The 103,659-nt window shown below is 37.2% G+C and overlaps 1 protein-coding gene and 1 long non-coding RNA gene across 8 annotated transcripts; one reads left to right on the forward strand and one right to left on the reverse strand.

Moving 5' to 3' along the window:
- Window positions 1-4,500: 4,500 nt before the first annotated feature.
- Window positions 4,501-20,619, reverse strand: LOC103096170 (uncharacterized). The gene is made up of 3 exons (XR_457379.3): window positions 20,565-20,619; window positions 6,414-6,496; window positions 4,501-4,917 (listed from the first exon to the last, which is right to left on the reverse strand). It is a non-coding gene; the product is annotated as an uncharacterized LOC103096170 (long non-coding RNA).
- FBXO34 (F-box protein 34) lies at window positions 19,767-82,268 on the forward strand. 7 transcript variants are annotated; one of them, XM_056810778.1, is made up of 6 exons: window positions 19,807-19,951; window positions 54,955-55,026; window positions 56,461-56,629; window positions 58,521-58,638; window positions 69,350-69,426; window positions 79,090-82,268. In XM_056810778.1, exon 6 carries the CDS (start codon window positions 79,301-79,303, stop codon window positions 81,203-81,205), a length of 1,905 nt encoding a protein of 634 aa, XP_056666756.1. In that variant the 5' UTR covers window positions 19,807-19,951; window positions 54,955-55,026; window positions 56,461-56,629; window positions 58,521-58,638; window positions 69,350-69,426; window positions 79,090-79,300; the 3' UTR covers window positions 81,206-82,268. The 7 variants fall into 7 exon arrangements, with proteins under 7 accessions (XP_056666760.1, XP_016283504.2, XP_056666756.1 ...); XM_056810777.1 differs by lacking the exon at window positions 56,461-56,629; XM_056810782.1 differs by lacking the exons at window positions 54,955-55,026; window positions 56,461-56,629 and having other exon boundaries at window positions 19,767-19,951.
- The last annotated feature ends 21,391 nt before the right edge of the window (window positions 82,269-103,659 follow it).

A 103,659-nucleotide genomic window follows, 5' to 3' on the forward strand; every position in this document is an offset into this window, starting at 1 on the left:
GAACCAATACAATTGAATCTAAGACAGAAGGTAAGAGTTAAAAAACAAACAAACCCAATTCTATGGTCCTGGTTAAGAAATAGAATGGTGGAATGAAGTAAGTATATGTCATAGTAAGTAGTAAATGATTATAGTAACCTTGTATTTGAAAGATCTAATTGGGAAAATAATTCAGTATTCGGTAAAAATTGCTGGAAAACTGGAAAACAATCTGGCAGAAATTAAGTATAAGTCAATTCCTTACCACCATTTACCAAGATGTGGTCAAAATGGATACATCACCTAGACATAAGAGGAGGTATCATAAATAAACTAGAATATGGAACATATTACTCATCAGCTTTATGGATAGGAGAATAATTTGTGAGTAAGAGATAGGGAGCAACATAAGATGTAAAATGGATAATTTTGATTACATTATATTTTAAAAGGTAAATAATAAAATAAAAATAAACTAATAAAACCAATGAAGCTAAGATTAGAAGGAAAGCAGAAAATTTGGGGAAAAATTATAGAGAGTTTCTGGGATAAAGGCTTCACGTATCAAATATGTAGAGAAGAGAATCAAATTTATAAGAATATGAGCAATTCTCCAATCAATAAGTGGTCAAACAGGCAGTTTTTAGAAAAAGAAATCACAACTACACATAGTCATATAAAAAAATAGCAATTAATGATTAGGGAAATTAATATTAAAACAACATTGAGATACTCTCTCACCCCCTAACAGATTAGCTAAAACAATAGAAGAGGAAAATCACATATGTTGGAGGGGATGTGGAAAAATTGGGCCACACATATGATGGAACTGTGAAGTGATCCATCCACTTTTGAGAACAATCTAGAATCATGACCAAAGAGTTATAAAACTGTGTATATTCCAGAAATATCACTGTTAGATCAAGGAAAAAGAAAAAGACTCATATGTTCTAAAATATTTGTAGCAAATCTTTTTATGGTGGCAAGGAATGGGGAATTGAGGGGATGTCCATCAATTGAGGAATGGATGAATAAGTTGTGGTATAGTAGTAGTAGTAGTAATAGTCTCTCGGTAACCGAGGATAACTATTGTCTTTGTGTGTTTTTGTGCACAAAGACACTTGTGCATGAAGATTTAAGTGGAAAAGTCGATGCACAGAGACAGTCCCACTCTCTCGGTGTTGGAAGCCTGGGTCCAGTGGCACGAAAAGTCGTTACATCTGGAGACTTCCTCAGCTGCATTGGATGGCCGTGTTGTCTTTTGTGCTCCAACACGCCCTAAGCACTCCACAGTGCCTTGCTGTATCGCCATATCAGCCGTTGAACCTTCTTATTGGTTTCTTCTGTCTGTTCAGCCAAAGCAGTCTTCATATGCTAGGTGAGCAAAGCCTTAGCTCACCAGGGGTCCACGACGACCTGATGGCTACCCTCACAAGGTTTAGCCGGCCTGTCGAAGCCATTGCCCGGGTTGTGGCTGCTGCCGCATGCTAGCAGCTACTAGGAGCTACAATTGAGAGCTGGGTGTCAGTTGAGGGTCAGAGGCTGAAGAGCTGCCCTAGGAGGGCACGACAAGCCCTCCATACCAAGGATATTACTCCTCCCTAAGCACCCCATACATATGATGCTCATGAAATACCTATGGTGTTATAAGAAATAATAGGCAGATTGATTTTAGAAAAACGTGGAAATGTAAAGGTGAAAATTAACGGTTGAACAATAATTTTATGAAATTATGTGGTTGCCAATATTTATTATATCTCGAGTCAGAAATTTATTTACAAGTATTTATAAGTAGAAAGGAAACAATAAAGAAGAGAAATGTGAGGGGGATAGAGAAGTTATATATCCTATCAACCTAATGTTTTGACCCTGATCTGCTTAATCCAGTCAGAGATTAATTAGCTCTCAACCAGGAAGGCTGGTGGTGAGTAACCATATGGCCTCTTCCAAGATGGAAGCTAGTCTCTTGGGAAACTAAGAAAGTAGCCAGCCTTTCACTCACCCAACAAGGTAGTCCAGGAGTCAGAGTCTAAGTTGAAGCTGAGCTCCAATTTCATGATCCAAGCCACAGTCTCCAGCAAAACTCTCTGGAAGACTCTCCTCAGTTCAAGACTATCTCTAGAAGACAATCTCTTCAGACTATCTTCTCAAAGACAATCTGCTCTGAGGGAGTTCAGGCTTGCTTTTATGGTAACTTCTTGTCTCCTCTCCTCTTCATGGGGGCCAATCACAGTTTCCAAATTGTCTAGCACTACCCAGAGGGCATCCTTCCTTCCTTCCTTCCTTCCTTCCTTCCTTCCTTCCTTCCTTCCTTCCTTCCTTCCTTCCTTCCTTCCTTCCTTCCTTCCTTCCTTCCTTCCTTCTTTCCTTCCTTCCTTCCTTCCTTCCTTCCTTCCTTCCTTCCTTCCTTCCTTCCTTCCTTCCTTCCTTCCTTCCTTCCTTCCTTCCTTCCCTTACTTTCTGTCTTAGTAATAACAGAAGGGCAAGAGCCAGACAAAGGGGAGTATGTGATTGACTGAACACAAGCAGCTAGGAAGTGTCTGAGGCCATATTTGAACCTACGTCCTTCTAACTCCAGGCCTGGTGCTGCAGAACAAGCTCCTGAACTTATATTAAACCTCTCTGTGCAATTAGTGAAACAGATTTAGAAAAAGCACACACAGAGAAACAGGTACAAAAGTGGAAACAAAATTTTAAAGCCCACCAACACCACGGTGTGTGGATTGCCTCAGTAGGAAAGCCTATTATCCTCAGAACATTTTATAATCAAATCTGCCAAGCCATACATGCAGAAGGTCACTTTGGTACACAGGCAATAATAAATATGGTGAAGAAAATGTGGATTGCACCTGGTATTACCAGCATTGTTTCAAAGATCTGTTCATCTTGCAGTATAACAGCAGTATAATCAGCACATATTTAAACAAAAAGCTTTTGAGGGATGGCCTCTAATTATACACCCTTTCAAAATTGACAGATAGATTACATTAATATGCCTAAAGCAGGGAATTACAAATACTGCTTGGTAATTGTGGATCAGCTAACAAGATGGCCAGAAGTTTTTCCATCCAACAAAAACACATCAATAGCTGTGTGACCCTGGGCAAGTCACTTGACCCCCATTGCCTAACCCTTACCACTCTTTGACTCCAAGACAGAAGGTAAGGGTTTAAAAAAAAACAACACATCAAGCTTTGTAGCAAAGGTATTGTTAAAGGAGATCAATCCTAGGTTTGGTATACCGAGGAAGACAGATTTAGATACAGGTACACATTTTATGGACTCAATATTAAAACAAATTTATGAAAATTTAGGAATAACACTAAAGTTCCATGTCCCTTAACATCCTGAGAGTTCTGGCCAAGTTAAAAGAATGAAAAGGGAAATTCAATCAATGATAAGAAAGCTGCACATAGAAACTTATCTAAAATGGCCTGATATACTACCATTAGCTTTATTCTATTTAAGAACTAGGTTTAGAGGTGACATACATTTCACCATATGAAATGCTGTATGGACATGCCCCTATGCAGGCTAAAACATTTATTTCCGTTTTTATATATGCTGGGAGGAGATGTAAAAATAGTTGAATATATAAAAGAATTGCAACACAGAGTCAAAGAATTACAAGAAATGGGAGCATTAGGGCAAACAGTACCAATTGATTTCACACTACACAAAATATACCCAGGTGATTCTACATATATATATATATAAAAAAATATATATATATATATAAAATTTTAGCAGAATAAATGAAACACGTCCAGTTTGGGATGGTCCTTATCAAATTTTATTAACAGCACCCACTGCCATAAAAGTTGAGGAGAAGACACCTTGGATTGCATGTCAAGAAGATAACAGCAGGTAAAGAATTGAACATCAGTTGGAGATGTCTGCAGGTGAAGAGGTTAATCAAGTATGAAGAGACAACAATCAAGGTGACAAGAACTACTATACAACAACAATGGAAGAAGAATAATGGAATAGCTACAGATACTATTATACAAATAATGCACTGATTTACATAACACAATAAGAACACATTGCTATAATCAATAAAAAAGAAATTTCATAAGTATATAGTATAGGAAAAATTGTCTAGTTTTAAAATGAGTAGTAATTGTCAACATGGAAATATAGAAATCCCCAGTTTACTTAATTTAAGAGTATAAACCCCCAGTTTTGACCTTGTCACAGGAGAGGTTTCCCCCTGAGGGAAGATTCCACTTCACCAGACAATAGACATCCACTTCAGCTTTGGCACAGTAGGTAGCACTTCAGTCTCACAAGCTGAAGGTTAGATCCTTAGAAGGAGGGTGTGATATACTGGGAAAAGCTTCTGGAGACAAAAGAGCTACTTGACTTCAGATGGGATTTATCTCCCCACTTGAAGTGGATTTCTATTGTCTGGTGAAGTGGGACCTTCCCTCAGGGGGAAACCTCTCCTATGACAAGGTCAAAACCTGGGGTTTATACCCTTAAACTAAGTAAACTGGGGATTTCTATATTTCCATGTTGACACAATATATAGGAATAACTCATAACAGAATTTGTAACACTCAGTATTTAGAATTCATAATAATATAAATATAAATAGAAGTTATTTAAATATACTTGAAATATTGCAGTAGGTATAAAAATTAGATTTTAGGGTAAAATTCTTATCTCAAAAGAGGATTTCATATATTCCTTTAAGGTAACATCAAAGGAAAAGTTATATATACTTAGTATAGATAAAATTTTAACACACTTTCCCTTTTACATTCCTTTGTATTTACTGGGTATATATCTATATGTGTAACTCATGTTTCAAAGTCCATTTGTATAGGACTCTCGTCATTGGTGAAGATTAATTACTCAATGCTTTGTGCCTTCAGGACAGATGAAGTTGGTAAGAGCTTGGGAGAAGAGAGATCTGAGTCTTCTGGCTTCCAGCTAAAGAGAGACAGAAAAACAGTGACAGAGTAGGTACACAGTGTTTTAGAATCTCCTAATTCCCTGCAGAGAGAAAGAAACTGGGAAGAAGTAAAGGATTTGTTGCCTTGATCATGTTTGAATCCCCAATAATTTTCCTTTGGGTGAGATCTGAAATATCTTTTCTTGTTTAAGCTGAGATTTCTTGCCTACTATAGGAGAGCTCAATCACTCTATATTGGGTGGTATATTTTTATCTGTTTACTTTATCTGATTTCTGTTTGCTATCAACTTGGATAAATAGGATTATTTGATATTTTCTATGTCTGCTCTTTATAGAACCAGCATTAGTGGAAAGAAAGTCAATCTTGAATATGTAGTTGAGACACTCTTTTCCAATTAAAAGATAAAAATCAAGAATTTACTTTGAACCCAAAAATTACTTTCCCTAAATTGTAGATGAGAGAAAGCTTGAGGCAGGTCCTCCACCCAGAAGCTGTTAGCTATTTATCTTCTTTCTCTAATGCCAGCACTGGAAGTCCTGAAAGAGCTCAGGCTATGACAGCTGGCACTGGCAGGGTAGTAACTTTTTAAAAAACATACCCCAATTATTGTTACATAGTCAATCATTTATATCCTCAACAGATGGTTAGCAGTTAAGAATCAGTTACAGAATATTTGCACATGGTCCAACTTGGGGAACAAGGCACTTCTATTACATGTCATCATGCCTCTCCAGAAGCAGGCTCCATCCCAGCCTCTTCTTGAGGGGGCTTTCATCATCTCAGCATACCTGATCAGAAAATATCTTGTTTCCCCACCAGTCACAATTCTGGAACTCTTGAAAAATTAGTTACATTTTTAACACTTATCAGAAACAGGGCTTTTTCCATTCAAAAGAAGAAATTCAGAAGCCATCTTGGGAGCTGTCATTCCATTATTCTACTATCAGTATGCAGACATGGAGATCCTGATAGCATCCCTGTAAAAACTATTTTTGAACACATCTCATTTGGGCATCTAAGTTTTGTATGAGTTCTTCCTTTTTCTCCTCCCTAAGTGAATGCTGGTTTACAAAATAATTACTCATTGGTAGAGACCTTCACTATAGGAGTTGAAATGAGTAGGAGAAACTGATCAAATCTCTCATTTTAAAACTCCCAGAAATTCATACAATAACCCCCATTCACATGGTTGATAAAAGTGGCTCTAATTCAACTGATTACTGTAAAAGCTTCCCAATTGGACTTCCTGTCTTTGTTGTCTCCTCCTCTCTAACCCTAACCCTCCACATGACTACCAAAGTAATCTTCTAAGTCCCTTCCTTTTAGGCACTCCCCATTCTGCAATAAAATACAAACTCTCTAGTCTGATATTGAAATCCTGCTCTATATGGCTTCTATGGACTTCTTTAGCCTTATTTCATATTTTTCTTTATGAGCTTTACATTTCAGTTGAAAAAGGAGTTGTTCCTCCAATTTAGCAGTCCATTTTTACATGGGATATTCTCTACTTACCTCTCATAACCCTTATCATTCTTTAAGGCATATCTCAGATGCTACCTCTTCTATGAGATCTTCTTTGATCTTCCCTTTACCAGCTATAAAAATAATAGTGAGCCTTTATATAATACTTTTAAGTTACAAATATCTCATCTGATCCTCACAATTACCTTTGTCAATATAGAACATAGTAAGAGAACCCCAAGTTTAGTTAGCCTGAAAGTTGAAGACCCCAAGTTTGACCTTGTCACATGAGAATTTATCCTGGAGGAAAGTCCCTAATTCTCAAGTTTCAGAACTAACATTAAACCTTAAAGTATTTTAGATGGAACTAGAAGGTGTCTTTTTTTTTTTGTCCTGGTAGAGTCTCCCTTTGTGTCAAAGTTGGATCTTTCCCTTTTTGTGTTCATTGTAAAGCATCAGCCTCTCCCTGACATCCTGTCTAGAACTCTATATTTTCTTTGTAGCCATTCTAAAGCCAACCAATCATAACCTCCCATACTCAGGTCCCCAAGAAGTATATAAGTTCCCCAAATTATTTTGCCTTTCGGAGCTGTCTGTATAGCAGCATGGCTGGAACTCCCAGGGGTTGGTAGCCAGCCTTGGGGTTTTGTGTGGGTTTTGAGTGTGCAACTCTGTGTGGAGACCTGAGGGAATTATCCCAAACTCTCCTGCTTAAAGACATGTTGTTTTTTTTACTATTTAATAGTTCTGTGGTTTTTTTTCCAGTTTAACACCTGGATAATAGGTATTATTATTATTATCCTCATTTTATAGATGAAGAAACTGAGGCAGACAGCATAAGTAACTTACTCAGGATCACACAGCTGGTATCTGAGTCAGAATTTTAATTGAGGTCTTCCCGATTCCTCCACTGCACCACTTAGCTTGTTACCATTCTCTCCTTTCTCAAATTATCTTGTCTTACAGTTATTTGTCTAATGTTGTCCACTGACCACTCTCTATGCAAAAGAATTTTAAAAATATGATTTTTTTTTTCAGGGCAAGAACTGTTTCTTTCTTTCCTTTTTTTTTAAATCTTTACATCTTCAGGGTCTCACACAGATAAGGGGTTATAAAATAGATCATTGCTTGACAGGTCAGATGGCTTAAAGATTTTATTAGACAACTGGCCAGTTGGAAGACAGTCTGTGTATATACTCTGTTATTGGTTTTGGTATGCTGGATATTTTTATGTATTAGTCAAAAGGGGAAGGGGAGCATTAGGATGTCAGATTTCAGACAGAGATTGAGACATTTTTGCATTGCTGAAACAAGAGGAAATGGGGAGTTGCTGAGGCAAGGTCAAACACTTAAAGTTTACCTCACACAAGAATCAATGGAAGTTTGATAAAAGTTTAGCTTGCTTCTACATAGCTGATTGATGAATGTTTGTGATTGAGTGGAATTGATGGTCCATTTATCCACTAAAATCTTATTCTGCTCTTCTTTTGAGGCATGGAGGTAACTTTGATTTTCTTCAAGCCTGTACCCAAGGACTATCAATAAAGAGGCATTTATCAAGCACCTACCATATGCTAGGCACTATGCTATGATGTATCCTACCAAAATGGAAAGAATTCAACTAAGGGATAGACAGTATGCAATTCATATGAGACCCAATTTGTCTAGGGTTAGAGAGGCTAATCACTAGGATGGCCTTAGGTGACTGATCCAAATAGGGTTGTAATCTCAGGAGAGAGTTTCAATACTAAAAATAAATCATTTGCTTGAAGTATTGAGTGATCCAGTCATGAAAACACAGCTTCTTTCTGTGAGCAGATCTCTGTGGTTTGAGGGCACAGGTTGGGCACTCAGTCTCTAAAAGGTTTGCCATCACTGTTCTATAGTCTTCCTCCAAATACTCTATTACTATTCTTAAAATGGTGAAGTCTATTCCTCTTGAATGGGACATAAAAAAATAAAACAAACGAGATAGATATATAGATTACGTATGCAAGTCCAAGGAAACTATGGACAGAAAAGCCCCTATTTTGGGGGGAACCTGAAAATCACTTGAGATATTTTACCTATGTCCTTGATTTAGTAATGTTGGTAAAAGTGTACCATGCCACTACACTGGACTATCATGCATTATTCATTCCAATGTTATGAGGGATAGATAAATATCTAAAAAGTGACTTCAGAGACTTCTTAAGAAAGAAATTTCCAGGATACATTTTGAAATGAATACTCATTTACCCCTTCCTCACAACATCTAACTCTCCATTTTCCATCACTAGCTCTGCCTGATCTTCACTCCAAAGAACCCTATGCCTCACCCAGAATAAAATGATCATTTATTTAAAGTGATCATAAATTTAATCACCATGCTTTCCATTTTTCATCACCTGCTCTAATTGTTTTTAATTCCACAAAATACTCATACTGACATGCGTCAGGTAACACCTGAGACCCTTTTTAACTTCCTTTTGTGTGTTGTCTTCCCTATTAAACTCTTTTTGGGCAGAGACTTTCATATTTGTAAAGCTTAGTATGTTTGCTTATTGAATTGATTCTGCAGCTACACCTAAAGTAAGATCAAATAACTGATGTTCGAAATGATGACTGATGTCCAGTGATATACCTTCTTGTGGCATAATCATCAATATTAAATGTTGGTGCATAACTCTTATGTTTGCATAGCCTGATACTGTTTATGAATCTTCCCTATTACTCAGGGTGTGATGCTTTTGCTTAAAAAGATTCCTCTGACTTCAAAATATTAGGCTGGTCTCTTCACTCCATCCCATACTGCTTTGTGCCTACAGCGTTGATGTATCACTTTGTTATACTTTATGATGTACTTAAAAGTACTTTTTTTCTGTCTTGTTTGCCAAATATATATCATGGCATTGTATTTTGTTGCTATCATGTCCTGGACATGCCAAATTCATTTGCAGTAAACATACTTTAGAATTAATGATGGAAAGAACTGGGTTTAGTGGTAATATCTTTCATTTATGTTATTTATATTGTGACTTGCCTTGGGGGGGGGTGGGTGTTGTGGGAAGATGAGTAGAGCCAAGGCTCTCAGCCTCATGGGTTCCACATAGTTCCTTCTAGTTTTGTTTCTAGATTGTTGTTGTTGTTGTTTTAATGGAATTAAGTTGGCCTTGAGTCCTTTCCTCCTCCCCCACAATGATAGGAGTTAAAATGAATCTTAATACTATTGCGCCTCCCAGATCATTTACAATTTTGCTAAATGAAATTCTCAGAATGATGTAGAAGGATACAATCTAGCAAACTGGGGAATGAAGGGAGTTAAAAGGAATTTTCCAAGTATAATTCAATTAAAAGTTTAGAATGAAAGAGATCAGGCAAGTCACCAAAGCTCAGTTCAAATGACAGACTTAAATACTTAAGAATTTTCTCTAGCTTGGGTCTGAAGGGGCTAAATAACTGAGGTCCTAGCAGCTAGAGAAACAGTTCAGGGGAGGATTACAAGATGAAAAGGAAGCAGCAGAGATCAGTCCAATAGACACCCTAGGCAGCAAGCAGGGTGTCAGAGACAATAAATAGAGAAGTAAAACCTTATTCAATGAAAAAGGCAACTCATAGCCAGATGATTTTTTTCACCAGGGGACGCAATGATTGTAGAGGAACAAGCAGTAACATCAAAATCAGAGGAAGGCTGGAGGAAGAGAGGGGGTGGATTGGGGCTGGACAGGACCTTTATCATTGTTAAGTGACACAGCTCATTTGTCTTCTTGATTCCAGCCCACATCTCTTCAATCACATTGGGGTCCAAATAATCTTCCTAACCTTTAGTTTCCTTCAGGGTTGAACTCAGGTGCCACATTTATGGGAAGTCTTTCTGAATCTCTGCTCAGATCCTTTGGTGATTCCCAGCACCTATAGGAGACAGTCTTGTCTTTCTCCTCAGGCTAGCCTTTCAGTTGAATTTCACAAACATTTTATTAGATACATATTGTGAAGGTTAGATTTGGCTCTCCCCCTGATTGTAACAATGAAGGTACTAAACTCTTCCTTAATTGTGAAGATTAAATTATAATCCCCTGTCTATTTTTAGATTTTAATCCCCCCAAATGTAAGCATAGTACTTAAAAATGAGTATGGAGATGTATCCATTTTGAATTTTAACCACAAAAAGGTATGAACACCCATTTCACGCATTGAGTGGAAGGTCTGTGACCCACATGTGAAAGAATAGGCAGTCCTGGTAGAGCATCAGCTGTAATTGGTAGATGTAAAAATTTAGGGGAAGTGGGGGCAGCTGGGTAGCTCAGAGGATTGAGAGCCAGGCCTAGAGATGGGAGGTCCTAGGTTCAAATGTGGCCTCAGACAGGTCCCAGCTGTGTGACCCTGGGCAAGTCACTTGACCCTCATTGCCTAGCCCTTACCACTCTTCTGCCTTGGAGCCAATACACAGTATTGACTCCAAGACTGAAAGTAAGGGTTTAAAAAAAAAATTTAGGGGAAGTGACACAAGAGAAAAAGGTCTTTAAAAGTGGACACACAGAGAAACTTGGAGTGAAGAAGACTTGGAGTGAAACAAACTCACACTTGGAGTGGAACCTCCTGTAAGAAGCAGAAGGAGTTGAGGCTGATAAAGAATCTGCTGATTGAACTGACATGTGGTGAGTGTAAAGGCTGACTTTAGTAATTCATTTTTTGGGATTTAGTAATTAAATCCCTGGTGACCAATTAAATATATTCATTCCAACCACAAATTTAACAATACTATATATATAATATTTTGCTAAACAACAGTGACTCAAATTTTTAAGACATCCCTCATTCTAATGGGGAAAGTACATTTGCATAAATAATTGCAAAATATTTAGTGAGAGAGAATATTAATAACTCAGAATCAGGAAAGACTTCCTATAGAATGCTGAGCCTTGAGGACTCTAAGGATTTTAAGAGGTAGGGGTAATGAGGTAGCAAACTATGGACATGCTGGATAACCTAAGTAAATGTAGGAGACAGAATATTGCATGCAGGGAATTGCAAGGAGGTGTTAACTTGGAAGTAACACCAAACCTATTAAATAGTCAGAAAAACCAAGTCTTTAATCAGGATAGGGATAAGTCCAATTTGGCCCTTTACTCAGAGTCGGCACCACAACCTTTTCAGGGTGCAAACCCTGGAGTCTGGGGATGTTATCCCTAGGGAACACCACAACGCTGCTAGATGACAACTCCGAGGAACCAAAGAATTTGGGGAACCTATATACCATTTGGGAAAAACCAAGGGGCAGGGAAAGATGATTGACATCACTATAGCTACAAAGAAAATGGGAGTGTTCAAACTACACTAACAAGATACAATCAAGCTTGGGAAAAGAATCATAGCTAGAGGCTAGGGTGTAAGAGAAGGGGCTGCTCACAATGGATACTAAAGAATGGTTCCTGCTCAGGTGTGGATCTTCCTGGGAAAGGTTCTAATACATAGGGAAGATTACCTAAAACAAAGAGGGTCCTTAGCATATGCTTATCTCACCCAACCAATTGTCATTTCCCTGAGGGACCCCCACTCAGTCTCAAACTTCTAACTTGGGATTCCCTTTAGGGTAGATTCCCATGGGAACAGGGAACAAGAACAAGCTTTGGGGTCTCCAATCTACAAACTAAATCTGAAAATTGGGGTTCATCAGATCTCACTAGGTAACAAGTTTGGGATTCCTAAATTCCATGTTGACAGAGGTCAGAAGTGTAATAAGGGCTAGGAAATGGAGGTTAAGTGTTTTGCTCAGGGTCACAAAGCTAGGAAGTGTCTGAGGCCAGATTTGAACCTAGGACCTCCCATCTCTAGGCCTAGCTCTCTATCCACTGAGTTACCCAGCTGCCCCCAAGGAGATCAGTTTAGAAAGAATATAGTATGTGCATGAGGGTAGAGAGAAATAAGTCTGGAAAGGTAAACTGGACCCAGATCAAGAAGGGCTTTAAATGCTAAAATGAAGAATCTGTCTTAGTTAAAAGGAACAAGGCAAACAAGGCAAAGATTCTTGAGCAATGAAATGATATAGTCAGATTTAGCAATTTAGGAAAAACTATTTTGGCAGTTTCATGGAGAATAGATAGAAGAAGGGGCTAGAATAGTACAAGGTGAGATGAAGGTACACACTGGATGGTGAATGTAAAGAAAGGAATGAATATAAAAGGTATTTTCTAGATAGTGCTGACAAAACTTGGCAACTGATTAGTACCTACATAACAGATGCATGTTTAAAGAGCAAGAGAAGTTCAGTTTTGGTTGATTCTATTCCCCTTACTAGAACCATATATTCCAGCCAAACCAGACTTGTTCCTTTCATTTATCTTGGCATCTCCTGAATTCTTACAGGTTTGGCCAATATTTTATAAGGCTACATATGTGTATATTATGCATTTAAGCACACACACCCCTCTGTCAAAATCTTTTTTATTCAAGGTTTAGCTCAGGTGGCTTCTTCCATGAAGCCATTGATGATTTTTCTAGCTAAAAACTACGTCCTCCGATATAGCACTCTGTCCAGATGTCCTGACTCTGTCCTGTGTCCTGATCGCATTCCACTTTATGTCAACCTAATGGGTGTATGTATTGTCAACTTGAAATCTGGAGACCCCAAGTTTGGTCAGCTTGAAAGTGGGAGACCCCAAGTTTTGTCCAGGTTCCCTTGAAAATATACCCTAGGAAAGTTTCAGATTTAGCTATTTCAGATTGAATAATAGACCTTAAGATACTGAATGGCCCTAGTTAGGTAGAGCTAGTAGATCCAAATCAAATGTTAAGTACCCTTTTGTCCTGGTAGTTTCTCCCATAGAATCAAAGTCCTTTCCCAGGTAGCCCAGCCTCTGGCTATGGTTCCTTTCCCAAGCCTGATTGTATCCTGTCAGTGTAGTTTGGACACTCTCATTTCCTTGTAGCCACTACAAGGAATGTGGAATCTAGAAGCCCCTAAACTTGTAGCCTATAAGATTCCATGACCCCCAGTTTAGTTAGCTTAAAGGTGAAAAGCCCCTAGTTTGACCTTGTCACTAGAGAGTTTCTCCCTTTGGGGAAAGTCCAACCTAGGAGTCAGGACTAACCATAGACCTTAAAGTAGTTTAGGTGGGGAGGGCTAATCCCATTGAGTATTTCTTTCATCCCAAAGGGTTTCTCCCCCTAGGCTAAAGTCCTTTGTTTAGGTAGCTCAGCCCTAGACTGGATCTTTCCTGTTTGTGTCCATTGTAAAGCACCTACCCTTCACTATTATTGTAAAGCCTATCAACTATCCCATTATCCCTCTCATCTTCAGACCCCAAATCTGCCTAGAAAGGGATTCCCAACTTTATTAGCTCTTTAGAGTTGTCATCTAGCATGGTGGTGCTCTCTGGGTTTGGTGATTGGAGCTGCCAGAGTCTGTGGACTCTGCGTGGGTTGATAGCTGATAACTCTTTGAAGAGGCCTAAATTTTAGTGCTAAACTCCTTTCCTTAATTAAAGACTGGCTTTTTCTGACTCTTTAATAGTTCTATGTTTTTTCCCATTTAACACATAGTAATGTCAATCAATCATATTTCTCTGTCCCTCAGTTCCCCAAAAGGTATACAAGTTCCCCAAATTTTATTGTTCCTTGGAGCCATCATCTAGCATAATGATACTCCCAGGGATGTATCCCTAGAGTTCCAGGGAGTAGACCCTGTAAAGTTCTTGGTTCTGGGCTCTGTAGCAGTCGAATATTCAGGCCTATATAAAAAACAAAGACTTGTTTTTTCTGACTACTTAAGTAGTGTTATTTCTTTTTTCAAGTTAACAGTATCTTGTATACTTCTCTGCCCAAACAGATTGTGAGTTTCTTGAGGATAAGAACTAGGTCATTATTCATTTTTTTTTTAGTGTAGATCCTTAATTGCTTGAATTAATTAATTTGTGAGATACCTATCAGATTGGCTAAAATGGTAAAAGGTCAAGATGACAAATACTGGAAGTGATGTGGAAAAATGATCAATATGTTGATGATGGTATTCCAAAACAATCCAAGCATTTTGGAGAACAATTTGGAATTATGTCCAGAGAGTCAAAAAAACTGTGTATATCCTTAAACCCACCAATTCCACTGGTTAGGTCTGTTTTCCAAGGAAATCAGGGGAAAAGGAAAAGAACCTTTATGTTCCAAAATATTTATAGCAGCTTTCTTTGTGGGGTCAAAGAATTGGAAACTGAGGGGATGCCCATCAATTGGAGAATGCTTTGGTGTATGAACTGATGAGCAGGTTAATTTTTTTTTTAATTAGGAAAGACCTACATGAACCTACACGAAGCCTGAAATAAGTAGAACCAAGAGAACATCATATATAGCTACTTTGAATATTTTAAGAACTTGTTAATATCTACCTCCAGAAAAAGAATGGATAAATAGAAACACAAAGGAACTAATTTATACACTTTTTTTTGTTGTTGGCTATTTCTATGGTGTGAGAAAGGGAGGGTAGGGGTAAGATGACTAGGAATTAATTTTTTAACAGTAACCCAAAATATTTCCATATTAGTAATATTGTGAAAGAAAAGGAGACCAAAAGAAAATAAAAACCATGAAAAAAATTTAAGCTAAAAAAAGTATCCTTTGATTTGCATTCATTTAGACTCCATAAATTCTTTCTCTTGAGGTGGATAGCATTTTTCATCATTAGTCCTTCAGAATTGTTAGATTATTGCATTGCTGAGAAAAGCTGTCATTCACAGTTGATTATTAAACAATATTATTACTATGTATGCTGTTCTCCTAATTCTGCTCATTTTACTTTGTATCAATTCATGTAAGTCTTCCAAGTTTTTCTTTTATTATTATTATTATTTTTAAAACCCTTACCTTAGAAGAGTGGTAAGGGCTAGGCAAAGGGGGGTCAAGTGACTTCCCCAGAGTCACACAGCTGGGAAGTGTCTGAGGTCATATTTGAACCTAGGACCTCCTGTCTCTAGGCCTGACTTTCAATCCACTGAGCTACCCAGCTGCTCCCCTTCCAAGTTTTTCTGAAATCATCTTGCTCATCATTTCTTACAGTACAATAGAATTCCATTACAATCATATCCCACAACTTTTCCAGTCATTCCCCAATTGATGGGCATTCTGTAAGTTTTCAATTCTTTGGCACCATAAAAAAAAGCAGCTATAAATATTTTGGAACATATAGGTTTTTTAAAAAACAAACAACTCTTTGAGGTACAGACCTAGTAATGAGTCAAAGGGTATATGCATAATTTTATAACCTTTTGGTCATAATTCCAAATTGCTCTCCAGAATTTTAATCATCATTTCTTAAGCAGTATACTATATGTGATATGTTAAGGTTTGAACTAGGGGAAACAGATTAGTAAGATTGAGGTTCCTGCCCTCTAAGGGTTTTCCATTCAGAAAGGATAGATAAAATAAAAATATACACAGAAAAATATAATACAAATTAGAATGCTTGGTTGTTTTCTCAGCAATCAAATGAGGGAGGGGATGGGTTAAGTGATTTCTAAAGGTTATAGCTCTAAATCCCATAAAATTGTGAAAGTGAATAAAAATACTATGAGATCTGATGAGAAATACATTGTGGATTGGAGATGATGGTGGGGAAGATCAGCTGAGAAGGTTTTTTCAAGGAAGTGTCACTCAAGTTGGATCTTGAATGAACAAGGCAGAGATAGGGGTTAGTGGAGAGGATTCTGGATAAAACCTTTTTTTGAGTCCTGACTTGTAATTTTATTGGTATAGGACAGTGATGGGAACCTTTTTGAGATGGCCTGCTGGTGTGCCCTTCCCCCCCTCCTCCCAGTGAGGGAAGAAGCACTCCCATTGGGCTGCTTGGCAGAGGGGGGAGGGAGTGAGGAATGTCCTCAGTGAGAGTAGAGAGGGTGAGAGGAGTGACTAGGGAGCCCTCTGCTCTCCTCTAGCCTGTGAGCCACCCACCTTACCCTCTGTGAGCTCCCATTGGCTGCTGCGCAGAGGGGTGGGGATGTGGAAAAATGTCATCAGGTGAGGTGGAGGCTGAGCAGCCTCTGCCTCTCTGGTAATGAACTCTGGGAGTTAGGGTGGGTGACCAGGTGCCCACAGAGTGCTCTGGGTGCCATCTTTGGCACCCAAGCCATCAATTCATCATCACTGTCTTGGAGAACTCTAGAGAAAGTTCTCTAGACCAATTGCTTTGCATTTTAAGAGTCTTGGGATTGCTTTGAGCACTGTGTTATGAAGTGCTTTGCTCCGAGGCAGTAGGTGCCAATAGGACCAGCGCCAATTAAGATCTGAAGGAAATCTTCCTGACTATTAAGAACAACTCTTGAATTTACTCATTACCTCATGGTACTTTTAGCTGCTAGATGAGACAATGTATAGAGTGCAGGACTTGAAGTATCAGGAAGATCTGAAGTAAAAATTCTGCCCCAGACACTGATTAGTAGTCTCTGGGAAGCGGAGAATGATGATTGTCTTTGTGCATGTGCACAAAGACACTTGTGCGTGAAAGATTTAAGTGGAAGAGTCGATGCACAGAGACAGTTCCACTCTCTCAGCATTGGAAGCCTGGGTCCAGTGGTATGAAAAGTCGTTACGCCTGGAGACTTCCTCAGCTGCATTGGATGGCTGTGTTGTCCTTTGTGCTCCAACATGCCCTGAGCACTCCATGGTGCCTTGCTGCATCGCCATCTCAGCCGTTGAACCTTCTTGTTGGTTTCTTCCGCCTGTTCCGCCAAAACAGTCTTCACATACTGGGTGAGCAAAGCCCTAGTTCACCAGGGGTCGACATCGACCCGAAGGCTACCCTCACAAGGTTTAAGGGGCCTGTAGAAACCGTTGCCTGGGGTGTGGCTGCTGCCACATGCTCCCAGCTACTAAGAGTCACAAGTGAGAGCTGGGTGTCAGTTGAGGGTCAGAGGCTGGAGAGCTGCCCTAGGAGGGCAGGACAAGCCCTCTATACCAAGGTGCTACCCCTCCCTGAGCAACCAGGCAAATTAAGCAATTGCTGTTTGCCTCAATTTCCCTCAGCTATAAAATGGAGATTATTAAGATGGGATTTGACTCTCCCTTTGTCTATTTTTTATTTAATTAACCAAAGCTTGAACACCCCTACTTGGCACCAGGTGGGGGAGTTTGCAAGCCACTTAGAGAACTCCACTCTTTCAATTCAATCAATCAGAAACTTGTCAATCTTTTGATGAGTTTACACTCCCCCATAGGAGGAGAGGTAGAACCTACAAACACTCTCCCTGGGCAGTGCTGAGCAAATTAAAAGACTACAATCGGTCTTCATAAAGTGGAGGAAGGGACAGGAAGTGTTGTAAAAATGCACTGAAAAAGATGATGAACTTCATGTGCAAGAGATCTTCATCCTGAATTTTTGGATTGAAGGAGCTTGGACTGCTTCTGGTAAGACTGCTCTTGGATTTTCTCCTCATGAGTGAAAAACTGACCTTCTTTTCCTGGCTAGTTAGTTCTGGAAAGGCCTCCCCTTGCTTAATTCAACACCAAGTCTTCCTGCTGAGGGGTTAATGAGCCCCAATCATGGTATTATCTCTAAATATTCTAAATTTTCTAAATATTCTAAATCTAAAATTCCCATATGTTTAGTCAAACCCCTTAATTAAAATCCTTACAAGATAATAAGAGCAACTAACTCCCAGGGTTGTTGTGAAGATCAAATGTGCAAAAATGCTTTGTAAACCTTTCAGTACTATAGAAATGTTGGTTATTAATAACATAGAACCATAACACAGCAAATATGAATACCATTGCAATAGTTGGATTTAACATATAATTTAAGTATTCAATGGTTTGGGGGTGCAGGAAGTCACTCCAATGATTTCTACACATCTAAATGTATAGTCTGAAGACAATTTCCTGAGATTTGGTTACTTGACTCTGATAATAAAATTAACAAGCTTTCATTGATTTTTTAGTTGATTAATTTATTTTTAAATATTTTTCCAGTCATTTTTGAGAGCAATTTGGAAATCACTAAACTGCATATTCCTTTGACTCATCAATATAACTACTAAGCTTAATACTCTATAGAGATCACCTACACCTACAAAAAAAGAGTCATTCTCTCCCTTTCCTCTTCCCTCCTCCCTCCCAGAGCTGACAAGCAATTCCAGGGAGTCATACATATATTAACACTTGATATTATCGCTATTTCCATATTATTCATTTTTGTAATACAGCAATCTTTCAAAACCCAAACCCCAAATCCTATACCCATATAAACAAGTGATAAATCATGTTTTTCTCCTGTATTTTTACTCCCACATTAACAAGCTCTTGAAACAGAATTTGAGCCCAGGTCTTCCTGACTCTTAAGTACACACAAAAAAAGTTTTTTATGATATCTGCCCTCACAAAGCTGGACCTATTATTTACCTCTCAATACAATAGGCCATGATATCATGGCCCATATCAGTTTCCCCCCTTCCCTCAGCACTCAAGGAAAACCCTACTTGATAGCTGGAGCCATGCAAGGCAGCCTCTTTTCTCTAGCCCACTCCATTGTGGGTCTCTTCAGCTTGAGCTTTGTGACTTGGACTTCCTCATTTCCCCACCAATTCTCAGTGTCAAGACCAAATCCCACCCTTCTCTCACTACACAGAAATACATTCTCTGGGTAGGAAGGCATTCCCCTGCAGCTAAAAATAAATATATGTAGCCACAACCTATTGATAGAATAAACAACAGCTAGCATTCATATATAGTGCTTTACTCTTCACAACAACCTTCTAAAATACTAATATTATACCCATTTTACAGATGCAAAAACTGAGGCCCTCTTCATTTAGTCATGCACTTAGGGTCTGTGGCAGGATTGAGTTCTTCCCTGACATCGAGTCAAAGCAAGCCTAGGCATCTTCAGAGCAAGGACTGTCTTTTTGGTATCTCCAGCACAGTGCCTGGCACATAGTAGGAAATGACTGACTGCAGTGATATCTAGTATTAAATAAGGGATCTGCAGACTTTTGTGATTTTTTTTTTTGGAGGGGAGTGGGGGGGATGTGGGTGGGAGACAGGAGGCTTCAAACAGTTTCTCTGCAGATTATCCCCAGCGGGCTGGCTGCCTGAGAGTCTGTAGTCACGTTTGGATGGGATTGGAAATGGCAACTAAAATATTTCTTCCCCCCACTTCCTTCCTCCTCCTCCATCTGTTCAGTCACAGATTCAAGCTGTATAAAAATAAATCCATAAGCTTTTGCAAAGGTCCCCTTCTGCACAGGTTTGCATCTGCTTTGGGGAGAGAGGCCTTTTTACTGAGTTTAAAACAAGAAACCAAGCTTTTCCCCGTTCTCCCTCTAGCACCACCCATTCCCCCTCCACCCAGTCCTAGAAGCTATCAGGCTTCTGAAAAGGAATCCCAGCAGGGGGCGCTGCTGCGGCCCTGTCCAAAGCCACGCCCCCTCCCTTCTAGCCGATTGGTTCGGCGCATGACGCCACGGGATTTTAGCCAAACAACTGGGTTTCGGGGGCGAGCACTGGGCTTTCCCGAGCTGTGTTGGGCGCTTGCTCCTAGTGGCGTCCGGATGGGGGGGGTGGGGGTAAAGGCCTTCGGACGCTGCCGCCGCTGACTCTGCTTCCTACTACTTCCCAGTTTCTGTTGCCTCTAGGTAAGGGAGGGAGGTCTTGGGAGAAGGGGGTACGCTTGTCTGTGGGTTCGATTCGCCCGAGCAACCTTCCCGCCTCCACCTTCCTTGGGGCTGGGCGGGGAGAAGGAAGCGGCCAGCTGCCCGCCCTTTCTCCTTTCCCTGGGGCGCGGGGACCCCCCGCCCGTGTCCTCCTTACTTATTCCTCTCTGGGCCACTCGCGCTCCCGCTACTGGGGAAGTATCAGTAACCCCTGCGGACGTGAACGTGAACGCGTGGGGGGAGGGGGCGGAATTTAGCCCCGCCGCTGGGGGTGGGGGGAAATGAGGCAGTCGGGACCCGGGCTAGGCCGGAGAGCAGGGGCTTCCCTGCTTGGCTCTGACGTGCTCTTAAGGAGGGAGTAAGTAGGGCCCTCCTTTTGCGGGTCTAGAGGAATCTTTTGATGGCTAGCCTGGAGTGCAGCGGAGTTAGGGTCCCGTCCCCCCCTAATTTTGCATGCCGCTGGACTAGCCCTCCTGATCTGGGAAGAGGAAGGTGAGCTAGTGATTGTCCTTGCCAGCTTTCTCTTCCTCTTCCCCTGCCAAGATCTCCCCCTCCCCCCGGTTTACCTGAGCACAGGTTTGTTAGGATTTTTTACCTCAGGCTGCAATAAAGTTTGTGTGTGTGTGACATCAGGGATTCGGGGGTTCCAGGAAATGGATTATGATGTCATTGCAGGCCCCAGGTGGGATATGGATTTATTTAATAAAGGGAAATGTGATCCCTTGCGAACCCTGATTTTGCTGTGTGTTCGAATCAGAACTGTTGGCTGGAGATTTCTCCCCAAGGTGATTCATGGTGATTCGCTGCTTTGCGATTTTAACTTTGAATGAGGACAATTGAAATTTCTTTGACTTTATTTAAAGCTACGGTTATATCGAACAGTTTAAATACGTGGCTGTTACTTTCTTGCCTAGGCTTGTCATTCCTATAAAATCGACAACAAATGTAAATCTGGGTAGAATTGCTGGGGAGGAAATGCGAAATACCAGTCTCTCTCTGGGCACCGAACTTAAAGTCCTTGCATATGCAGAATCGTTAAGAGAAATACAGCCCTGCCACTTGGGGTACTGATTATTCATTTTGCTCCCAAATGCTCTTTGTTTTTGTGTAGAGGTCATATGCTATTTAAGAAACATTCATTAAGTGCGTATAAGATATAAGAAAACAGCCCCTGTCCAAGGAGCTTACATTCCACTTTGGAGATATTACAAGGATTCTTTAACAGTTGCTGATAATTAAATTGTAGGCAATTGAGGAATGAGGTAGAGCCCCTAACCACTGGGAGGGGAGGAGCTTGAAGCTGATCTGGGAAGGCTTTGCTGTGCTAGGAACTGGCATCTGATGAGGTAATTTAGCTGCATTCATGTAGAAAGTGAATAGAGATAGAAGGTGACTTTCAAATGTTTTTTCTAACTGCATTTGATGGTAGAAATTGTTGAGGTTACTATATAGTTAAAATGACATATTTGGATCATTTTAGAACTTAGCTATGTTATCCTTGCCTGTCTTAATTTGGGTAATTTAATTTGTTTTATGCAAGTATTTCTGCAACAAGCCTTTTCTTGCTTTCTATAAGACTATATATGCATACTCTTGGGGCCTCCAGTCTGAACCAGTAACAATCTTGGTTTATAATGCTTTAAAATATAGAAACTTAGGATTCAGAAAATGTGTATTTTTACCCATGCACATTTTTTCATCAAGCTTTCTAAATAGATTTGGAAACTGGAATAGGAAATTGCTTTGTGAACTCCATGTCATATAGCATAGCTATTTTTACACTATCATCTTTTCTCTATACAATTTATAAAGTAAATGACAACTCAGGGTAAGTAGTTTTATTACTTAAAAGAGAATTATGTTAAAAGAAGTCTTGGGGGCTGTTTTCAGTTTCTTAATTCTGGCTTTTTATAAACTTTTCTTTCTCCTTATCTTCTGTTTAATTTTCTTTTAGTAGTTGACTATAACATCTAAGATAATGAATCTGCTCTCAAGGAAGAAGTTTTTGAAGCACATTTTTGATATGCTTCATAAGAAACTGTTTCCTTTTTTTGTCAATAAAAGTGGGAGAAATGCTATATGATTCTAAACAAAGACAGACTTTGTTTATTTTCCAGTTAAATGGAGTATTTTATTTGATTGGAAAGTCATAAACAATTTATATCAGATGGTACTTGTGTTTGACACCCTTAAAAAGAGTCAGCCATGGTGGGGAGGGAGTTTACAATTTAAAAATTCTACAATAAATAAATAAAGATGATTGAAAGTAGAGGCTAAAATGTATCTTTGAATCCCAATAAACTGCTTAATCATTTTTTAAAGGTTGCAAATATGAAAATGAAAAGTGTTGCAGGTTTTTTTAGAGTGTAAGGAGAGGTACATGCTAACTATTTGCCTCATTTTGCTAATGTTTATGCAGTATGCTTAAATGGTAATGATATCCAAATATGAAATGAAAAGGGCAACTAAATGTCAATTACAGATCATCTTAAGCTATACAATCAAATGTTTATTACCATTTTAAGTATCTTTTTCTTAGTGGTCACACAAAAATTGTTAGTCAATTGGTAGAAAGATAGTTGATGGGAAAAGGCCTTAAAATGGTCTAGTATGATGTGATGAAGGGACAATTATTCAGATATACTAAAGGGAATGTGATTTATATATACCAAAAGTAAGTTTGTATTTTTTGTAACAAGATAAATGTAGTGCCACTTTAGCAAGTCATCTCTTCTAGAACATTTTATTTTCCACAGCCTATTTCTACTTCTCACAGTATTTTCCACCTACGCAATGCAGTTTTGGGTCTATTACACAGATTTTAGTTTCTTGTAAATGTGAAAATTCAGCAATCCTCTGAGTAAAAACAATTTTTTCCTTATAGATGGTATCTTTTTGGAGAATAAAAGCTTAATAAGCAGCCTGAAGACTGTAAGGTTTTAGTATTGCTTGGGTTTTACAATCGTTTTTATTAACATGGAAAAGGATGAGCTTGGATATTAGTGTGTAAGTGGTTTTTAAATGAAAAATTGTGGTTCATGCACTTTATTTTGGAGAGCTGTCATATTCTTGAGCTTGTATTTTTAAAGGAAGAAGACCCTGGTTATCTTTCGGTATATCATTATGTATTGCCTTCTTTAAAAAATGACAAATGTTTAGAATAAGATACTGGGGAAAAGCAACTAGGTGACTGAATAAAACACTGGCCTGAAGTTAGGAAGACTTTAGTAAAAATCCAACCTTCAGTATTTTGCTAGCTGTGTGATTGTGGGCAGATCACTTAACCTGTTTGCCTCTAGTAGAGGAGGAAATTGCATAACATTCCAGGATCCTTGTTAAAATCCTATGAAAAAGAAAATTCTAAGGACAAATATGGTCCACAGGGTCACAAGAAGGTGGACATCATTGAGAGAGCAACAACTCTTGTGGGAAAATTATTTTTATGAATACCTTCCCTGGTAGATCACGTATGACAGATAAAATTGAGCAAGTGTAAAAATCTGAAGTCCGTTGTAAAAACAAAACACAAAAGGAAATATATGTAGATCATCTTGAAATTGTATTCATGATAATTTTGATCTTTAATAACATTATCTTCAACATTTGGATGTTATTATAAAATTATATTACAACCCAAAAATATTTAGACTAAAAATTCAATAGTTTTATTGATTAATTTGCTAACTCATTAATTTGCCATTACCAGATTTTCTAGTTTTTTCTCCAAAATTTGTTTAATATTTTTTCCCTTAAACTAGCAGTTCTCAACCTCTCATTTTGTAGCAATGAGAATACATAATGCATATCAGGTATTTACATTCTGAATCATAACTGTAGCAAAATTACAGTTTTTGAAGTAGCCACCAAAATAATTTTTTGGTTTGGGGTCACTGCAACATGAGGAACTGTATTGCGGGGGTCACAGCATTAGAAAGGTTGAGAACCACTGCCTTAAACCTTTCTGTTCTTCCTCTGCAGATTAGAAAAGGTAGAGGTTGTCAGATGGGAGTGTTAATCCTAAATTGTTATCAGTATACCATTATCTTGGCTTTTGACTAGAAACAGTACAAGGTTAACCAAGACCTTGTTTTTCTTGACTCTGAAAAGGGCTCGGTAAGGGCTGAGTTAAAGTGGTAGAGTTTGAGATTTAGACAAATTGGTTAAAGAGGAGGGGATCCTAAGTCTAGGCTAGGAGATCTTAAGAACTGAACTAACCATCTTCTGAAGCAAATGTTCCTTTTGTTTTTCATGCTCAAATCCAGAACTGGTCTAAGGTCCTGTCTGGCTAGAGGAAATAAGGAAGGGAAAATGAAGGCTGCTGCTAAGGAACCATACAGTTGCTGATCTCATTCCTCCATTGCTATAATTTCCACTAGTCTTAAAGAAAGATTCTTTTTTAGAGTACAGTAGAATAACTCTTGGATTTAGATCCGAAGGATATGGCTTTTAACCTTCTTTGCAACTAAATTTTGATATGTCTGTTGGAAATTATTTAACCTCTGTTCCCCAATTTCCTCTGGAATATAAAGGGGTAGAAATAAATTACCTTTAAAGTTCCCTTTAGCTTTTTACATCTGTAATCCTATTGGCCTAATCATAGAAAGCAAGATCTAATGGATCTCCTTTCTCAGTGCTCATGGGACTGACTCTTAAGTATAAACTATTTAGTATCTTAAAATCTTTTCTTGTCTTCAAATGTATTCAATTCAATATATTAACTAACATCTCTTATGTGTAAGGTACTTGCTAGGTACTGTCAATACAAAGATGAAAAATAACTTCAGTCTTCCCTTCCAGGAACTTTCAAGTCTAGAAAAACTTTTGTTTTGGCATATTTCTCCCACTAGTTTTGGTCTAGATAACTATGAGACTTAATTTATAAAAGAAAAGCTGTCTAACATAGGTATTCAGAATTTCCCTTTTGCATGTTCTTTACATTGTACTTATTTAGCCTTGCCCTCTGGGACCAAGTGGAACAAGCCTTACTTCTTTCCACAGTGTCTTGAAGATACCTAAACATTCTCTTTTACAGTCTAAACATTGTATGGCATGATTTCAGGGCCTTCACTACCTTTGTTGTCTTCAAGAAAGTCTTCAGATGGGTTCTTTCAAAAATGTGGTATCCAGAACTGTTTCAGATGTAATTTGACTGAGTACAAAGCAAGAATATTACCTCCCTAGTGTCTGTCTCTCTTTCTCTCTTTCTCCTTCTTCCTCCTCTCCCCCCCTTCTCTCTCAGTTCCTTTCTTGATTAAAAAACAAAACAAAACTCCATATGAAATAGTTACTATACCACAATCAAATTTTTGGTTACTTACATAATTCTCCTGATTATCTGTTGTTTCCTTCTAAACTCATTTATTTCATAGTCATTTTTTAAACTACTCTGGTTTTGTTAATTTCATTCTGTATCAGCTCTTACCTTCATATAAAATAAATTGCTCAGCTGCTATCTGAATATAAGCACCCACTTCATTTCTAGTTCTTTGCTACAATAAAAAATACTGTTAAATAATTGTACTATGACTCCTGTAATTGATCTCTATGGAGTATTAAGCTCAGTAGTTATATTGATGAGTCAAAGGAATATGCAGTTTGGTTATTTCCAAATTGCTCTCAAGAATGACTGGACTAATTCACATCAACAATGCATTAGTATATCTAGCCCATAGTTCCTGCAACAACAGACTTTTGTTATCTTTGCCATTCTGATGAGTGTAAGGTGAAACCTCAGAAATGTTTGAATTTACATTTTTATAATTTGTCTTTTTTCTTTTGAACCATATATGTATTTGGAGATGGCTCTTGTTTTTTTATTTGGACCAATTCCCTGTATATCTTTGATAATAGACCTTTATCAAAGAAGTTTGTTGTAAAGACTTTCCCCTAATTAAGTTTCTTTTCTAATTCTTAAGGAATTGTGGCCACTTTTTGTGCAGGAGCTTTTCAACTTCATGTAATCAAAACTGCCCATTGTTTTTTGTGATCCTATTTTTTGTTTTTTTCCCAGTTGAATTAGTTTATTTAGTCAATTTAGAAAATTATTCCTTGGTTACAATAATCACATTATTTCCCTCCCTCCCCTCCACCCAGCCTTCTGGCAGCCAACAGGCAATTTCATTGGGTTTTACTTGTGTCCTTGATCAGAACCTATTTCCATGTTCTTGATGTTTGCACTAGGATGTTCATTTAGAGTCTACATCCCCAACCATATCCTTTTGACCCATGTATTCAAGCAGTTGTTTTTCTTCAGTGTTTCTACTACCACAGTGTTTCCTCTGAATATGGATAGTGGTTTTTCTCATAGATTCATTCCTCCAAGTTGTTTGGGGTCACTGCATTGCCACTAGTGGAGAAGTCCATTACATTCGATTGTACCACAGTGCATCTCTGTGTACTCTGTTCTCCTGTTCTGTGTACATTGTTCTCCTGGTTCTGCTCCTTTCACTCTGCATCACTTCCTGGAGGTTGTTCCAGTTCCCGTGGAATATTTTTTATACATATCTTTTTCCTTATTATCTCTTTGGGGTACAAACCCAGCAATGCTATGGCTGGATCAAAGGGCAGACAGTCTTTTAGCGCCCTTTGGGCATAGTTCCAAACTGCCCTCCAGAATGGTTGGATCAATTCACAACTCTACCAGCAATGCGTTAATGTTCTGACTTTGCTACCTCTGCTACTTTCCTTTGCTGTCCTGTTAGCCATTCTGCTAGGTGTGAGGTGATACCTCAAGAGTTGTTTTGATTTGCATTTCTCTGATTCTAAGAGATTTAGAACTTTTTCATGTGCTTATTAATAGTTTTGATTTCTTTAACTGAAAATTGCCTATTCATGTCCCTTGCCCATTTGTCAATTGGAGAATGGCTTGATTTTTATTTTGTACAATTGGTTTAGCTCTTTATAAATTTGACTAATTAGACCTTTGTCAGAGGTTTTTGTAATGGAGATTGTTTCCCTGTTTGTTGCTTCCCTTCTAATTTTGGATGCATTAGTTTTGTTTGTACAAAAACTTTTAAATTTGTAATCAAAATTATTGATTTTACATTTTGTGATTTTTTTTTTCCTAGCTCTTGCTTGGTTTTAAAATCTTTTCCTTTCCCAAAGATCTGGCATGCATACTATTCTGTGTTCATCTAATTTATTTATAGTTTCCTTCTTTATATTCAGGTCATTCACCCATTCTGAGTTTATCTTGGTGTAGGGTGTGAGATGTTGATATAAACCTAATATCTCCCATACTGTCTTCCAATTTTCCCAGCAGTTTTTATCAAATAGTGGGTTTGGTCCCAAAAGTTGGGATCTTTGGGCTTATCATAGACTATCTTGCTGAGGTCATTTACCTCAAGTCTATTCCACTGGTCCTCCTTTCTGTCTTTTAGCCAGTACCAAATTGTTTTGATTACCATTGCTTTATAGTATAGTTTGAGATCTGGGACTGCAAGTTCTCCTTCTTTTGCATTTTTTTTTTCTTGATTTCCCTGGATATCCTTGATCTTTTGTTCTTCCAAATGAACTTTGTTATTTTTTTTTTCTAATTCAGTAAAGAAGTATTTTGGAAGTTCAATGGGTATAGCACTAAGTAAATAGATAAGTTTGGGTAGGATGGTCATTTTTATTATGTTAGCTCATCCTACCCATGAGCAGTTAATGTTTTTCCAATAGCTCAGATCTAGTTTTAGTTGTGTGGAAAGTGTTTTGTAGTTGTGATCATATAGTTCCTGTGTTTGTCTCGGCAGATAGATTCCTAAGGATTTTATATTGTCTAGGGTGATTTTAAATGGAATTTCTCTAATTCTTGCTGCTGAAATGGGTTGGAGATATATAGAAATGCTGATGACTTTTGTGGGTTTATTTTGTATCCTGCAACTTTAATAAAGTTGTTGATTATTTCCACTAGCTTTTTGGTTGATTATCTAGGATTCTTTAAGTAGACTATCATATCATCCGCAAAGAGTGATAGCTTGGTCTCATTGCCAGTTTTAATACCTTCAATTTCTTTTTCTTCTCTAATTGCTACTGCTAGTGTTTCTAGTACAATGTTAAGTAATAGAGGTGATAATGGGCATCCTTGTTTCACTCCTGATCTTATTGGGAAGACTTCTAGTTCATGCCCATTGCAGATGATGTTGGCTGATGGTTTTAGATATATATATATAAAGACCCTTCTATTCCTATACTTTCTAGTATTTTCAATAGGAATGAGTGTTGTATTTTGTCAAAGGTTTTTTCTGCATCTATTGAGATAATCATGTGATTTTTGTTGGTTTGCTTGTTGATATGGTCGATTATGTGGATGGTTTCCCTGATATTGAACCATCTTTGCATTCCTGGTATAAATCCCACTTGATCATAGTGAATAACCCTTGTGACACTTGCTGGAGTCTTTTTGCTAGTATCCTATTTAAGATTTTTGCATCTATGTTCATTAAGGAGATTGGTCTGTAGTTTTCTTTCTGTTTTTGACCTGCCTGGCTTTGGAATCAGTACCATATTTGTGTCATAGAAGGAATTTGGTATAACTCCCTCTTTGCTTATGTAAAATAGTTTGTATAGTATTGGTTTTAGCTGTTCTTTGAATGTTTGATAGAATTCACTTGTGAATCCATCAGGCCCTGGGGATTTTTTCTTAGGGAGTTGTAATAGTTAAAATGGTTGAAGCCATAAACTGTAGTGATTAAAGTAGTGGAAGACTTAAATTGTAGTAGATAAAAGAGCAGGTGAGTAAATTGTGACCGCAGAAAATATGTTTTCACTACAGTGTCTTGTTTCAAATCAAATATATAAGGTGGTCGCCAGGGAAATATTCCCAATTATGAAATATACCCAAGTTAACTGGTTTTTATAGAGATTTTAATTCATACAAATGAGGAATTAAAGAAAGAGAAAGAGAGAGAAAAGGAAGTAATGAGAAAGGGATAAGCCAGTCCTGGCCAACCCAGGCCTAAGCCCTAAGAGAAAAGATCAGTCAGTCCTTAATCACTCACCACAAGATCTGTCCAAGCAAGGATTCTAGTGATACCAGGCCAGCATCATCCCAGCTGCCTTCACTAGCTCAATCCTCAATCTGAATCCCATCTGAATGAATCTGAGCTCCTATTTAAAGGACATTTTTTCCTATGTCACCTCCCCTAAGTCCTCATATCTACCAATCACAGTAGACCTTTTTTCAAAGGACAGACAATTCTTAGTTCACACCTAAGAAGCTGTAAATTTTTGAGTAATTCACACCAGGAAAGCTCTAAGTTTCTCAGCTCTTTGTTCCTTGTAAATTCACAAGTTGCTTGACCTTTATAGGTACTTCTCTTAAGAACTTTTTGCCTTATTATAAGTATGGGTTTAAGTATTTTTCATTGTTCAGAGTTTACAACTTTATCTTCTCCTAGGGCAGACTTAAGTAGGTGAAGTAGAGTTCACTGCCCAAATGGAGAATGGTCTTAATCCAATCTTACGAAGTAAGGTCTGGGAATTTTTAAGGTTCACAAAGTTCAATTTCTTTTTCTGATATGGGATTATTTAAGAATTCTATTTCTTCTGTTAATCTAGGCAGTTTATATTTTTGTAAATATTCATCCGTATCACCTAGATTGGCATGTTTATTGCTATATAATTGGGCAAAATATTTTTTGATGATTGCCTTAATTTCCTCTTCATTGGAGGTGAGTTCTCTTCATCTATGCTACTGTTAATTTGATTTTCTTCTTTGTTTTTTTTTATTAGATTGACCAGTACTTTGTCTATTTTGTTTGTTTTTTCAAAATACCAGCTCCTAGTCTTATTTATTAGTTCAATAGTTCTGTCATTTTCAATTTTATTAATTTCTCCCTTAATTTTTAGGATTCCTAATTATTTATGTAATTCTTAACCATTACAATCTACATTTATTTAACCTGTGCAAAATTGTGCTCATGTTTTTATGTCACTTTAAGTTTTTGAGTGTTCCCCTAACCCCATTTCCCCTCATAAGCATTGTGGTTTTTGTTTTGTGATCTTGCATAGCTTGATAATTTTTAGGAATAAATATATTGTGTTACAGCAGCACTGACTATATTTGGTTTTTGTTTATTGGTTTTTTAATCCAAATAGAAAACTGTGGTTAAGTTAGCTAGGTATTGCTGTGCTAGACCTGGAGTCAGAAAGACCTGAGTCTAAAGCCATCTTCAGATGCTAGCAGTATGACCCTGGAGAGGTCACCTAAACTCTGTTTCCCATCTGTAATATAGGGTAAATAATAGCACCTACCTCAAAAGGGTTATTGTCAGGATCAAATTAAGGGATTATAAAGTGCTTGGCAAACCTAAAACGTTATATAGATAACTGTGTAAAACTATATAAACACAATTTTTCTCCTTCAAATTTTTAAAAATTAGATTCTGCCCAGGAATTTTGATGGTAATTATATTTTGCTGTCTTAACTCTTGACTTTTTTTTTTTAATAGCCCTTAACTTCCATCTTGGAGCCAATACTGTGTATTGGCTCCAAGGCAGAAGAGTGGTAAGGGCTAGGCAATGGGGGTCAAGTGACTTGCCCAGGGTCACACAGCTGGGAAGTGTCTGAGGCCAGATTTGAACCTAGGACCTCCTGTCTCTAGGCCTGGCTCTTTAACTCTGACTTTTGATGATTTAGCTGTCAGCTTTGTGTGACTTATGAATCTGAAAAATAGATTTAAGTATTTTTTTTTTATCCTGGCCATTCAGAAAATTGTTCAACAGTGCAAAGTCAAACAAGTCTTTGAGACTCTCCATTGGAAACCTCATTGTAAGTTTATATCAAATCATTAATGATTATTTTTTGCATTTGACCATTTAGCTATTTCTGAATCTATTGAATTTTACTATTGTCTAGTCCACCTTTCTTAGTCTTCCATGAGCTTAGCAGTAGAGAATTTGTCCTATATTTTGTAAAAATGTAGGAAACCTGTTAACAGTATCAATGTCTGATCTACTCTAAGGTAACACAAAGAGGAAATGAGTTTTTCTGGAAACTCTCTAACAAAAGTAACTATTAATGAAACAGAAAGAGATGGTCATATATCAATTGGAAGTTACAACTCAAGCTGGAAAATCTACACAAGCTAATGTGGAGTGAAATAAGCAGAATCAAGTGATTGTTGTACCCAGTAAGAACAATATTGTCCAATAATCAACTGCGAAAGACTTGGCTATTCTCAGTAATGCTGTGATTCAGAACAATTCTCAAGGATTTATGACAGGGAATGCTATCTAAGTCCAGAGAAAGAACTGTTGGATTCTGATACAGGTCAAAGTATACTGTCTTTCACATCGTTTTATTTATGGTTTTATTTGGAGGTTTTGGTTTTGCATGAGTGTTCTTGGAACAGTGACCAATGGAAGAATTTTGCATGATAATACATGTAAGGCCCAGATCAAATTCTTACCATCTCTGAATTTGAGGAGGGAAGGGAGGTAGGGAGATGGTTTAGATCTTATAATTTTGGAAAGTGTATGTTGAAAATTATTACATGTAAATGGGAAAATTAAAAAAAAATCTTTGAAAGTTACAACTCATTTTTGGAGAGTTGTCTATAAATATTTAACTCTTTATATAGAACTTTATGTAAAAATTATAAAGGACATTTACATCCTTTGTTATCTTTTTATTTTCATGCTTTCTTCACTACATAGTAAATACAAGTGTATCCATTTCGTAGATGAGAAAGCAATCTCAGAGGGGTTAAATGCTTTGTCTACAGCTATGCAACCATGAAGTGACCAAGCTAGGATTTGGACCCAGAATGAGATACCTTATTTGCATGAACCTTATTGAAGGCTTGCTAAAAGTTTATTTTCTAGGAGAGTAACTATCTTTTTGAAAAAGGCTCATTTAATAATTTAGTTTAAATTCAAAATGATTAATGGCAGATGACTATATTACTCATCTTGAACAATTTCCAGAGCTGGAGAAGACTTATTATTGCCTTGGATGTGTCCTTTTGGAAGCTTCAGGAGCAGAAACTTCTTCAGATGTGTATATTTCATGGGTCAATGGTTATTAGAATCTCATTCTCTTTATGAAAAAGGAGAAAACATGAGTCACAGAAGAGAAAGTAAAGTAAATGAAATATGAAATATCTTTGTTGGGAATTTTGATAAATGAAATGGCTCCTTTATCTTAATCTTAGGAAAATCCTTGCCCTGAGTTTAAGGAAATTTACTTCATGTTCCATCTTTGTTAGGAGGGAGTAATCATCAGAGTGTAAGTTCCTTTTCTGAAAACTTGAAAGTAGAAACATGTCTAGGGTTGAATAGGATACTTTTAATTCCTACTTAGTGACTACTTATATATGCTAACTGACTCTTCCTTGCTGTTTCCCACATCTACTTCCCCATAGTGAATGCCAGCTGAGAAACTAGGAGCCGCTCATGGTACTTTCTTCAGGTTGGTTAGGAGTCAGAGGTATATGTTGCTATTAGTCTCTATAAATGTCTTTTTAGATTCTAAAGTTTAGAGCATTGGACTTGATCAGTATGGGTAGACACTTTTCAGGCTCTAGGGTCATATCCACTCTAAAGTTCTGTTACATACAAAAGAGTGGTTGCCTTAAACTGTGACCACAAAAATATGGTTTCAAGACTTTGAATTGGCAAAACTGTAAAGATAATTTTTAGTGTCTTGACTTTATATTAAAAATAAAGTGGTTGCTATGGGAAAAATTTCCAAATATGAAAAACCCAAGTCAGCTGGGTTTTATGGAGATTTTAATTAATACCAATTTAAGGAATTAAGGAAAAGGAGAGAATAAGAGAAATATAGTATGAATGGCCTTTTTGGCCTAGGCCTGAGCCTTAAGAGAGACTAGTCAGTCTTTTATCAACTCAACACAAGATCCTTCGAAGCAAAACTCTATTGTTCAGAGAGACCCTCCAGTTTTGCTCAGGAAGCTGCACTCAGTTCAGTTCCGCCACCAAGAGAGAGAGCTCCAGCAGCCTCCTGACTCCTGACCTCCAATTCAGCTTTCAAAACTGAATTTCACTCAGAGGCCTAAACCCCCCTTCCTTTTAAAGAAAATTTTCTCCTGTGTCACCTCCCCTAAATTTCTTTGTCTACCAATCACAGTAGTAGTTCCAAAGGACTTGACCATTTTGAATTCACACCTGAGTAGACTAAAACTTTTGAGTAATTCACACCTGAGTAGACTAATCTTGTCCTTTGCAAGTTGCTTGATTAATTTGATCTTCATAGGTACTTAGCACCCCCTTTGTATTAGATCTAAAAATAGACCTAGCTTAAGGGTTCTTGCTTCACTTTTTAAGTATGGGTTGAGGACTTTTCATTGTTCAATCAGGAGTTTACAACTTCCCCTAAAGTATGCCTAAGTATGGGTGGAGTAATGTTGAGAGTTCCATTGTTTTAAAATGTTTTAAAATGGGGAATAGTTCTAACCAAATGTTCTAAGGTAGCGTCTGGGAATTTTTAAGATTCACAAGTCTGAGAAATTTTAAGATTCACAGTTCTTCATTATTTCCCGTAATACTCTCGTTTGGGGGACACATTTACTTGAGTAATTGCAGCCTCTGGATGATGATACAACAATGACCTAGTTCCTTTTTTCTTTGTCATACCCATTATCCCTGATTAGCTCCTTGGACTGAGCTCCTTGAGAAAGGGTCTTCCTACTTACTATTTATCATTCACCAAGATAAAGTTATTTAGGAGTCCCTAAGTTTCAGAAAGTCTATTCAGTTTCCTGCTTAATTTCCTCACAAGGATATTCTCCCCCCCCCCCCAACCTCACTTAAAGAGGATTGTTCTAAATAAACTCCATATGACTGTGTCTATGACCCACTTTCATTTTGTAGGGCTCTTGGCAACTTGTTTTTTATTTTTTTTTTAATGTTGTCTAGGTTTATACTTAGAGCTAGAAGGGACTTAGTGGACATAGATTCCAATTTCTTCATCTCATAAATAAGAAAACGGAGTTACAGAGAGCTTGTGATTTTTTTTTTTAACAGTAAGGTTATGCTCTTAGTGACAGAATCTTAATCCTGCTCTAATGCAAAGTTTAGTAACTTTATATAGTAGTTGCAAATTGTTTTCTAGAATGGTCAGACCAGTTCATAACTTCACCAACCAGTGCATTCATGTGCCTGACTTTTTGATAGTTATGATTGAAACTTTGGAGTTGTTTGAATTTTCATTTTCTCATTAGTTATTTGGAGCATTTTATATGGTAATTGATAAGTTAAACCTTTCTTTTGAGACTGTGTAAAGTGTAAATTTTGGGTTGAGACTGAAAATTATTTTAGTTGCTCGCCAGGGATTTAATTTCTTAAATCCCAAATGAAGCACTCAAGTCAGAATGGAATTTTATGGTGATTTAATTACAATAAGAGGAAGAAATTGAGAGAGTGAGTTAGAGTTCAAAGCCTTGGCCAAGGGGGCCTCCCCAGAGAGCCAAGGGAAAGGGGAGTCATTCTTATCACTCACCATGTGACTGTGTCTCAAGGAAGCTGTCTGAGGGAGCTCCTCCAGGCTCTAGAGTTCCAGGGTCAACTCATTACCCAGGCCTCCCCACAGAAAGTGATGAGAACTCCAAAGGCAGTTCTCTACATCACTTCCTGTGTCTCACATGTGCCAATGGTGGCTGAAGCTTCCTTAGGACAGCCCAGGAGACAGCAGTTGTTTCTGATTTGTCACGTGCTAGCACATGCCAGTGTAGTGTGGTATATACATTCCTGGGTGCTAGACTAAGCAAAATAGGACAAAATCTAAAAATCACAACTGCCTATCTATATCTTTTGTTGAGAAATGCCTTTTGTTATATATTTGTAGCAGTTCCATGTAGATATGATACTTGTGAAATTGGGAGTTCACTGCAAAGATATTTTCCCCAGTTAATTAATAATTCCCCCATTATTTAATTAAAATGAAAATATTAATTTTCTATTTCTTGCTTCATTGGTGTTGTATAGAAATAGAAACATTTCCATTTTATATGATTAGAACTGTGCTTTTTTTACTTGCTATATTTTTTTTGTTGAGAAACTCCCTAAGTGTCTTGTGACAATTGTGATTTTTGAAATGCTATTTGATGTTGTAGTATAAGTGATAGGACTCCTATATGAAGTCACTAAGGCTAAGTGGTCTTTATACTATAAGGCAGTAATAGCCTGCACTTTACATTGTCTTGACTCATCCTGACCATTTGTGAAAAACAAGTAATAGTAGATTCTGATTCAAAGATTTCCACTTCTGGAATTTCAGATAATAGACCCTCACTTCAATTTTTTTGCCCTGATTAGAAACTTCCCTACCGAAGTGGAAAATTTCCTCGCCATATATGAGTCTGATTAGGAGTGCTCACTCCCATATAGGACATAATTTACCTGTTTTCCACCAAGCCTGTTTTCTTACTGAGAACTTTCCCCTTTTTGAGTGTGTGCTCCCACCTAAATCTTGTCTCTACATCATTCTCTCTCATGTGAGTGACCCTTTTATCTGTGTTGCCACATAGTGTGTGCTTTTCCTGTTTGCTGTACCACCTAGTAATAAAGTTTATACTTACACTAGGTTTTGGAGTATCAGTTTTCTATAAATCCTCTTAACTGTCATGAGGACAAAATAGAGTGCATTGTTTAATGATATCTTCTAGAATTGTGTCAAGAATTAAAGAAAAGCTCACTGGTCTATTGCAACATTTTATACCCTTCCATGGGTATATTAGTTAATACATTATAAACGTATTACATTTTAATCTCTGTTCCAGTGAACTAGGTCTACCTGTCACATTTATGTCTTTCCATAGAATGTCTCCCATTTATAGAAGACTTATAGAAGATCTCTACGTTCTTAGAATCTCTAGCTAGCTTCCTTTAAATCAAAAAGGTGAAAACTTTGTCTTTATCGTGATTACTCTAGTTATTAAAGCTCTTTCTCTTGAACTTAGTGTAACGTTATGTATACTTTGCTTTTATTTCTGTTCATATATAGTAGAGTGGTGAGGGGATAATTGGTTGTAAAGGTTTTAACCATCTTAAGGTTATGTGGTGGGTGAAAAATGAAATGACTGAAGAAACAAAGGTTCTATCTTCTGAGAATACTGATTTATTAAGCAAATTGTGCAACAGTTGCCCAACAACTTAGAACTAGGCCCCTTCCTTAGTTAAAAACAATCAAATGAGATCAATTAATTAAAAGGAAACAATATAAAATTTGATAATCTGATTTCTAATTGGATGAAAGATTAGGGACTTTCCAAGTAGGGAATGGGAAAGTGAAGAGGTACAGTTGCCTGAATTCAGAAAAGGTAGTTTCCCAACTCCTTCTAGGTGTCTAAACAATCAAAGGAAGGTGGAAACAATAACTGATCAATATGGGAATGGTGTTCAGTTTAATATGTACAATTATGAGAAAACTGTTTGCATTAATCTTAGGATATGACTTTCTGGTCAACATGACCTAGGTCCTCAGTTACAGCAAGGTGCAGATGGTCCAGTGAAAGAGAACTGAGCTAGCTTCACAAGATGGAGTCAGTATAGCTCACTTAAATTGCCTCAATTCTCACTATCATTTGCTGTCTTAATTACTCAGTTCCCTCAATTTTCCTTAGGTTATCAGTGACCTCTTACTTGTATTACTAAATCTGATGGCCTCTTATTTCTCATCTCCTTTGACCTAACTGCAACTTTGGCTATTGATTGCTCCCAAGTTTTCATGACAATCTCTCTTCAGTTTCTTTTATTGGGTCTTCATAAGGATAATTCTCATACTGTGGGTGTACCTCCCAAAGCTTTCTCCTGGACACCTTTGTCTTCTCCTTCCATACTATTAAACATGATCTCACTAGCGCTTATAGATTCAGTTATCTCTATGAAAATGATTTTCAGAACTGTTTATATCTTCACTGACTTTGTCTTGTATCTCCAACTACCTTCTGGTCATCTTGAACTGGATGTCCAAATAGGTGGATTTATCATATCCTTCCAACAAATCCTTTCCTTTGTATTATTATTGAAAGTATCATCATCCTTTTGATCCCCCAGGCTTTTAAGGGCCTGTAATTTAAAAATGTTTTTTTTTAAATTAAGTTTAATTAATTTAGAATACTTTTCCATGATTACATGATTCATGTTCTTTCCCTCTTCCCACCCCAAAATGGTTTTAATGACCTCTTTTGGATCTCATTATCTAAGTAATATCTTCTTTAGAAATGGAGAAAAGTAAAAAAACAACAAAACTTGGGGCAAATAAGCAAATGAATGCCATGTGGCCATGTCAAAAGCCTTTCTCCACCTTGTATCAGTCTCCATCCTTAGGTCAGGAGGTGAGTAACATGTTTCATCAAGTTTTCTTTTTTTTTTACCCTTACTTTGTATTGGTTCCAAGGCAGAAGAGTGCTAAGGTCTAGGCAATGTGGGTTAAGTGACTTGACAAGGGTCACACAGCCAGGAAGGAAGGAAGGCCAAATTTGAACCTAGCACCTCCCTTCTCTAGGCCCAGCTTTTAAGTTTTCTAAAGACATGATTGGTCATTGCAATGATCAGTTTCTAAGTATTAGTTGTTTTTCTTTACATTGTTGTTGTCCTTATAAAATCATCCTGTATTACTTTATACTTAGGATTCTCTGAAATACTTTCTTTAGACATTTCTTAAATTGTGATAATAATCTATTAAGTTCATGTACCACAATTTGTTTAGCCATTCCCCAATCGTCTAAGAAGTAATTTAGGCATCCTTTTACAGTCCAGTTCTTTAGTTCTTGTCTTTTCCCCTTTAAAAACCTTAGAACAGAACCAGCCCACCCCATGACTTCTCATTTTCTTTTATTTTTCTTAATATCATTAGAGGACATTAAGATTCTAAAAGGACAATTATTTCATTTTTCCTTTCAGAATGTTAACACTACATCATTCAATTGCTTCTTGATTGTATTTTGAAAAGTTTGGTTTTTTTTCTCCCAGGATTATACTTGGCTTTGCTGGGTAAGTTATTGTTTCTTGTGAGCCTTATATCTTTTGTCTTTGGGGAAATACTATCTTCAAGGAGCTCCTTATTTACAGTAGAAGTTGTTAGATCTTGTGTGATCCTGGCTGTGGTTCGTGAATTTCATTTTTTTTTTTCCTGAACACTTTGCAGTATTTTCTCTTTAATCTAGGAGTTCTGGATTTTTGTTGCACTATTCTTATGTTCTTTTAGAAGCAAATCAGTGGCTTCCTTTGATCTGATCTTAATTTTTTCCTCTTGTTCTAGTAGATGTGCACAGTTTTCATTTCTCATTACTTGAAGTATAGAGTCCAGGCTTTTTAAAAAAATCATAAATTTTCAATGATTCCAATGAGTCCAATGATTCTAACATCTTTCTATGACTTTCTATTCCAGTTTAATTGTTTTTGATATCTTATTTTACATTTTCTCCAATTTTTACAGTCTTTTTTGTTCTAATGCTTATTAATCTTATGTAATCACTGATTTCCGTTTGATCTAGTTTTTAGGGGAGTTTTTTTTTTTACTTGATAAGGGTTGTCATTTTGTATTCTGAGTTGTTCTCTTCCAGATCTTGCTGGAGAGCTTTTATATCTTTTTAATGCCATTAAAAGATGAGAGACTTTTAAAATCCTTTTGGGACATTTTTCAGAGCAGAACTACCTTAACCATGCAACTTAAGTTCACAGGATCTACCATTTGAAAGAAATATCAGATTTGTCAGACATTTAAGAGGTATTTGTGTATATATCTGTTCATATCTGTGTTGGTGGTCCCCTTATATGTTGTATATGGTAAGCCTTAATGTGTGCAGGTATAAAACAATTCCTTGAATAGCTTAAGTCCCCAGACTAAACCAATTTTAGCCACACCAGAACTTTGGGGATTCTTGGAAACCATTCTGATAACAAAGGGAAGTTGAGTCTAATCCTGCAAATGATAGGAAAGCTTTCCTTACCCTCTTAGCATTAGGAAGCAACAATGGACAGCATATTGAGTGGTCCAGTCTGTGAGTTGGGAGTTTAATTGCTTCTAGCCACTCTGGGAATTGTAATCTATCTCAGCTAGCTAAAAGTGTTAAGTTTGGTACTTTCTTTAATATTTGGTTTGGTTTGTGTTTAGAGATATAAGGGATATTTGCCCATGAGATCACAAAGATCTTATATCTCTCACTCCCTTTGGAATCTTGATTAGGGATCCTTATGATCTACCTGAATGGCTAATAGGAAGATAAGTGGATCCTTAGCTTAGAAACAAAGCTAGAGGTGCTTTTTTTAAAAACCAGGTTCCCTGTTATAGAAGTAGAGCTAATCTCAGGCTCCTATTGGTCAAGGAGATTTGAGAACAGATCTTCTACTATGCAGGTAACCTAAGTGGGGAACCTTAGAATGAGCAATGAAGCATATCAAAAAATTACTCTTTCCCAGATGTCAGCATTAGGATCTCACATCACAGAGACGTAATTGTTCAAATTCTTGGACAGAATGAATTTTCTACATTAAAAAAGGATCATTTAATATTTAAATTGAGTGCATTTTTTGTGGTATAAATATTGCTAGCCACAGAATGTTATCTTTTCTGTGAGTCTTTGTTATCTATTTAATAAGGAGGAGATCAATCTTTTGCAGAACTGAAGCCAGTTTAAAAGTTCTTAAATGGAGAAAGAGAAAAACAAGTTTCACAGTTGGAAGTTTCTTTAGCTAAACTTAATACTGCTTTGCAGGCATTGTCTCCGGTTGGAAAGCAAGACACTTGCCTAAATTGTATTGAGCAAAGAAGTTTACTTAGGAAAAGGGTTAGTAAAATACTTTGGGGGAAGAGAAAGGGATTCTCAGCTGGGGTTGAGAAAGGCAAAATTTCAAGAGTGGTTTATTACACTAATCATTGTAAACTTCACATTGATTTGGCAGAATTTAATTGCTTAGTAAAGTAGAAGTGAAGACCACCTTAAAGCAACTGGAACATGCAATGTATTTACACGTTCCTAAGTAAGAAACCAAATTAAAAAAGTTATATGGGGCAAAATGAGAAACTGCAAATAAATTTAGCTCTGGTTACCTAAAAAGCAGTTTTGTAATCAATTTGAGATGCTTAAGAAAACTATTAAAAGAGAGTGGGATAAAAGGTACATTAAATCTAAAAGTAATTTGAAAGAAGAGAAGTATGAGGTTAAGGAATTAATAGTATTAGGAAGAAAAAGAAGTAATTACTCAGCAGGAAATAGAATGAGTTACTTCATTCAAACAGGGACAATACAAAGTCCTCATTTTTTCAGCTATCAAATCTCCAGTAAAGGCCAACTTTTAAAAAAGCCAGGAGAGAGAAAAAACTCTGGATTGTAGAAAGGGAATGCAAGTTTAAGGAAGCTTTTTGACTTCATTAAGATGAAAGGAGATTGCCAGACCAGTTAAGGTTTGAACTCTACTTGGGAAAATGCTTATTTCTTTTTTGGAGTTGGAGTTAGATTGAGATGTTTGAGATTCTTCCATAGGGAGGAAATATTGCCAATACAAATGACTTTATCTTTGGAATTATTAAACCTTATTAAGTTGTTAAATCACAACTATTTATACTTTTGGGGCTTAGCATAACCCAGGAAATTTCCTTCCCAATTGTTTTTCCAGGACTTCAGGAAGTTTGAGTATGTACAGTGTTATGAAGATCTATCTCAGAGTGAATGTCAACTTATTTGCTTGAAAGTAGACTCAGTTCTGGGCAGATGTAACAGTTAAAATTTAGGGGAGACTGGGGAGACTGAGGCAGGTAGAAATTAGTTTCTCTCTGCAAGGAGTATTATATTTTTTTAGAGGTTTATTGAAGATTAAGGATTAAAGAAAATACAGGGTAAGAAACAGGTGTCCAGGCCATAGAGTGGCCTAGACACAACCTCACCTACATTATGAAAAAAAAAGCCAGGCCTGCTCCAAAATGGAAGTCCAAAAAAGCCAGACACTCAAAAGCCTTTGAATCAGCTTAAATACCTTCTCGATCTCGGCCCAGGTGAGATTACAAGGCATTTTGGGGAAGTGGAGCAAAGGCTCATGGGGATTGTAGTCCTGTATTCGACCACACCCAAAGTTCAATTTTGTGCAACTTGTGGTCTGCAGGCTTCTTCATGGTGGCTTCTCCAACAGTTCAGTTCTGGATTCAGAGAGGTAGCATCTTCTTTACCTAAAATTCTTCTCAAAAGGAATTTAAACTTTGCAATTTACAATAATATTTTTTACATTCCCCCTCCAGCGTTTTGTTTTGAAGACTGAAGCCTGTGCAGAGGGATTTTTCCAGGTGTATGATTCAAGGGCACCATGAAAATGGCCAGACTTTTTGAAAAAGATTATGTATCTTTTCTGTTCATCCCTTAGAACCGTTATGGTGAACCTATGGCACAGGTGCCAAAGATATTATGCAGAACACTATATGTTGATTAGGGTTCTCTTTTCCCCCATCAGTTCAGAGGAACTCTGGTGGAGCTGCTCCCCTCTCCATTGTGCCTAATGACATTTTTTTCACATCCCGGGCCCCTCTGCCTAGCAGCCAATGGACAAGGGGTGTGCTTGGCTCACAGACTCAGAGCTGGAAGAGAGCAGAGTGCTTGAGCTACTCCCCTTCCCCTCTCTACACTCACTTGAGAACATTTCCTCACTTCACCTGCCCTTCTGCCCAGCAGCTCAAAAGGAGTGCTTTTTCCTTCTCCTGTGTGGGGTAAGGGTGGGGCAGGGTATGCCTCTTGGGCCTGGCACTTAGTGGGGGCGGGGTCCAGCACTCTGTCTCTAAAAGGTTCATCATCACTGACTTTAGAACAATGACGGCCATTTTACTTCTTCAGCAATTAGCCAGTCTAAAAGATTTGTTTGCTTTTATTCCAGTCCTGGACATGATATGCTTGAGCAAATGGAGGAATTGATGTGTTAATTAGGATTGTTGCTATAGTTCTAGTTGAAAATATTTCTTTAAAAGCCTATTAGTGTTGCTCTGTTGCTCTCATCATATAGGCACATAAGGTTGGAAAAACAAACTTAACTGAGAGGTAGCTGGATGTTTCAGTGTATAGGACACTAGAGTTGGAGTCCTGAAGACCCGAGTTCAAATTCTGTCATGAAACTTAATTGGTTGTGTGACCTTGATCAAGTTACTTAATAATGGCTAGCACTTATTTGTAAATCTCTTTACAAATACTCATTTACTTCTCAGCCTCAGTTTCTTCATCTGTAAAAAAAGGATTAATCTAATTCAGTTGTAAGGATTTGTAAATTTATACAATTTGTAAATTGTAAAATAAAATTTGTAAATTTGTAAATTCATAAAAGAGTTGTAAGGATCATTTGAGATAACATTACATATTAAATTAGATATTAAAGCACTGTATAAATGTATAAATGCACTGTATAAAAAGCTATTAAGGCAAAGTGCTGTATTAGTGATAGATCTTTTGTTATACAAATTAATTTATTCACATGACTAAATGATATAATGATGAATATGTTCTTCTTGATATGTTTTTAGGATGAATTGAAGTTTACCTTTTGCTAAAGTAGACTCCCAAGCAGTCATCAAGGAAACCGCTAAAAGACTGCTAAATCAGAACTGCTAAATCAATTTACTCTTAATCTAAATGCTAAAACTGCTAAATCAATTTACTCTTAATCTAAATGCTAAAACTGCTAAATCAGATTACTTTTTTAAAATTTTATAATATTTTATTTGATCATTTCCAAGCATTATTCATTAAAGACAGATCATTTTCTTCCCCCCTCCCCCCCACCCCCCTATCTCCCATAGCCGACACATGATTCCACTGGGTATCACATGTGTTCTTGATTTGAACCCGATGTCATGTTGTTAGTATTTGCATTAGAGTGTTCCTTTAGAGTCTCTCCTCTGTCATGTCCCCTCATAGCACCCTTATCATAGCACCCCTGCAAGGTAGGTATTCTTACTGTTGTCATTTTACAGATAATGAAATTGAGCCTGACTTGCATAGGTTCACACATCTTGAAAGTATCAGAGCTGGAATTTGAATTCACGTCTTCTTGACTCCAAGTCTTCCACTCTGTCTGTAGCAGAAACCAAAGACAAGTTAGCAAACAAACAAAACTTTTGAAAATCCCTTTCTAATTCAATCTGAAGCCCAATCTCTGACTTTTTCCCTCTTTTCTTTTTCTGTTTGTAATTGTAGTTCTGGTTCTGCTGATCTTACTTTTGATCACTTATTAAGATTTTTAAACCCTTATTTTCTGTCTTAGAATTGATTCTAAATTTCATTTCTAAGACACAAGAGTGGCAAGGGCTAGGCGATTGGGATTAAGTGACTTACCCAAAGTCACATTGCTAGGAAGTGTCTAAAACTAGATTTGAATCTATGCCTTCCCACTCCTGGCCTTGCTCTCTATCCATTGACCACCTAGCTGTTCCCCACTAATTGATCTTTTAATATTTCCTTACTCTTCATGTTTATCATTTTGAGACATGCATGAGCTGTTATGGTTATTTTTACAATCATAATCATTTCGATATTAATCCCCAGATGAGGATTTCACATAGTCAGGATTGCCAAGCCCCTCATGAATTTTCTAGTGTGTGTATTTATGCATCATCTCCATCCAAATAAACAGCTATTGACAGTAGTGAGCAGGATTGTTTTTCATCCATTATACTTTCACCACCAAATCTTAGCAATCTGACTTTCCATGATGCAGACTTCCCATTTCTATAGGAGAACATGGAAAAGATTCTTGTGAAATAAGCCATGACCCAAAACAAAGATAGCAAATTACTTTTAAAGCAGACAATTTCTTTTTTTTAATTTTGTAATATTTTATTTGATCATTTCCAAGCATTATTCATTAAAGACAAAGATCATTTTCTTTTCCTCCCCTCCACCCCCCATAGCCGACCTGTGATTCCACTGGGTATCACATGTGGTCTTGATTCGAACCCATTGCCATGTTGTTAGTATTTGCATTTGAGTGTTCCTTTAGAGTCTCTCCTCTGTCATGTCCCCTCAACCGCTGTATTCAGGCAGTTGCTTTTCCTCCGTGTTTCCACTCCCACAGTTTATCCTCTGCTTATGAATAGTGTTTTTTTCTCCTAGATCCCTGCAAATTTTTCAGGGACATTACACTGCCACTAATGGAGAAGTCCATTACGTTCGATTATACCACAGTGTATTAATCTCTGTGTACAATGTTCTCCTGGTTCTGCTCCTCTTGCTCTGCATCACTTCCTGGAGGTTGTTCCAGTCTACGTGAGATTACTCTTAATCAGTGAAATTGTGCAGAAAACCAAGATTTCCAATACTAAATTCATGTATACTGTATTGCAAATGAACTTTTTTCTTAACTGCACTTTTGGAGATAGAGACAAAAGGACAGATTGGACTTGATTAGTAATTTCTCCCCTGTCCTAAGAGAACTTGTCACTCTAGAGCAAAGAGACTTTATTGTGCCATGTATATTAGATGGCATGGGGGTAGCTGGGAATGCAGTGGACAGATCACTGGTCCAGGAGAGAGATGCAAATTCAAATATGGTTTCACTCACCTGCTGTGTGACTTAAATTTTTAAAATTTATCTTTAAGTATTTTTCCATGGTTACATGATTCATGCTCTCACCCTCCACTCTCCCTCAGTCCTCCCAGCAGTTGTGTGACTTTGGGTAAGTCATTTAACCACCACTTGCTTTAGTTTCTCCACCTGCAAAATGAGGTTAATCATACCACCTACCTTATAGGGTTATTGTGAAGATGAAATAAGGTAATTTATAAAGTGCTTAGTACAGTGCATGGCACACAGGCACTATAAAAATATGATGATGATGATGATGATGATGATGATTATTGTTGTCATCTCCAGAAGAAAAAGATTATACATTAATTCCTGAAGAATGCCTTTTGGGACAAAACTGAAAGGTTTAGATGGGAATGAGAGTTGTAGTCTGTGGAATAACCAGTTGCACTTAACTATTAAGTTATGTGATGTTCCACTTCCTGTCTTATTGGTTGGAAATATATTAGGTATTTGATAAGTGTGAATGCCAGTGCACAGAGTAAGTTTATACAGATTATTACAAAGTGATAACTATACTGTTCTTTATAATGATATCACTTCATTTTGTTAATTAATATAGCCAAGTCCCTGGTAACTGGTGTTGTGAGATGGTGCCATATTGTTATTTTATTACAGGATCTAAAAATCAGAGAAAGTAGATGGTTATAATGTTAATTTAGTGGTTTGAAAATTTCTAGTTAGTCTCTGAAGGACTATAATTTGCTTATTATTTTTCTGCCTCCAGGCCCTCAGAGTAGAGGGCCTCTTTACTTAGCCACTTAGGTGTCCTGGGTGTTACTCAAAAGGAATAGGAGAGATAAAAGGTGGTGGGAGAACATGAACACACTCTCTCTCACACATATTGACAGGTTTGGATAAAGGTCATTGGAGGGGAAAAAAGACAACAGGCCACTTTCATAGAAATAGGAAATAGCTGGAGCAATATGGAAAAGATAAAAAATCTAGCATAAGAACTTGACAATGGCTATCTCTTATTTAGACATTTGCTGTCTCTCAAACAAAAGCTCAGTAGCTAATCCATTTTTCCTTTTCCTTAATTTTATCTTTTAAAAGTGGAGGAACCAAAAAGTAGGATTTCTATTCTATAGCTGATTTTCACTAACAGAAGAGGAACTATTGTTGGAGGGAACAGAACCTTAGAGGAAGCAACTACATTTTCATAGATAGAAATGGAAAAGGCTATGTTAAATCTGACATGTAACCTTGATTTTGGGAAAGCAGATGTCTAAGGGTTCAGAGGAAGGATTAGAAGACTCCTATTAATTAAAATTTTTTGGATGAGGTCAGTCCAGAAGGAAGACTAACACAATCAAGGATCAAATTGTAAAAACCCGAAGAGAGACAATTCAATAGGAGGAAAAATATGTTTTCTGGAGAGTCTGATATATGAATGTACAGGAACTCATGAACTAATTCAATTTTTAAAAGTACCATTAGAACAGGAGTTCTTCACTCAGGGACCTGGGAATAGATTTCAGGTGGTGTGTGAACTAGAAGGGGAAATAAATCACATCTTTCTTCTTAGTAACTTGACTGCAATTTAGCCTTTCCTTCAACAAACACCATTCAGTGAAGGTATCCACAGGCCTATTGCCATTGGGAACTGTGAACCAAATATGGTTTACAAGTCCTGGTGGAGAAGAAGGCCAGGCAGAAGATGAATACTAGAGTTTTTGTTATAAGAGCCAAAGCTCAGAATGAACTGAAGTCAGTAAGGAAAGGTAAGGAAAACCAGAGCAGAGTTGCCTTTGTCTGTATTGAGAGTTTTTTTTATCTGTGTTGTGCAATTAGATACCTTTGTGAAGGGCAGGACCTTTGCTTGCAATACCTAATGACAGAACAGGCAGAGCTGCTCAACTCTTGATTTGCTTGAGTTTCCCTTCCTGCCCCTTGAAGAGGGAGTAGGATGACCTTTGTCCTGGAAATAACAAAACAAAAATGGCTGATGGGTTGGTGAACCAAGATAAATCAGGTAGTAGGAGAGTATCTCAAAGCCTTCGACAATGAGATCATCCAAACTAGGTAAAGTACTTCCTCTGGTGCTAGAACTGGCAGCTGTGGCAGAGACACCATTTTCAAGACTCTGAAAAGGGAAGGGGAGAGTTAGCACAAGTTTGGAGGATACATGTTTTTCTGAAATTTTTTTTTTTCAAAAAAGAGAACAGATCGCAATATTATAAGCCAGAGAGTTTTGAGTTTGATTTCTTTAGCATCCTAGAATAAAAAGAGTGAACATCTAGAAAGGAAAGCAGTGATCAAAGCACCAACACGTCTATGTCAAGAAAACAGGCCACATTTACTCAATTGCTCTATTTTTTTGCCAGATCACTTACCTTGATTTCAGCAAAATTTTTAAAATAAAGTCTTATGCTGTTTTTTTATAGAGGCTGAACAAACAGATGGGGTTAAACAGTATAATTAGATATGTTTAGAACTTGTTGAATGGCCTGAATTAAGGTGAAGTATTCTAACAAATAATAGCTAGTGTTTGTATTACCACTTTAAGGTTTGTAAAGTGATTTATATTTGTTAACTCTGGCAACAGCTCTGTGAGGTATCAATAATATCCTCATTTTTACATGAGGAAGTCACAGGGAAGTCAAGTGACTTACATAGGGTTATATGTCTAGTAGGTTTCTGAGTTTGGATTCAAATTGAAGACTTCTGATAAATCCCTGTGCTCTATTTACTGTGCCACTCCAGGGGAGTATCCTAAAGATCTAAATTTTACTCCTTAAAAAAAAGTATCATTTTGTATTACCTCATTTCCTAATATAGCCTTCTCTTATAACAAAAAGATAAAAAGAGAAATATTACACTTCAGCAATACTAGCTAATTACGTCAGTCACATCTGATGAATGCACGTTTAGCCCATGGATCTCAAAGAACTCTATTTTCATCTCTTTGGGCCCAGACTTGATCATTATAATTACACTATATTCAGTTTCAGGTGTTGTTCTGCTAGTTCAGGATGCACCAGCAGTATGCTATGACAGCCAAAAAAGCCTGGCCTGTATTGAGAGAAACAGCTTTCAGGAACATTGTCCTTTGTATTCTTGCCCTACCTAGTCCATCTCTGGAATATTGGGTTAAGTTTTGGGTGTCATAGTTTATGAAGGACATTGGTAAATTTGGAAGGTAAAAAGGATGGTAAAGGACCTTGGATCCATGTTATATGAAGATCCATTCATTGAAGCAACTGGAATTGATAGCTATCTTTGATAAAAATTAGACTTTTTCTCATTATCCCTAAACAGTGTTCCTCTTCCTACTAGAATCTTTCTCTGTTCTACAAGATAACTCCCCTTTTCCTCCCTGTTCATCTAAGCCTTTCTCCTCACCAACTCAAATCATTCTGTACTGTAGCTTTGATATTCTTTATTATGTAGATATATGGAAATGTCCCAGAGACCTAATTCCAGGCAGGATAGATTAAAACGCTTATCAAAACTTGACTCAAAGGTGGTATCTCTTTCTCTCCCTCTCTTCCCTACATCTGACCCTGGTATTGGAACTTGTACTTATGGAATATATATGGGTTAAATTTAGATACAGCCTATTCACAGTTTATGAACAGATTTCAGTTTGTTGTTTGGATAGTACAAAAAAGTGGTTTATCTTCAGGAGTTATACTTTGATCAGTCATGATCTTAACACTATGGATGGTCCAAAAATGTAACTTTTAAAAATAATTTTTTTATTATGAACTGGACAGCTATCAACTAATACCAACATTTCTGCATACACAGATTTGATTGCAAATGAAGCTGTAAACCTACAATGTCTTCAAATTTGTGTCACATTTAATATAGTACTACCAGTACTCTCTGACATCAGCTTCTTTCAGCTGTAGTTTAAAGAATGTTTCATCTTCTCTGTCCACCCCACAACAAGCACAATTAAATCAAATAAATTTGTGTTATATTCTGTCAGAAAATGTATGTCTCCTTAGACTTCATCTTTAAACCAAGAGATACAAAACATGTTTTAAAACATCACTCTTCTGGCACCATGATTATTCACTGCATTGATCAGTTGGTTTTTTTTTTTAAGTCTTTAAACTTAAAGGCTTTAATTGTCTTTTATAGGCTTTTGCTCTACTTTTAAGCCTTCTAGTGATATTAATGAGTCAAAGATGAACGAATTTTATAGATTATCTAGTCTAGCTCTCTTCTTTTTATGGATGAGGACACATTAGACTTAGGTTATAATTTAGCAACTTTAAGGTATTCAAAATTTTTAGAACAATTGGACCACTTATTAGTGCTCTACTTACAGTGTATGTTAGGATGCCCTTCCTGCCAACATCCCTCTATTTTTTATTATTGCTTCTAATCTGATAGAGTGGAATTTATTAGCTCAGAATTGTTTTAATTTCTCTTGTTAAGGATTTGGAACATTTTTTCATATGATTGTTAATTTTTTTCCCTTAAGGACTGCTTATTCACCCCCCCCCCCAATTAGCATCTAGTTAGTTCTTTTGTCTAGTTTGAACTTATTTTGATATGTGGTATGTGATATTGGTCTATGCTTATTTTCTCCTAGACTGCTTTGTAGTTTTCGTAGGAGTTTTTGTTGAATAGTGGATCTTTAATCCTGTAGTTGGTGTCCTTGGATTTTTTTGAGTGCTATCTTATGTTTAGTTATTTATGGATCTATATATATCCAATCTGTTTCACTGATCAACTTTTCTACTTTTTAACCAGTATAAAATTGTTTAGTGATTCCTGCTTGTAGTATTAATTTTAAAAATGACACTGCTAGTCCCTTTTACCTTCATGCTTTCTTTAATTATTTTCTTTGACTTCTTGACTTTTTGTTCTTTCAAATGAAATTGGTTACTTGTCTAGTTATTTTTGTCTCCTGATGCTTTAATTAAAGCTGTTAATGGTTTCTGTTAATTTTTTAGTTGAATTTTTGAGTTTCTCTAAGGAAATTGTCATGTCATCTGTAGAAGGGGATAATTTTATTTCCTCTTTGCTTATGCTTATTTTTAACTTTAATTTTTATTCTCAATTTAACAACTGCTAAATAAAATTAGTATTTCCACATATTTTTGAATAGGAGAATGCACACGAAACAAGAAATCTCTAATATTTTTTTTTAAGTATAAATAGCTTTCAAAGCTATCCTGATAGTTGATTCTTTCTTACGTCTTCATTTTAAAAGGGGGAGTAATCCTATTTGTAATCTTTCTTGTTTTGTTTTCTGTATTTCCAAATTAGGAGAGAAAAAAGAAATAAATAACATTCTTCCATTCTCCAGGTCAAAAAATCAGTTTCTCATTCTGTATCTTGAGTCAGTTACCTTCTATTAGGGCATTGGGTGGGTCAAAGATGTCTTCATTCCTCTTCCAGCTACATTACTGACTCTTCTCCACAGGACTTTTCCTACCATTCCCTGTCCTGGATCAGTTCCCTTTTATGTGTTGTCTCTGCCATTAGAATGTAAGCTCCTTGAAGGCAGGAACTGTCTTTGTGCTTCTCTTTGTATTTCCAGCACAGTGCCTAGTATATAATAAACCTCTTAATAACTTTTTGTTGGCTGACTGACTGGATATCAAGCTCAATTTCATTAAGTTTATAGATGAGGAAACTGAGGCTCAAAGAAGTTGGGTGGTGACTCTTATGATTATAATCCCTGCTACTGAGGAACCCCAAACTGATGGATTATGTGAGCTCTGGAATTCTGAGCTGTATTAAACTTAAGCGATCAGATTATTGTACATTAAGTTTAGTACCAATAAAATGAACCCCGAGAAGTTAGAGACCCGTCTACCTAAGGAAAGGCAAACTAGCCCAGCTCAGAAAGAGCAGGTCAAACTTCCTGCTCTGGATCAGGATTGAGATCATGTCTCTAAGGCTGCTGCACAAAGTTAGGGGAGACTGTCTCAAAACCAAAAAAAGGTAGTTGGCTTATTTTGAGGAGAGTATGAGTACCAAGAAGCAACATAAGTGCTCAGAGGATCACAAAGCATGCAGTTTGTTACTGGCATGCAAGTGTGTGGCTTCCTTGCCCTTCAGATCTGTTGGAACACATTGACAGTGGTTGGGTCATATAATAGGCAGTGTATTCCAATCAGGAGCTCATATTTCCTGAGTCTCCAGTTCTTATCTGATATTTCTGCACAGTTCCATAAGAATTGAGTGAGAGGGGGATCCTAGGAGCAGAATGAGCAGGTGGTCTGAACTTTTCTCTCACTCTTTCATAAACCATGGGGATGTTGTAATTAGTAATGAATGTTTGCTAACCTTATACTTGAATTACATGAAGTTTGTTAAACTGGTAGTTTGTTAACTTTGCATTTACACTAAATATAGTTGACCATGCTAGTTGTTCAGCACATGTTCAGCACATTCTGGTATATTGGCAAGTCAATCAGTGATCAGTGCTTGTCTACTAGAGCCTAACAATAGTCCAGTCCTCCCATTTATTTAAAGTCACAAAAGGAAGTAAACATTTCACTTGGGTGTTTTTTTAAAGTGTGGGTTGGATTAAATTGTCAACCTGAAGTTCCTTTTAATTTTCATATTCTATAAAAGATAATAATGTAGGAGCAGTTAAGTAGCACAGTAGATGAAGCACCAGAACTGGAGGTGGAAGGACCTGGGTTCAAATGTTACCTCAGACACTGAGTTGACATACATAGTCCTTCAGAGTGCCATTTTTGGTGGAGAGAAGGACATGGTCACCATTATGACTATTAGTTATTGTGCTGCACAGGAATGACTTCAGGACTTTATTTTGTCCATGAGGGTTGTCTGTATAAATGTCACAAGTGGAAGTAACAATCGCAAGGATTAACAGTAGACAAGAACCAATATGGTCAAGTTTATCATATGGCTTATTTAGGTCATATCCATTTGGAATCTATTTGTTATGTCGTTTGGTTCAGATCTAATTTATGCTAAATTACTTTCCAGTTCTCCCAGAAGGTTTATTGATTCTGTTGTGTCCTTTCCTTCGCAGTTGGTGTTTGTGGGGTTGTTGAATACAACTATGTGACTATGTTGCTTTAGTTTTTTGTGTTGCATATTTGTTCTACTCATTAAACTTTTTAAACTATTATCAATCATTTAGACACTTATGGCCTCCTAGTACAGTTTAAGATCTGATCTAGCTAGGCACCCTTCTTATTTTTGTTCTGTTATTTTCTTCTTAATTGATCTTTGGATCCTCTTGTGAGAGGAATAGGGGTGGAAACCAACCCTCACGGAAATTCACTTCTCACAATGAGTTCAATCAGAAGTTATGAGCAGAAAGGCAAGAGTTTATTTCATGAAAGAGGGCACTCCCCCTAGTCATTGGGCAAATACACCCTCTTCTGGTTGAACCTAGCTTTTTATTGACTTAACCACAAAACCTACCCTTCTCCACTTCCTTTCCCTTTCTGCCCCTAGAAACTGGGGAGCCAAAACTTACAGGCTAAATAGGACAACCACAATGTGAAAGGTTAAATTTTGTGGGGCAAGAGTTTGATCAAAAGCCAGTGTGCCTGGGGGCAGCTGGGTATCGGGTAGCTCAGTGGATTGAGAGCTGGGCCTAGAGATGGTAGGTCCTAGATTCAGATCTGGCTTCAGACACTTCCCAGCTATGTGACCCTGGGCAAGTCACTTGACCCTCATTGCCTAACCCTTACCACTCTTCTGCCTTGGAACCAATACACAGTATTGATTCCAAGATGGAAGGTAAGGTATAAAAAAAGCCAGTGTGCAGTTTATTAAACTCAAATCACTTAGTTTATTATTATTATATTTATTATAGTTTGTTAATTATGCCCTAGATCTCAATCCTAACTAAATTTCTCCAGAAAACCCTATATCTATCTGCCTCAGAGGGCAGTATCTTCTGCTAGTTCGAAAGCCCTTACCTATTCTTCTATTCTCTCTATCTGATAATAGAGCCAGTATCTAACTACCTATATCCCCAAGTTACCAACGATCAATAAGGCTTTAAATTCCATTTCTCTCTTTCCAACTAGAGAGAGACAGAGACAGACTCAGAATCACACATTCCTCTCCCCAGGAGATCCAGAGACCAAAAAAACAAAACAAACAAACAAAAAAAAAAACCAAAAAACTGACCTTTCTAATTGTCTGTAATTTACCAGCCACATTCAGCCATACTCTTCTAATTCACCAACTGCCAACCTGCACAGCAGGGGGTCTCCTACTGAAAAAATTTCTTATTCCTTTTCCTCTTAAATATAAAAAGTAGAAATTAATTTAAAAATCTATTACTATATCCCCTCTGAGATCTGTTGGGAGACCTGTCTCCCCAATGGATCTTTCAAAAAAGACTGTACTATACTCTATATTATATACCAGTAAAAGTAAAGTGAGAAAGTAAAAAACAAAACAAGTCTTGCAACATGCAAGTCTCAAATAATATACAATTCAAAATGTTTACCATTACAGAAATTATAATCACATTCATACTATACTGTGTATTAGTAAAACCTATTCTTATTATACTTTACAGAGTTAAGAACCTAAAGATATTAATTCAAATATACCTTACAATTACTATACATACAAAAAATTAAATAAGAAAATGAACAAGAACTTTATATACATATTACATACCTCTAAAATGCAATTAATATACATCTAATATTTACCTTATTTGCAATTCATACATCTACTATATCCCCCTGAGGTGGATTATATACTTACCTATTACATTCCATTTCAAACCTTTATGTATGAGAAACATTTACCTTCAAAGTTCAGTATCCTTAAAATGTCCATTTGTAGTAGTCCTTGTAATAATCCAATGTTCTTGTAAATATTGTTCAGTAGTCCATTAGTATTCTAATTGAATTTCAATGTCCTTAAAAAGTGTCCATTTGTATCTGTAGTCTTGTCCTCGATGTATGCAGCTAATAATTTTCGATGGTGTAGCATACCAGGTATATTAGCATCTTGAAAATATGATTGGTGTATTGATATTGTAATATGTTATTTATTGATTACCAAATCTTCAGTCCAAAGGACAAAAGAATTCCTGAGCAGGACATTATTTGCCACAGTGTCCTAACTCACACCTTGTTAGACCACATTCCTTCCAAGTCACATGTTTGATTAAACAATGTCCTTGATTATCAATTGAGTCAATGTTAAAGCCTATGCCATGTCACATGTTCATTAGTTATCTCCCACTCCATTCCTAAATTCTCCAATAAAAGTTTGAGGGCACATGTGGAGCTCCCTCTCAATTCCATCAAAGGAGCAAGGCAACATGTAGCCCATATTTTTTAAATCCTTGTCTCGTGAGTCCTTATTCCTGTGTTTTTCTCTCCTCTATCCATATTCCTTCAGTTTCCAATCTCCTCAGGTGTCCACCCATGAGAATTTCAAGATGTAACTACAGGAGGTTACAGATAGCAGGTGTCTAGAGACCTTCCTAGGCAGGCTGAATTGTTTCTGTTTGCTGAAAGTTTTTTTTTTTTTGCATAAATTGTATCACCTGTAAGTCTTTACATTTCATCTATAGTTCCTAGACCATAAAATGGAACTCTTGGAAATTAGTGTTAAACACAAACATTTACATTAACATTTGTTTGCATCATTTGGAGCAAAGAACCATGTTCCAACGTGGTTCACAGCTATCTAGGGAAGAATGAACTGAGATAACTAGTGAAATTACATCTGGGTTTGGAGAATCAAATGTTTCACTATTTGATTCCAGAGTCCTTTCTCCCCTGGCAAACTTTCTCATAAAGAACCATGTGCACCTCTCTGAGATTCCTCTCATTGAGGATTTTCAATCTGGCTATTATGTGGACATGCTTCCTTAGGAATATATTGTAACAAGTCAATGGCCTCAGTTTGGTTACTGTTTCTATTATTTTCATGATTTCCAAGATTGTTATTTCAGAAATTATTTCTGTTGTTATTTCTAGAATAGTTATTGTTTTTAGAATAGTTATTCCTATAGTTCGCACCATTATTTCTAAAATTGCTGAATATTTGATTCCAGCATCTGCAGTTTGTCAAGTGTCCACTTTTTCCACACAAGTAGTATATTGGCTTCTGATTTGTATATTCTCTTTGGGTTATATATTTTCACACAGAAGCAATAGCTAACCCAAAATTAGTACCACTTTTTTCAAGCTTTTCAATTTTCCCTTTGTTTTTATCTCCTTTTTTAATGCATCCACTAAATCATTGACATCTTTCATTTCATGCCCATTATAAAAATAAACTACCACCTTCCTTAATTCATCAAGGTTAGGGTAACTGGTTTTAAAATAGTCCATGACTACTTTGCAACAATTTGTTACAAACTGCCTTCTCATTTGCTTAATGTCTCTTTCTGTTGTTAAGTCAATATCTATATATCTCCCTCCCAGTTCTATAAGTTTGTACATGAACTGTGAAGGATTTTCTCCTATTTCCTGCTTAAGCCTTTCAAATTTTGTCTAGGTCTATCTGAACAAGCTCTAATTGCATTAAGAACTGTTTCATCATTAAAGTTTCAGGCTCTCTACTTGCATCTGTTTCAATGAGGGTCATATTCAAGCTAGTGAACTGCACCCTCCTGATTGGTAAGCTTGATCATTTTATCCTTTTCCCTTTTAGTTACTAACTCATTAAGAAGATATTAAAAATCAATCCAGGTTGGAGCAGATTGCCTGCATTTCAAGCTTTTTTTAATAACCACTATGGGCTCCTCCTCACAAGAAGGAATGCTGAGCTCAAATCCCTCCATATCCTGAGGGGTAAATGGTTTGTGGTGCCTGGGGGCACCTGGGTGGCTCAGTGGATTGAGAGCCAGGCCTAGAGAAGGGGAGGGGGTGGATCCTAGGTTTAAATCTGGCCTCAGACACTTCCCACGATCCTGGGCAACCTGAACAAGTCATTTGGCCCCCATTGCCTAGCTTTATCACTCATTTGCCTTAGGTCCAATACACAGTATTGACTCCAAGAGGGAAGGTAAGGGTTTAAGAAAAAGTCTCTTAGGATATATAATAGTTACTGTCTCCTAGGATTAAAAGTTGGTACATTTCTTAAAGGGATAGGCTAGGGATTTGTATTTTCTCTCTCTTTTGGCTTTTAATTTTAGGTGCTTTGGTAGTAGTTTTTAGTAGACTGAGCAATGAATGATTTCATTTTGTTGTGTAATAGTTTTAGCCATTTGAGAAATATGATCTTCAAGTTGAGCAACTTTAGAGATTCATTTTGTTGCTTTATAAGTTTAGTCAATTGAGAGATACTATCTTTCACTTTGGAGATAGTTTCATTTTGGTAGGCAATAGGGTTAATCATTTTAGAGATGCAATCCTTAAGATATGCAACTTTAGTCTCCATTAATCTCTCTTTCAGTTGTTTTCTTTTCTTAATAAAGATTAAACTAAATATTTTATACAGTTGGTAGTTTAGAAAAAATCCTGACAGAACAAATACTCCTACTAAAAGCAGTATTAACTGGAGACCATCCAAAACTGTGAGATGTAAAATCTCAATGAAAGTCTTAGGTATTGGGAGTTCTCTGAAATAATGAGGTACTACCTCCTTAACTATCCATGCCATGATATTGAACACCATAGTTACACTCCTATCCTTTTCCAAATATTAGAAAGAGAAGATCAATAGATTAATCAAACTCCTGACTGACTCACCAGGCTGTGACGGGTTAAATTTTTAGGGGGCAGGAGTTTGCTAAAAAGTCAGTGAGCAGTTCATTAAACTCAAATCACTTAGTTTATTAATAGGAAATATAGGAAATAGGAAGGAGGAAAGTGAAAGTAATCTTATAATAGTTTGTAACTATACCCCAGATCCCAAACCTAATTAAATTTCTCTAGAAAACCCTACATCTGTCTGCCTTAGAGGGCAGTATCTTCTGCTAGTTTGAAAGCCTTCGCCTAGTCTTCTATTCTATCTGATAATATATCCAGTATCTAACTACCTATATACAAGTTATCAATGATCACTATGGCTAATAAGACTTTAAATTCCATTTCTTTGTCTCCAATTAGAGAATCACACTCTTCTCTCTCCAGGAGATCCAGAGACCAAAAAACCAAACAAGACAACACCTTTCCAATGGTCTGCAGCTTACAAACAATACTCAGCCACACCCTTCTAACTCACCAATTGCCAACTTGCACCACAGGTGGTCTCCTACTACACAATTTGACATCTAAAGTATGTTGGAACATACTCGGTGACATAACCTAACCTAACACTTGTCAGCCTGTTTGAAACTAGCACATTGCTTGGCCAGGGGGCTTTTGGAGAAAATATTTTGAGGGCAACACACAGCCCACTTCTCACATTTTAGATCAGGAATCTGTTTTGTATGCAGTTGGCCAAGAATGGCTTTTAGTTTTAAAATGCTTTATTGTATTGAAGAAACCTAAAATTATTTTTAGGTTGTAGGAAAAATAGGTACATTTGCATTTGACCTCCAGCAGTAGTTTGTTGGTACCTACTCTAGATGATATACACACATACAGCTAACACGTGTCTAAGGACAAATTCGAATTCAGGAATATGAGTCTTCCTAACTCTAGGCCCAGCTCTCTATCCACTGAGTCACCTACTGATTGATGTGACCCACCCATTTACAACTAACATTTTTCTAGTTATTTAGGTCTGATTATTTCTATAGAGTGCTTTTTAATTATATTTGTATAGTTTGTGCAGGTGTCTTGGTAGAGACTTCTAAAAATTGTGTACATTTTCATCTCTACTAGGTTTTGATAGTTATGTAAAATGTTAGTTATAAATTTATTTTATATCTTAATCTTGATGTCATTTATTTATTTATTTTGCCCTAGGGTTTTCTACATGTACTATTATTTGCAAAATTTAGTTTGGTTTTGTCTTTACCTTTGTTTATTTCCTTGAATTTTTTTTCTTGCTTGCTTTAGCCAATCTTATTACAAAAACCTCCAGCTTTTTTCCATTTCACGTTGGCTCTTGGTTTTAGATAAATACTACTTTTCATATTAAGAGAAGGTCCAAGTATTCATATTATTGGATGTCCAAAGCTTCTTTAGCATATATTGATGTAATCATCTTTTTTATTAAACATGATCCTAATTAATACATTGATAATATTCCTGTATAAGTTAACTCTGATATGCTGGTATAATTCCAATATAGCTATAGTGTATAATCTTTAAAAAATACTGTATTCTCTTTTTTAACATTTAATTTTTCTTTTCTATTGCTGTTCATTGGAATATTGATCTGTAGTTTTCTTTAGCTGGGCTTTCTTTTCCCTGGTTTAGCTATCAAAACTATATTTATACCATAGAAAATTTGGAATGATCCATCCTCCCCCCCATTTTTGTGTCTTATGTAATATTGAAATCCAGACATTGAAATGTTTGATATAATTTTACTTATAAGTCTATATGGAGAATATTTTTTTTGAGGGTTCATTTATGGGTTGTTAATAGTAATTTACTTGAGGAACATCAAAATATAATTTTATTTGCTTATATTTTTACCACTGAATTTGAAAGACTTTTTTCCAAACAGCAAATTTTAATTAAAACACTTTATGTACTGAAATGTTATTTATTAAGTGTAAAGATTAAAATTTAGGGGAGATGGGGAGACTGAGGCAGGTAGAAATTAGTTTCTCTCTGCAAGGAGTATTATATTTTTTTGAGGTTTATTAAAGGTTAAAGATTAAAAATATACAAGTAAGAAACATGTGCCTAGGCCAGAGGCCTAGGCAAAATAACCTCACATCACGCAAGAGACGCTCCTGCTACAAAACGGCAGTCCCCAAAGCCCGAGAGCCTTTTCCTCAGTTTAAATCCCTTCTCGATCTCGGCCCAGGTGAGATTACAAGGCATTCTGGGGAAGTGGAGCAAAGGCTCATGGGGATTGTAGTCCTGTATTCGAGTCTATTTTTCACATAAGTTGAAGATTTGTCTAAATACCTGCTTGGGTAAAAAATAATGGAAAAATATACTGCCCATATTGGGATGTGTAGTTTTATGAGTAGCTCGTTGAGTTTATATAGTTATAAACATATCTCACACATAGGGGTTTAATAAGTGCTTCTTTTGTTTTATAGGTACTTCACATGGACATAATTGAATAGGAGAGAAAATTGGGCTGGATTGCATTTTGGAAACCATATGGTACTTTCTTGGAACCCAAGCTGCATGCTGCCACATCTATATATTCTCCAGGTGAATCATGACACTTCTACCACCCTGACATCCCTCCCCTTCGTGGGGCCATCACTATACATCAAGCCCTTTCATTTTTCCTCATGATTCTTATAATAGCTTAATTGGCCTCCATTTTTCTAATCCACAGAGGTGTCTAGTTGCCATTTTAAGATACAGGACCTATCATATCACATCCTTGCTCAGGAGTCTTTAGGATTAATTGTAGTGTCTGAGATAAAATATAAATTTCTCATACTGGCATTTAAAGTGCTCCTTCTGCATTCTGTCTCTAGCCTGTTCTATTTTATACTATTCATTCTATTTCAGCCCTTCATTTGATAACTATTCTAGCCCCACAGGCCTGTTAGCTGGTATTTAATGTATTTGTATTTTAGGTATATTGTACCCCCTACTTCTGTGTATTTGCATAAGTGCATCCGTGACTGGAGTGTACCGCCTTTACTCACCTCTTCTTAGAATCCTTTTCAGGACTCAGCTTAGGTGCTACCTCCTGTGAAAAATCTTACCTGATCCCCTGTGGAATGTGAAAGCCCTTTTAGGGGTTTTGACAATCTGAGAAAGAAGACTTAGAAATAATAAATGGTAAATTGCCCTTTTAAAAGATTTTGACTTGGAAGTAGAAGAGGATACCTTGTAGTGATAATAGATCCAAGTAAAGATTTTTTTAAGGATGGAAGAGATTTGGGCATTATTTGTAGGCAATAGGAAAGGATTCAGTAGCTAGAGAGAGCTTGAAATTTAAGGAAGAGAGAAATGACAATAATGAGCAAGTTCTCAGTACACGGGAAGGAAAAACATCAGGAATAAAGTTAGTGGGACTTGCCTTAGGCAAAAGAAACAGTTCTACCTTTTATCAGAGATTGGAACAAAGGAAGAGAATATGGGAGATGATACTGAGATATAAAATAGCAGATTAGTTGAAGTTATAAGTTGAAGTGATGGTCTCTTAAGGGAGGAGGGGAGTCATCCTCTCCTTAGAAGAATATGAGTGAAGGGATTTTTGGGTAGTGCAACAGAGAGCCAATTAGTGAAGAGAAAAAAGTCTTGTGGAACAGTTGAAAGACTCAAGATTTAGATGATGCCAATCTCTAGTGGTCCCATTTAGAATGTTTGTGTTTCCTGACACAGTTTAGTAGAAAGAAAACTTGATTGGATTTTACGCAAAAACTGTCTTTATGATCAGTGATAAATTACTTCTCTTGGACTCTTTGTTGTTTTTGAAAATGAAGCTGCATTTTAGTCTTTTACCTTTTGTGTACTGTAAGTGGAGTTAAAATTTTGGATTTTTCCCCTTTATTTTTATCCTATTCATTCAGGAGTAGGTACAATTACATTCCTTTTTGTGATTTTGGATGTGATTATTTCTTGGTTTTGTTGATTCTAATACAGTCCTTTGAAAACTAATGCCTTCATGTTCAATTCCTTTGTAAAATGTCCCATTCTTTTTGGAATAACTTTGTTCCCAGAGACATGAAATAGGATGTGTTTCAAAGTGTAATTAATGTATCAAAGATTATTGCTTATACTTGTAACCTGACCTGAAAGAGAAGTCACTGAGATGAATGAAAGAGTTTTCTAGAGCCCAAATCCTTCTTAAAGGTTTTGAATTCCATTTTTCCTTGATAGTCCAGGCAAATCTAGCTCCCACTTATAAGTCATTCTGGAGTGCCCTAGGGAGAGAACTTGATTGTAGTTTCAGTGAAAAATGCCTGACAGCAAGGAAAAGAATCTGGCTCTTGGCCTGGCTGGCCTTGGTTTTGGACAAACAGGTCTTTTAAAAAATGCAGTTCCTTTGTTGTAGAAATGGGGTATTATGGGCATGGAACACTGCTTATTTCGTTAGACTTTTATGATATGAAGATTAGCTTTTCTAAACTTTTGTACAACAGTTTGTAGGAGGTCAGGAGGGATACATTGGGAAATGTATTTGATGTAAAAATGAAAGATCAAAGAAATAACTTCAAAAATATTTTTTAAATGTTCTTTGCCACATTTACTTTATAAAACTAACAGTTGAATGGGATATTAGAGTCTCATTAACTGAAAAAGAAACTTATTTACTACTTATGTGATGAATGTTTTAACAACCTTTTCCCAGAATTGTTTCTCCAATTCCCTTCTTTATTTTTTCTTTCTATCTTTAAACCCTTATCTTCTGTCTTAGAATCAATATTAAGTATTGTTTCCAAGGCAGAAGAGCGGTATTGGTTAGGGAGTTGGGGGACAAGTGACTTTCTCAAGGGCTACATAGTAAGGAATTGTCCTAGGTCATATTTGAGCTCAGGACTAATTGACTCGAGGCTTGGCTCTCTACTGAGTCATCTAACTGCTCTTTCCATCTCCCATTCTTTAGAATTTTTTTGTCCTTGGGATTCTAGGAGTAACACTGAAAAGCTTGTTTTCTTGTACTAATGCTCCCTCCACCTTGTCAGTCAACCTTCAATTAGCTTTTGGAAGGATATTTACCAAGAACCTGTAGTAAGAACAATGGGAATAAAACATTTACTCCAAACCAGGGGTACATTTCTCCCCTTCACCCTCTGTACAGAAGTTTTCTAGGGAGAATGGGTTCAAATTTAAAAGTACTGTTGTGATGAGGCACAGTTTTTAAAGAATTCTGCTAGGCAGCACAGTGGATGAAATTACCAGGCTTAGAGTGGGAAGACCCCAATTCAAATCTGGCCTTAGACACTTACTAGTTGGAAGTAGTAAGGCATATTCCTTAACCTTCTTTCCTCAGTGTCTCATCTGTAAAATGAGCTGGAGAAGGAAATGGGAAACCACTGTAGTATCTTTACAAAGAATATCTAAAAGAATACCTAAAAATTCAAATAGTAGGTTAAACAGAACTGAAACAACAGACAATAGCATTCTCTTGAAATTCTCCTTGGGCAGTGATGGTGAACCTTTTAGAGACCCGTGTACCATTTCCCCCCCTCCCTCCACTGTGTGCAGTACCCCACCCACCTCCAGTTTGGGGGTGAGGTCAGGGGAAGCCACTTCCTGCCAACCACAGAGACCCACCATTGCATATAGCCCTGCCAGGGCCATGCAAAAGGGCTGCTGCTGAGCTTCACTTGACCAGAGAAGACTAATAAGGTCTGAAAAGTGGGGGAAGGCTGGAGGAGAAGCAGTTGCTTTTTTTTTTTCAATTTGAATTAACTTATTTAGTCAATTTAGAACATTATTCCTTGGTTACAATTGTAGCAGTCCACACCTAGCTATGGACAAGGGAGACAGAATGTACAGAGTGGCTTAGAAGAGAGCATGCTCAGTCTTATAAAGTCTATAAAGTCCCTGACCCTTGATCCCAGCTTCCCCCAGGATCCCTTTGTCTGATCCACCCTGGGATAAACCACACCTATACCACATCATAATTTACAATTACCCAATGGCAATACTATACTATGTAATTTATCAATATGTATTGGCTACATTTGCATGTCAAAGACATTAAAAGGAGCCACAGCAGTCACCTCCCTCTCTTGGATCTCACCTCTCACCTATGGCTGTCTTTGCTGTTAATTTCTTTCCTTTATCTCTCTCACCTGGGACCTGGCCTTGGGCCAGGCACTTTCTTTTCCAATGCTAATACCTAGCTCTTTCTAATTCATCCTATTACCTGCACCCTAGTCTCTCAGCCCTAAGGTTCCGGCTTGGCAAATAGTCTGAGGAACCTAGGCTGATCTCTCAGCTAGCTATATCATTTCTCGTGACCTGTGTGGTGTGGTGTTAAATTTGGGACTACTGGATGGTTCTTGTCCTTTGAGATGTTCAGTGTTCGGAGTTCAATCAAAATCAATACGACTTGGTTTCTGACTCAATTCTTCCATATCCTGGCTCTGTCACTGTGTAATTTCAAACTACTATCCTATTGTGTAATCACAATATTTTCCTCCCTCCCCTCCACCCACCCTTCCTGCAGGCAATGCACAATTTCATTGGGTATTACATGTGTCCTTGATCAGAACCAATATCCATGTTGTTGATATTTATTTAGAGTCTACATCCCCTTGACCCATGTGATCAAGCAATTGTTTTTCTTCTGTTTCTACTCCCACAGTTTTTTCCTCTGAATGTGGATAGTGGTTTTTCTTGTAGATTCCTCCAAGTTGTTCAGGATCATTGAATTGCCACTAATGGAGAAGTCCATTACATTTGATTGTACCACAGTGAATCGGTCTCTGTGTACAATGTTCTCCTGGTTCTGCTCCTCTCACTCTGCATCAATTCCTGGAGGTTGTTCCAGTTCCCATGAAATTCTTCCACTTTATTATTCCTTTGAGCACAGTGAAGCAGTTGCTTATTACAATGTGGGGTATATATCTTTGTGGAGTCCAATAAATTCAACTATAGCCCTACACCTCCTCTGGTTGGGTACTATTGCAGAGTTGCAACCTGAGTTCATTTTAGCTTGCCTATATTTTTATAATAATGGTGTACCTGAGTGCCATGCTGGGAATGTGCTGCTTATTGGACTGGGACTCACCTGGGGGTGGGAGCAGAGGGTGAAGGGAGTGTAGTTACACTGGGATACAGTTAACCCCAGGCTGGCAGCTGGCAGGGAAGAAAGGAATGAGCGAAGAAAGAAAAGTTCTTGGGGGGGGCAGTGGCAGGAGAGGATTCCTCTCCCCTTATCCCCCCCCCCCCCCCCCACTGTGCAGTTGCTTCCATTTGCTAGTAGGACTTCTGATGGGACTTCACAATCTTCCAAACTTAAATTGGCACCCTTTCAGGGGGTTGATAAGAAAGAGCTCTTGTAATAGATTGACTTACTATTTATTTTATACATAAGAATTTTTTATTCTTTTAAGTCAGTCACAAGACTGTGTAGTGCTGTCTTTATCTAATGAACAAAAACATTTTACTTTATCTTTCTTTCTTTCTTTTTTTTTTAACCTTTACCTTCCGTCTTGGAATCAATAGTGTGTATTGGTTCCAAGGCAGAAGAGTGGTAAGGGCTAGGCAATGGGGGTCAAGTGACTTGCCCAAGGTCACACAGGTGGGAAGTATCTGAAGCCAGATTTGAACCCAGGTCCTCCTGGCATCTCTAGGCCTGGCTCTCAATCCACTGAGCTACCCAGCTGTCCCCACATTTTACTTTTTTTCATTGACCTAGTTTATGTTTTTGGTTTGAGCCGTCTAAGACTTTATTAATTGGAATAAGGACGGAAATCCTGACTCTTCTAATTTCCTTCCAGTTAAACATTTACTGGCCTCAGCAGATCAATTGGAGTGTATTTTGGCAAAGTCCACGGTCCCAAATACTAAGTCTAGTCCTAGAGAGGTTAAAAAATTACTCTGTAGTACCTAGTGCTAAACAACTGAGAAATTTAACATTTCCCCATACTTCCAAACAAGTTTGTCCAACTTAACAAACATTTCACTTCATGATGTTCTTATGGGTTACCACCTCTTTAGATATTTGCAAAAGACTCTCCAACTCAAAGGAAACAAAAGAAATATGAAATGAAAATACTCATTCCCTTTACCCTAGCTTAATTCCTACGTATACTTTCTGTGAGCATGTAGGGCCTTTGTTTTCTATCTCGCAGGATGGGTTTGAAAAGTGAAGAATGGAGACTTATTTAGGAGGTATACCAGTACATTCAAAAGATAAGACCCTGACCTGGGTGAGGACAAAGCTGGAGAAAGATTTTGAGATGTTGTGGTGGTAGAATTGATAGGAAATGGCAAATGATTAGATTTGAAGAATTAAGGAGAGAGGAGTTGAGGATGACTGAAGTTATAAACCTGGATGCTGAAAAAAATGACCTGCCCTACCTAAACCAAAATGAAATTAGGAAAGGACACTCCATCTGCTACTTCTCTGGAAGCAGATGGCATTTTTTATCATAATTCCTTTGGGATTGTTTAGAATCATTGTATTACCAAGAATTCAGAAAGTCATTCATACTTTATAATACAATATTGTTATTGTATACTGTGTTCTCCTGGTTCTGCTTACTTCACTCTGCTTCAGTTCATGTAAGCCTTTCTAGATTTTTCTGAGCTCCTGCTGTTTGTCATTTCTTATATTACAGAAGTATTCCCTTACAATCATATTGTAATTTAGTCAGCCATTCCCTAGTGATGGGTATCCCCTCACTTTCTAATTCTATGTCCTCAGAAAAGGAATTGTAAATATTTTTGTACATAAGCCCCCCCCCCTTTTTTTTTTATTTCTTTGGCATATAAATCTAATAATGATATTTCTGGGTGAAAGGGTATGTACTCTTTTATAGCCCTTTGGGCATATATCCAGTGTGATCTCTGTAAGATAAGAGAGATTTTACATGGACCAGAGATCATCTCTTGAAGGTACCCCCCCCCCCCCCCCCCCATAGCCAACGCACGATTCCACTGGTTATCACATGTGTTCTTGACTCGAACCCGTTTCCCTGTTGTTGGAATTTGCATTATAGTGTTCATTTAGAGTCTCTCCTCAGTCTTATCCTCTCCAACCCTGTAGTCAAGCAGTTGCTTTTCATCGGTGTTTTTACTCCCATGTTTGCAGTATTTCTATGCCCTAATACATGGGTGATCTTTGTATATGTACCATGGACTTCTTTTTCTAGCATTTCATTCACTTCCCTTCTTTTTTATTTATTTTTCAGTTCAATTTATCTAATTCTGAGAAAGGAAGATCACATCCCTCACTAATAATGGGCTTACTATATTTCCTCTTGAGCTCCTTTAATTTTTCCTTTAGAAATCTATATGATATGCCATTTTGGTACATAAATGTTTAGTAATATTCATTATTTATAGTACCCTTTAACAGAAGGTATTTTCCTTTATCTTTTTTAAACTTTAACTTTGATATCATGATTGCTATTCTTGCTTTTTTAATTTTAGATGATGCATAATAAATTCTACTCCAGTCTTTTACCTTGAATCTGGGTGTCACCTTGCCTTTAAATGTGTTTCTTGTAAGCAACAAATAGGATTCTGTTTTTTAATCCACTCTGCTATCTGCTTATTATAGAGAGGAGAGGATAAGGGTGGTGATGGAGAATGTTCTCTATAATTTTTCATGCCTCTTTATGTTATATAATTTATCCTCATTCTATCTCTCCCCTTTTTTCTCAGCGCAGTCTTCTCAGCCCCTGATTTATTTTTTAAATATATTATATCTTTCCATAGCACCACATTTACATATATATCATATCACAATCAGATTACTTCACCTTTTTTTCTGAGTAAATTCCTTCATGTCTTCTCTACTGCTAAAAGTAATTTTTGAGAATTAAAAAAGTCCTCTTTTTTCTTAGGTCTTTGGCTTATTTCTCAGAAATGTTTGGAAATCTTATTGAATGACCATTTTTCCTCCTGAAAGAATATACTCAGTTTTGCTGGATAGGCGACTCTGGGTTGTAAATTCAAATCTTTTGCCTTTCTGAATATAATATTCGATGCCTTTTTATCCTTTATTGTAGAAGCTGCTAGGTACTGAGTGATCCTAATTGTAGCTCCATGGTTTTGAATGGTTTCTTTCTGACTGCTTGAAATATTTTTTCCTTGGCTTGGTGGCTTTTGAATTTAGCTATTATATTCCAGGAAGTTGCCATTTGGGTATTTCTTTCTGGAGGTCATCTGTGAATTCTTTCAATTTTAATTTTATTTTCTTGTTTAGGATCTCTGGTCAAGGTTTTTTCTTTATCACGACTTAAATTCTCAAATTGTCTCTACATCCATTTTCTAGGTCAGTTGTTTTTTCATTAAGATATTTATTTCATATTTTCCTTTTTTTTATTCTTTTGATTCTGCTTTTTTTTTCTGGACTTCTCATGAAATAATTATTTTCTAGATTGTCAGTTCTGATTTTTAAGGCCTGGTTGTCAGTATTGGTTTTCCTTTTTCAATTGTCCCGTTCTAACATTAGTTTGATTTCCTCTTGCATCACTTTCATTTCTCTTTCCTACTTTTCCTCTGCCTCACTTAATTGATTTTTGAAGTTTCTTTTGAGTTTTTCCAGAATGTGTGTTCAGTCCTGTATTTCTTTTGATCAAATTCTTGCCTCAGGCTTAGTCTCAGGTTTTTGGTTTCACTGTGCATTTGATCTAATCAGGCATACCCTTGATTGTCCTGTCTTGGGGCTCAGCTCTGATATTTAGGCAAAAAGATCAATACTTGGTCTTAGTTCTGAGTACTATCATCCACCCCAAAGTGTGAATTAAGTCCTTGTCCCAAGCCCAGACTAGAATTCCCTGGACTGGGGTTCTGGACTTCTCCACAGGTTTGAATATTCAAGGGGCAGGGGCTGGCTTGTACCTCTATTTGCTCAGGCAGTGTCTCAGGGACTGAATGTTGGCTGGGGCATAGGTTCTCAAACCTTTTGACAGCAGATGTGGGGTAGTGGAGGTATGAGCTCTTAGTTTACTCTTCCCTCCTTCTACATCTTTCTGGGTCTGCTCTCCTCTCACCCCAATTCTCCAGATGTTCCGTTGTTTAAGTTTATCTCTTTATTGTTGTTGTTGTTTTTTTCCCCAAAACTCCTGTATTAGTCTTGTGGTGATATTTTAATCTTGATGGCAGAGAATTCTCATGATGGCACAGAGCTGCTGAGGATTACTCTGCTGTCTTGGCTCCACCCCTGGAAATGAGTATCAATTTTGAATGATGAGTTGTTTCCCTTTCCCTCAATTCATAAATTTAAGTGACATAATTGTTGTGTCCCTAGAATCTTCTGTTTGTAAAAGAAAAATAATTGAGCTTTAGTCATTGCTACCTATTAGATTATCTTTTTAGTTTCATTTTACATCATGCTTTGAATATGGTCTTGCACAGTTATCTTTGAAGTGGTTTCGTTAATTTCATTCAATTATCAATTATTACATATAGGCACTATGACTGTATTGATAGTACAAAAGACAAAATTAAAATAGTACTTGCCCTCAAAGAGCTTCATTTCTATTGAGGTAACAGAAATATAACTATATCAAATGTAAAAAGTAAATAAGAATAATCTGGAGAAAGAGGAGGAGAGGACTCTAGGAATTGGAGTGATAAAAATAACTTTCCTAGTAGGGATAGAATTTGAAGATGAAATTTCATTAATGAGGAATAGTGTGACAATTAAAACTTCTTTTTTTTTTTTTAAACCCATACCTTCCGTCTTGGAGTCAATACTGTGTATTGGCTCCAAGGCAGAAGAGTGGTAAGGGCTAGGCAATGGGGGTCAAGTGACTTGCCCAGGGTCACACAGCTGAGAAGTGTCTGAGGCCAGATTTGAACCTAGGACCTCCCGTCTCTAGGCAATTAAAACTTCTAAGAGATTTGCTTCTGGGTTAGAAAATCAATTTATTGATTAGCCTAGCTTTAACCAATAGATTAATTGATGAGTGATTTCTCCTGGTGATCAAAAACCTTGAAGTTTCTTTAAGTAGATCCATAATGAGACAATTTTTGGAGCTCATTCAGCCCCTTGATATCATTGCTTCAAATTTTTTCCTTTTCCAAACTATATTTCTTGTTTGGTATTTCAGGCCTCAGCCATGTCACCTCTCTATTGAAGAAGCTTCAGAGGCTAATTTTTGCTTCACTTTTTTTTTTTTGCTTGATTAGGCATTCAAAGCCCATTACAATCTGTCAAAACCTATCTTTACAGACTCATTATATATTATTACCCTTTCTGCACTCTGTTAATCACCCAAACCGACTTTGCTATATTTCAGTGTTAGAAGTTCCATGAACCTCTCTCCTGGATACTTTTTTAAATGGCTGTTCCCCAGGCTTCTTAAAATCCTTGATTTCTTTCAGAATTCATCATAAATACCACCTTTTACATGAAATTTTTCCTAATCCCCATCATCTGTTGGTATGCCCCTTGCCCCATTGTAATTATTTTGTATTATTTAAATGTATTTATATGAATGTTTTGTCTTCTCCAGTAGAATGTTTTTTAAAGACAGGGACAGTTGTTCATTTTTTGTCTTTACATTTACATTTCTGTATTGTAGGTGCTCAATAAATACTTGTAAATTTAGAGATCCATTTATTCATTCATTTATTCATTTTCATCTATCTATCTATCTATCTATCTATCTATCTATCTATCTATCTATCTATCTATCTATCTATCTATCTATAGTTGTCTGCATAATTATGAGAGCTGTACCCATGGGGCTTGGTGAGATCATGGAGAGTATAGAAGAGAGACCTAGAACAGAGCCCCGTCATTGCCCACACAAGGATTGTTGGCTGGGATATTGACAATGATGTAGCTAAGGAAACCAAGAAAGACTTTCATATGTAGGTGGAGAGATTCTCAGGAAGGAGGAGGAGGATATGTTTAGAAGGATAGGGAATGAGCTATTAATCAGTAAGCATTTATGAAGTTCTCAATTGTTTAAGAGAGGTTAAGAAGAATAGGGACTTAGAAAATGCCATTGGATCCGACAATTAAAAAGTTCATTGGTAACTTTTGAGAAAGCAATTTCTGTTGCCTGATGGGGTTGGAAGCCAGATTTCACAAGTGTGTAGGAGGTGATAAAGTTAAGGCTATTAATATAGACTGCTTTTTCTAAGAGTTTTGCTGTGAAAACGATTATAGGATGAAAACTTTAAAGGATGGTAAGTAAGAACAAAAAAATTTTTTTTTTTAAATTGGGGATAGGAGGGAGATTATAATGTTCTAGGACAGTAATAATAACCTTTTATATATAAAATCCTGAAGCAAAATTGATAAAATATTTTCCCTTTTCAGAAATGGAAGGTTCATAGGATCATAGATATAAAGCTGGAAGGGACCTTAGACCATCAAGTCCAACTCTCATTTTACAGGTGAGGAAATTGAGTACCAGAGAGGTTTTAAGTGACATGCCTAAGATCACATATGTTTTGGTGGTTTAATTTGGACAAAGGTTTCTGAGGGTACACGGTGTAGGAAATATAGTTCTCTATAATGCTGGGCTTGAAGTTTTTAGATGGGGATTTTATTTCACCTCAGTACTTCTATTGACTCTAACCCACCCCCAACCTCATACCCATTCCCAAAAGTCCTTACTAAGCTAGGGTCTGCTAAAAATAACTTTGTATAGAACTGTTTTTGACACTGACTGGAGACTTTTTATTTTAGGCTGACCTCCCCATTTCCTTAGTAAAATATTGTAAGGATTGGTTCAGTGGAAAGTGTTGAATTAACAATTAAAATTAATTTAGAAGAATAAAGGTCTAGAACAGTGATAGCAAATCTATGGCACACAGACTGCTCTCTATGCCCCCCTTACCAACTTGGGGAGACATTTTTCCCCCACATCCCTCTTCCTAGCAGCCCAATGGGAGCACACAGTGGGTAAGGCGGGAGGCTCACAGGCAGCAGAGCCAGTGCATGGGCACTCCCCTCCACTCACCAAGGACATTTCTCACTTCACTCACCCCTCTGCCCAATAGCCCAATGGGAGAGTTTTCTCCCTTCCCTGTGTGGGGTAAGGGGAGGGGGGGAAGACACACCTGGCATTCCATCTTTAAAAGGTTTGCTATCACTGGTCTAGAATCTCAAGAGGTTAGTGGAAGGGTGAAAATAACTGTGAATGAAGGAGGAAGAGCATTTCCAAATCTGACATTATTCATTAAAGCAGTTATCATTAAGACTATTTGGTATTAGCCTAAAAAATGGAAAAGGAGATCAGAGGAACAGATGAGGTAAAATTAATCAAAATCTGTTGAATTTAACATCAAGATACCTGATAAAACTGATAATATTATAAAGTACTTTGGGAGCAACTTCCTCTCTGACAATGTTGAAGGAAACTGCATTTTAGGCATTTTTATTAGGAACAATTTTTATTTAATTTAACATTAATCTACTTTTCAACCAATTTTTGACTTAAGTTGGCATAGTCCCTTCTCACCCTTCCCAAATGCATTATTTCCCCCAACTATTTGAAGTAACAGGAATCTTGAACAAAGAAAAGATAATGTTTAAATACATTTTGTGTTAATATACCAGAATCCAGTTCCTTTGTTGACTAGGTCCTTTGAAAATGGAGAAGGATTAGTCACAGAGCAAATAGTTTCCGTGATATAATGGAAGCCAAAGAGGTATTCTTTATTCACTTCTAATAAAGGCCTTTTGTCCTTGGCTTCAACCTTTAAACAGGGAAATCTGTAAAGGTTTTTGTTTGTTTGTTTTTCTGGAAGAGTATTGCAAGTTTTTTTTTTTTAAGTAACTAAAATATCAGTACTGATTGATCCAGAGATCCCATTGGGGTGTGTATGTGACATACACACAAAATATTTGTAATATTTTTCTGGTGGCAAAGAACTGGAAGCAGAGTAAATATCCATTATTTGGGAGATTGTTGTGATTCACATGAATGACACTAAGTATAATAGTCCATAATAAATGATAGCTGTGAAAAATTCACAGTAGTATGTTTAGACTTCTCTGAGAGTGAAGCAAGAGGAACAAAACAAAACAAAAAGGCCGGGGTGGGGTTGGGGGGAGCAAAATCGACCACTGTAATTATAGTGACCTGAGAAGAGTTGGGAATATGCATCTCCCTCCTATTTGCAATGTTTGGGATTAATAAGAGTTTTGGAACATTGCGTATGTTGTCAGATAATGATGATTTGGTTGTGCTGAATTGTTTTTTTCCTTGCTCTTTTTAATGTTAACAAGAATGACTCACTAGATGAAATGAAGCAGAAGGGAGATAAATGTGTGTGGAATTTAAAGTGATGTAAAAAAGAAAAAAATTTTATGTTTTTAAGTTATAATATTTTTAGAAGGTGGTTTAGAATTGATAGTAGGAAGTCTTATCAGTTTTGTGGATTGAAAAGCATAGTTTGATAACTATTGCACTAGACATTTGAATAACATTGTGGTCTCTAGTGATCTTTGAGGACCCTCCAAGTGGTCCATAATAGGTTGTTACCTTTATCACTACTAGAAGGATTGCGGTTTGGCAGGACTTACCAGGAGTTTGGTTCCAGTAATGATGGTAAATAAATTTTTTCTTCCTTAACTGGAAGCTACTGGTGGGATGGGGGAACCACAATTATGAACTGTTGACTCCAGATATTTAGGAATTGGATATACTATATAAACATATATTATAGACTTTGGTTTTAACGTAGTAGTCTTCTATCTCTTCTATCCCTTTAGTTTCTGATAAGAAAAAAAAAATTACATCTGTATTTCTCTTAACTGTGCATTACTTTTAGCTGCATTGATGGTACTCAGTAATTTTTTTCTTGATGTTTTAATCTGATTAACTCCTGAATTTGATGAAAATTCCCTCTCATTTCCAAGGAAATTTTCCTTGTCGGGCAACAATTTAGAACAATCATGCTTAGTGTTTTGTGCTAGGGAATGGGTGTTAAAGTAACTTGCCCAGGATCACATAGCTATAGGAAGTGTTTGAGGCCAGATTTGAATCTAGGATGTCCCGACTCTGGGCCTGGCTCTCAATCCACTGAGCCACCCAGTTGCCCCCAACAATCATGTTTATTTGGTTGGTATATGGACATTTGGCTATATATTTGCACTCAATACAGACATGTATAATAGAAATTCTGTTGTGTTGAGTGGTATTGGTTTCACCATGGTAGAATTGATAGCCATGAATTATTTTTTTTTTTGGTTAAACTTTCAACTCAACCTCAGTTTTGAATTTCTTGTATCTATTCTTTTTAAATTATATTATCAGTATAGGGAAAATACATGTACAGAAATATAACCACAGTGGGTTCATAGCTCTTTGTGGTGGCAAAAAACCTGGAAAATGAAGGAGTGTCCATCGACTGGGGGATGGCTGAACAAATTTTGTTATCTGATGGTGATGGATTATTATTGTGCTGAAAAGAATGATAAATAGGAGCAATTCCATGTGAACTGAAATGAACTCCAGGAATTGATGTAGAGCAAAAGGATCAGAACCAGAAGGATGTACACAGAGACTGATACACTGTGGCACAATTGAATGTAATAGGCTTTTCTACTAGCAGCAATGCAATGATCCAGGACAATTCTGAGGGACTAATGAGAAAAAACACTATCCACATCCAGAGAAAGAACTGTGGGAGTAGAAACACAGAAGAAAAACATATGATTGGTCACATGGTTCAATGGGGATATGATTGGGGATGTAGACTTTAAATAATCACACTATTGCAAATATTGATAATATGGAAATAGGTTTTGAACAGTGATACATATATAACCCAGTGGAATTGCTCATTGGCTTCAGAAGGGGAGAGGGGTGGGAGAGAACATGAATTAATATAACCATGGAAAAATATTCTTAATTAAATTTAAAAAAATTAAAAATTAGATATCTGTATTTAGCACATTTCATCAGTTAACCAAGAAGCATTTATGAAGCTCCTATCTGGAAAACACTTTGTTGAGGCCTGAATATACAACTAAAGGCGAATGAACTTAGATGGCCTCTGAAGTTCTCTTCTAGGGCTAAATTTACGATTCTTTGATTATACCTTGAAAAAATTGTAGGTGTCAAGAAAGAGGTTTTTTGTTTGTTTTTGAAAGGTGAAGAAGACCTGTGCATATCTCTAGACAGTGGGCCAGAAACTACTAGTAAATTGGGAGAGACTGAATTTTAGTTTAGCAGGTAGAAATGGGATCAACTGTACACATAGAAATTGGTGTTGATGGGGAGAATAGCTACTTCATAATCATAGACTGGGGTAAGAAGGGGGAGAAGAGGGAGTGGTGAGATCAAGGAATAAAATTGGGATACTTACTACAATAGTTGTAATTAGGACTATCTGATTTTAAGAAATTTTAAAGTGTAGAGACACAGGATCCATTTCTTCTCACTCCTAATTCCTGTATTTGTTAGGAAATGACCATCTAGGTGATTGATGCCCATGTACAAAATTTAAGTGTCTAAAGAAAATTTCTTGGGATATAATTTACAGCCAGCTGGATACAGGAGGGATTTGTTCCTATTAAGGAAACAATATCCTATTAAAGGAAACAATAATGTTACTGTACTCTATATTTAGTAATTTCAGAAATAATTTTTAAAAATTTAACATCATTCTAAATTGAAGCATTCTTCTGCTTAGGGAGAAATGTCCATCTGACTAAAACCTCATAGCTTCAGAAGTCTGATACAAGATAGTTTTGAACCAACATTTTTGTATAGGTTTCTTGAGCCAGGAGGTCATAATATGACAATCTTCTCCTAAATTCTCTCTGCTAAATTGTTTCTTTTACAATTGCCTTCAAAGGTTCAAAAGGACTTTCTCCCTCCAATCAGTACTTTAAACCAGTACTTTAATTCCTTCAGAATGGGTAAGAAAGTACAGCCTTTAGGTGACTCATAACTTACTCTTGGGTAGAGAAGGCATTGATTTTAATTAACCAGGTGGGATATTTCTTGTTGTAAATTTGGTTACTATTTTCTCTTGACACCTGTAGCTTTTGGTTTTTAACATTTAATATACTTTCTTAAGGAGAAAATGTCTAGGAAAGACTTCAACTTTGAAAAATGTTTCTGGTGGAATGAAAGTAAAATTTTTAATATTATTGTGCTGCATCCTCTAAATCTGGGTCCAGATTAAAGTGGTGTGGCAGTTCCTCCAAGAGTACTTCCCAGCTTTCTCTTTAATATAGAAAACATCCCATCACTGACATTATGACATTGCATTAATAACACTCCTTATTTTGGAGTGTTCCAAAATGATTAGTGGGGAACAAATTGTTAAATGCTACTTCAGCTTCCAGATCTATGCTTGGAGATCTTTGAACAATGTGGTTTAAAGGTATAGAGTCTGGGACTGAAATTTTTCCTAATTTGCTCAAGGTAGGCAAAAACTAGAAGGACTCTAATATAAGAATACCTTGAGAACCAAGCTATAGCAGTTGATTAAAATTTTTTTTTTACCAATAAGAAAATAAAGGATAGGAAGTTTTACTTCAGTGTAAAATAATGTTTTTTGCATTGTTTTATGCAACTGGTCTTCTTGAAGTGCTGTGGATGATACCAGGTATTGCGGGGATGTTTAGTTCTAAGCATACACTCAATCTATGAAATTATAGTTGGGAAAATGAAATTGGAACTTGATACCTCTGGTTTCAGAGATGAAATAAATAACTAATAAAAGACATGGGTTATTCCAGAAAGTAGCAAGTAATATTGACAATCTTTTCAGGGGGGAAAAAAATCTTGCCTGGCTAGTTTGAGGAGACTGATAGGTGGGCCTGATTCTCTGGATCTGGGCAGAGCGAACTTATTGCTGCCTTTGAAGGCTGGAGCTCAGGAGATGGCTAGATGGGAAGGTTAAACTGAGAGTCAGCTTGATCCTGGGAAGGAAAAGAAGTAATCAGAAGGACACAAGATAAGTGTTCAGGTGTGAAGGAAAGTCTAAAAGTGAGGCAGTTTGGAATAAAGAATTCTGAATGGTTTCTGCCTCTAATACTATCCTAAATAGCTTCCAAGTCAGCCAAACACCTGGTACGACTTTTTTCTTAAAGTCTATCCAATTAGATCCCATTGTTGGACATTGAGTACCTCCACTTCTGGGAACCCAGGATAACATTGCAAAATTACCAAGTGTATGTAACAAAGTATGAGAAGAAACCTTTTGATCCATATTCTAGTGGTTAGTGGCACATCCCAATGACCAGTTGAGGTCAGTTCATCATCCTGCATCCTGAACTACAATCATCCTTTCCAGTGTCTGAAAATCCACGTTGGGGGACAATATGAAGCCATTCATCAACTTCACAAAAGTTCCTAATGGGTAAAAACACTCAGAAGGAGAAACAGGAACTTGACAGAAAAATGGGTGACAGGTTAAAGTCTAAGGGAAGGATGAGAAGAAAGACACAAAGACAAAGAATGTTCCAACATGAAGTAATCAGACAGCAAGTTGTTAGCTCTGGTGTAATAGAGCTTTCATGGAGTGGAGCTCTGCTGAAGAGCTTCCATGTCATAGAGCTCTGGTGGTGAACAGCTGCTGTAATCAAGAGCTCTGGTTATAAGAGCTTGCTCTTAGTCCGACATACTGGTATTTTTATTGGAGTAACAGTATAGGGGGAAGGGAGAATAATAATTAGACAAGTGGTCTGATACATTAATATTATGAGATGTAATCATCACAGAATACAAACTCCTGGATCCTAAGACAATAGGTAAAGCTCAAGAGATCAAGATCAAGAGTATGTATGGCCTAAGGTGCCTAAGCTTGTTTGATGCGTTTGATACATGTCTTCCAGAGTGTGACCTCTGGGAAGGGCTAGGAATTTGTTCAATTTAACTCTAGGTTACAGAAATAAATTATTAGAAATAACGAGTCAGCTTTTTGAGCACCCCTAAAATATTATCAAGATTAGTATATGCCTGGACTCCTACATAATGAAGGGTAGAGGAAGGATAATAAACTTCTAATACACAGAGATCCTTACAAGGGAGAAAGGCCTGTGTGTGTTGTTTTCTAGTAAGCAAATATTTAGTTTAAAATTCTCCAGAGTGAGAAAGGATAGAACATGCAGTTTATAAATTCTAAGATACAAAGCTATCATTAGACTTAAACATAGCAAGAAGCTCATAAAAATCGCAAACTATAGAATGACTACAGTAAGAAAGAAGTCTTTTAAGGGAGAAGAAATTAAATTAATTACCTCTTTGTAAAGTGAGAGACAGAGTCCTCTGCTGAGAAGGTATGGGAAAGATATGATGTGAATCAGTACTTGAGAAGGGAAAATAAGTTTTGGAATAGGTATTGTGGGATGTCCAATGGAGACCCAAGGAGGAATAAAAGGATCCCTTTGGTGAATTGAGTGCCCCGTCATTTATCCATTCCTTGCTTTGCCTTCCTCCAGTTCTGTTTAATAGCAGGTGAGTAGAATCAGAGGAAGTAAATCATGAGAATAATGCAGGGTTGCAATTTTGTAAGGCATGAGTGGCAGCAGGATCCAAGGATTCAACAGTGGTCATAAACTTTTAACTATAGAATCTTTGAGATTCTATAGTTAGATTGAGAATGGAGGAAAGTAAGGTTGAAAGGGGGTAATGTTGTAGAGGGAGGGAATAATCTTAGATTTTTGAGTGATAAGACATAGGAAGAGATGGTCTCATAGAATGTTATTGTTGAATAAAAGAATTTCAAAATTCAAAACAAACAAAAACTTTTTGGTAACTTCCTGTCTGTATATGGATGAGTTGAAATGGAGAGAGATGATCATGGAAGTTGATAATACTGAGGAACAGTGAGGCTAGGGTGTTTAAGGGATGACATCTCTATATGTTATGATATGTATATCTTTTATTAGAATGGTGAAGTTTAGAGTGGAAAGGAAGATTGAACCAATGTTGTACTAGACTCTGCGAAAACGAGAATAATTAGGCCCAGCAGATAATTGCCATCAAGATCTGGAATACTTTATATATATATGGATAGATCAAAGGAGAGATTGGCTGTAGGTGAGAGAAGGTCTGGAAGTGGCAGTGGAGAACAAAGACTTTCTCAACTACTCCTTCAGGACTTCAGATTTAGGATGGGACTCTTTTATAAATAAACTCAATGCATTTTGGTCCTGAGAGCTATGCCTGGATCACCTGGATGACAGGAAAGCAGACTTGGGTTCAATATAAGAATAACTTATTTAGAAGTTATAGTTGTCCAGTAATATAATTAGTTGCCTTTAGAAGTAGTAACCTCCCTAATGCTGAAGAATCTTATGACCAATTGCCAGGAGATATTGAAAGAAAGAAGTTGGATCAAATGACTTCTAAAGAATCACTCATCTTACAGGTTTTTCTAGAGTTCAGTTGCTGCTTGAAGACTGAGACAATCATTCAACCATTTAAGATTTTTGGAAGGGAATGTAATTATGTTGTGGCAAACTTTTAAAGTAAAATTGTACAGTAGGACCTGACTCCCACAGAAATGTGGTCCGAGATTTCTGTGGTGTACATGGGTACATATCAAAGTTTTTTTTGACATTTTGTCTAAGAACTTGTAATTGGAGTTAGGATTTTAGTAATACCGTCACCTTTGTATATACTCTTTCAATCCACATCAGTTGAACTAATTTTATAATTTGATAACTCAACAAAAAAACCCTTTGAAAAATTAACGTGTATTGCATTAATTTCCTAACATCAATAATAACTCCTAAACTAATATGTGGAAGAGGAAGGCAGAAAGATCCAATTGTGCAAAGATTGCTAAAAATGAAAGACTATTTAATAGGTATTCAGTTATACAGAGTCAGAAGATCAGCCTTTCAGGACCAAAAGTATTACTAAATTTCTGAATCCCTCTTTTAGGTTTTGTGGCCCTAGAAATGACAGGGCAGTAGAGCTTATATGCAAAAGCCAAAAGTGGTTAGCACAGAAAGGTGGTTGTTTGGCTATGCTGCTCATTGTGTCCATTTTGAGTATTGCAGAAACCCATAGGCTGAAACCAAGGAAAAGTGTATCACCCATGCCATTAGGCAAAGCATCACTGTTTATCCTGGTAAATATGAAACTTGACTTAGATCAGACTTGACTCAGGCTAGCCCAAGTACCTCGGTTTTGATCTTGGAATGAAATACTGTACTTATAGAACATCAGACAATCGTCAAGAGATTTCCTTAGCCATAGCAAGTGAAGGATACTCAGCAGGGAAAGGATACTTAATAAGGATTTGGCATCAACAAAGCTGCATATAGATTATCTGTATTATTCCTGCTTCTGGTCTCCTGGTTAAAGGCACAGGGAAGGGGGTAATTCGACTACTGAGGCACACTGGCTTTTGATTAAAGGCATCAGGAAGTTAGTTGAAGTGTCTAGGCCTTAAAGTCCCTTGAGCCAGTTGGGGTGAGGATCATTTCAATACTTCTTAAAAAAAAAAGCTGAAAATTAATTCATTCTGGAAGACCTGGGTTTCTTTGGTTTTCAAAACTTGATAGGGGCAGCTAGGTGGCTCAATAGATGAGACCCACACCTGGAAATGAGACATCCTGGATTCGAATTTGACCTCAAACACTTTATTTGGGACCAGTACTTATATTGATTCTAAGCCAGAGGATAAGAGTTTAAAAAACAAACAAAATTTATTGATATTTTTGTTTTGACATCATCTTCATGAAAATATATAACTTCTTTCTCCCCTACCCATTGACCCATCCCTTGAGAAATAAAAGTTTTTTAAAAAAGAGGTGGAAAAAGCAGTTCAACAAAACAAGCAATTCTAATATTATTTGCATTTTTCCTGCTCTTTTCTCTTCTCAGGAACAAAATCTAGACGTTATAATTACACAGCCTTTTTGTATTATTTGTCATTTGATTCTGGTAACTTCACCTGGTATAAGTTAATAGAAGGTTTTATTCCTATGCTTCTGGATTTTTCATATTTTAAAGCTTATTTCAACAATTATATCATTATATTCAAATAAATAAAAATAAATGTTATTCTGAATTTTTTCTTGACTTTTTGTTCTAGAAAGAAGTTATTTTTTACTAATTGTACATTTCTTTCCTATAGGGCATCTGGCATGTGTAAAGCCATATTATAAACTACAGAAGAAACATTGACCTTTGGAAATTGGTGATAAAACTCAACTCATTTGAGCTGCCAAAGGCATTTATAAAAGAAGAAAAATATACAAATGCCTACACAAGATTAAGTGTCCTTCCTTCACCATGAGTCATTAAAGCATAGAATAGGTCCTTTTGGGATTATTCCATTGAATATTATGTGTAATATGAGTGGAAAAGGTCCTGCAGAAAGCTTGAGTGTTAAAGACAAGACTAACACTCCAACCATGGCAATCCATCAAGGAGAAGAAGAAGAAGGACCGCTGTGTATGTGGGCTGTTGTGAAACCTGGAAATACTAAGGAGAAAATTGCCTTCTTTGCAGCCCATCAGTGTAGCAACAGGACAGGTTCAATGAAAATTAAAAGCACTTGGGATATTGATGGAAGAGCTACCAAGCGAAGGAAGAAATCAGTGGATCTTAAAAAAGTCAAGATACAGTTAGAAAGGATGAAAGAAACCAATATTAGACCCTACCAGTCTGAGCCTTTTGCTTGTGATATTGAGCACTGTTCTTTGCATTATATGAGTGATAGTGGAAATGGATTCTATCCAGGGAGACCTGCATCAGTCATTGAAATGGTTGCTTTTCTAGAGCAGCGAGCAAGTGCTTTGCTGGCTACATGTACCAAAAACTGCCTAAATTCTTCTGCCACGCTGAGATTTGCTAGGCAATCTAAAGAGGTGCCTCCAGCATCTGATCTGTTCTGTGTCTTGGAAGCCCATGGGGAGTCTCCCCCAAGAGAAAACTCCAAGGGTAGCAAGCCTCAGGGTGAAACTGTGCATGTGCTTGACATGGTGGCTAGGCTGGAGTCAGAGTGCCTGAAGCATCAGAGAGAGCGTGAAATGGGGGGAGGCCTTTCTAGAAATAATAGTTTCCGGAGGCATGTGGGCCGGGTGCTCCTGGCAAATGGAACTCAGGCAGATGGCAAGGAAGCAGAGAAAGAATCACCTGAGATCCCAGACACCCAGGCGAATCCTGCTGTTGTGACTAGAGATTGTAATTCTGAGAGACTCAACCACTGCTCTTCTCTGCAGGGAACCCAGTCTTGGGAATGTGCCTCCACAACTTCATTGCCAACATGTGTGGATTTCCACATGGACAATGTGGAGTTAGTGCCAAGTCAACAGACTGCTGTGAAAACAAGGAGTAGGTGCGATGTGGAAATGACTGAGGAACTAGGTTCATCTTTTCTTTCTCTAACCTGTCCCAAAGCTTTTGAGTTGCCCTCAGATACTATGCAAAGCAAAAGCATAACTATTGATTGCATGAGTAAGAAGATTGTGCCATTTCCTAGCCAGAATCCTGATCAAAGAATGAGGGAATCTGTATGTATTAGTATTTCTGTGTCCAGGGTGGAGAAAGAACAAGATTCTAGCATAAGCCTTTGTGAAGATCCACTCCCAGGGATGTTGTTCTTTCTTCAGCCTAATCAACCTGAAAAAACTTGTTCCAAGTCAAATGAAAGCAAAAGGGGTTCCCCAAGACCCCTCCCAAATGCAGATTCTTCAGAAGATGAACCAGAACTTGGAGGAAAAGGTGTTTCAGTGGTAGAGCCCTTTGCACTGCCTCGCTCTACTCTGGAAAGCACTATGGGAAATGCATTGCAGGTTCTAGAGGGTTCCTTTTTGAAGAAGCAGGTGTCTCATGACTTTTTGGAGACCAGGTTTAAAATTCAACAGCTGCTAGAGCCTCCACAGTACATGGCCTTCCTGCCCCATCATATAATGGTGAAAATCTTTAGGTTTCTTCCAACAAAGAGTTTGGTAGCTCTTAAATGCACTTGCTGCTATTTTAAATTCATCATTGAATACTATAATATCAGACCAGCAGATTCTCGCTGGGTAAGAGATCCACGCTATAAAGAAGATCCCTGCAAGAAGTGCAAAAAAAAGTATGTTAAAGGGGATGTGTCACTCTGCCGATGGCATCCAAAGCCCTACTGTCAAGCCTTACCCTATGGCCCTGGGTACTGGATGTGCTGTCACCGTTCCCAGAAGGGGGTTCCTGGCTGTAAGCTGGGTCTTCATGACAATCACTGGGTCCCTGATCTGCGTGGTTAAAGCCGTGCTATCTGTAAGACAAGCTGAAGAAGACCAGAAAGAGCCTGTGTGAAGTTTAATGCAATGAGTGATTTTATTTTTAAACAATTAATACAATCATATTTTTTTAAACCTCAATGAAATGTACATTCTAGATGACACACCCATGTTGTAGAGAAAGGCCAGGTGGGTGGGGTAAGAGTGAAATGATAGAGTAAATGGAGAATGTATGAATTGAAAATGGTTTGAATGACAGGCACTGATGACAGGAGAAAACTTCTAAATGCAAATCAGTGGGAGAAGTATAATCTCAAGGGGACCACTTTGAAGGGGGTTGTGCTCATTCAGATGTATAAATTCTGGTATATGGTTTTTAAAGAAATCGCTCATCACTGTATGCTTGATTCTCTGGGTTGTTATTTGTGGTTAGCAAATGAATGTCATGCCCTGTGTTGTTTACAGTGTATATATTTGTTTTGTTTTCACAGGCTGTGAAACCTGTGTGTGGCCTTTACTTGGTAGATGAGCACTTTTAGCTCCTTTGTAAATAGCATTATTAAAAACTGTTGTATATAGTAAACAACTGGCTGAACAACTTAATCACTACAATGCAGCTTGGAAAGTGTTGCAGCTATAGTTGTGTGCCCAAGTATCTTGTCTCAGATTTGTATATCCTGTATAAAACACAAGTGTTTCCTGAATAAAATATGAATGTTTTCCAATATAATATATGAATGTTTCTGGGAAGAAACTCTTTAAGTACTGAAGGAACAAAGCTGGGGACCTGATCTGTCAAATCAAGGTGTTCATTCCAAAATGGAATGTTCCCAGCTTTGTTTCTTGCTTGGCTTGGCTTGTAAATCCTCTCTTTCTTCATGCCTCTTCCACAGGGGTTAACTTGTTAAAGGATCCCAAGATGATGGCTTAACTGGACAACTTTAGACAAGAACAACCCTCTGTTATATTAGTGAAAATCAGTGAATAAAAGAGTACTGTATAGTCAAATTATAAAATTGTTTACTTTATCCATATTGTCTGGTTATAATTTTTTAACTTCCAATAAAATATGAATTCTAAATAGGAACTTGGCTTTACAGAGACCTTTTTCTTTTTTTCAACATTCTGAATGGGAGGCAGCTCTGGCGAGAAGAAGAAAAAGATTTCAAATTTGCAGCACAATATTGTAGGGAAAGAACACTACTCTGGGCCTCAGTTTCCTCATCTGTAAAATGAAGAATTTTGTATCCTTAAAAATCTAGGAGTTGGTTCTAAGAAAATAAGACCTCACCTATTTTTTTATGCTGTATGGGTCTGAATATTGGTAACATTCTTTGTCCAGCTCTGGTTTATATAAAAACTCAGACTGTGATCTATAATTGATTTTATTTTTCAGGGTTGATTTGGGGGCGGGGAGAGATAACAGTCCTAGAAAATGGTACAAAGTTTAAAAATGCAAATGTTTATACATTGATCTTAGGGGGAAAGGGGGAGGTTAGGTTCCCATGGCAATGAGAAAATCTTTCACTAGATATCACTGAAAATACTTCTGCATACAACCCTTTATAACAAAATTTTAATTTTGATAATACACACTTTCTAACACATTATGAAATGACCCATAAAATGTAGGGAAGAGAAGAGGCAACTCTGGCCTAGACAGGGGCATTGATGTCAGAAGAACTCCAGTCAAAAGGGAAATGGTGAAAAAGCATTTCAGTTGGGTTTCTCCCCCTCCAAGCACCACCGGGGTAGGATGGTGTTTGGAGGTAAGGGATGACGAACTTACCCACAAACTTGGCTGTTTTACCAGTTCTTTCAATTCCCTCATCATGCACTTGAGGTTACTTTAGCACTTCTGAAATTGATTCACAAATACTTTTACATATACTTTTCTCCATTTTGCAGCTATAAATTTGTTGCTTCATGTTCCCTTGTCTTGTTCTCTACTACACATAGCCATGAATGTGCAAGGTTACTAATAAAGTCACATGAATACTTGTGCAAATGTTGAAAATTGGCTATCTTTAGTGCTGAAAAGTTATTTTAGTTGTGTGGCCTGTTTTGGTTGGGAAAGGTACTAAATTGAGAAGCTAGTGGGGGGATGGAGAATAGGTTTGTAACCCTTTAAAACTTATTAGGTGAGTTCTTAGTCCTAGAATCATAGATTTATAGCCAATAGTGATCTTTGCAGTCATCTAATACAATCCCTTCATTTTGCAAATGAAGAGACAGGCCAGAAAAATGACTTTTCCCAAAACCATACACCTTATGGATGGAGACAATGCTAACGAGCTTTTCTCTTTAAGCTGTCCTACATCATGGTATCTTTTACTTTGCACATTGAGCACTAAAAAGTACTATATAAATTGTGCTAAAATTTAGAGCCATAAAATATTTTTTCCACACTTCTTCAGTATTCTTTCTAGCTAAGCCATAAAGACATTAATACTGAGAAATAAAAAGTTTGAGGGACTTTAAAATAATCATTAAGCCAAATAAACCCACAGACATGTGTGACATAATTACTAGGTAGCAAATGAGATATGAGTAACACCAAGTCTCCCACTGGCAATAACTAGTTGGGAATTTTTTCTATTATGAAAGCAGGAAAAGATTTAATCTCAAGGCCTGGATTATCTAAGAGTGTTAATAGCCTTTATTCTAGGTCCAGGCTCTGAAGACCTTGCTGGACCTACAAAGAAAAAATTAAGTAAAACAAGGAGCAGAGAACTGCAGGATAAGAAAGGTGATATCAGACAATATCGGAAAGTTTGGCAAAATCCCCCACCATATTTTTCAGTGGGCTCCATATTTGTGTATTTTGTATATCTTTATCTTCTGTCTTAGAATCGGTTCCAAATGGTAGGGGTTTGTGCTGCCTGACTAACATGTATTAGGAACTGCCAAATTTGCCAAGTTTGACTTGACAAACAATTCCACTGGCTTATTCCAACTCATTTCTGTATTATTCATTTTTGTAAAAGAGCAATCCTTCCAGCTAAAAACAAAAGACTTTCAATCACATACTCGTATAAACAAGTGATAAATCACATTTTCTTCTGGATTTCTACTCTCACAATTCTAGAGACAGTACCTTCAATTTAAAGAGGAGGTAATGCATCCCCTGAGAAATTAAATGACTTGCCTAAGGCCATCCTTCTAGCAAATTGCAAAACTAAGATTCAAACCCCAATCTAATGACCTCAAATCCAGCATTCTATATGTTACTCCTCCACCCCTAAACTCCCAGCTAGTCTGTGCTCGCTGGCTGTTAAAGAGTTCGTTTAAACCCATTGGTCCGAGTATCTGGAGCTATCATTTTGAGAGCACGGGGGCCCGCAGAATATTTTAAATTTGAGCTGGCTCCTCACGGAAGAGGAAGGGTGCCTTTTAGCCATCTAAAACTCAGCATCTTCAAAACAGCTCATTTCCTCCCCTCCTGAATCTTCCCTTCTTATTTTCTTGGAACAAATTCTCATCCATCCGCTGTCCACACGCTTGGTGTAGCTTCCCCCTCAGGACTGCCATACCCCTCAGCCTAGTTTAGCCCATCTCCCCAGTTGGTTCTACCCACTGGCCATGGTGCAGAAGCTAGCGCTTCTTGGAGCCACCGCAAGAGAGAGCGGGGAAAGGCAGACACCGAGGGCAGTTGAGAACAATTGGTTCCAATGATGCAGGTGCTGTGGGGAGCCTAGAGCTTGGTCAGACGTGCCCCGGTCATCCGCATCCCGGGCCATTTCCGGTTGTCCTGGCTTTTGTCTCGACACTGGATTTGGGTGACCAGAAGACGGAGTGAGGCTGACGACTTTGTCCAACTTTGCCTCACAAGACTTCGCCCTGTGACGTTATTGGTCCCCTTCAAAAATAAAAGCCCATCAACATTGCTTCTTTATTACTGTTGAGGTCACCAGTCACGTACCATGGCAGCCTCGTGCCACCCCGGACTCTACTCTTTTCTTCATGTCCAATCTATTGCCAAGTTCTGTTGCAATATCTACACTGCCAACGGTTTATAGGGCAGCCTCTGGATTATTGTAATAGCCTGATGGTTGACCTTCCAGCCTCAAGGTTCTGACCAGTCTAATCCATCTTCTACCTGGCTCCTTGCACTGCCCAGGTCACTCCCCATTAAATACATTCCAGTGACTTCCTATTGCCTCTAGGAGCCAATGCAAAAGCCGCTGTCATTCAAAGCTCTTCACAGCCAAGCCCCTTCCTCCCTTTCGAGCCTTCTGACACTTCTTGAACCCCATGTACTTTTTTTTTTTAATGTGTTTAAACTGCTACCCAGTATGGGTTCCAAGGAAGAAGGGTAGAAAGGGCTAAGCAATTGGAGTTAAATGGTCCCACAACTAGGAAGAGCCTGAGGTCAGCTATGACCCCAGTCCTAGCTCTACTGAGCCATCTTGCTGTCCCTGTAATTATATACTTATATAAAATTTATATATTTACATATTATATAAAATATGCATATATAGTATATTGCATTTATATATATATATCTACCATATAGATTGTATGCTATAATTTATTTAAATTTTTTTCCCCATGGTTACACGATTCTTCTTGTCTCCCTCCCCACTCCTGGAGTTGACAAGGAGATTTAGGTGGAAAAGTTGATGCACAGAGACAGTCCCACTCTCTCGGCGTTGGAAGCCTGGGTCCATTGGCAGGAAAAGTCGTTACACCTGGAGACTTCCTCAGCTGCATTGGATGGCCGCGTTGTCCTTTGTGCTCCAACACGCCCTAAGCACTCCACAGTGCTTTGCTGCGTTGCCCTTTTCCAAAGTTACATGATACTTGTCTCCCCTTCCCCTTCCGGGAGTTGACAAGCAATTCCACTGGGTTGTACATGTATTATCACGCAAAACATTTCCATATTATTCATTTCTGTAAAAATAGAATTTCTAAATTTTGAGGCAGATTATGCAAATATTATGATCCCCATTTTACAAAATGGGGAAGTTTCCGAATAAGGGACTGAGGTGTTTAAAGTCACTCAGCTAAACATGGCAAGGCTAGGATTCTAGTGGGCTAAATGATGTCTCAGGTTTCCTAGGAGCTTTGACATTCTGTTTTCTTTAGTTCTTTCCTTCCTTAAATCAAAACTTGTAATTGTTGTTAATACTTCTCAAGGTTTGAACCTTTCTGGTTCCCTAAGGCATGAAAAGTATAGCACATGGGGCAGTGAATCGGTCCTGGAGACAGGAGGTCCTGGGTTCAAAGATGGCATTTCTCAGCGGTGTGACCCTGAGCAAGCTACTTTACCCCAAATGCCCACCCCTCACCCCTCACTACTCTTCTGCCTTGACATTGATACTACTTAGTGTTGATTCTAAGAAGGTAAGTAGGTAAGAACCTAAGAAGGTTCTAAGACAGAAGGGAAGGGTTTAAAAAAGGGAAAAAGTATAACACCCGAATTGTTGGCATTTCTCAAATTTGGTGAACTCCTTGCTGCCATTCAAGCCGACATTCTAAGTGTGCCACCAGCCAGCACTGTGTCCTTATCCAATATTCTTTCCATGCTATTGCTAAGTAAACTTTTTGTCAAAAATTACTTGTTACAAGTGACTTCTTTCACTCCAGGCTTAAGTCTAGACAATGGGACTGCTGTGAGTCAGGCTTGGACTGGCAGAGCCAATAGGATTGAAACTGAGTGACCTCATGGTTGAAGTGAAGAAGTCTGGGTTGACTCCATGGCAGGTTGCAAGAACCTGGCACTCTGTGCCTGCCTGCCTGCCTGCCGGGGAGGGGAGGGGGGGGGACATGCTCTGAGTCCTCTCAAATGCAGAGGGCACCCCCCACACCCAATATGATTAGCCTGATAGGTATTTAAAGAGGCTGATGTGGAGAATAAAGATAATGTGGAGGAGCCTAAAGCAAAGAATTATGCAAGGATATATGTTAATATGTATATCTGTAATTTATACATATAATTATTACATATATGTGATGATTAAGATATTGTAAACCTTAAAATTTCTCAAACTTATGAATGTTGGAAATTTCCCCATTGGGGAATCTTCTACTTAAAAAAATTCCCTAGCATATAGTGAGAATTCTACTTGAATGTGAAAACTCCTTGCCTTGGGAATATCCCTACTCCACCCTACTTAAGACTGTTTTAGGACAGAGAACTCCTAGCTGAACAACGAAAGTGCTTTGACCCATGCTTATGGAAAGGACAGAAAGGACATGCCTGTTTTTAAAATTGATACAATGGGATGCTAGGTACCCATGTAGGTGGGGCAACTTGTAAACTACTTAAACCTAAAAGGGTGATAACTTATTCAGAGGTTTTTTCTTAATGAAATTTGTCAACACAGCAGCATTTTTTTCTGACTTACTAAAGAGATTAAAACTACTCAGCTGTGAATTCAAAATGGGTGGTCCTTTAGAAACGTCTACAGTGATTGGTAGATGTAAGGACTGAGGGGAGGTGACAGAGGAAATTTTTGCCCTTAAAATTAAGAGCTTGGATCTCATTCAAAATCTCAATTTCTGATTCTTATTCTGGAGGATCTCATTCTGAGAGACTCATTTCCTTGAGGACTGATGCTTGAGGGCTCTTTCCTTGGAGATAGATCTCTTTGAGGAGAAGTGCTCTTGGAGGAAATCTCATTCTGAAGGAGAGCTCCTTGAGGAACTCCTCTGAGGGGCTCTGTCCCTCTGGGGTAGGAGCTCTGGAGGCTCTTGAGAGAGGCCCTTTGAAACAATCTCTGGCTGGAAGACTCTTTGAGGAAGGAAGCTGGCCTCATGTTACTAGAATCCTTGTTTAGTCAGACCTTGTGGTGAGTGTTAAAAAACTGATTTCTCTCTTAAGGCTCAGGTCTAGGCCATATTGGCTTGAGGCCCTTCATACTTATTCCTTTCTTACTCTCTCTCTCTCTTTCTTTGATTACTCATTGTATTGTTAATTAAAATCTCTATAAAACCCAATTGACTTGGGTATTTGATTAATTGGGAATATTTCCCTGGTGACCACCTTATATTTGATTTTAAAACCCAAGACACTGTAGTGAAACATATTTCTGCGGTCAAATTTACTCACCCTCTCTTATATCTATCACAATTTATATCTTCCACTATTTTAATCACTACAGTTTAAGACCTCAACCATTTTAAATCTCACAATATATAGGATTATATATAAGATATATTTAAGATTAAGACATATATAAGACATTTAAGATAAAGATAATTTATAAGACACTTAAGATTAAGATATATAATTATATATGATATATTTAAGATTAAGATATATATAATTACATAAGATATATTTAAGATAAAGATAATTATATGTAACATAATTATATATAAGAGGTATGTATAATATAGGTAATATATAATTTTTAAAAAACCTCTTACCTTTTGTCTTAGAATGAATACTAAGTATCAGTTCCACTGCGAAAAGGTGGTAAGCCCTAGGATTTATATTCAATGGTTTTTGCTAATGGTTCTACTACTAGCAATAATGATAATATCTAGTATTTCTGTAGTGTTATTAGATCTGCAAAGTACTTTAGAAACACCTGATTTTTTTCCTCAGTTAACTTGAGAGGTTGGCACTATGGTGACCTCCATTTTGCAAATGAGGAAACTGAGACTTTGGGGTTGTGACTTGCCCAAGGTCCATTTGGTTAAGTGACTGGGGTTGAATTTAAAATGTGGTCTTTCTGATTCTAAGTCCAGGTTTCTACCCTTTGTGGCTTTTCTAGAAAAACCGAATTACTCTAAGGAAAATGAAAGTAAATGGTCCTTGGACATTAATCAACTGAGAATAATAATACTTGAATATGTTCTTGGTTTTAAGGCCTATGTCCATAGAATGGACAGCACATGGCTTTACTAATAGTGCCAATTAAAGGGGTGACTTTTAAAGATGAGGGGCTGGATCCAGCATCAGGGAAGAAGTATGGTTTTTGACCTAAAGTTCTTGCTGGAAAATATGTTGAGAACCTTATTAGGATCAGGGATAAATAAAAATTGAATGGGTGTAGGATGATAATGAAATCTGGGCTCTTACCCCAGTGGTAAGAGATCTTCAGACTCCTGTTATTCTCCTGAAAAATGATTTTGGGGTAGTTAGGTGGTACAGAGGATAAAGGACCAGGCTTGGAGTTAGAAAAACTCATCCTCCTGAGTTCAAATTTGACTCAGACACTAGCTGTGCAACCCTGGGTAAGTCACTGAACTTCTTGGCCTCAGTTTCCTCATTTGCAAAATGAGCTGGAGAAGGAAATGACAAATTGATCCAGGATCTTTGCCAAGAAAATCTCAAATGGCATTGTGAAGAATCAGGACTGAAAATGTCTGAACAACAACAATAAAGAATTATTTCCCTCATAAAGAAGGGCCAATTGGAGAGAAGATGGACTTTTAGGGAATTGGTCAATAAGCACCTATGTGTTAGGCACTAACTATGCTTAGTGCTAAGGATAACAAATTAAGGCAAAAACAGGATCCTGGGCTTAAGCTTATTTTATACCAATAACTTTGTGCCCACAAAATATACACATTATAAGTAGAAGGTCAACTCCAAAGGAAGGCAGTAGTAATGGAGGTGGGTGGCCTGGGAAAGGAATCCTTTGTGGGAAGGCAGGATGTAAGGTGAGTCTTTAAGAAAGCCAGGGAAGAAGAGGGCTGGGGAGTCAATGAAAATGTCCAGTGTCGGGACATGGAACGGCAAGGTCAGGGTCACAGGATCATAGAATACATATAGAAGAACAAAGAATAATAATGCTGGCTGAAGAGGTAGGAAGAGGTCAAGTTGTGAAGAGCTTTAAAAGACCAACAAGACTCAGAAGATAGAGCATCAGATCTCAAGTAGGGAGGAGCTGGGTTCAAATGTGAACTCAGATAATTCCTAGTTGTGTGACCCTGGTCAAATCACTTAACCCTCATTGCCTAGCCCTTACCACTCTTCTGCCTTAGAACTAATACTCAGGATTGATTCTAAAACAGAAGATAAAGATTAAAAACAAAAAGAAATCACAAGATTTAGCAACAGGGTAGGTAAGGGTAGTGTGAGTGTAAAGTTGAGGACACCTAGCTTTCAAGCCTAAGTGACTGTGAGAGATTGTGGTGCCTTTGACATTAATACTAAAGTTTGGAAGGAGATGAGTTTGATGATCAAGTCATCAAGTATTTATTAAGCATTTATGTGTGGTAGTCACTACTTAAATGTTATGGATACAAATACAAGGGAAAAAATAGTCCTTGCCCTTAAGGAACTGATGGAGGTAAATGATACATAAAAGGGAACCAAAAGTGAAGCAAGGCATGACAGAGAAACCTGGATAATGAAGGAAAGCTGGTCTGGGCTTTTCCTCAGAAAAGGAGATTGTGGGGAGCACTTACTAATGGGAGAGAACCATTTTGAATTTAAGATGTCTAACAGGCAGTTAATGATAAGAAGCTGGAAATTAGGAGAAAGAGTAGGGTTGGATATATAGACTTTAGAATCATAGGCAGAGAGATAAGAATCAAACCCATGGAAGCTCATGAGATTCCCTAAACAAGATATGATAGAGAGAGAAGAGGGCCAAGGCTTGAGTAACATCCATGGTTAGTGGGCATGATGTAGAGGAAAATCCATCCAAGGAAATGAAGGAGTGGTCAAGTGATTAAAAAAATAGAATCAAAATTCTATGAAAACCTCAAAGAGGAGAGAGTGTCTAGAAGGTGCTCAATGGTGTCAAAGACTGAAGAGAAAAGTCAAGATGGATTGTGGTTGAAAAAAGGCTATTCAACAAGCCATTCCCCAATTGACAAATTGACAAATGGTCAAAGGATATGAGCAAGCAATTTTCAGATGAAGAAATCAGTCATCAACAGAGTAAAAGGAACAGAAACAGGAGAACATTATACACAGAGACTGATACACTGTGGTACAATTGAATGTAGTGGACTTCTCTACTAGCAGACAATTCTGAGTGACTTATGAGAATGAACTGTAGGAGCAGAAACACAGAAGAAAAACAGCTGCTTCGATGGGGATATGATTGGGGATGAAGACTCTAAGTGATCACCCTAGTGCAAATATTAATAATATGGAAATAGTTCTTGATCAATGACACATGTAAAACCCAGTGGAATTGCTTGTTGGCTACAGGAAGGGATTGGGAGGAGAGGGAAAGAACAAGATTCATGTAACCATGGGAAAACATTCTGAATTAAACAAATAAAAATTCTTAAAAAAAAGAAATCAGTCATCAATAATCATGAAAAAAATGTTCTAAATCACTCTTGATTTGCAAATGCAAATTAAAATAATGTACCACTTCACACCTATCAGACTGGCCAATATGGCAGTTGAGACACTAAAAGCATTGTTGGTGGAGTTTTGAACTGATTTTAACCATTCTAGAGGGCAATTTGGAACTCTGTCTAAAAGGCTATAAAATTGTACATACAGATTGATCCTATAATACCACTACTGTGTCTCTATTCAAAAGAGATAATAAAAAAGGGGAAATGGCCTGTTTGCAAAAATAGTTATAGCTATTCTTTTTGTAGTGTCAAAGAATTAGAAATTGAGGGGATTTCCATCAATTGGGAAATGGCTGTACAAATTGTAGTACATGTTGGTGATGGAATACAATTGTGCTATAAGAAATAATAAGCAAGATGATTTCAGAAAAAAGCTGGAAAGATCTGCAATATGCAAAGCAAAATAAGCAGAGCTGGGAGAATACTACACAATGACAGCAATATTATGCGATGATTATCTGTGAAAACTTGATTACTCTCAGCAATGCAATGATCTGGGACAATCCTGAAAGACTTATGATGAGGAATGCTACCCACCTCCAAAGAAAGAACTATTGGAGTCATCTTTCACAACGTGGTATTTTTTGTTTTATTTTGGGGTTTTGGTTATGTATGAGTTAGTTCTTACAACAATGACAAAAATGGAAGTGTGTTTTGCATGACAATAAAAATTAAATTAAAAAAAGAAAAGGTGATTCAGTAGATCTGGCTATTAAGAGAGATAAATTTGTCAATTTATCTCTCTTATCTCTTATAAAATTTATCTCTCTTATTTCTTATAAAATCATTATATAAATATTATAATTGTAATATATAAATTATATAAATATCATATATTTATCATTGATAAATTTGGAGAGGGTCATTTCAGGTGAATGATATCAGAAACCACACCTTAGAGGGTTAGAAGGGAGTGAAAAGAGAAGAAATAAAGCAGTTTTGTCATTTTCCCTCCTTTGTTCAATTTTCCATACCAAGAAACTTGGGAGACAATAGAAATGGAAACAACAGCCTAATGAGTCACTGTAACAGCGGCTAGTGAAGGTGTGATCTATTGGGGTTAATGCAGAGTTCTTCTTGATCCAGAGCTCAAAAACACAAAAAACTTACTTTTGAAAAGCCAATCAAATCAGTTGAGGCCTTGAAAGGGGATCATCCCTCCTCTCTTGAAGTGGCTAGAATGGGGACGTTTTCATATCTCAATAAAGATTAGTTTCTTTTGCAGCTGGTTCCCAGATGAGGGGATGGGGGAGAGTCTGGAATTCCTAAAAGAGATGAGTTTGGTAGACTAATTCTATCCCAACACAGGTCTTCATTCCCTAAGACACATAATGTGGGGAGCCATTAGATCTTACCTTCTGGATAACCCTACCTAAATGGGGTTAGACTTTAGTTAGGAACTTCCCATGTCACACCACCATATAGAGTTGGGTGAACCAATGTGTAAAATTTGAGTCAGAGATTGGGATAGCTACCACAGCTATCAGGGCAAAAAATAAACCTCAAATCTGGCAGTGAATTAGAGGGATGTTTACTTCAAGCATGTGAAGACTTCCCACAACAGAGTGATCAGATGAGAACAGTTTGTTCCAATGGCCATGATGACAGCTAAAATAGGTACTATGGAGCTGTTTCTAATTTTTAAAAATAATTTATATACAATTAAAATTTTCTTGAATGTTTGATTATAATCTCATTTAGTTCTGGTATTTTGGGGGAGGAGATTTTTTATGCCTTGTTCACTTTCTTTTTCTGAAACTGGGGTATTTTTGGTCCTCTCTTGTACTGGAGGCTTATGTTTTATATTAACTTTCATTTATCAATTTTATTTGCATGTAATTGGGCAAAACATTTCTAATAATATTTAATTTTTTCTGACTCTTCTCTGTTGTGTGAATCCATGATTTTAATTTCTGATATAGGCAATTTGGTTTTCTTTTTTTGGTATGAAATTACCAATTTTATTAGTTTTCCTAAAAAAAAGAACCAAAACACCAGTTCCAGTTTTATTTGCAAATTTTCATCACTAAGTTTTAGAATTTCTATTTTTGTGTTAAGTTGGAGTTTTTCGATTTGCCCTTTCTCTAGTTTATTTTTATTGTTGTTGTGGCAGGCCAAATTAATTTACCTGTTCTTTTTTTTTTTATGTATTACATAGCAATTTCCCCTTAAATACTGCTTTGGCTATACCCCACATTTAAAAACAAAATGTTATTTCATTGTTGTCCTTTGAAAAAATAACCTATTATTAATGATTTGTTCTTTGACCCACCATTCCTCTAAGATTAAATTATTTATTCCCCATTTAATTTTGAATCCTTCATTTAAATATTCTTTATTCATATAATTTTTATTGGATAATAGTAAAAGTTTTATTTAACATATCTTCATTTATGAGATTTTTATGCACACAATCATATATTAAAATATACTATGTGCAGTTGACAAAATTAGGTATATTTATTTTTATTCCTCTTAAGAAATTTCAAGAGGCCCATCATATCTAAATTCATTAACTTTTTTCTTATTTATTATTATATTAGATTTGTCTATTTCTGAAAGGGGCATATTGATGTTTCCAGATATCCCAGGTTTCTACTTCTCTCTATAATTTGATTAACTTCTTTTTCAAGTTCATAGGATGCAATGCCACTCAGTTCAGATTTATTAAGCATTGATATTATCCTTTAAGTATATCCTTTCATATCCTTTAAATGGTTCTTTTAAAGCATAATGTAGTTTCCCTATTTGTCTTTTAGTCATATCTATCTTTTTTGTTGTCTTGTCTGAGACTATGATTGCAACCTCCCACAGGGGAAGACATCACATAAAAGGGAAACTGAAAAAGGTGATGAAGAGGCAGAGGCAAGGTAGCCAAGTCCAGGGAATCAGGGATAGCTAGTATGGGGCCATTCCCCCAAATGGAGACTCCATAAGATTAGCCTTTTATTCTACTTCTATCTTCTGCCTTACTGATTGGAATCCGAGGCCATGGATTCCCAACCTCCGTGTAATGAAAGATTTAAGCTCAAATATCTCATTTCTTACATGGATACAGTACTTTGGAACTTCTCTGACTAAATTCTCAACCATGCAGGTGGGATAGTTTCCCAGGTACCCCTCTCCTCCCAGATTTTCAGCTTCATTTTGTGCTTTGTCTTTTCCCCATTAGATTTTAAGCTTATTGAGAGCAGGAACTGTTTTTCTTTTTTTATATTTGTATCCCCAGCACTTTGCACAGTATTTATTGACAGTTGATTGACTTTTATTAGAATGTAAGCAGTTTATCCTTTAGTCCTTTGCCATTACTCAGTTGTGTTGACCTTTTTATGTTTCTCTTAATTTCTGCATTTGAACTTCAAAATTTCTTTGCAACTTTGGTCTTTTCATCAAGAATGCTTAGTATTTTTGTTTCATTAGAGGTATATTTTTTCCCTCTGTAAGATTGTACTTTTATCTTTATATTATATATAATATGACATATTATATACTATATATTAGTTAATCTGAGTAAGTTAGTTTTGGCCATAAGTTTTTATCTTTTGCCTCCTGGAATGTTATATTCCAAGCTTTCCATACCTTTATGGTAATGATTGCTAATTTTGATATGGACTGTGCCTTCTTGGTACTTGAATTCTTACTTTCTAACTAATCAGATTATTTTTCTTTGACCTGGAGGTTGTAGATTTTGTTTTTTATGTTCCTGGGAGAGTTTCCTTTTTTTCCCCTGAAGAGGTTAATGATAGATTCTTATTTTCACACTGTCCTCTGGTTTTAAGATATTGGGACAATTTTTTTTTAAAGATTTCCTGAAATAGAGCATCTAGTTGCATATATAGCATGTAAAAGATAAAAAGACTGAGGGAACAAAGATTCAAATTTCCAAGCTGATTTAATAAGCAATGTATGCCAATTTCCCAACAAATCAGGACTAAGTCCTTCCTCAGCTTAGGGCTAGATTTCAGGAGGGAAAGTCTAGGCTGGTCCTGCTTCTTTCTTAGGAGGCCTGAATTTTATGTTATTTTAGTGTCTCAGGGATGGCTCAGATTAGGAACTTGCAAGCTTTTAGTACTGAGTCAGGGCAAAAAAGAAAGAAAAAGAAAAAAAAAAGCTCTGAGTGATTCATGTCATGAATCATATCTAACATCCAATCATGTAGTCATAAGGTATCAGAAACAGGCTTAGGATACCAGGTGGGGAAATTGATGGTTCAGAAAGATAATAGCACAGTGGGGAAGCTGAGCCAAGAAGATCCTACCTTAGCCATGCCTTGGTGATTCTCCAAACTTTTTTCCAGGAACAGATTCTCAGATTTCAGTCACAGTTCTCAGATTGCAGCACTTTCTATATTCTACTTATTGGCTTCATGACAATTCAGACAATCATCCCTATAATCAGATCTCAAAACAGTACTGAATTATAGTCCCAAGAACTTACTTCAAATAGCAAAATTTTACTAATTATAACATGGGGCTTAAATACTATTAACTTCTTCATATTTCCCTAACAGTTAAATTTCATGCATCTTATAAATTAAAACTAACCACATTCTGGGGGTTTAGATGACGCATATTAATGCATTGAAGTCATATATCTTTAAGCCACCTTGTACATTTATATCTATACCCTTTCCTTCTGTCTTAGAATCAATATCAAGTATCAGTTCCAAGGAAGAAGAATGGTAAGGGCTAGGCAATTGAGGTTAAGTGACTTGCTCAGGGTCACAAAGTTAGCAAATGCCCAAGGTAAGATTTGAACCCAGGACTTCCTATCTCCAGGTCTGACTCTTTATCCACTGAGCACCTACCTGCCCCTACCCTATTCATTTTCATAATTTTTACAAATAGTAGACAAAAATTTTAAATTGATAAGTCACTATTTTAAAAGTTTTATTTAAAATCTTAAAAGCTCATAATCTGGGGGCAGCTGGGTAGCTCAGTGGATTGAGAGACAGGCCTAGAGATGGGAGGTCCTAGGTTCAAATCTGGCCTCAGCCACTTCCTAGCTGTGTGACCCTGGGCAAGTCACTTGACCCCCATTGCCTAGCCCTTACCACTCTTCTGCCTTGGAGCCAATACACAGTATTGACTCTAAGATGGAAGGTAAGGGTTTAAAAAAAAAAAGCTCATAATCTAACAGCATCTAAATAAAAAAATTGTTTTTCTAACAGCATTTCTGATACAATGATCTCTCAAAAATTTTGCAATATAGGGGAATTTAGAAATACAATAACAACATACACAATATCATGTATTTAAAACATGAAACAAAGACTTATTGCCAGTCAGGTGATATTAATTCAGTATAATTTCCAAGTAATTCTACATAGAAATAATTAATCTTAATAACTTTGGTATTTTATATTAGTCACATATAAAGTCCTTATGCAATTACATTCAATTAAAGAAATAATAATGACAATGATTCATTAGTCACTATGTTAAGCATTTCACAATCATATCATTTTGATCCTTACAACTCTGGGAAGTTGGTATCATTATTATTTTTATCTTTACAGATCAAGAAACTGAGGCAAGATAAGATAACTTACTTAAAATCACGCAGCTAATAAATTTCTGAGACCAGAACGAAACTGAATTTTCCCTACATTTCCCAGCATTTTTGTTGTTCTCCAAAACCTTTATTTGTGAATCTGAGATGAGAGGAGTTAATAAGCTCAGTGGAGAGGGTCTCTGGGCTGGGGGAGTCACAGAGGATCTCTGAGATGGACTAGGGGAGGGCTTATAAGGTTCCTGATCTGGAATGGGAGTCAGGAGAGAGATCTCCGAGCTGGGATGGTAGGGCTCTGGGGATTCATGCCTTAAACAATCTTTTCTCTTTTCATGATCGAGGAAGGTTAATAAGAGCTAATTAAATATCATTCCTGCCCCCCCCTTCTCTCTAGGATTACCTTCAAACCAGCTGCCTTCCTTCATTACACTAAAATAATAGACCTATCAATTTGTAGGAGGAAAAATATCTAAGGGTTATTTGCCCATAAAACTTTACAGAATTTAATTCTTATTTTTTCTTAAGACATCACTTTACATCTATAATTCCAACATGGTTGAGGCTGAAATGACAGAGAAAAAGTATCTTGCAGGGTTTTTTTTTTCTTTTTTTAACCCAATCTCCCATTGAAAGCTTAAAGTGGGAATTAGTCCTGCTTATTGGGACAAATCCTTCAAGCTAATGTTCCCCAGCATTCTAAACTCTTTGACTGTAGTTTTTGGCAGTCTTTCTGCCTGTCTGCCTTTTCCCTTTTAGAACTCTTTCAAGGAAACAAAATCTACAAAACACACTGAATATGGCATAAGATAGAGATTTTCCTACATTTTACAAAGAAACAAACACACAGCCAAAACAATAAAGCAAACACATAGTTGGGAACCTTCATTTTTTTCAGATTGCAATAATGAAAAGAGCAGAATTAACCAAAACAAATTATTAGCTGAATCTCTTGCTGATTTCTGTCAGATATCACATAATTGAACAGCATGATATTTAGTCATTCTGATAACTATTGGGATCATCTTCTGGTCCCAAGTTAACAAAAATCTATCCAAGGTAGAACCTACAGATATCTTACCATTGCTGAAAGTCATCTTCCTTCAAAACTCCTGGCCAAAAAAAAACCAACAAAAAAAAATTGAAAATCAAAACTTAACCTGTACCAGCCTACTTCCTGGGGAAAACAATCTGACCCTAAATTTGCTAAATTTCCCTAATCTCTGGAGCAAACCCAAACTTTCCCAAACCTTTGGGAAATCCTAAACTTCCTGAGAAAACTTAATCCAAACCTAAGTTTATCCAATCCTTAGGGTGAGCCTAAACTTAACATAAATTTAAACTTCCTCAATCCCTGGGGTGAATCTACTCTAAATTTAAACCACCCCATGCCCTAGGATAAATTTAATCTAAACCTAAAACCTAAAATTTAATTTAGCTCAGAAGAAATAAGGATTGAGAGCAGGAGTCTGACCTATGGAGGCAGTCTTCCAAGAAAAAGTCACTGGATGAAAGATTAATTGGAGTTCTCTAGGGATTTTTTCTGGAAGGCTATTGACTATCTAACTTGAACCTTGCTGGCTCTGCCAAAAACTATTGTGGATGAAAGATGAAATGATTAAGGAAATAAAGGTTTGAACTTCCATCCATTTAAATTTATTAACAACAGATCAGGGCCAGGCCCCTTACTCAGCTTAGGTCTGTACCCAGAATTCAGGGGGAGACAAACTTTTATACACCAAAAGCAATTACTCAAGATCAATTAATTAAAAAGGAAACAATACAACATTAGGCAATTTGATTTTTAATTGGAGGAAAGAGTAGGAACTTCCAAATTGGGAAGAGAAAAGTGAACAGGTTCAATAATAGGTTCAATTTCCTGGATTCAGAAAAAGAGGTATTTCCCTCCCTCAAATGTCTACAAGCAACCAAAGGAACATAGAAACTAAAATTGATTGAATATGACACAGGTAAAACTCAGTGGAATTGTTCATTGGCTATGGGAGGGGGGGTGGGAGTAGGGCAGGGAAAGAACATGAATCATATAACCATGGAAAAATATTCTAAATTAATGAATTAAATAAAACAGTTCAAAGAAAAAAAGGAAAAAAAAAAGAAAATTTATTGAATAGTATGGGGCCATTTCAGATATCTGGGTTACTTGAGATGTACAATTAAAACTTTTTTTAATTAAAAAATGTTTTCTAAACCCATATCTTCTATCTTAGAATTGACACAAAGTAATGGTTCCAAGACAGAATGGTGGTAATGGCTAGATGGTTGGGGTTAAGTGATCCCCCAGGATCATATAGCTAGGAAGTGTCTGAAGCTAGATTTGAACCCATGACCTCCCAATTCCAGGCCTGGCACTCTAACCACTGTGCAAACTAGCTGCCCCTTGAGATGTACAATTATGAGAAAATTCCTTATATCATTTTAGTATTTGACTGCATTTCTGATCAACATAATCTAGGTCCTTGGTAATGAATCTCTAAGCATATTCTCATTGGAACTGGCTCAAAGAGAGAAGGATATATACAGTTGGGTATAGAAATCTATCCTACCCTATAGGAAAGTAGAAGGGGAAGGGGATAAGAGGAGGAAGGGCTATAAAAGGGAGGGGAAATTGGGGGAGGTTGTGGCGAAACATTTCTGAGGATGAACTGGATGAAAAGAGAGAGAGAGAGTAGGATGAGCAATAGAAAAAATAGTATGGAGGCGATGCAAAATAATCATAACAATAAAAATACTATGAGTTTCTCCAATAAAAGACCTCATGTTTCAGTTAGAGAAATGAGTCACATGTAGAATACAAGTCATTTAACAATTAATAAATGGTCAAAGAAAACAAAGAGGCAATTTTCAGATAAAGTAATCATAGTTATCTATAGTTATATACAAAATGCTCCAAATCACTATTAATTAGAGAAATGCAAATTAAAATAACTCTCACACCTAGCTGATTGGTTTTTAGGACAGAAAAGGAAAATGACAAAAGTTGGAAGGGGACGTGGGAAAAATGAAGCACAAATGCACTGTTTGGTAGTTGTGAACTGATTCACCCAATTTGGAGAGCAATTTGGAGCTATGCCCACAGGACTATAAAGAGTACATGCCCTTTTACCCAGTAATATCATGATTAGATTTATATAGCCAAAAGGGGATGGGAACCTTACCTACAAAAATATTTAAAACAGTTCTTTTTGTGAGGGGACTAGCTGAGTAAGTTACAGTATATGATTGTAATGGAATACTGTTATGCTATAAGAAATGACAAGCAGGAGGAGCTCAGAAAAATGAAAGAAAGAGAGAAAAAGGGATAGAAAGAAGGAAGGAAAGAGAGAAAGAGAAAAAGGGAAAGAAAAAAGAAAGGAGAGAAGGAAGGAAAGGAAAGGAAGAAAAAAGGGAAGAAAGAAAGGCAATTCCATTACTAGGCATGTATTCCAGAGATTAAAAACACACACACACACACACAAAAAGGAAAAGGATTTATATATTCAAAAATATTTGTAGCAGCTCTTTTTTTTTGTGGTAGCAAAGAAATGAAAAGTGAGGGACTATCCATCAATTGGAGGATGGGTGAAGAAGTTGTGGTATATGATTGTAATGGAAAATTATTGTGCTATAAGAAATGAAGACTAGAATGACCAGAAAAACCTGGAAAGACACAAGCTGATGCAGAGTGAAGTGAACAAAACCAGGAGAGCTTTGTACCCAGTAACAGCATTATTGTACAATGAATGACTTGGCTCTTTTTGATAATAGGATCCAAGTCAATCCCAAAGGACTCATCATAAAATACACCATTTGCCTCCAGAGAAAGAAGTGATGGAGTCTTAATCCAGACCACTCTTCATTTTTTGGTTGAGTTTTCTTTCATAAAAGAACTAATATGGAAAAATATTTTACTTCAATGCACATGCAAAATCTCTATCAGAGTGCTTATTGTTTCAGTGAAGGAGTAAGAAGGGAAAAAAAGAACTCAGGATTCAAAATTTTTTTAAATGTTAAAAATGTTTTTTTTTACAAGTAATTGGGGGGGGGGGGTTAAATTAACGCCCCCCCCCCCCAAACCAGATCTCTAAGCAGGAGGGAGAGATGACCCAGTTTCCCAGCCAGGCAGGGCGAGGTTCAGACAATGCAATAAAGTTCTCTCCCCATTCCCACAAGTGAGTAAAATTTTCTCACAAGACAGAAATTAGATGTGAACCTCATAACTGAGTCACAAGATAAGAGTCAGTATGGTTCACTCATTTCCCACAATTAACCACTTGCTCTCCTAATCCCCTCAATTCCCTTAACGTCCTTAGGTGAGAGATATTCCCGTCCCTGATAGATTTTGTTTGTTGGCTCATCCTTCCAGCCTACTTTCTAATGTCAGGATTTATGTTTGGGCCAGGCACTCATGCACTCTCAGAGGGAAAATCTGAGCTGGTCTTCTGCCTTCCGGGGAGTATTGGATGTTGTGTTATTTCAGGCTCAGATTGGGAACCTGCAAGCTTTCGGGGCTGATTCAGGGCAAAATCCAATCGCTGCTCCCTGGTCTGAGCTCTGCAAGTTCCTGTCCTGGATTTGCGTCTGTGAAACACTATACTGCTGCTGCTGGTGCCCTTAGCCCCGACCAGGCAGCTGGAAAGCTCTGCAAACTTCCCTTTAGTCTAGGATTTCTGCCCTGCTTATTCCTCCGCAGGCTTCAGACTGGGCTAGAAGCTGGAACGGAGACCCTCTTTGCTCTTGGTCCAAGCCACACTGGCATCATTTGTTTCTGAACTTTCTTTCTTGCTCAGAGTCCAGGATCCACGACTACTTATTCCAGGACGTTGCCTTGCCTGGAAGCAGAGACTCTCCGCGTGCCGGCATGTTCTCGCAGCAATCCTGGCGATGCTCCCATCACAGGGTCCACAGACTTGTCTGTCTCCCTGTGCTGACTTGAGCATGAGCTGGAAAAACGACCGACTTTTTCTCGTATTTCCCCAGTTAGTTTTGTCTGTTGCATTTTCTTCATCTTTGCATTTTTTCCTGTTACTCTGCTGTTTTGGCCTCACCCTCAACCTCTGTTATTTCTGGTTATCCGTTGAAGCCCCTGAATTCCTTTTTTTTAAAATTTCATTGAGAAATTTTATTTAATTAAGAATATTTTTCCATGGTTACATGATTCATGTTCTTTCCCTCCCCTCCTCCCCTTTCCCCCATAGCTGATGCTCAACTCCACTGGGTTTTACATGTGTCATTGATCAAGACCTATTTCCATATTATTAATATTTGCAGTAGAGTGATCATTTAGTCTATATCCCCAATCATATCCCTTCACACCATGTGATCAAGCAGTTGATTTTCTTCTGTGAAGCCACTGAATTCTGTTCTTTTCATTCTATTTTTACAGATTCTACTGGTTGGGTAAAGGTTAGCACTTTGGGTTTGAAAGCTATTCTTCCTTCCTACTTTTTCCCTCAAGAGGTCATGCATTTTTATCTGTTAGATTTAAACTAGTAACTCCAGGTTCTTATTTTCCATAGTTTGTTAATAATCACTTGAAATGAAGAAAGCAAATAGAAGTTTAAAGCGTATTTTCTAACCTAAATCTGACTACGTGTTGATCCTCCCCCATGATTCTCCATCCACTTCTCCAGTCCTGTTCTGGGAAGTAGTGAGAAGCCCCCTCCTCCCACTCCTCTTATCCTCTGATCCTCGCACATCCCCTGTGTGTTGCAGTGCTGGCACACAAAATGGGATGAAGCGAGTCCGCAATCCAGGAGAGGGTGGGGATGAAGTCCCCTTTACATGTCCCTTTTGCTTTGTTTTATGATCTTTGAGACCAAACTATCTTTTTTGGTGGGGCTTTGGTTGTAGTTATGGAGTTACTCTTCTTCTGGCCTTCCCACTTACGGGTCTCTTAACCTAGACCCTGCTTGACCCAACCTGTTTCTTGGTTTGCTTTGGTTTCTAATTTGTGCAATTGGTCTCAGGGTGCTTTGAAGTTAAGATCGCTTAGGACGATTCTCATCAAATAGCTGGAGGTTTCTACCCTGGGGAGCAAGAAGTATTATAGGCTTCTGGTGCCCCTGGAATCAGAGATTTTCTTATAGGCAGTTAGGAGGCACAGTGGATAGAGAGCTGGACCTGGAGTCAGGAAGATATAAGTTCAAATCCAGTCTCAGATGTTTAACATCTATGTGACTCTGGGCAAGTCACTTAACCTTTGTCTAACTCATTTTTTTTCAACTGGAAAATGGGATTATAATATCATTTACCTCCATCACCAACATATACCACAATTTGTTCAGCCATTCCCCAATTGAAGGGCATCCCCTCATTTTCCAGTTTTTGGCCACCACAAAGAGTGCAGCTATGAATATTCTTGTACAAGTCTCTTTCCTTATTATCTCTTTGGGGTACAATCCCAGCAGTGTTATGGCTGGATCAAAGGGCAGACAGTCTTTTGTCGCCCTTTGGGCATAGTTCCAAATTGCCCTCCAGAATGGTTGGATCAATTCACAACTCCACCAGCAATGAATTAGTGTCCCTACCTTGCCACATCCCCTCCAGCATTCACTACTTTTCATAGCTGTGATGTTAGCCAATCTACCATGAAATTCTTGATGTATTATCAGACTTTCATTAGTGATAGCTAATAAAAAAATGTTTTCCGCACTCTACAGTTTTTCTAGTAGCATTTATCTTGTTCAGGTAAA

The sequence above is a fragment of the Monodelphis domestica genome, chromosome 1 (genome assembly GCF_027887165.1).
Source record: "Monodelphis domestica isolate mMonDom1 chromosome 1, mMonDom1.pri, whole genome shotgun sequence".
NCBI lineage: Eukaryota > Metazoa > Chordata > Mammalia > Didelphimorphia > Didelphidae > Monodelphis > Monodelphis domestica.

Coding starts and splice junctions, on each gene's coding strand:
- FBXO34 (XM_056810782.1), top strand. CDS start 79,301: ATGTGTAATATGAGTGGAAAAGGTCCTGCAGAAAGCTTGAGTGTTAAA.